This window comes from Aulonocara sp. 'chitande type north' Nkhata Bay, linkage group LG13 (assembly GCF_057382095.1).
Source record: "Aulonocara sp. 'chitande type north' Nkhata Bay isolate Kocher_YH1m ecotype deep benthic linkage group LG13, A_spYH_male_GT1.1, whole genome shotgun sequence".
NCBI lineage: Eukaryota > Metazoa > Chordata > Actinopteri > Cichliformes > Cichlidae > Aulonocara > Aulonocara sp. 'chitande type north' Nkhata Bay.
This window is the reverse complement of record NC_141356.1, coordinates 11,305,423-11,446,747: the sequence shown is the minus strand read 5'-3', so window position 1 is coordinate 11,446,747 and position 141,325 is coordinate 11,305,423. Positions and strand designations below refer to the sequence as shown.

General features: G+C 44.4%; 11 protein-coding genes, 1 long non-coding RNA gene and 2 pseudogenes across 13 annotated transcripts; 2 read left to right on the top strand and 12 right to left on the bottom strand.

Moving 5' to 3' along the window:
• The first annotated feature begins 24,384 nt into the window (after window positions 1-24,384).
• On the top strand, window positions 24,385-27,622 carry LOC147315729 (uncharacterized). Its single transcript, XR_015124392.1, has 2 exons — window positions 24,385-25,526; window positions 25,692-27,622. It is a non-coding gene; the product is annotated as an uncharacterized LOC147315729 (long non-coding RNA).
• LOC147315728 (TBC1 domain family member 12-like) lies at window positions 26,315-49,184 on the bottom strand. Its single transcript, XM_086258720.1, has 13 exons — window positions 47,740-49,184; window positions 40,237-40,372; window positions 35,287-35,420; window positions 34,205-34,287; window positions 33,975-34,092; window positions 33,784-33,890; window positions 33,293-33,376; window positions 33,117-33,211; window positions 32,801-32,872; window positions 32,574-32,702; window positions 32,299-32,408; window positions 31,681-31,939; window positions 26,315-31,598 (listed from the first exon to the last, which is right to left on the bottom strand). The coding sequence occupies exons 1-13, from the start codon at window positions 48,867-48,869 to the stop codon at window positions 31,527-31,529; spliced, it is 2,529 nt and encodes an 842-aa protein (XP_086114846.1). The 5' UTR covers window positions 48,870-49,184; the 3' UTR covers window positions 26,315-31,526.
• A 3,421-nt stretch (window positions 49,185-52,605) lies between these two features.
• Window positions 52,606-53,204, bottom strand: LOC147315727 (uncharacterized; annotated as a pseudogene).
• A 2,811-nt stretch (window positions 53,205-56,015) lies between these two features.
• Window positions 56,016-56,845, bottom strand: LOC147315726 (SLAM family member 9-like). The gene has a single exon (XM_086258023.1). The coding sequence runs from the start codon at window positions 56,843-56,845 to the stop codon at window positions 56,060-56,062; it is 786 nt and encodes a 261-aa protein (XP_086114149.1). The 3' UTR covers window positions 56,016-56,059.
• A 1,914-nt stretch (window positions 56,846-58,759) lies between these two features.
• LOC147315725 (SLAM family member 9-like) lies at window positions 58,760-59,526 on the bottom strand (annotated as a pseudogene).
• Window positions 59,527-63,055: 3,529 nt separating this feature from the next.
• On the bottom strand, window positions 63,056-64,500 carry LOC147315724 (uncharacterized). Its single transcript, XM_086258022.1, has one exon. It carries the CDS (start codon window positions 64,491-64,493, stop codon window positions 63,771-63,773), a length of 723 nt encoding a protein of 240 aa, XP_086114148.1. The 5' UTR covers window positions 64,494-64,500; the 3' UTR covers window positions 63,056-63,770.
• A 6,294-nt stretch (window positions 64,501-70,794) lies between these two features.
• On the bottom strand, window positions 70,795-71,782 carry LOC147315723 (uncharacterized). Its single transcript, XM_086258021.1, has one exon. The coding sequence runs from the start codon at window positions 71,777-71,779 to the stop codon at window positions 71,051-71,053; it is 729 nt and encodes a 242-aa protein (XP_086114147.1). The 5' UTR covers window positions 71,780-71,782; the 3' UTR covers window positions 70,795-71,050.
• Window positions 71,783-74,231: 2,449 nt separating this feature from the next.
• On the bottom strand, window positions 74,232-75,610 carry LOC147315722 (uncharacterized). Its single transcript, XM_086258020.1, has one exon. It carries the CDS (start codon window positions 75,608-75,610, stop codon window positions 74,816-74,818), a length of 795 nt encoding a protein of 264 aa, XP_086114146.1. The 3' UTR covers window positions 74,232-74,815.
• A 371-nt stretch (window positions 75,611-75,981) lies between these two features.
• Window positions 75,982-95,165, bottom strand: slc22a15 (solute carrier family 22 member 15). Its single transcript, XM_086258717.1, has 13 exons — window positions 94,956-95,165; window positions 93,702-93,842; window positions 93,480-93,612; window positions 91,885-92,049; window positions 91,656-91,785; window positions 90,858-90,918; window positions 90,049-90,215; window positions 84,609-84,749; window positions 82,291-82,376; window positions 81,462-81,570; window positions 80,987-81,059; window positions 77,992-78,150; window positions 75,982-77,854 (listed from the first exon to the last, which is right to left on the bottom strand). Exons 1-13 carry the CDS (start codon window positions 95,055-95,057, stop codon window positions 77,810-77,812), a joined length of 1,512 nt encoding a protein of 503 aa, XP_086114843.1. The 5' UTR covers window positions 95,058-95,165; the 3' UTR covers window positions 75,982-77,809.
• A 29-nt stretch (window positions 95,166-95,194) lies between these two features.
• LOC147315720 (uncharacterized) lies at window positions 95,195-97,325 on the bottom strand. The gene has a single exon (XM_086258719.1). The coding sequence runs from the start codon at window positions 97,127-97,129 to the stop codon at window positions 96,236-96,238; it is 894 nt and encodes a 297-aa protein (XP_086114845.1). The 5' UTR covers window positions 97,130-97,325; the 3' UTR covers window positions 95,195-96,235.
• Window positions 97,326-100,031: 2,706 nt separating this feature from the next.
• LOC147315719 (uncharacterized) lies at window positions 100,032-101,214 on the bottom strand. Its single transcript, XM_086258018.1, has one exon. The coding sequence runs from the start codon at window positions 101,067-101,069 to the stop codon at window positions 100,248-100,250; it is 822 nt and encodes a 273-aa protein (XP_086114144.1). The 5' UTR covers window positions 101,070-101,214; the 3' UTR covers window positions 100,032-100,247.
• Window positions 101,215-102,196: 982 nt separating this feature from the next.
• Window positions 102,197-115,620, bottom strand: kif11 (kinesin family member 11). Its single transcript, XM_086258716.1, has 27 exons — window positions 115,414-115,620; window positions 115,158-115,268; window positions 112,925-113,054; window positions 111,978-112,075; window positions 111,803-111,881; window positions 110,880-111,065; window positions 110,672-110,796; window positions 110,495-110,585; window positions 110,271-110,416; window positions 110,022-110,118; window positions 109,685-109,780; window positions 109,394-109,482; window positions 109,204-109,291; window positions 108,752-108,825; window positions 108,545-108,659; window positions 108,268-108,339; window positions 106,287-106,422; window positions 105,889-106,061; window positions 105,684-105,809; window positions 105,427-105,585; window positions 103,855-103,994; window positions 103,598-103,758; window positions 103,398-103,516; window positions 103,039-103,261; window positions 102,797-102,963; window positions 102,588-102,698; window positions 102,197-102,462 (listed from the first exon to the last, which is right to left on the bottom strand). Exons 2-27 carry the CDS (start codon window positions 115,229-115,231, stop codon window positions 102,352-102,354), a joined length of 3,186 nt encoding a protein of 1,061 aa, XP_086114842.1. The 5' UTR covers window positions 115,232-115,268; window positions 115,414-115,620; the 3' UTR covers window positions 102,197-102,351.
• Window positions 115,621-118,116: 2,496 nt separating this feature from the next.
• On the top strand, window positions 118,117-132,431 carry LOC147315717 (E3 SUMO-protein ligase EGR2-like). Of its 2 annotated transcripts, XR_015124391.1 has the most exons (3): window positions 118,117-118,217; window positions 120,181-122,306; window positions 129,402-129,539. XR_015124391.1 is itself a non-coding variant. In XM_086258715.1 (2 exons), the coding sequence occupies exons 1-2, from the start codon at window positions 129,135-129,137 to the stop codon at window positions 130,427-130,429; spliced, it is 1,185 nt and encodes a 394-aa protein (XP_086114841.1). In that variant the 5' UTR covers window positions 128,800-129,134; the 3' UTR covers window positions 130,430-132,431. The 2 variants fall into 2 exon arrangements, 1 of the variants encoding a protein (XP_086114841.1); XM_086258715.1 differs by lacking the exons at window positions 118,117-118,217; window positions 120,181-122,306 and adding an exon at window positions 128,800-129,291 and having other exon boundaries at window positions 129,402-132,431.
• A 1,462-nt stretch (window positions 132,432-133,893) lies between these two features.
• On the bottom strand, window positions 133,894-139,846 carry adob (2-aminoethanethiol (cysteamine) dioxygenase b). Its single transcript, XM_086258714.1, has 2 exons — window positions 139,611-139,846; window positions 133,894-138,087 (listed from the first exon to the last, which is right to left on the bottom strand). The coding sequence occupies exon 2, from the start codon at window positions 137,929-137,931 to the stop codon at window positions 137,173-137,175; it is 759 nt and encodes a 252-aa protein (XP_086114840.1). The 5' UTR covers window positions 137,932-138,087; window positions 139,611-139,846; the 3' UTR covers window positions 133,894-137,172.
• Between the last annotated feature and the right edge of the window lie 1,479 nt (window positions 139,847-141,325).

Sequence of the window (141,325 nt, the reverse complement as noted above, 5' to 3'; positions counted from 1 at the left end):
TCCATAAAGCTGCACCTCTCCCAGCAGCAGGGTGGGGGCTGGTGTCCATGGATCTGTGGGCTGAAGGACATGGCATGCTGCTAAGTCCTATTTAATATACAGCAAAAATGCCTAAGGTGTCATAAGTGGAGATACAGAGAAGTCAAAGCTTTGCTTAATGAATTAGGATGTGCTCAGACGGAGGGGGTGACCTCCAGGGCTGAAACACTAAGCCAGAAACTGCAATTCCTCTAACGTCCACTCGAGGCCGTCCTCAGCAGCGAGGCACCCCCCATTAACTCGCACGTTAAAATGTCCAACTTTACAGCAGTGACCTAATGAGCAGAAACACTCATCAGCCACTTAGTGAGATACGAGGTAGGTTTGGGGTATTCGATTTACTGCTCATTAGCACAAATATCTAAGTAATGCATGCACACATGGTGAAGACGACCTGCTGAAGCTCAAACTAACCATCAGAATCATGAAGACAGGTGATTTTGGTATGGTTGTTGCTCTGCGTATTTCAGAACCTGCTGATCAGCTGTTTACCAAGAGTTTTGTGAAAAAGATCAAAAATGCAGTGAGCAGCAGTTTTCTGGGAGTTCGTCGCCCTGTGGACGTCAGAGAACCACCAGACTGCGTCGAGCTGAAAGGAAACCAACAGCAACTCAAATGACCGACCGAGGTCTGCAGAAGAGCGTCTCTGAACTCATGCTGAACCTTGATACAAGTTTTCTTCATCGTTCATTCTGTCAGCAAAAAGAAACACAGGGTTGATTTTGACTTGAAATGTTCTTAAATCTCAGGCCTTTGTTGTACTTGTGAGGCTGTGTGTGGGGGGGGGAAAGAGGTGCTGAGGCTCGGGGCTTCATTAAGTGAACTCATGAAGTGTGTGAGAGATCAAAGCCCACGCAGCGCTGCCTAATAAGACCACCACCCCTCTCAGACACTGGGCCTGTCAGTTAGCATCTCAGACCTCCTTACTGGTCTTCTGTTCCGCACCAGTAAGCCTGCCTGGTAGCAGCTAACCACAGAGCTGTGTGTGTGTGTGTGTGTGTGTGTGTGTGTGTGTGTGTGTGTGTGTGTGTGTGAGTGTGTGTGTGTGTGTGTGTGTGTGTGTGTGTGTGTGTGTGTGTGTGTGTGTGTGTGTGTTACTGCACGTTCACAGTAAAAGATCTGATCTGATTGACGCTAATGTGGTCGACTCTTTACTGGATCTTTCTGCACGTCCACTTTATCCTTAATGGCACTACTTCCAGGGTCGATGGAGGGCAGAGCTGGGACAAAAAAATCAGCCCTGGCATTTTATATATAAATTATATATAATGCATACACATATTATGCATATATTGTTTGATTATAGATATTGAAACAGGGTTTTATCAGGTTGTTGGGTAAAGCTACACTTTAGCTGTTAGCAGTGGCTCGTGGTGAAAGCAGTCATTCCTTGAATCTCTCCTCTCTCCATGGATCTACTTTCTTACCACATTAATTTCACGTCCTCCTCCTGTGAGGCCTGGTTACTCGTTGCTGGTACTACTGTTCACGGTGCAGCTAACATATTAATGCTGCCCCATCTATTTAAATATATCGGCCTGTGAGTCATTGATGCAGGAGGCTCAAAGTGGTGAACATCCTCACCGAAGTTTGCAGATTTGTAATGCACACTTCAGCGCGCCATCTTTTAGTGACAACTGCATCAGTGTGAGAGTGGGAGACTCGTGCAGGTGGCTCAGGAGGTTTGTGGTCAGTGGTTTGAACCCTGCTTCTTTAGAAAGGAACAAAGCACTCTGTGAATTTGGCTTGTAGTAAAGCAGTTAAAGCAGACAACAAACTCTTACATTCATTAAACTGAGTCCACCTGCCACTTTTTCTCCAAACTTTATGACGTCATTGTGGAAGAGTAGAGTTTTTTGTTTTTGTGAATCCCGCCAGCCCCCTTTTCATTATTTATTTGTACCTCCAGTGTCCCTAATGCTCCGTCATACATGCTAATATTTTGATATGAATCTTTTGCAGTGTTTCAAACACTGAGGTTCGCGCCTGCGTTTCCTCAGATGCCTCTGAGACATGTGAACGCTGTCGTCTAATGAAAGGCTCCGACATGTTTTCCTGTCACAGCAGAGACGCGTTCAGCCTGATCAGCAATCTGTGTGTTCATCTTGTTAAAACATCAACACTTAAAGTGCTGCTGCCTGTTTCCGGGCCTGTGTGTGTGTGTGTGTGTGTGTGTGTGTGTGTGTGTGTGTGTGTGTGTGTGTGTGTGTGTGTGTGTGTGTGTGCTCTTAGATATCTGAGTGAGTAAATCACGCAGCAGCTCTGTGATCAGCTCTGTCCACTGACCACACACACAAACCATACTAACATGAGTAAAAGCCTAAACACACACACACACACACACTCACGCAGGCCCGGCTGTCTCTGCTCTGTCAGTAGCTGGCAGCCCCTCTCTCTTCGCAACTTGAAGCTGATGAAAGCGGCGAGGCGGTTGGCGTGACTGCAGCGGTGGCAGCGGGTGAGGAGAAGCCGTCATTAAGTGCTACAGCTTGTTTCCACAACAACATGTCAGAGATTATTATAAGGTGTCACTTCCTGGTTTGGCATCCCTGCAGCGACTGAAGCTATGGAGGAGGAAGAGGAGGAGGAAGAGGTGGGCTGCTTTAGGTTGACAAGTTTGGAACAACAAATACACAACGGCGGCGGCAGGAAGTCTTCTCAGACCAGTCTGGATTTGGAGCTTCTCTTACACAATCCCTCACTTCTCTGACTCCCTCTGCTCCTACAGATACTTTCACTTGATATGTTTCTATTTATTGAAGAGAAGCAGTTCACTAAAAGTGTCCTCTGCAAACAGAAGACACTTGTCCACGCCTTTATGACCACAGTGCACCATCTTTTGATGGCTGCTTCCAGCAGGTAAACACACCAGGCCACAGGACCATCTCAAACTGGTTTCTTGAACACGACACAGAGTTCAGGGTTCAGGGTTCATCTGAAATGAGCACCTCTGAGATTTGGTGGAACGGGAGATTCCCATCATGGATGCAAATCTACCGTAGCTGTGCGATGTTGTCGCATCAACATGGACCAAAATGTCTGAGGAATGTTTCCATCACCTTGTTGAATCTGTGCCATAAAGAATTAAAACAGCTCTGAAGGAAAAGGCGGGGCCAACATGCCACTAACAAAGATGTGTCACTTTTAGGGCCAGCGCTGGTTTCACTGACCAATCATTTTCACCAACAACCTTTTATTCTGACTAAAAACAAGACAATAACTAACAGAAATAACGCACAAGAGGAAATTCTATGATGAAATGAATTGACACTCAGTCGTTTTGCTGAACTGTCTTTTATGTGTTGACACAGCGAAAGGTTTGAGTTCGGGGCCTTGAATGAGTCATGGGTCAGCGTTGAGTAGTTCCTCTGAAAAGGAGCTTTGCTGAAAGTGGGTGAAAAAGCAGCCAGAGTCCACAGAGAAGCCTGGGGAACGATTCCTCCACACCACTTTCAAGCCAAGGACGTCTGCCTCCTTGAACAACATATACTAAGTCTGGGAGGGCAGCTCAAGACTTTTGCACAGTACTTTATGGTATATGAGAAAATAATTGTGCAGCTTTGTTAGACCATTTCTTCTCGTCATCAAAGTGAAACACGTGCATCTCCTCTGTCCCTGCACTTTGTTCCTCTCTGTTCTCATCAGCAGCAGCTCTATTATCTACAGTAGCCTCCCTTCATCTCGCCTCCTCCTCTTCCTCCTCTCTCCATTCTTCAGAGGGGCATAACCTTCACTAATCCGCCACCCGGCGCTGGTCCCGTCCCTCGTTCGCTCTTCTCGTTCGTGCACAAGAAGAATACCGGCTCCTCTTCCCTCTGTTTTTCTTCCTCATTCTGTTTTTGCTGCTGCGGGGCCCTATTAGCCTTTTTTTCACTGTTAGGGGCCCGCTAAACAGGACAAGCTTTTATTTCATTCACAAAAAGAGACGCACAAATAAACCAGGCAGGCACAAGCTGTACTCCGACAAGCTAACTCGGCCCTCTCTTTTGTGCTGTTTTTACTCAGATTACACACTGACCTTTTATCTTTCCCCCTTCCTGTTTTTTTTCCCTGACTGCTTTATGTCTTTTGCAGTTTCTTTCTTTCTTTGCATTTAATAAGACAGAAACAGAGTTAAACCAAAGGATCATGGTACGATAATAATCAGCTCTTATCCTCTGGGTTTTGTCTAGTAAAAACATAGAGTGTATAAAAAGATCAACATGAAAAGTTAAACCAATGTGCAGTACCACCGAGGGCCACTAGGTGCTGCTTGAAAAGTAGATTTTTAATCCTCCAACGTATTTAAACCATGTCCAGCTGAGCAACTGTCTGACTTGTTGGATGTGTGTGATACGGATGCTACAAAAATATTAATTTGTTCAAAATTGTCATTCAGTTCTTCACTCCCATTGGTCCAGAGGTGCAGCTCAGCGATGCTGCCTCAAGTGGACATTTGAGGAACTGCAGCTTTCAGCTTACTTTTCAGGTTGGGACTTGATGATTGGCTGCCCCTCGTAAGCAGGTGGGTGGGGCTTCTGAGTGAAGGGATCACTTCTACACAGAGGTGTAGATTTTAATTTAGTGATTAAAGCAATAAAATCATAAGTGCAGTTTTATGTCTTTTGCAGTTTTTTCTTTCTTTGCGTCTGTAAAACCCTTTCATTCAGATTTTATCTAAATAGTACAAATAAGTTTGGCTTTAAATTTGTCACTAGAATCAGATGTACACATTTAATCGGGTTGTTACAACAAGCAAAAGAGAATCAGTCCGCTTCTCTTCAGAAGTCATAATCAACTCTCCAACTGGCATCCGGAAATGTTAAAGACTATTTATTTAAACATTCAGAACTTGTTGAACTTTTACCTAGTGTCTGATTTTTCGTTTTTAATTAATTTAATCAGACATTTCCAACACAAACTGATGCAGAAAAAACTCAAAATAGTCTTAGCCAGCGTCAAACGTGCACCAACTTCATTATTTGAAACCTTTGGTCATGTTCTTTGATGGGTTTTTCGCTTTTATAGTGAAAAGACCTCAGAAAGAAGAGATCAAGGCTGGACCAAGGAAACGACAGGGAATGGCCTGAGGGCCAACCTGCACCTGCATGAACCTTTCAGCAGGTGAGTCACCTGAGCTAGAGGTGCCGTTTGATATGTATATGAAACAGTGGAACAGGAAGTATAAGACAGGAAATAAAGAAAAGCACAGTTAGTTTGTGCTCCTTTAAAAAAAAACTGAGTAGATCTTAGGTCTCAAAGAAGGGTCGCCTCTCATATCCAATCAGGCTTGAAGTGCCACTTTCTAGCCCCGCCCCTTATCCAACTGAGGTCATTTCTGTCTCCAGAAAAGCGGAAATGTTCAACTTTTACAAAAATTATTTAAAATGATTTGTAATCATTTAACATCCAACGTCTGCAAAATAATGGAGAGAATGATAAATGAAAGATTAGTGTTCTATGTAGAAAAGAAAGGATATTTGGCTCAGTATCAGAGTGGTTTCAGAAGAGGGAGGGGCACAATGGATCCAGCTTTATGTTTAAAACATGAGATATTAAGGCACAAGTAAGGAGAGTGTGCTGGCGGTCTTTTTTGATATAGAGAAAGTGTATGATATATGATATGATATGATGTGGAGGGAAGGTCTATTAATAAAAATGAGGGAAATGGGTATAAATGGTCGAATGTTCAGATGGATTAAGGATTTTTTGGAAGGCCGAGGAATAATAGTGAGGATTGGGAGGAATTATTCGGAGAGTTTGCCAATAGAAAATGGAACGTGAGAAGGAAGCATAGTTAGCCCGTTATTGTTTCCACTGCTGATTAATGATGCGTTTAAGAACATAGAGGGTGGGATGGGGTTTTCACTTTTTGCAGACGATGGGGCGATGTGGGCACGAGGACGACGGTTAGACTTTTTGGTAAAGAAAGTACAGGCGGCAATCACAGAAATAGAACATGGTCATATAAACGGGGTTTTAAATTCTCAGCTGATAAGAATAAATAATGGTTTTTACAAGAAAAAGAGTTGGTGTTGACATCAGGGTCAGGTTATATGGACAAGCATTAGAAAGGGTAAAACAATTTAAGTTTTGGGGTTGTGGTTTGATGAAAGGGTGACATGGACTGTACATATTCAGAAAATAATAGACAAATGCAAGAAAGTGTTGAATATAATGAGGTGCTTAGTGGGAACTGACTGGGGGGCTGATAGGAAATCTTTAAAAGCTTTATATACTGGGTTAATTAGGTCAGTATTGGATTATGGGTGTGTAGTATATAATTCTGCTGCCAGAACAAGTCTTCGTAAGTTGGATAGTATCTAATATCAGGCACTAAGACTTTGCTCAGGCGCATTCAAAACAACATCTGCAGCAGCACTACAGGTTGAAATGGGGGAAATGCCATTACAACTAAGAAGAGAGCAACTGACATTGAATTACTGGGCAAGTTTACAAGGACATGGTCAGGAACATCCGACAAAAACTGTTTTCCAACCGTGCTGGGAAAAAGAGAAAACGCAATTGAAAAGCTTTGGGTGGACAGTGGGACAGAAAGCAATTTAATATCAAGGTAGGGAGTGTGAAATGGCTTCAGTATTGTTAGCAGTCCAGTGGATTGAAGAAACAAAACCACTAAGATCTGTGATATGTTCAGACTCGAGCTCGTCACTGGCCAGTCTGCAAGACTGTCACTCAGACTGCAGACTGACATTCTGATAGAGATCCAGCAAACATTGTTCAGACTTGTTATGATGGGGCTTATGGTCACATTCTTATGGGTACCAGCGCATCATGGAGTTGTAGGAAATGAAACAGATAGGACAGCAAAAGTCGCAACAAGGAGACCGATGGTAGGTATGGATATTAGTGTGAGTAGGACGGAGATCAAGAGTAGAATACGATACAAAATGAAGGAAAGGTGGTGAAAGCAATGGGAGGAGGAGAGGAAAGGGCGATGGTTTTATAAAATCCAAAGGAAGGTGGGGGGAAATGAGAAGTACAGGAAGAACCAGGAGAGAGGAGACGATTATATCTCGACTGAGATTCGGACACACTGGTTTAAATAGCACATTGTTTTAATAGGTAAACACTGTACAGGGGAGTGTGGCTGCAGCAGGGAACAGGAAACAATAGAACATGTTTTATTGACTTGTCAGAGGTTTGATATTGAAAGGAGACAACTTATCAAAAAGCTGGACGATATGGACGTGAAGTTGGCCTTGATTGATTTGTTTCGCACCACCTCTGTAAGTGAAAGTTATCGGGCTGTATTTTGGTTTTTAAGGCAGACCCATTTGTTCGAGAGGCTTTAAAACATTTTTTTTGTCATGTTGGTCCAACTCCACACCAGTTGGTGGCGGTAATGCACCATTTTGCTGTTTGCCAGCCGCCAGTAAACCCTATACAGAAGAAGAATTTGTAATAATGGCAGCTTGACTTCTGGAGTGCATCTCTTAATGTTTGGGTAAGTCGTGTTTTGCTTCTTTTGCTTTTTTCCAGGTGCTTCCTGTAGACAGGCAGGTAATTAGCATGAGGCTAGCTGTGAGGAGGCCCTGCCAGGAGGTCTCCATTTCCAGCTTTTAGGGGATTGCTTTGATGGCATTGTCTAAGAGGCGGATCTCTGTGACCTGGAAGGGAAAGTTGGAGGTGGCTGAGGATCCTCCAGCGTGCACGCAGGCCTGGCAGGTAGATTGATTTGCTGAACAAGTAGCTGCTTACATTACTCATTTAGCATTAACTTAGCTTTGATAGCCAGTGTTAGCTTAACCCTCTGATTAACTTGTGGTTCACTTCAACCACCCTGTGATTTTTAGTTGCCTGATCACCTGTCCAGGTGTTTTTTCGGTGCCAGAATTTGCTTGTGTCTGATCTCAGCTGTGGTCAGAGCAGCTGATCTTACCTTTTAAACTTCATCTGTAGTTGTGAATTACTGTTTCTTATGAAACAGCTGATTCACACACACACACCTTTTTGTTTGTTTGAGGTCTGACTGGATCTTTTTACTGTGTTTATTTTTATGCTAAGGTTTAATGGAGGTTTCTCATCTTCACCTGGTTTGTAGAATAGAAGAAGAGTCCTGGGATAGGATTTCCCCTCTGCAACAAAACAAGGCTTCATCACTGTAAGTACCTGCATTAAATATTTTGTCTGCAGTACCTTCACATGTATGCTGCTCAAAGAGCTTCATACAACCAAAGGAAGGAGATCGAGCACACAAGTTGTGAACTGAGCTCCTCTGAGGGGAGTCTGGACTCTCTCGTCCCTCCTTAGAACCACCTAAGTTTATGAGGTGGGTTAGGTACTAGAGCAGGGCGATATGACCAAAAATATTTATCACGATATATATTTGAAAATTTGTGATAACGATATAACTGACGATATAATTGACACTAGACAAAATACTTTACAACTCCTCAACTTTATTAGTGCAAAAAACCCATCAATGTATTTCCACTGAAACAAGCAGCTGTTTTTTATCTGCATTAAAGTTATATAAACTTTAACAGTGCAAATTCCTCACTGACAGTTTAACCAAAAGGCATTTCCAGTGGAAACTGGCCGACACATCCTCAGCATAACCAAGTATAATATCCACAGAACTTAAAAAGAGGTTAAACACACACAATACGGTAATATTATGTTGAAGTACAGTACGTATCACTCCACGAGGCTCCGCCTACGATAGCTGTAATGCTCCGACAATCCATCAAGCGGTGCGGCTTCGTAGCTTAGCAAAGTCGTACTGAAACATCTGACAGATTTTCGAGCGCCGTGCACATAAAATCGTCTCGAGGTCAGTAAACACAACCAGAGTTCATACATAAGGCGCACGGGATTATAAGGGGCTCTGTCGACTGTCAGAAAAATCAAAGGATTGATTTTAAGTGCGCCGTATTTTCCAAACAACACGGTAATAACGGCGGCCCGCTAGCATGCTCTACCAAAAATTGTGCTTTGTTGTGTATCTGACGGACGAAAGCTAAACCAGTTCCACCAGTGAAGCTGCAGCATTTTTACAAACCAGTTCTGGTTCATCGTTTCATTCAACGATCCACTTTCGCCCTTCTCATTCTGCGTCGCTGCCATATGCGTATGTAAACAAAGGAACTGCGCATGCGCGTTTTACCCATATTCTATCGCCATATTTCATTTTCCTATCGTTGCCCAAAATTACACCGGTATTACCGTGAACGGTATGATATGGCCCAGCCCTATTAGGTACCATCTCCTAAATTGCCCACAGGTGTGAATGTGAATGGTTGATTGTAACTATGTTAAACAGTAACCAATGAAGTGTAAGTTTACTCTACTAATGCAGATGAGGAGCTCTGGTGCGTGAGGGAGTCACCTGTTTGGCAGATTCAGTTGTTCATTTGCACAACTAGATGTTTAAACGTTGCTGCTGTTTCCAGCCCACATCAGAAATACGAGCAGGTTAGACAGATTCTAATTTTACTGGATCTATGATTTTACATCACGCCACCACTACTGTGACTGCAGACCCACAGATCGCAGTCCTGCAGAACTTTGATGGGGACAATAACATTAAACACCATCCAAATGCCTGTGATGAGTTTTTAGGGACATCTGTGAACTGAAGCTGCAGAAATAAACCCCAAACTAGCAATGCACAAGTTTAACCAGTGGGAGAAAACAAAGATTGCTCTCTCAACAACAATCTGTGTAACTACAGTCCAAAGAGAGAGCTTACATAACCCGACCACCTCAGACAGTTTGAGAACAAAACGAGGTGTATTATGGGACGGTGAAGACATGATGAGGTCAACTGGACAAGAATCTCATCAGTGCAGATCCAATTTAGGCGCTCAGATGGTGGATGGTGACCTTACAGCAGCGGGGTTATGGCTGGAGAGCTTCCAGTTCAGACTTCCACCCCTCCTGTTAGTCTTTGAGGGAAACCAGAACGCTGGGCCGCTTTACTGCTTTATTACTGGTAGACTTGCTCTGCAGGGCCACCACATTTTATATAATTTGGTGAATTATTCTTATTAATTATAATTATCGTCATTCTCTTCTTCTCACGGTTTTTTATCAGCACCATTCATGTGCGTTATGTATTCAGCATGTCTTAAAGCTGTAAGCACAGAGGGATGCTGTATAGTTTAATTTTTGCTTGATGCAATGTGCATAAAGTTAAAAGATTAAAACTAATTAGGGCTGCCACAAATTATTATTTTGATAGTCGACTAGTCACTGATTATTTTTGCGATTAGCCGACTAATCAGATCATCATCCATTGGACGTTAAACGTACAGCTTATTGCAGCATCTGCTCTTATATAACTATCATTAGCTTACAGCTTTAAGTGTTTAAGGTCTGTGCTAACTAAAAATAAAGACAAGATGATAGTTTATTACATTTTAATGAAATCTGCAGATTGTTTCGGTGAAGTTTAATAAACTCCTTGCTATCTAAAATATAACGGGACACCGGAGTAAATTCTCGAGCATCTCACACTTCTGATAATCAGCTGTCTGCTTGACGTTTATTCAGCTGTGTAAAAACTATAACTTTAATCTCAGCCAAACCGATTTACTCAGGAACAAATAAAATACTGAAAAAAGACAAACAATAACATTTTTAAGTTATCTAAGTGACTTATACAGTGGGGCAAAAAAGTATTTAGTCAGCCACCGATTGTGCAAGTTCCCCCACTTAAAATGATGACAGAGGTCAGTAATTTGCACCAGAGGTACACTTCAACTGTGAGAGACAGAATGTGAAAAAAAAATCCATGAATCCACATGGTAGGATTTGTAAAGAATTTATTCGTAAATTAGGGTGGAAAATAAGTATTTGGTCACCTCAAACAAGGAAAATCTCTGGCTCTCACAGACCTGTAACGTCTTCTGTAAGAAGCTTTTCTGTCCCCCACTCGTTACCTGTATGAATGGCACCTGTTTGAACTCATCATCTGTATAAAAGACACCTGTCCACAGCCTCAAACATTCAGACTCCAAACTCCGCCATGGCCAAGACCAAAGAGCTTTCGAAGGACACCAGGAAAAGTATTGTAGACCTGCACCAGACTGGGAAGAGTGAATCTACAATAGGCAAGCAGCTTGGTGTGAAAAAATCAACTGTGGGAGCAATCATCAGAAAATGGAAGACATATAAGACCACTGATAATCTCCCTCGATCTGGGGCTCCACGCAAGATCTCATCCCGTGGGGTCAAAATGATCATGAGAACGGTGAGCAAAGATCCCAGAACCACACGGGGGGACCTGGTGAATGACCTGCAGAGAGCTGGGACCAAAGTAACAAAGATCACCATCAGTAACACACTACAACGGCAGGGAATCAAATCCTGCAGTGCCAGACGTGTTCCGCTGCTGAAGCCAGTGCATGTCCAGGCCCGTCTGAAGTTTGCCAGAGAGCACATGGATGATACAGCAGAGGATTGGGAGAATGTCATGTGGTCAGATGAAACCAAAGTAGAACTTTTTGGTATAAACTCAACTCGTCGTGTTTGGAGGAAGAAGAATACTGAGTTGCATCCCAAGAACACCATACCTACTGTGAAGCATGGGGGTGGAAACATCATGCTATGGGGCTGTTTTTCTGCCAAGGGGACAGGACGACTGATCCGTGTTAAGGACAGAATGAATGGGGCCATGTATCGTGAGATTTTGAGCCAAAACCTCCTTCCATCAGTGAGAACTTTGAAGATGAAACGAGGCTGGGTCTTCCAACATGACAATGATCCAAAACACACCATCCGGGCAACAAAGGAGTGGCTCCGTAAGAAGCATTTGAAAGTCCTGGAGTGGCCTAGCCAGTCTCCAGACCTCAACCCCATAGAAAATCTGTGGCGGGAGTTGAAAGTCCGTGTTGCTCGGCGACAGCCCCAAAACATCACTGCTCTCGAGAAGATCTGCATGGAGGAATGGGCCAAAATACCAGCTACTGTGTGTGCAAACCTGGTAAAGACCTATAGTAAACGTTTGACCTCTGTTATTGCCAACAAAGGTTATGTTACAAAGTATTGAGTTGTATTTTTGTTATTGACCAAATACTTATTTTCCACCCTGATTTATGAATAAATTCTTTACAAATCCTACCATGTGGATTCATGGATTTTTTTTTTCACATTCTGTCTCTCACAGTTGAAGTGTACCTCTGGTGCAAATTACTGACCTCTGTCATCATTTTAGGTGGGGGAACTTGCACAATCGGTGGCTGACTAAATACTTTTTTGCCCCACTGTATATCATGTTTAACCTGAGTAGCGAAAGACGGCGGTGGGTTTGAAAACGATTTGCCGGGAGTCCAGTGTTCTCACGGCTCTAGTGAGCCTTGCCCCCGGCTCGCTATCAAGCTAGTGGGTAACAGACGTCTCCGAAAACGTCGGACCGCTTTTGAAAATATGTAGTGTCTTGATAAACTGAGCAGATATTTGAGGTTTACACAGCTACATTCTCGCCTGAAAATATGTTAAACGTTTATTTTGTGACCCAGAAAGAATAATAAGAGTAATATTAAAACTAACTAGCTGCCGCCATTGTTGGAAACTGAGCTGGGCTGCGCTATGAATTCTGGGACACAGCTTCTTCTTCTTCTTCGGGGTTTAACAGCAGCTGGCATTGTCACTACCCGATCCGTACCGGAAACCCGATCGGTACCCCGCATGCGCAAATCTTACATCACTTCCTCTCTTTGCCAACATTGCGACATTTAATATATTTGAATGATACGGTTAGCGCCCAGTTAGCTCCTAGCATTTCCCAACAGCTCTGCCTCCTTTTCGACTACCGGGACATTTAAACAATGGATAATCCATATCCGCAACAAATTTTTGCTTTTCTCCTCAACAGAAAGCGTTCCCCGATTGAACAACAGCGCCGTAAAATAAGAAGAATGGCGCCTAATTACAGAGTTAATAATACAGACTTTATAATATGTCACGTGAAGATTCAGCAGCCAGATGAAGTGTTTACTGGCAATTGACAGTGATAGCGGACATCATCATCACTATTCCAGTCAATCCTCTCCACACAGACGAGCATAAACACACTCGATTATCACTAAATCAAATTTAACACACGTTTGTAATGACGCTAATTCAGTTTACAATAGGGTTCATTCGCTCAGTCAGCAGGTGGCGGTATCCTCGTACACTGGGGAGTACACTGCCATTAAACGAACAGAAGAAGAAGAAAACCCCTGCACATGCGCGGTACGGATTGGGTAGACCCGATCTGTCACTATCTTTTTATTTTTTTGTTTTTGTCTACATTATATTAAATGTTTCATTATCGGAAACATTTTAAGAGATACTTGTTATTCTTAACATCTTAACAGATACTCTGACCTGTAACTATCGTAAAACGCTTCGACCGGAAGTAGACACCTTTCGCGCATGCGGGGTACCGATCGGGTTTCCGGTACAGATCGGGTAGTGACAGGCATCCTTGTACATGCAGTGCTGCCATCTTCTGTTTCAGTCCGTTATTACACTCTTAAATCCTGCTACTTGTTCCTGCGTCTTTTGGGATCTTACAAAGCTTCAAACGACGCGTCGACTATTAAATTAGTCGTCGACGATTGTCGACTAATCGTGGCAGCCTTAAAACTAATACAACAAGTTTTAAAAAGAGACTTTTCCATTTGATTCAGTTTTATATGATGCAGAAAAAGTAGAATTGGGCTAAAAGCTCTTTGGCTTTATTACGCATTCAGGTTGTGTATCGTGTTTTTAAAAAGTAACTAAGTAACTAATTATTTTGAAAATATGTAATCAGTAAAGTAACTGGATTACTTTCTTGGTGAAGTAATCAGTAACTAATTACTATTTTCAAGTAACCAACACTGGTTGTGCTGTCTTCGTATTAGCTTCACTGTAGCGCTGTAGATGGTGCCCACTGTAAGCTAGCCCAGCATCACTAACCCTCATAAGTCTTCTTCTTCATGGACGTCAGGATATCAAACCTAACCCCCTAACAGCTGGAAGAACAGCCTGATGTACTGCTCAGTTTATTGGAGCTGAAATAATTTAGGCAGTTTTTTAACTCTCAGTGAGCCTCAGTGTTTGATTTTTGGGACTTGCAGCTCCAGATTCTCGTACTAATGTTACTCCAGGGAAAACTTTCCTCCCGAACATCGTGCGTCGATTTCGCTCCCACGAACTGGCCTGCTTCTGCTTCTGCAGAGCTGTTTTGTGGTCCTCTCACGAGCGTCGCCCTCCTGCTGCTGCTGTTCCTGAACATTTTCCTCGTTGCAGATGGTTTCGGGCTCGTAACCCCGGCTCTCAGCTCACCATGGGTGTTCGGGCTAGCAGTGGATGTGAACTCTTGGGGAAACGCCGGGCATGATTAGGCCATGTTTTTCTGCTGTCATTAGAACACAGTGGAGATACTCAGCTTAATGGGGAGACACATCGGAGCTAATTGCCTCAATTTGGATGAAGCCCTGTGACAGCTCGCTGGTGAGGAAGGGCACACACAAGGTCAATTGTCCTGCGCCTGAATGCTAAACTCATTTCTGATGTGTTATGATTGACCAAGTAGACATTAATGAACAAGGAAGGGTCATTATTTCAGGGTTCAGGGAGTACAGAAACCGCGGCCAAGCACAAGAAGCCCGTTTTCCGCCTCGTTGCTTCCAGCTCGCCGACCAAAATCATATCATTTCAACTTTCGTCATCCCAACGTCAGTCCTTGTCATTTGGAAAATGACCTGCGATAAAGTGATTCCCAGGGCTCTCCATCTGTCCCTCTAGTGAATCATCAGTAAATCACACGGTGGAATCAAAAGCCGAACAGTGAACTGCGACCTTTTGAGCACAGTGGCAGGTTGTACTGCCAGCTCCAACAGATGGCGGGCAGTGACGAAGAAAGGCCCTCTCAAAGACGCAAGCGCGTGCGGTGTTTACGTAAATACATAAGCACGTTACAGTTAACAAAAATCACATGAAATCCCATGATCCCCCCACGATTCCCCCAGAGAGGAACGGTGACCTGAAGCAGAACAACACGAGCGCAGAGCTCGACGTGACGCCGGTGTGGCTGTACGTACAGTACGCTCTCAATGAATTACTGACGGACTTTGGTCCATGTAGAGGGAGGAGGAAAGTTTAAGGACAGAAACATTACGTTCATTTTATTATTGAGCAGGCCACGATGGCGCTTCACTACTTGAACTTTGAACGTCATACATTTAATGTAGTTCAAAGCATCTTTGTAAAAGTTGATTTTCCTTCTCTTTGCTTATAATTCAAATGAAAAATAAATGGAAGAAAGACGTGTACATGAACAGACTGCCTCTGCCTCTGTCCTGACGCCGGATGATTTTAGCCGTAAACCTCGTCTTGCACTGAGAACCAGCCTGACTCACTTTATGGCAGCGACGGTCAGAGCTGACGGCTGAATGTGAGTCGAGCGATCCACAGACGACTCCAGGGCCCTGCAGCAACCTGCTGCTGAAACAGATGCAGTCAAACTTTGTCTCTTTGTGAAGTTGTTCACTTTGCCTAAATGATCCTTCCACTGCAACTGTTACATTTAAAAGGAAAAAACGTAATTTTATGTTATCTCTGTTTGATCTTTTGACGTCTACTCTGATCTCGGACCATCCGAGTATCAAAAAGTAATCGTGCACGTCCAGTAATTGGTCATATTTTTTATTTTCTTTCCCAATAAGCTGTTGACAGTACTTTGCTGTCCTGCTGCTCTGTTACAGCAAACATTTTGTTTGGTTGAGACATAATGTGATGAAAGAAACACATTCATGTCTCTGAGTATCCACATTTCTTCATCATCATCATCATCATCCCACCCTGACCTGCCAGGCTGAGCTCTAAATGTGAACTGAGGGGGGAGAAAATACTGTGATGTTTTTAATATCATTTTTCTTTTTCTTATGTTTAACTAAAGGTGAAATACTATCATATATGAAGTGAACATAAACACATTAGAATATAGAAACTTACAAGTTATGATTTAAAAAATCATGAAATGTACTGGAAACCATACAGATTCAGAAATCAGCTGTTCTAATAGTCATATTTGGATTCAGCACATTTTATCTGTGAAGCAGGCGACGTCGGTCTGATGCTTCCACAGATTCATTTCCTCTTTTGTTTTTGTTGACAGAAGGCAAGTTTAGAAAAGTTTGTAAAGTTATAAAAGTAATTATTTCACCGTTTTTTAGCTCACGTGGATGAAGGATGTCAGCTTTATATTTTTTCTCAGGCCATGTTAAAGACTAACAAAGGAATAAAGTAATGAGCAGTGTACTGGATTACTTCTGACAGGCCACTGTAATGCATTACTTTTGTTGAGTAACAGCTTCAACGCTGTAATTCAGCAGTAACATCTGGACCTCTGGGTGTCACAGTTTAACACAGAGTAACATTAAGCACCTTTTTTTTCCTGGTTAAAGTTTTGAATAATAATAACAATAATAGTAATAATTTTATTTATAGGCACCTTTAAAGACCCTCAAGGTCAGAGTACAGTAGTGCAACCAAATAAAAACATAAGGTAAACGAGTATGAAAGTATAAAAGCTAAAGAAGGTCAAACTGGACTAAGACTGAGTCATGATGAAGGGGATGCATTTATGAACAGATGGGTTTGAAGATGTGATTTAAAAGTAGAGAGTTTGTGATCCGGAGGTCTGGTGGAAGTGGATTCCAAAGTCTCGGGCAGAACAACTAAAGGCTCTGAGTCCTGTGGTAGTCAGGCGAGCAGGTGGAACAGACAGAGGGGAAGCTGAAGAAGAGTGTACGAGGGGGTGAGTACGTAAGACGAGATCAGATATAAGTGCTTTGAGTGCGAGGCACGGTGCAGACGCTGTGATCCTGTTTCACGTTGCAGCAGCGTCGTTTCTAGGCTGCTGCGGGCGCCCTGCATTGGTTGTGACATGTTCCAGCAGTGCCATCATCACAGCCCTGTAACTGTAACTGTCCATACTGACGCAGAGCCACGCCCGAATTACTGCCGTCAACTGCATCAGTGCCCAAGTTTAAAGATGTGTTTGACACACTGCTCCATCCTGCAGAAGTTCACAGTATCTGTATCAGTACTGGCCCAGTGTTTGCTTGGTTTTGGATTGATACCAAGCTTTGCAGTCTCGCATATCGCTGCTGTGAATCTCTGAGCTCCGGCTCTGAGAGACAGACTCACCTCTGCTCACCTGTCTCCAACCCAATAACAGATGGGTCACGAGTTTGAGTCCCTGTTCCATCAGATGTCCAGACAAAAATGCACATAATGAACCAAAAACAAATATTTAAAGCTTTTTGCTGGTCCGTGTGGCACAGTAGCGTGACCTGCAGCAGGAACCAACATCTGCACATCACACAGGCCAAAACCTGTCGGCCTTTTTGTGCACCAAAGTATCTTTACTACTGTAAAGAGCAGCCCTACTGTACTGAAGATGAAAATAATCAGACTTAAGTTAAAATCCACTGAAACGAAACGTAAAGTCTTAGTAAATGTTTCAACCAAAACATCTGTTAAGGAGAAAAATGGATAAGAAGCTTTTATTGTCACATTGTCAGTCTTCTCATTCAGCGCAGCTCTTCCATAAAGAAACACAAGAATACTATAAATAACAAGAAAGAGCTGGGTGGAGGTGCAGAGACGTGGGAGGAGGATGGGGTGCGTGCCATCATCCCAGACACACTGGAGACACTTTAACAAAGAAACAACACGCTAATGACCTCCGTCACACAAAAACACACCAGTCCTTCAGATCACATCACATCATGTTTCCCTGATACAGGAAAGCTCGCCGGAGCTGTTTTTACTCACATCCTTCAGTCCCGGCAAGGATACAAGAAAATCACAAACATCAGTGTGAAAAAATGATCATGAAGACAAAAATCATGGAAACAGCTGAAAAAGCTTCAACTAAAATCAAAGCAATAACATATTTATTCCAGAGTAATGCACCAAAACGTTTAAGACAGAATAACAAAACTGCAAACAACTGAGAGGAATGTGTTCGTCGTTAACCTACCGTGTCCTGAAATGTGGTGTTATTGATAACTGTGTTGATACTTTGATTCAACACAGTTATCAATAACTGTTAAATGAGTAAATCATCTTTTCACTGCCGCCATCCCCGCTGCTCATCGACCGATGAGTCATCAGTGTAGACACGAGCTTATAAAAGGGGCGGAGCTTGTAACCGTAACCCTCTTACTGTCCTCACTTGAGGGTCTGGAGGATCCCAGAGGTCTGATTGGTCAGTAGGTGGTGGGTTTGTGAATCAAAGCAATAATAATTTCAAGTGAGTTTTCATTTTATTGAAACACATTTATGGCTTTATTATTGAAATAAAAGCGTTTTCCAGTAAAAAGCACTGAATATTAAACTAAGCATCAGATCTGATAAATGGTTAAATGAGCACATGAGGTGTTTTAAGTTTTACTAATTTATCAAATTTACATAAAAAAAAAGTCTAATTTATTGAATTAAAGTTGCTTAAAAATAAACTCTCACACACACAAAGTTTTCCTTGTACTCTGAGCAGAGCATCACTCTGCACTTTGCTGTCTGTGCTGACAGCCGTCACGCCACCTGGACTCTACTGGCTTTCCTCATTTCTCTAATTTGTGCTTCCTGAGTGTGACCCGGAAATCCGAGTACGGCATGTCAGAGGACGTCTCAATTCCCAAAATGTGTGTGGGGGACAGAGACGGGAGGAGGAGGAGGGTGTTTGTGGAACAACAAATGCAAAAGTTTACCCTCATAGTAAGAATATTTTCCCAGCATGTACATGAATGAATCTGACGCTTTAAAAATAATTTTGCAGCACTTTTTAACCTGCATAACTTCATAAGTACAGCTGATTAAAAACCACAACCAATCAATTTTATACACTTAGAAAATCTGTAAATGTACGAACTGGGAAAACATTCACATCATGAAGGTCATGTTATTAAATATGTGATGCTCATATAAAGTCCAGATTAACTGGAAACAGTTTAATAAATTCAAAATGTGTCGGGAACTCAAAATATTCGAGTAAAAAGCTGTTTCTGTAATATTTAACACAACTTAATCTATATAAATACTCTGAGTATTCAAGTTCCTTTGTTACTGTTAATATTACGACTAATAATAATTGACTCTTAAAGGCAGTTATTAAGGTTTTTTAGGAATAATTTGGTAACTTAACAATATAAATGTATAAATTATGAATGTGTACTTTTATTATTACTGGTATAACAAATATCAGCATTTCACATCACAGTTCCCGATCATCTAAACAATCACAACAGCAAAAAGCATGGAACACAAATGAATTTCAGGTATTATTAATTATCATCAGAATGAGACATGAATATGAATTGTGATTGTCATTAAAGGCTATGAGGAGTTACAGTAAAGTAGGGAAATAAATATGCAAATTTGACTTAAGGGATGATTATTTTGTGCCATGCTGTTAGAGTAAAATATCTATATTTAATCGATTAATAGAAAAGTTTTGCAAAAATGACAGAAAAAAATCTGCCACAAAAACTAATAAAACTGGATGGAGGAGCAAAGAATTGGGGGGGGGGCGGGGCAGAGTTTGGGTCCACGCTGCCCTTTTCCACCCTCGAACACCACTGGTGGCAGATTCAACTGCTGTAGCTGCTAGCCAATCACCTCTCGCCATTTGCCCTGTCACCCTGCATCATCATAGGGGTCAAAGGGCGCTGTGCCTCCCAATTAATGGGCCACGGAGCGCTTCAGTCAGCCCCTCCCCTCCCCAAACTCCCACAATTCAGCAGGAGGCAGAAATGAAGCAGAAGCATTTGGGGGTCGGATATTTTCCGGCTGCCCCCCCGCACACCTCCGTCCCTCCAGCTGCTCTGAGTTTGCGTCCGGCCGTGGGTCGCCATCACCCACAACCCATTTGCACCTGCGTAGAATACCTGCCGCGTTTTGCCGGGCGAAAAAGCGCGGGCGCACGTTGCAAGCTCCCCGTTCCCCCGGCGGTAACTGTTCACCCTTGTAATCAGATCATGCCCGCTGAAGGGTCAGGAACAAAGGCATGCAAATTCTAATTAAATGCGCAGCGTTGGAACAGGCCCCGTTTGATCGCTGAGCCCTTTCATGCCCCCTAATCGCTCCTGACAGCCCCTTCCAACAGATTCTGTGCCAAACTTCTCGATTCAACTGAGGGGGATTTTTGAACTTTGCTTTCTCCTGCAGCCTTGGCTCCGGATCTGTCAAACAATCCAAATCAATGACCCAATTGACCACTGGTCCCCATGTTGATAACCTCAATGAGCTCTATGTTGCCATTCATTGAGTCAGAGGGCGAAATGCCGATAGCATTTTATGGTAATTAAACATTTGTTTGGCTCCTAGCTTTGAATACAAACACTGGAGGAGGGGTCCGGAAAGCACGGGCCGGCGCTGGGAGAAGGGGGTGGATGCAGGTGCACGGAAAGGACAGAGAGATGGGTACAACCGCGGCACTTTCCCACCAACATGGCCTGGCGCCACCGGCACACTCATTAGGTCATGACAATAAAGAAGTGGGCATTTTTTTTTGTTTTATTAAAAAACTCATTAATCCCACAACAAAGGGCACATACTGACCTCATTGGTGCCCCTGTTATCTGAATATGCCTTTATATAATGGAGTGTCTAATTGCAGCTCTGTGAAAGGGGAGCTAAAAACAATTGCCCTCTGGGGGCAAGCACTGACCTAATGGGAAACCGGCTCGAGCTTTAGTCTGTGACGCTGTTGGAGGCTCGAGGCTTTCCACAGGTGGGGCGCTCAGGGTGACGACCCCCGAAGCTTTTAAACATGTAAACCTTCGGCTGCGAGACCTGAACACGTCGACCCCTGCAGCACGGTGGCTGCAGGTGGCTCGGTTTGGTCCAACAATTCTCCTCGTCTTCGTCCTGAAGCGTCTCGGTGCCGACGGCTGGAGGTCGGCACCCCCGAGACTCCAACGGTGTGAATCTCGTTCTCTGGCATTCGCGACGCCTGTGATGTCCAGGGACTATTAGCGCGACGACTCTCCAGGCCGGATTTTTATTCTATAAAAGAATTCATTTAAATTACATTTAAATTTGAGATTTATTGAAGACAATCTATCCAACATGGTTAACCGATCTCTACTGGAAACCCTTCTAAAACTCTCCTGTTTCTTCCTTTCACAATAAAAGTCCTTCACACAAGAGTGTGTGACTGCTTTACGTCGAATGCGGCAAATTTACAAGAAAAAATTGGTAAATGTGCAACGTAGTGCACATCACTCCTTGTTGGCCGCCCCTCCCTGGGCCTGGTTCTGCTGGAGGGTTCTTCCTGTTAAAAGGGAGATTTTTCTTCCCACTGTTGCCAAAGCGTTTGCTCATACGGGGTCTCATGATTGTTGGGTTTTCTCTGTATTATTGTAGCGTCTTTATCTTACAATATAAAGCACCTGAGGCAACAGTTGTTGTGATTTGGGATTTAATTTAATTTTCCTTTTTTTGTACACGTGTGTAAAAATTCGGTTTCTGGTCCATTACCTGATCAAACAGGTGTTTGTTTCTCATGCAGTGTTGATTCAGTCAGATTACATTTTAAATACCACATTTGACTGACAGCTTCGAGTGCGTGTAACTCTGAAAATATTTGTGGTATGAAGGTAAAATTTTGCATGGCTTCATTAAACATACTGAAGTTACTGTACAGTGAAAATCAGCTGATTCTGATGTGTTTCTTTAAAAATATGTGGATGTTTTCAAACTAATGACTTCATTTGTTTTGTGTGCTGATCACCTGACAGAAATAATCCTGCTGTTAACATAAGCCTCAGTGCCTCGGGTATAAATGGAAAATGTAACCTTTACATGACTTCCTCCCAGCTTTGTGTCACGCTCAGCGAATACATGTCAGTCACACTTTGACAGAGAGGATTTTAATTAATGCTGCGAATATTTGTGTAGGAGGACGCCGAGGTGTACGGCTCAGGGGGGGAACGGGGAAGCCAGTGCAGACGTGACTGAGCCTAATGCAAAACTTGTTTTCACGATAAAAGCCGGCGTGAAGAGAAGCGTGTACGGAAGATTAACGGCAACCTGCTCTGTAAAGGCAGCGAGCGGTCACATGGAAAGATATTAAGTGGAATAGGTGAACAGGAAGTTCGAGATCAGATTGTGTGTTTGTGTTATTAGATAATAGATCAGATGAAACTCTGTCAAAACAGGAAATTCATCATCAGGCAGCTGAGAATTTAAATCTGATGTTTGGCTTTCTTTCATCTCCCACGATAACACGTTTGCATCTCCACTGTCAATTTTCCAGCAGGCTGACATCAATATGGAGAGCCACACCCATATCTCTGTTCCTGATGGTGCCACAGCTACAGCCAGTTCCTCACATGTCCAACAAAAACTGTAGTTACTGGATGTGGAGGGTGATAAATGAGTCAAGTCATTTTCTTGTTCCGGGTGCTGGAAACTGGATCCAGGGATCCAGGAGGTGCTTCCCACTGTCACAAAGTGCTTCCTCATCAAACGGTTGTTGGATTGTTGGGGTTTCGCTCTAATATTGAACTATAAAGAACCTTGAAGCGACTGTATATTGTGATTTGGTGCTAAAGCTGAAGCAAATCCATGGAAATGACCCAAATGTAGGCGGTCGCATAACAAATAGCAGGTGTGGTATTGTATCACTTCCTGTGGTTCAGTGCATTCTGGTGTTCTGCTACTAGTTGATCATCCCAGCTCTATTACTGCCCATCTTTTATGTTGCGACCTATTTCACACTGTAAGTTACACAACTTTTATCCAAGCACATAATCTTTGGCTCAGTGTTCAGTTATTGAACTCTTTTGGGTCTGTTTGCTGAACCTTTAGCTTAACTACTATCTATAGCGACCTGCAGCTACGTCACATGTTATTTACTCCTTGCTAATGCTAATGCTGCTAGCAACAAACAGACTTTTAGTTGGTGTAGAGGCACAGCTCTGCACCGCTGAAGGAAACCCTGCAGAGAGCCAGACCCCTGTAGCCGGTGTGGGTTAGAGTAGCTCCGCCCTGGTTAGCTGTCCCTCAGCTCACCCTCAACTCTGCATCACACCCACTGTGGGAAATACTCCGCTTATTGGAGATTCTGTACTTAGAAACATGACACAGGTGCACTTCAGCATTTAAAACTGCTGCCTCGGGAGAAATTTAGTAAAACTGTAATTCACGTCAACACCTGGTAACATTAACTGGAAGTCGAGAAAATGATGCTGAAACAATGTTGGACTCTGAGGTCTTCTCTTAAACCAAACTGCCATATTTTTCTGACCCTCGGTAATTCTTAATGTTTAATGTTAACCGAGATATTTCCAGTGACAGTAACATTAAAAATAAGATTTAAAAACCTGAACCTAAAGATGATCTGCTCCACCACAAACCCCACCAGCCTGCAAATCATCCTGCAAACTCTTACTGTTGGATTACTATGTCACAATATTAAACACATTGAACTATATAAATGAAATTGAACTAAATCTTAAAAAATTGTCTAATTTCCAGAAACCAAATCAGTAGATTAGCTGTTGTGACTTTTCCATGACCCGATTTAAAGTTTGGCATCAACTGTTTGGGAATTAAAGCCATTTTATACACAATTAGAAGCAAAAATAATTGGACGATTAACCACGAGCAGTTTTTGAAGCATGTTTTATGAATTTCAGAGGGAAACAGTTGTAGGAGATGAAAATGAAGAAGCAGGAGGTGGAGGTGCAGACTGTCGGTCAACACGGCGTTTCCTCTCCTCTGGGACGTCTGGATGACTGAATCACTCATCTCTCCTCCTGCACCCTTTCATCTGTCCTGCACTCATCACTCCGTCACCACAGCCTGTTTGGTTTCCCTCCACATTAACCTCTGCAGAGCCGCTGTTCTTACAACCGTTACAACCAGCCGGCTGTCACGCTCAGTGCAGACAGCAGGGTTGTTGTTTTTGTCGTTATGTTAAAAGGAGAAACTCCACAAGCCTCCAAACATTATTTAAAATGAAGAAGATGTCGCAGCTCATTTATGTAACATTTGAATCTGTGTTTTTGCCTCTTGCTCTTTAAACTCTCCTCCATTCTCCTCCTCGGCTGTGACCTCGGCCTCCCTGCCTCCTGCTGTGGCATCCCAGAGGCCCTCCTTCCCCTCCGGCCCCACCTCCACAGGAAAACCCGCAGACTGCCGCCAAATGTCTCCGCACATTGATTCTAACCCCTTGCTCCGATGCGGCAAGAGGCCCCTCGCAGCATCGTTCGCCGCAGGCTTCGGAAATACCTGAAATCCCTGAGAGCGCGCGCCGCTCCTCTTCCCCACTTTGACCCGAGTTCACCTCCCGTGACCTCCGCGCTCAAAATTACATTTGTAACTCTGATTTTACAAACAGAGGCTTTTTTTTTTCCAGCTAAAAACAAAAAGTTTATTAAATTTTTCAAATTCCCGTTTCCAGGCGTTGGACTTCATGGAAACGAGTTATTGTGTGATGCATTAGGATGATTGACAGGCTGGAAAGATAAAACGATGTTGATTGTGTAGGAGTCGTAAACTCAGCTGACGGATGTTGTCAGCATATCTACTTTATCTCTCTTCTTAGGCCTCACCTGACAGGTTTGAAAAGCCGAGCCGTCTTTGTCTCCATTATACTCACATTTTGATCACAAGGTTCAAACATCTCAATTTATTGATTCATGACGTTCACAGTAGGAAAAAACCCTCATGAAGTCTGACCGGTTGCCCATGAGGAGCACGCTGGAGGTCGTTTGCTGGCAGGGCTCCTCCTCATGTAAAGGAGCAGATACTGGACCTGCTGCAGTTCCTGCTGTTTAATGGCTGTCTCCTGGCTTCTCCTCCACACTCGTGACACTGTGCTGACAGACAAGGCAAACCTTCTGGTGACGGCACGCGTGGATGTGCCGTCCTGGAGAAGCTCGTCTAATGCTAACTGAAGCAAAACCAGCGAGAGGTCAGGAGATGATGGTCTGACCACTGCCTGCCAAGCCATTTCTTTTTAGGCTCATCTTGTTGCCTCTCCAGGTGCCCTGCTGTTTTCCCTGCTGTCACTTTTTACCTGCACAGGTGCAAATACATGGTTCCTGCTTCCTGGAAGTTTAACTGAAGCTCTGCTGTTCTGTGACGAGTTTCATCAGGTTTGGGGAGTCGGTTTGAATTTACTGGTGATGTCAGTCAGTCGGAGTCGTGTCATGTTTGTGTCGGCTATGAGGAAGACCTAGTTCAGTTTCTTTTGGTTCCGTCTTCTGTTTTTGTCTTTGTTTAAATGCAGAGTAAATGTTGACTTATTGACTTGAATGATGACGTGGACACAGAACAGTTTCCTCTCTGGGGATTTTTGTTACGTTAAAAACGGCCTCATTTTTATAGTGAGCGTGGAGCAGAAAGCTGGAAGTGTAGATGTAAATCCAGAGTGGGTTTAGATGCGTGGAGGCTGCGGAGAACTACAGACGTGTCAGAGTAAACTGGTCCTCAGGCGCCATCTGGTGGTCTGAGCAGCACACAAAGAAATCATGCAGAAGAAGTAAAAAGTAAGTACAATTGTATTTATATAGCACCTTTCTAGATAAAAAGATCACAAAGTGCAGTAGTAAAAATCATCTGCGGACATGCATATGTTATGATTCAGTGTTGTGGTTGTTTGTGACTCCTCCCACCAGAGGATTGCTCTGGGTTTTCCCTCTTTTCTCTCTCAGGCACAGACACCTGGGTGTGGCTTACTGGAGTCCAGTGCCTGCTGAGTCCGTGGGTGGAATTCACTCCTGCTCCATGATTGGGTAATTAGTTGATCACCTTTCACGGTTGGTGCGTGAGTGGGGCCAATTTCTTGTTGCACCCCTAGAACGTCACACATATTTATCATACGTATCACCTTGTTAAGCTCAACTGTAAAATTTGAAGTTATAACTAACAGACTCTATAATAATAACTTGCATCATCTTAAACACTAGAGGATGACGAGGCGTCATATCAGTTACCTAACAAATAAACGGGGCTTGTTAGGGGTGATAACTCCCCCATCCTGGCTCTGCCTTGCTGTAGCATGTGTGTTGCACCTCATCAATCTGTAAGCATGGGAGCAGTCCCTTAGGGGAAGGTGTAGCTGGATTTGATGCCCCAGGGGGGAATTGAACTTATGACTTCTGCTCCAAAGGTGTGTAGTCGTACCACTACAGGCTCTTATATTTTATAATTAACTCTGCATCAACTTTTGTTCTTCAGTTGCAACTACTCAATGAGAAAAGACTGTAAAGTCCTCAAAGTCGGCGAACATTTGAATTTATTTCAAAAAAACTGTAAAGAGGAAAGAGACGCGGGAGTTTGCTGAGATATTTATTTACACATTTAACTAGTGGCCATTATATGAAAAGATTTATTTTTTACAGTGTATTTACAGCACCTGTAAGGCATTATGGAACAAAAGAAAACTGTACATTAAAATATTAAAATCTGACAGTAAAACAGAAACAAGCTGAATGGATTTACATGAAAGTATAAAACAAGTTAAAAAGAAGGAATACGCTGAAGAGTCAGAGGGGACACTATCGAGTCTCATCTGAACGTTTGTTAGCAATCTGGAGTGATGTAATCAACCTGCTGAGGATTATGGGTAATGAAACTGCACAAACAACGTCTCTATTGCACTTTTGTTTCATTCAGCTCTGAATATTTAACTGCTTTTCACTTGCATATTTAACTTCCTTTATTTAAATCAAAACTAAATCCATTAATACAACTTTCCTCTGATTTGTTTTCACACATTTGTTTTGTGTTGAGTTAAAAATGACCAGAAGTTTCTATCGAGCCCAAAAACGTGAATGAGGTTGGATTCAGATCGTGTTCGGGACAACCTCAGCTGTCAGAATAATCATACGGAGATGTTACATGATGAATAAACACTTACATGGCAAAGCAAGAAGGGGGTGATTATCGGACATTTTGGAGAAAATTGCAAAAGCAGACAAAAGACATTAATAAAAATGTTTAAAATGTGGTTTCATTTTTAAAAGAACCAAAAGAATCGAGGGGCTGGGCGAATCCTGATGTAGTTTGAACATTAAAGTTGTAAATTTACAAGATAAAAACAAACAAAAACAAATACTTGTCATTGAATCTCAAACGAGAGGAATTAATGTAAAAGTAGAAGAAAAGTTCATTAACAGGCTTTGAGTGCAGCTTTGTTACTGAGTGTGTTTAAAGTGTAGAAAAAACAAGTTTGTCTTCAAAAAGTGCCTTTATTTAAAAAAAAAAAATTAGAAAACTGGAGTTTTTAATGTGTTCTTTGTTTGTTAAAAAGAAAATAAATAAAACAAAAACATCAAAAGTATTTTGGAGCGTTTGTCAAGAACTAATCTGAGAACAATGAGAAAAATAATCGTCAGAAATACAAACAGATTTTCAGTAAATCTGCTGGAAAACTCATCAAATTCTAAGGATGATGAATTCTGGACAGACCTGCTATAAATAAAGTTCCAGATTCAAATTTCAACACGCATTAACCTGGCGTTGCGTCTTCTGCAAAGTCTGACAATTTAAAATGGTCCAAAATATTTGTGAGCAGACGAATAATAACAATAATAGTAACAACTAGAAATGAATGTTTTTACCTTTTGGGTGCTTCGCTTTGCTTCACTGTGAAAAAAAACTAAATGCTGGATGATCGTGTGTTTAAAAATAATAAATCATGACTCTGTTTCCAGCCATGTTTAATGAAGCGCTTCATTAACACTTTGGTCGAGTTTTATTTTGAAAGGCGGTGACACTTCCTGGGTTGTAAGGCTCGGTGGAAGGTAACAGACATTTTAAAGGGACGGTCTGTAGTTTTCCTGAAGGAAACACTAATTGCATTTTTAACTTTTTAAACATAATTTTTGCAGATGTTTTAATGAACACTGATCATAACTGTCTGTGGAGAATTCAGGTGTTACACAGGTGTGACGCTGACACAGTCACCAGAGAAGAAGAAGCAACAACCCTGAAGTTTGGAAACGACCTCCATCTTTACCACCTCAGAAATACTGATTAGCTGGTGCCTGTAAAGGACATGAACCATTTCCTCATCCAGGGATCTTCGTCGTCTCTGGTGAGTTTTCAGCTTTAAATGGAAAGAGTGGCGGCCTGTGCATTCGCTGCAGGCTGAGTGGAGACTTCCTCAGTAGTGCTTGTCGGTAGTTTGATGGTCATGGCGAGATGGCGGTTGCATTTATTTTGAGCCCTAAATCATTCACTGCTGATCGGTGCAGAGGACTATAGAGCGAGCTCTTTACAAAAACAAAGCTTCATTTTCTTGCTGCACTTCGTCTAACACCCACTAGGGGCTCCAACAGCAGCCGTAGACTCCCAGGTTAAAACATCGAACGTCACAGCAGAAACAAATGTTTACCGCCTGATACAAAGAATAGTTTATAGATCAGCAACTGATTAAAATTCACCTGTTGAGATTGCTTAACTTTATTATTACATCCATTAGATACCATCCATGAATTATATAAAAGTCTGGCAGCACAAAACAGAGTTCACTCTATAGTCCAGTATATTTTTGAAACACATTTTATCTTGATTTTATTTTTTGGCACATATTTCCATCATTGCCCGTCTCACAGGAGGTGGTGACCTCTGGCTGCCTTTAATCGGCTGTGCAAACACATCAGGCTGATGTAGTGAGTGGAAATCAAAGAAGTGTTTCCATGAGCTCAAGGAGCAACAAAGAGTGTAGAAACTTGTAGAGACGCTGCTGATCTGCTCATTATTGTAGCGCTGTTGTGTTTTTAGTGACGGCTGTGAGTGCGAAGCTTTGTTCAGTCAGTGTGTTGGTAACATCTGCATCCTCAGATTAGTGTTACTCTTCTGTGTAAAAAGTAATTAATATCCAAAAACAATCATTTTTCACTATAAATACCACAAACTCCTTTTCCTGTTATTTCAGGACGACGCTGTTGTGTTATGTTTGTTTGCTCTGGCAGACGGAACGACATGGAGGAGGTGGAGCAAAGGTGGTGACGGTGGGTTGCAAAGTGGCTTGCAGTTGCCTGTAGGCAGGCTAAAGCAGCAGTAACTCGATTTTTGAGCAGACTTTTGTTTTTGAAAGAAAACGAGTAATATAAGAAAAAATAAATAAAAATTGCTTTCATTATCCCGTTGGAGTGTTGGTGCGAGCAGCTTCAAACAGTCTAAAAGTCGGCAGAGAGTTTTCAGCCCGAGCGGCTGGAAGCAAGTTTTTTTCCCCTCTGGCATCTATGTAGACCAAACGGTTGATCCACAGAAAATCAGAACGTACGATCGAATTCATCCAAAACAAGAGATGACAAAGAAACACTGCAAATTTGAGAAGATGGCGACTTGGAGGATGTTTGCTTTAAAAGGAAATAATGTTTTCAAGGATCTTCTGGGAGTGAACAGCAACACCTCTGGTCTCGGTTTTAGGCCTCCGGGTTCAAACACGCTGCTTGCATACATGCAGCAGTTTCTTCTGTTAACTTCAGTCAAATTTTTTAGCTAAGTTTTAATAAACAAGCAAGAAATAATCTAATGCAAAGCCTATAAAAGCGTCATTTTTCAAGCCCGAACTACTAAAAGCTAAAAGCCGCGGCCGTAGACCTGGAGGCCTCACTGTGGGGCTGCGTGATAAAGTGCTCTGAATGGAAATCTGGATCTGGGAAACGCTGGCTTTAAAACCCCGATGGCCCCATTTGTCAGCACAAACATTTACGCTCTACCCAAAATGGTTTTTGTGGATATTTTAAGCCAATTACGTCAAATACTAACACGAATGTCCTTCTAAATTCTTGCTTAAACACCAGCACTAATATTCCCACCTTTAGAATATATTTAGAAGTATTAAACACTTAAGTGGAATCATTATCTTAACGTTTAAAAAAACAAACAAACACATACTCTTTCATTAACTGCATCCTTTGTAATCACTTTCACCATCTGCTCGTCCTTAAAGGGCCATTTCAGCCCTGGTTTCCTTCGAGTGACTGGTGAGAGCGCTCTAACTTCACAGATAAAGGCTGCCTTCTCTTGAACACGAATCGAATGAATGAGCCAGAAAACAGCAGGCTGTTGCTTCTTCCACCAAACGAGGGAGTTCAGGATCTTGTGCACAAGTGACGGGAACACGGAGCGTGAGGTGGAGAGAGTGCGGCGTCAGAAGGTGACGCTTTGAATTTGCCGTCAGCTCTCAGTCCCAGGAGCTCTGAGCGTCTGGTCAGGACTATCGTCTATAAGTGTTTTTCCAAAAATCATGACCGACTTAATCACAAAAATCCACAAAACCTGTGCGTGGGACCAGTGGACGAGTTTGAACGTAACAAAAGTCGAGCACAGCCGATCAGACGAGGCTCAGCGTTGATGTTAAAGGTTAGCACGGATGCCGTCCCTCTTTGCTCCGTGCTGCTCGGTTACAGCTTCCTGTCACACACTGCACTCTAGTGGTGGTTGCTAGGTAACATCTACAGGCTCTAATAAAACACATTAGACTGACTTTAATGAAGGGCAGCAGCGTCAAACCACATCGTTGGCCGGCTGACTTGGGAGTGTGGGCAGGTGATGTCACCTGTAGGTTGTTTGCTGATTGGTTCTGGTAAAATGACTGCTGTTCAGCGGGGCGCTAAGCTAACGGACCGACACGCGACAGATCGACGCTTCCTTCTGCACAGATCCTGAAACATGCTCACAGTGAGTTTGGGTACATGAATCCTTTTTTAAGGAAGGTGGTCTTGATTCCCAGAACGACAGAATTATATTAAAAATGCTTTTTGATTTTAGTTCTGAGAAGGCAGCAGATATCTCCCAAACTGGGCAGCTCCCACCAAAACTGGTGACAGAGAAGCAGCGAGTAAACTGCAACACTTTAGTTTTACTTCCACCCAAATCTCCCGTGTTGTGAGTTTGTTTTGCTAGCAGATTAAAGTAGTGCAGACTGCCGTCATTCTTGAAGCTAATATTACAACAAAAGCAGCAAAGTAAAAGAGTGTTTGTGAACTCGAACCACAAGGACTCACATTAATAAGTGAACCACAGAGGACATTTCTGAAGCCTTGAGAAACTCATTAGCACCTACAGTTAGATTTAGAGTCTTGGAGAATTACGCAGGGCGTGACGCTCAGTGTTAGCGCCGTCTCGACCTGGAGGAGCCAAACGATGGCCGAGTCGGACTGCTTTTAGGTTTTCTTCCCAGCCGCCTGTGACTCCCCAGCTGTGGAACACAATCTGTGAGAAATACTGACTGGCAGCTGAAGATCAGGAGTAACCGAACGCTTCTGGTCCCAGCAGAGGTTTCAGGAATCGCCGGAGCTGCCGCTTCCTTTCCCAAGACTGGTCAGCGGCTCCGCCCCCACCTCCACGGCTGCCTCGTCTTCACTTCAAGCTTCGTAGCTGAGCCCAGGACTGAGTTTAGCTTCAGGCTACGCAGCTTCAAGATACACAACTAGCCTCTGTGGTTGGCGTCAGCGGCGGCAGGGGGAGCTAGCGCGAGCTCCGACATCCCCGAAGCCAGACGTTGAGTACAGCTGGAGTTAGCGTCGGGGTTAGCTTCTCAAAGCTGGACTCGTGTTTTTATCCGCCTCTTTATTTCCGTCCTTCATCAAGGCAGAAAACACCTGGAAGGAAACACACCTGTTAGCTTTTTTTCTGCGAGTGAGCTGCGCCGCCCTCGCCCTGCGCTCTGACCGTGAGCCTGACCTGAGCCCAGCGGCGGTTCCTGCTGATCATGTGTGTGCTGGCCATGGCGTTGAAGAGCGTGTGCGACTGCAGGTCCTCCGGCAGGCGCGTGAGGAACTGCGCGATGTGGATGAAGTCCATCTGCAGCAGGACTTCCTCGTACAGATGCAGGATGCCCAGACCCGTCCGGAATAAGCTCTCCTCACCATCCCGGCAAAAGACGTCCCACACCCGGCACGCCACGTCCAGAGGGAGTGACTTACTGTACAGAGTGAAGATCCTGCAGGGAGACAGATATGCTGAGTGAAATCTGCAGGTGTATGAAGATGAAACACCAACTCAAGGCGAGTTATGAAAGATCGGCATGGAAATATGCACCGCTAAAACCAAATCAACGCAAACAGCTTCTGCATGACTCTGTGGTGACCTGCAGTGACCTTTGTTACGTGGGTCACCTGCTCAACCAGGTGAGCTACATCCAAAGTCTTTTTTTTTAAGACAAATGAACTTTAAGGCATTTTTAAGTCGATAAATCTTACTGACAATCTAATCTGTGTTAAACATCTAAAAGATTTGCTGTAAATTTATAACAGAAAAAAATCAGCTTGGCTGCTTTTTTCTTCAGTTGTATTAACTCACCAGTCAATCAGATAGAGGTCAGGGGTCAGGCTGTTGGTCTGGAAGTGGCTGAAGAGACGAGGAAGATTCTCCTCGAAGAAAATCTCAAAGGCTGCAAAATACTTCAACATCTGTCAGAAACGGAGAGAACAAAGAGGAAAAGGTTTTAAATGTTCACAGTGATTTGTGTAAAAGTAAAAATCTTTCACTTTTACTCACAAACCAACTCTGAGTTCTTCAGGAGGTTTCTGAGTTTTCCCTCCTCCCTCTTATGAAATATCACAAAGACTGCGTACCAGTTCATGGTCGACTCTGAAGAAGGCCATCTGACAGGGTTTATTGAGCAGGTTGGCAAAGGTGATGAAGGCCTCGGCCTCCTCCAGGTTGAGGATGAGCACAGCAGCGATGAAGGACATGCCCTGCACCTGAAAGTCCACAGACGCTTTGGTTTCGGATCAGTCTTAACGAGACACTGAATGATTTTTAAATATTTGGTAAGAGCTGCCATAATGCTTTTACTCACATAGCCAATGTCAGGCCTGTAACACGTGTAGGCACCCAGCACGCTGTGGAGGAGGTCGTGGTACGGACCGCCCTGCAGGAGGAAGACACAGCAGACATTCATGTGAGACACAGATGTGATTGACCTGCTGGCTGTTTGTTGCAGGCAGACTGAAGAACCTCGGGACAAAAACACCCACACAGACGTCACAAGTCCAAAAACAAATGTCTGAAAATCCGACCAAATTCTTTTCTCATCGTAGCAGAAATCAAACTGCTGCATTTGCTGCTGCAGTGCTGCAAACCTGAATGGTCCTCTGCCTGTTATCTGTGTTTACCTTCTGGAAGATGAAGAGCGAGGGGAAGGTTCTGGAGATGTCTAGTTTGATGAGATCCAGGCTGGACTCTCTGTCAGCCAGAGATGCTCCTCCATCTAACGGGAGAAACACACAGAAGTAGTTTTCAGTCGCTGAAACTGGAGCTGTGAGGGTCAAAGAGAGGAGGGGCGTCGTACCGCTCTCGCTGTCGTTCACCGAGCTGGTCTCGCTGTAACTCCTCCACTTCTCTTTGGCTCTGGAGAGGAAGATCTCATAGAGCTCTGCAGCGAGACAAACACCCATCAATCAGAAAATTAGACTCAATCAGCAACTTTTAAAGGTTAGAGTTTCAGTTTTTATGCAAATCCATCGTTTTGAATCTCTTTGAGCCTCAGTCACAGTTTTGTGTGCAGAACAATTTTTTACCATGCAATCAAAATTCTCGTTAGATTCATTAAAAGTGTGCAACGCCCAGCTGTGTTCTTCCCACTGTGCAAATGTTTGTGAACCAGAATCTAAACTGACTGTCTCTGCACGCCTCCATCTCTCCATATAAGAGAGCACAGATTAGGGTTCCTGTGGGACTCATGGTGGTTTAAATAAACAGCTGCAGTCACTGCAGCATTTAAAAATGTACTTAATATTTAACAGAAGTGTCAAAAGAGTGTCCAGGATCGCGTGTTTGTACCTGGTGTGATGTTCAGCTCGTTGCCGATAGCGAGGCTCCAAACTCTTCCTCTGACACTGGGGGGAAGGCCCTGCCACCACAGCTCTCTGACCCGCCTCGTTCCCTTCCTGCACACACACAATGCATTAAATAAACACAAGCACCCGCGCGCGCACGCACGCACACACACACACACAGCGGTGGAGACGTACATGGAGTCCCAGTGAGGCAGGATCTCGGTGTTCCAGATGACCATGGCGTTGGAGATGCTGTCCTCCTGCCGGTGTCTCTCCTTCATCTGACGCTTCTTCCTCTGGGCTTCTTTCAGCTCTGAAGGAGACGCAACAGCACGAGCCAATCAAATCCAAGAACAGAACCAGCCAGTGACGTGTGTGTGTGTGTGTGTGTGTGTGTGTGTGTGTGTGTGTGTGTGTGTACGTACCTCTCCTCTTGGCTCCTGCCACCATCTCCTCGTACTCCAGCTTGTGTCTCTGAGTTTCCTCCGTAGATTTAGCCGGCAGGTTCCTGAAGGACAGACAGACGAGCTCTCAGCCAGCTGGAAAGCTTGTTGGGGTTTTCTGGTTTTACTTCCTGTCAGGTGATCACACACAGCGGCTCTGTCTCTCTGTGACAGTGACCTCATCCTGAAGTGTTTCTGCTGCGAGGATCGCCTCGCATCCCCCTCACTCAGGAAAAAACTCATTAATCTGACATTTTACACCAGTTTGACTCTAATGTAAAACTGTTAGCTCATCTTTGTTCACCACAGAGGGACAAAGAACAATAAAGACTGATATTAAACCTTTGATAAAAAGCTTCAGTGTTTTCACTGCATTGCACAGTCGAACCTCCGACTTCCACATACAGGCAGGAAAAATAGTCATGGAGGACCACGTGTGGTCTTCCAATGCAAATCCATATCCAAGCATGTGTTACTGATACACACACATGTATGTGATGGAAATATTCGGCCCTTTCATTTGCTTTTCACAAAAATAAAACATGTCATTCACTGACTCAGGTGTCTGTTTCTGCAGCTATGAAACATTGAAATATAACATTTTAATCTGCAAGTGCATTCAGCAACATTCTGCCAATAATAATAATAATAACAACCAGTTCCAGCTGGTTCCAGAGAATAAACACCAGCAGCAACTTGACTTCCCAACACCGCTGAGCCCAAAGTTGGAAACATTGAGTCAGAAGCTGCAGCTGAGGTGAGAAACAAACCAGCACCAATGCAGGCTGGTTTTCAAACACTCCAGAGTGTACTGGTAAAAAGATCGGCACCAGCACGGATACCCTACACCGCTCGGCTCACAGTTGGAACCATTGAGCTTAAACGTGGGAATAACACAAAATCCCCTGTTTGCAGATGCACTCGCTTCAGAAGTACACACATCAGCAGGTTTATGCCTTTTCCAACATCACAGCGTGTAATCTAGAACCAGCTGCAGTCTTTTCCACCACAGGCACAAAAGCACATTCTTAAAACTGCATTTTTAAAGCCACCACAGAACTTACGAAGGGCGGTCCTCCAAGATGAGAGCCGTGGTGGAAAGAGGTTCAAACTCCAGGTTTTTCCTCCTCCCTGCAAGCAGGGGGCGCTGAGGACACGAGGGCACGCTGGAGTCCTTCATCGGCTCCTGCTGAGGAGACTAAAGAAAGAAACAGATATCATGTAGTACAGCATCGCTCTCAGAGGAATAATTACACCTGAACATCAACTCAACAGGGTGTTTTTGGCAGTTACACAAATTCAGAGCCATCTCACATCTTTTTCAGTTCCCACGGTCCTCACTGAGCTGTGGGTGTTTAAAGTTTTATTTTCCTGAGCTGTAAAAGCGCCACCCAGAGAACATCATAAAAAGCCATTCCACCTTATACACAGATAAACATCTGCCTCCAGCTCAGTTTCATTCTTCTCTGAGACCCAAAAACTGCTTTTGCAAAGGTCTGATCATTTCAAGTGTCAGAGGGACAGGTCAGGCGAGCTTTGGAGACAAAGGTAGAGAAGCTGAGAGGGTTTGCACATGTGCAGAAGAGGGAGAGTGGATTTACAGGACAAAGGATGATGGAGCCGCCAAGCAGGAGGAAAGGAGGAAGAGCTCAGAGAAGATGGATGTGGTGAAGCAGGACATGCAGAGGGTTGGTAGCAGAGGAGGATGCTGGGATAGGGTGAGATGGAGGCACATGGTGGAGATCACTCTCCACTAATTGATCTTAGAACTGAAAAAGCTTCTTGGATAAGAGGTGGAAGAAACGTAAAGAAGGTGCTTTTCTTTCCACAATTCTCTCGAGTACAAACGGAAGTAAAAGCATCGTTTCTGAATTTAGTAAAAATGTTTGTAACAGATTATTTGCAGTTTCAGAATAAACAGAGCGTTCGTTCATCAGCTTAAGCACAGAGAATCACTCTGTGTGTGTGTGTGTGTGTGTGTGTGTCCCGTACAATAAACCGTTTATCCACAGGAGCAGGACAGCTGTGGGGTCAACAGAACAACACGTCTTTCATCAGCTGGTTTCAGGCGTGAATGCCGCCAGCAGAGGGAGACAGAGGTCGCCCTCTGAGGCTACTCTGTCATCAGATTCAACATGAAGTGAGAGTCATAAAAAGATACGCATCATGTGACCGTCCTGGTGATTTCCAAAGAGCCGAGATATAAAAACACGGAGCTGAGGAAACACTGACGTGAAACATGCTGCTCACCTTTCCTTTACATTACAGCAACGTGCATATTATGGTTTGTTAGACAGACTGTAAATAAAAGATGCATGCAGCCACAGTGACATCACACCCACTGGTTTGTGCCTCCACATTTAAAAGCATCCATGTTAGCAAGCAGAAGTGACGTATTTGGATGAGAGCGTTTACGTTAGCAGCTAGCTGGACTCTACAGAACTAAAAATGAAGAACTCAGACAGATAAGATCCTTCAACCTCCGCAAAGGTGATTTCCTAATTCTGCGATACTGACGATCAGGAGATCAGTGGGTCTGCAGCAGGTCGAGTGTCTGTGTGAGCACAGAAAAGCTCCACGTAATCATGGTATTTATGTCTGAGGAGAGTTTTTACGAGCAGTAAAAATCCAGATGCTGCAGAGCAGAGAGGAGCTGCATCTGCACACGTGTTTACCAGCTTGATGCTAACACTGTTAGCCTGCCTGTGTTTATGTACAACACGATGTCTGTAAAATGATGTAGTGTGCTGGGCAACATCCACACGTACACAGCCTGAAGCTGCGGAGGCAGATCAGAATCAGAATCAGAATACTTTATTGATCCCTGGGGGAAATTATTTTTTGTTACAGTGCTCCATTTTAAACCAACATTAAGACAAGACAGACAATACGCTAACTAAGAATAGTACAATATATACATATATATACATACATACATACATAAGTCACTCATAAATAAATAGCTGGAAAAGAAACATGTGTAGCTGTAGCAGCAAACAGTGTGTTAAGTGGATGCGTTGTACAGGGAGATGGCCACAGGCAGGAATGATTTCCTGTGTCGTTCAGTGGTGCTTTTCGGTAATCTCAGTCTCTCACTGAACGAGCTCCTGTGACTGACCAGCATGTCATGGAGTGGGTGGGAGGTGTTATCCAACACTGTCTTTATCTTGGACAGCATCCGCCTCTCCGACACCACCTTGAGGGAGTCCAGCTCCATCCCCACAACATTGCTGGCCTTACGGATTAGTTTATTAAGTCTGTTGGCATCTGCGACCCTCAGCCTGCTCCCCCAGCATGCAACAGCATAGAGGATCGCACTGGCCACAACAGACTCATAGAAAATCCTCAGCATTTTCTGGCAGATGTTGAAGGACCTCAGTCGCCTCAAAAAATAGAGACGACTCTGGCCCTTCCTGTAAAGTGCTGTGGTGTTTTTAGCCCAGTCCAGTTTATTGTCAATGTGTACTCCAAGGTATTTATAGTCCTCCACAATGTCAACACTGACCCCCTGAATTGAAACAGGGGTCAAGTGTTTCCTGGTCTTCCTGAAGTCCACGATCAGTTCCTTGGTCTTTGCCACGTTGAGCTGCAGATGATTCTGCTCACACCACGTGACAAAGGAGTCGACCACAGCCCGGTACTCTGTCTCATCATCCCTGCTGATGCATCCAACCACCGCAGAGTCATCAGAAAACTTCTGAAGATGGCATGTCTCTGTGCAGTGGCTGAAGTCTGTGGTGTAGAGGGTGAAGAGGAAGGGGGAGAGGACAGTCCCCTGTGGTGCCCCTGTTTTGCTGATCAGATGATGATCACACACACACACACGCAGACACACACCAGCCTCCTCCTCTAGTTGAGTTTAATTACACACATTATCACATCAATTTGCCGGATAAAAAACTACGTCACACTTGGCGGGATTTTCTTTGCTGCCACAGTAACATGGAGCATGACTGTGTGACCTCTGACCTTTGATTGGAGCCTTAAAGGTATTTTGCCAACAGCTGCTGGCCTCTACCCTCGCTCTGCTCACATGACGGCAGCAGCAGTCAGATGATTCATCGGGAAAAGAGTTGGCCAGATGTGGCCTGGCTCAGGCTAGCTGACACGTCAGACACAATGCTGCTGGAGGAGGAGGAGGAAGGCTGACTTCACTTAAACTGTTTCCTTTCAATAGTGCAGAAGGACAGCTCTGAAGCTGCCAAATGATGCTAACTGTTAACTGATGGTTTAATCATGGTTTGGCTCCTTAAATAAGACTCCAGTAAATCCAGCCCGGTGCAGCTCTGCAGTCTCTGTACCAGAAAGCAGGGAGACATTCACATTGCGACTGTCACAGTCTGCTGCGTGCTCCATAGCACAGATGTTGTTGGGACATCTTCCTGCTGCAGCGATATTTCAGACAATAGTGTGTTTGTCCAGCTCGGTGGAAACAGTCCTGGCTTTCAGGTTTGGCTGTTTCCTGTTTCAGTGTAAATGGTAAACGGACTGGTTCTTAAATAGCACTTTTCTACTCTTCTGAGCACTCAAAGCGCTTTACATAACTTGTTCATTCACCCAGTCACACCCATTCGCACAAGCACATTTTTTGCTTTCTCACTAACATTCACACACACATTCATACTCCGATGGATGGATCGGAGAGCAATTTGGGGTTAGTATCTTGCCCAAGGATATTTGTCATGCAGACTAGGAATCAAACCACCAACCTGCTCTACCGCCTGAGCTACAGCCACCCCAAAGTGTCATAATGGCTTCATGCACAAAGCCAGATCCCACAGAGAAAGTGCTTTCCCACTTTGGTTTGGTAGAACGTGCATGAAAAAGCTTTGCAACCTGTGGTAAACAAGCCGGAGCAAAAACTCCATCCAGCATCGACTGGACTTTAGCGTAGCTGCATGGGAGGAAAAACCCCAGCAGGTGTTCCAGTTAAAGATCTCTGAATGTGACTGCTGAGAGCTGCTTCACAGCTTCTTCAATGTAAACAAAATAAAAAAGTTTAACTTTGCTCAAGTGCATAAATAAAGCAGAAAGTGCATGGGATGGGACTGCAGGCGCAGTGTTCATGGCTCTATTTTCCAACAGCAAGCAGGCAGCAACCCCCAGGACAGCTCCAGAGTGCAGTTCCTCTAACATCCACTAGGGGCTGGCTCCAGAAGTCCTGCAAAGAAACTGTTCTGGTCTCTATAGGTGACTTCTGCTTAATAACAACTGTACTGAGGGTACGGTTATATCTCACCTGTTTAAACTGCATTACAGCTAAAAGTTTGCATTATTAGGGGGTGTGGCCTCTTTGACTAACAGGTGGGTATAGCTGCTAGCTGCCTGCTAGACTTTACCTCAGCTAATTCGCAGGTGAGTTGCAGCACTTTGCAGTCTGTTTACGTTTATAAATTGGATGTCAGTTATTTGCAGATGATTAGTTCTTACCTCACAGTGTGAAGCTTATTTCCCCTCTCTGTGCTGGAGGCAACATTTACATGAAGACATTCAGAATTCACTGACGAGGCTTCAAACTCTGACTTGAACATGAACACGTACAGTCTGCAGCCTGCCCTGAGAAAATGAAGTGCTCGTGTTCCCACAACGCAAACGGTTCAGAAAAACGTAAAATCTCAATAACTGATGAAGAAAAGGTGCCGACAGAAGGAAAGAGGACAACTGAGTTTGCAGGTGGACACAGCTGGGTGTGCTTTAAAATAATCAGCGTTTTTGTTAAGACCTCGAGTGGACATGGAGGACACACAGCGAGTAACGCTGAAAGCAAACAGAGCCTTTATTGTGCCTGCGGAGCTCGTTTAACGCCTCGCCCGCAGTTTCTGAGTCCTAAGGCTTCTACCTTCCACTGTTTATCTGATTTTCCAACATAGCAGCTCATGTTTCTGCTCAGATGATTCACCCAGGAGAGTTTCATGCCCTTATAAAGGACCGACTGGCTGGGAGCAGATTAAACACCCTGGGCGGAGGAGGAGGAGGATGATGATGATATGATTGTGTGTGTTTAAAGAGCCAACCTGCTCCGCGGTCAGCGTGGAGGCGAGGTCTTTGCTCGTATCGCCTTCTCTGGCTGCTGTCTTGCCAAACAGTCGCCACCCTGCTGAGCTGTGAGATGTCGCTTTGGGCTCTTTGGGTTTCCTAGAAAACAGGCTCCTGAAAGAGAGCACAGACTGAGCTTAGCAAACATGTATCAGAGTCAACAGGAAGGAAATAAACTTCATCTCTCAAAATCATATGAAGGACAAGCAAAATGTTACAAATAAAACTTCTCTTCATTATTAAGTATAAGAGTTTTTATGCATTAGCTGATGTATTTTAATAAACTTATAAAATGTTACAGATTTTCTTATTATTATTAACTTGTGTATAAACTCGTTTTATTTCACTTCCCTAATTTACAGTTTTGACCTCGTATTTTTGTGTATTTTCTTGTTTGTTTCTTTGCTTATTTCTGCTTCATTTTGCAAATTCAAAGGGTGACAAGAGGTCAGAGTGTTGCCTCGACGACAGAGATGGTGTCTTCTAATCAGGAGGGAAAATAAATGAATGAATAAAATTAACTTTACATTTGATGCCTTTTGATCGACTCTACAGTTTCCTTTACAGTTTTATTTAGTAATTGTAATCATTTTATACATTTCACTAATCTACCTTAGAAACTAATAAAATGAATCATCACTAATATTAAACACAAAAGTAAAACATCATTAATGTAAATTGTGACATTGCTTCTGTACCTATTTACCTTTTTCATTAATTGTTTATTTATTCGTTTTAGCTCCACACTAATCTGATGACCTGTTCAGGGTGTGCACTGCTTTATGCGATAGGCTCCATAAATCAGTCAGAAGGAATCCTGGTATCGAACATAGATAAAAAGGAGACCTTTCATTTGCTCTAACTTGTCCTGAGCAGCACCTGCTCCGCATGTTGATATGAGTCTTGAAAGCTGGCACCGTTTGAAATAATCAGAAACCAGATCAAACATGCAGACTATCGATGCTGCTTTCTGCTCCGCTGCATCTGACAGATCCCATCATAGCGACGCTCCACGTTAGCCAGACTTTGGCTTTAGATTGTGAAGTTTAGTTTTTAACTGAGCATTAATATTTTTCAGCACTGAAAACTTAATGTGCTGTAATTATGAAGTCATGAATATAAACAAACTGCACCCCCTACATATCTGAGGGCCTGTAACTGTGCAGATATTCATGAAGGTCAGATTCTGCATGGCGTCATTAAATGTACTAAAGTCAGTGTATAAAACTCTGCTCATCCTCACACAGGTTACATGGTCAGTGTCCCTCTGACCTCCTTCAGTGTGCTGATAAAACGTCTTCCCCTTAAAGAGATTCCTGTAAGCGTTCCCTATCACTCAGACATTTCAACACACTGGCAGGTTCCCATTTCATTAGAAGTCCAGCCATCTGTGAAGAATGTAAACTCTGGTCAGAAAAGCTGCAGAGGCCGATTTCAGTTCCTCAAACAAACGAGGAAAGACACGCAGCAAAGACGTAATGCGGTAAATGCTGCAGCTACAGCAGTTTTTTAAGATGATGCCAAAGGAAAAAAGACTGTTTAGGAAAAGCTGCCATATCGACAGTTTTCATTGGGAGAGTCTGCTGGTCAGCCGGCGGGAAGAGAACAAACAGACACAGATATGCATGGGAGCCGGCTCCGAAGAGACGGCAGAGCAAATATTATCCCACCTCGCGCTCTGCAGGTCAAGTTTGTTCACAGCTTCAAAGACCCACACGCTGCATCTGCTGCAGCTCAGCTGTCTGTGCACCACTGCAGCAGCTGAAAAGAATAAGCGGAGCCACAATCGCCGTGTCCCTACACTTTCATTCACTTTGATTACAGAAAACTTGGCTCTTACTCCCTCAGCTGAGATAAATGCTATTGCTGAAGCGTCTGTGGCTCATTCAAAACTTTCAGTCATTTAAAAGGTAATAGAAGGTAATTGTAGACTTAAGTGTAATTAAAACTAGACTATTTTCTTCTCGGTGTAAGCGACAGTGTTTTAGCAGTTCTGTGAAATAAAATCCTTGTTTTTATTATTTTAATGCCAAAATGACAGATAAACACAACTTTATAACTGATGGAAAAACTCCACTATCACACTGATGTCAGTTTTAAAACCAAACAAACTCGTAGATGCTGACAGACTTTGGTTAAAAACTGAACTGTGTGTTGATCTTCTTCCTCTCTTGCGGCTGCAGTTGTAACAAGTGAGAGAAACTCCAGAAATAGAAAAAGGAGAAGTTGCTTTCTCACTAACAGCAGAGGCTCTTTATCTGAGCAACAATGTGACTCTGGTGTAATTACAGAAGAAAGATCACAAACACAAAGAAAGTGAAATGTTCATTCACAGCGTCCTGCCAGGATTCTCCAAACCGCCGAGGAGTGCGCACATTAATCATGCAGAAGAAGAAATGCAGCAGGTTAGACTGTCACTGCTCCTTCCTCAGAAGAACAGCTGACGCGTAGCTTTGTGCTGGTTACATCAAACTGTCCCTCAGATCAGAAGCCTCGTTTAAAGCTGTGGCTGCTGTGACGTTCAGCCTCTGTGGGTGTTTATGTGTGATAAGACCTAACCTCAGTGTTTCACACACAAACTTCAGTAGTGGGAGCCATTCAAGTATCAATTTGTGTTTATTTTGACAGAAATAATCCCAGACTCTTGACTTCCTGTTCCACAGGGCGCTCTCCCGAGCTTGTCCTGACTGATGTAGAAGTCAGAGGCTGTAGAAGAGAATTCAGTAAATTGTGGGGTAAACATTATTCTGAGACAAACCTAACCGAGCAGTTTTTGTAGCGTAAGCTTTGCTCTGTTCTGTTGATCTGCTGCAAGCTGCAGCCTGAAGCAGATGGCCTGGATGTGCTGGGAGTCACTGACGGGAGGCGCAGCTGTTTATCATCTATTATCTATTCCTGCAAAAGTATACGAGGGTCTTTTTATGACTTTGTTTTTAAAAGACACCGTGCTGCCATCACAAATAGAGCGCAACTCTGTGTGAAACACTGAGGCTGCACTACACACTGCATTAATAATTAACTGCAGAGGTGAGCACATCTAACAAAGACCTTAAATAATTAAAGGCTGGTTCGGTGTTATTCCAACAGCTGATTAGAAGCAGGACGTGAGCACAAAGCTGTGCATGTTCAGAGCTGCAGTTCCACTTGTTGTTTAATCTTGGGCTCTTTCATAGTTTAAATGAATCTTTCATTTAAGCCATCTTTCTTCTGATTGGCTGCCCCTCACAAACAGAAGGTTTGAGTGGGAAAACACCAACTAAAACTGACCCAGACGCACGTGTACATATGCTTAACTTTAACATCCACCTCTGGAAGAGGAGGTGGGTGACAGGAAATAAGGAACAGCACAGGTCCACTTTAAAGTAGCACTGCTGCCTGTATGTGACCCTGGCTGACCTGCCTGAGCTCTGTGGGCCACACGGCCAGAGTGGAGTTTTTCCAGCCGGGCTGTTTTCCCCTTGGCCTTCCTCCTCCGTCTGTCTGGATTTCCTCTGAGACGCTGTGACATTCAAGCCAGCTGCAGGGCTCGCATCCAACCCAAAAAACCAGCCCAGACCCAGATGCAGATTTAACAAACATAAATTTTCCTGCACCTGCCAGTCGGGGACTGTTTTACTACTTCATTAGTCAAACAGAGAAAAATCCAACGCTCAAGTTTCTGAATGCGACCAAACTTTAGGGAAACTCTCTGCTGCTGCATTTCTCTCTTTTTCACTTCCTTGTGTGGCTCAGAGGAACGTTGGAGCTCTTCCAGTAACTATCAACGTAATATAACATCTTTATTCTGCTGCTGGAGTCACTGTTCAAGTCACGAGGGAGGAAATCATGCAGTCAGTTCAGGATGAAACAAAGCAATCCTCCTTTACAGCACAATAAAAACAGGAAACCGAACTTCACCTGCAGCCTTATCTGCTCAAAGCAATTATAAGTAACTGTAGAAGGCAAATATCTGCAGCATATTAAATCATGTGAACTGAGTGCAGCCTCGTGCCCCCAGAGATTCAATTCCACGGTTATCATTCTGATGTTTCAGCCTGCTCTCGTGGAAAAATGCAGAATAGTGATGGAAAATGATCCCATCTGTTCATGCATGCAAAATGTCCTGGTGCTTTTTTTCCTAAAATCACAAACAATCAGAGTAGTTTCGGCACCAGAACTTCAATAAATACTGAATTAGTGCATCTTAGTGTTAAAGTCATATGAAGCAGAGATGATGTGCTCTGTGTGGGACTGTGGTCTCTGGTGTGAGGGGCAGAGTGGACGGCTGGTTTCAATGAGTCACACCGGTCGATGAACAACAACAAAAAGCCACGATGATTGTTTTTGCCATTTACAGACGACTTCAAGCAAATATGAACTCAACGTGGAGCAGCAATGGTCATGATTTCAGATCATAACCCTAAAGCACCAACACTGAAGTGAGGTTAGCTGTTCCAACAGGAGAGACAAATGAAGCCTAAGAGAACGACGGCACTCACAAAGTTCAGCAAAACAAACTAAAACTGGGCTGTTAGATAAACCGAGCCATGTCCCGGAGCGCCCGGCGGGTTTCCACCGCTGCTGAGGATCGTTTGACTAACGAGGTTATGGATGAGCACATATCCGCCAGCAGATCAATCTCCAACCTTGAGACTTCAAGTTTGCTTTCTGTTTGGGTGCTCTGGGTTAATCATCAGTTACCGACAGAGCGTTTCTTCTGTACTCTCAAACAGATACTGCGCACACCTGCATCCACACTTCCTGGCTCTGACTGAGCAGTAATCAATGAGCGCGGCACCAGACCACACCGAGCATGATTAAAATCAGCAGGGCTCAGCATCGGGACCAAATTAGCAGGGTCTGGATGTCCTAACCACCTGTGGTGTTGTGGTTACAGCGGACAAACAAGAAAACTGACTCCAGACCAAATCTAATCAGTCGAATGACAAAAAACGGACCGCATTTCAGGCAAAGATACAAACTTAGACGTTCTCAGCTCTGAACAAACAGCCCTTCAGCTATCAGCCTGCAGGAGGCCGCTGCTTTCAGGTCCTCACCCAACCTGCTCTCCTCTGATTTCTGAGAAGGCCCTGTGTGCTTCCTGTTGAACTGCAGACAATCTGATACATGTAATCGTTTCTTGTCTGAAGACCGACTCCAACAACTGAGGAATTCTGTCAAGTATTTGACCGGAAATTTGACTTTTAATGCAAAGCACGAGTGTGTACTTCCAGCTGTTACAAAACAGGAAGAGATGCACTACAATAAAAAAAGATTGCACATAGCAGGAGTAGGTGATAAGGACCAGAACAGAATACAGAACATAGAGTGGGACTTTACAAACAGCTGACTGAAATAAAATGCAAAAAAAAATGATTTCAGTGTTCGTATGCTGCATATTTAAAGGTGGATGCTGCGTTTTCAGTGCTTCACTCTGACGAGGATGTGAAGCCATCACATTCCACCAGACTCCATTCACAAAAACGGGAATTTTACCTCCAAAAATGTGTGAGATTGTTGTCTAATCGCCTTTGGTTTTTAAAACAAACAAACTCTTGTTTCCTGTGAAATAAAATGATCATTTTTTGTCAGGAGTCTGGTAGAGCTGAAAAGAACGACTCCTTTCCCAGCACGCCATTTCTGCAAATTAACTCTCTTTGTTGCTTTATTCAAAAGTTTAACATTTAATCAACATATACCTTCAAACTTTGACTTATTACTTATCGCAGGACCAGTGCCGTCTCCCTTTAAGAGAAGACGGACAACACTTTACGTCATGCAACATAAAACCGCATTATCTGATTTTATATCTCATTTGAAATGTCGTGTTTAGTCCCGTCATCTAACATTATCCAGTCCAACAACAGGAGGTTACTTGTATATTTGCTAAGAGGGTCTGTGTGGCGTGTATGGGAAATGACGCCATCAATCTGTCATCTCAAAACGAGACAAAGCAGGAGGAGGGCGTTTCCCCCTGTTTCATTGGGAATATGGAGAGCGCCCACTTCCCTCGGCCTGGGGCTCATGCAATCATTGAAGATCTACTCGACTCTTTCTTGGAACAACAAGAACCAAATTAAAATGACCAAAGAACGGCCATCTTGGTTTGAATAAATAAAAGACCGAAACAAAGCAATCAAATTCAGGATGCACTCAATAGCAGGCTCATAATGGACCAACAGGTGGAGATAACACAGATTCACACAGGTTATGAACTAGCGTTGCTTTTTAGCACCAACACTGTAGGAGTGAAACCTCAAAGGTCACTGAGTCACTGCCCTGTTTATGTGGCAAAGAGTGAGAGGGAGACAGCGCTGTCCCTGCGTCAGGACGGCAGCAAAATCATCACAAAGTCATCAACAATCTGAAAATAATCCAGTAACCCACAGCTCAAATCTCTCCAGCTTTGCTCTTATATGTTTGGAGGTTTTGTACATTAAGAGCTAAAGCTTAGTAATTCAGCCTCTCCTTCATTTATTCACCTTCTCTTTTGCTTCAGCGTGACTCGCTTCTTTGGTTAAAAAGGGGAAACGTGTTCCTGTGTTGCTGCTCTGTTGCCTTAATTCTAGCACAGAGGCTAAAAAGCTCCATCTAAAGAGCCCAGACTCTGTTTCAAAGCCTTTTAGTTCAACCACCTGTGCGTGTGGGGTTTATTCAAAGTCGATGTGACACGTCTAAAAATCAGCTTTTCAGGAACTGAGAGCATGTAATCTCATTCGTGCCTGATCAGCACACAGTCACAGCATCTGGGCAGCTGCACGGTGGTTACACGGCGTGATCAATCGCCTCTAATGGCTGAAACTGCTCCGGGAAAAGAGCAAAGGGAGCGGTGAAGCCCCGGGGAAAGAGGCAGCTCTGAGTCGATGCTCGCTGATGCCTGCTGTGTCACACATACAGAACTGAGATGTGATTAACGTGCAGGATTTTACAGTGTTACAGGCCCCAGACAGCAGCTCTGAGAGGTCGTCTGTTTAATACAATAAGTGACCTTTAATGTGGAAAGGTGGAGCGAGAAGAGTAGGCGGAGACAGCTGCTGGATGCAAGGATGCATCTTCATCACCGAGCATTTAAATCTGTACATCATGAGCTTTATTTCCTAAAATCTGCATTTGGAAGCACAAATTAATAAAAGTGTGTTTTATATTTTTCAGCCTTATGTTGTTTATTTCCATGAATCTTAAGGACAGATAAGTAAATAAAAGAAGGTATTTCCTATATGTAAAATGTATTTTAGTAACGGTAACTAAAGTCCAATCAGCTTTTAAATCTTTATTTTTTTCTGTTTTAATCTTTAAATTATGAGCTTCTTTACTAAAATAATTGAGCCTGGATTGAGAATTAAAACCTTGTATTTTATCCTTTTCAGTTGTCTTCGTGTTGTTTACTTATATTTTAATACAGTAGTAAGACTAAAGCCTTAAGACCATACGAGGAGGGAGGGGGTCCTTGGGAGTTAGCACGTGCACTCTTTATTGCCCCGCAGACCACGTGATCATTTTACCTGGTGAAGAAATCTGCGATGCCGAACCTCTTTGGCATCTGCTTGGGGTCCGAGCTGTCCTGGTTCAGGTCCGGGAGCGTGTCCGGAGCGCTCTGCCGGCGACCCGCCTCCAAAACGCCCCTCAGGTCTTCGTCGTACCCTTCAAAATAAAAGCCCCCATCCTCCTCATCCTCTGGGGACAGCGGGGTGGCGTCACAGCTGAGGGACACGGCCACGTTGGGGTTAGTCCTCAGACTCTGCGGCCTGACGGGAGGTGAGCTGGGGTCACTGAAACCCTCCTCATCGTCCTCCACCTCCTCTTCATCCCTGGTGTTGCGCTCAGAGAGCGGGCTGCCACTGGATGAAGGGCAGGGAGAGGGGGATTTGGCACTTAATCCAGGGGACCCTACCCTCTTCTCATGCCTAGACTTCGATTTAAACTGACAGTCAGGGGTGTTTTCAGGTGAGCAGCCCGAGTCCAGGTCCTGGTCATGTGTGTGGAAACCCCCGTTGGCCACTTTCACTTCTTCACAGTCGCAAACGCAAAGCTGCTGGGTGGGAAATAACCCTGCCTCCCCCTCACAGCTGTCAGCAGCCCCGTTGGGCATGTTTACCCCCGCGGTGCAGGCGCAGTTCCGCCGGTGCTCCCTCACCGCGCATACCAGCTCATGGCCGGGCAGAGCAGTCCTGATACACCCGCCTCCTGTGGCCTCTCCCCCCGGGCTAACACAGTCTGAGTCCCGGGCTTCTTCTTTGCTGTCCCCCCGCATCTTCTCCACTGAGAACACAGCTGGACAGGAAGCAGCTGTGGTGCCCTCAAGGCCAAGCCCTCCTCCTACTTCCAACTCGACCACCGACAGCTCCTCCTCAGTGAACCCGTTCAGGCCACTGTGGTCCCCGCAGACCCCGGAAACCTGGCCGGGGAACAGCCTCTCCAGCATTATCTTCCCTTTCAAGGAGGCGTCAGTGTTTACATCCCTGCCGAGGCCGGTGAAAGCCTTCCCAGCGTCTTGCACCGCGCTGACCCCGGCTAGCAGCGCGATGCTGCGGTCTCTGAGTGCTGATTTCCCCGCTCCGCCACCTCTTTCTCCCTCTTCGTTCTCGTTCAAGTCGACTCCGAACGACCCTCCGTTCTCCCTCACAGTCTCCATGACTTCTCAGTCCCACAAGCGAGCCTCTGCCGCGGGCGTAAGTTCCTGCAACGAGTCCCCCTGCCCGGTGGGCCGAGCGCCGCAGCAGCAGGTTTTGTTGTTCTTGGAGGAAGGGGCTACCTGCATTTTCAGAGCCGGTTTAACGCTACCTGACACACACCCGGCGCAACATTTCCGTCTCAGGTGTTTAATGCAGACAAAGGAACGCTTCACGGCCGCTTTCTTGCGTCGCCACCGGGCAGAAGATTAATTAAATCCCCCAACTGTTAGCTAGTCGCAGCAGCAGTGGCATCCCGGCCACAGTCCAGCGCCATCTTGAAAATTCCCCAACAATGACGTCATTCACCACAACTGTGTTTTGATTCGCTGAAGAGGTTTACAGTGACACCCTGTGGTCAATCTGTGTAACTGCACCTCAAACCTTTGTTGACCCCATTAAAAAAAGGCACACAAACACTCAAACAAACTCAGAGTTATTACAGTTAACGAATACTAATCTGAAGACTAGACTGGAAAAAATTTAGTTCAATTTTTGTTTATATAGCATTAAATCACAACAACAACTGTCTCAAGATACAGTATGTTGTAAGGTAAGACGTTATATTAATACAAAGATGGAGAAACCCTGTAATCAGATGATCACCATTTGAGCAAGCGCCTGGCAGAACTATGCTCTGTGTGCTTTTAACAATCTAGAAAAAAACTGAAATTATACTATTCGAGAAATCACCTGAGCTTTTGTCATTGTGGTCAAATTTATCAAGCCAGAAATCACAAGGAGGATCCAGTCCTGACAAATACACTCAGCATTACTCACACAAACTAAATGTTTTGGAACAATAAAAACTAAACTGATATGAGCAACTAACTGAAACAAAAATAATAATTCAAAATGAAGTAAAACTAATGAAAAAATCAAAACTACAATGATGCTGTCCTGATCTTTCATAGTTCATCAGTCAAATCTGATTGTTTATCCTTAATGTCTGCTGGCATATTGACCAGGTCACTCTTGCAGAGAGATCAAACGTTATTCTTAAGTTTTATTCAGGGTAGCGCAGGTCAAAGAGATTCACAGATAAGATGGCAGAAAAAAGTAATTAAAAAATATAAAAAGCCTGAAAAAGATCAGCGTTTGAAGACTGATATTTGATATCTGACACATGATTAACACTGAAAATGAAGCAAAAACTTGCATTTCCTTTTCAAACTCTGGGTTTTGCTGCCCCAAGCCATCGCAGGTCCCCAGAGATATCATAAGGCTGGATTTAGAAGAGAGGCCTGTTTATTCTCTGTGGAAAACATTATTGATGGATTCGCTCTCTTTCTCACTACCTGGGACTCTACACCGTGTTGTTGATCTCCACTGAATACACAAATGTGACAGCTGTAGTCATGTTCCTGATCTTCAGCAGTGGATCGGTGTTCAGGTGTGAACGGCCCCTAAATCTGCTAAAATATACAAGGTCAATGGCGTCTTCCATCCACTCAGCCAGGAAAAATGCTGCACAGGAAACCAGAGAATGTGCTATCTTTACCTTCAATCAGGAAACACTGGCTGCAAAGACAGACTGGCCCAACCACTCTGCATAACCTCCTGCTCTTTCACTCTCACAGTAACCTGTTAACCTCCCACAGCTCATCAGTGAAACACTCACAGAACCATGAATGAGGGCTGTTGGTCAAAACCATGTTTGGGGATTCTGGGGGAATCCGTTTTCTTTTAGTGCTTTGGAGTGCTGTGCAAAAGTCTTGAGCCAAAGATAACACACTTTGAGATAAAATAACACTTTTGCACCAACACACATTTACAAAGGTGTGCACCACGTTGTTAAAAAATCTGAGGAAACTGGACAAAAGAAGAAGTGTGAGGTCTAAAAACTTTCTACAGCAGATGAGCAGCAAAGGTCACGTCTTTCAGAAAGAGGAAAGCATCCAGCAAAGACCTGACACAGGACCTGAGAGACTTAGAGCAAAATTTGGGTAGCTGGACCACAAAGGTGCAAAAGTAAAGAAGAGAAAACGTATATGTGAGTGAACTATACACATGGTGTATGTGTAAGAAACACTGAAACAGAAACATTGTGGGGCTGCATACAAGGGCAGTTATATAATATAATAAATAAATAAATAAGTCCAGTGAGGGGAGTGGACAGCTTCTCTGCACTTCTGATGACCCTCTGTAGGCTCTTCTTGTCAGCTGTTGTGCAACTAGCGTACCGCACAGGGATGGCGTGCACCAGCACGCTCTCCATAGTGGCACGGCAGAAGAACAGGAGGTCAGTCTGCAGCCTGTTCCATCTCAGGACCCTCAGAAAATGGAGGCGCTGCTGGGCTTTCTTCACCAGGGCTCATGTGTTTGTGGACCAAGATCGGTCCTCAGATATGTGGGTGCCGAGGAACTTAAAGGAGGACACCCTCTCCACATAGTCACCTTTCATGGAGAGGGAAGGGGGATCAGTTCTTGTTCTGCAGAAGTCCATGACCACTTCCTTGGTTTTCTTGGTGTTTAGGGTGAGGTTATTGTAGTTACACCAATCTGACAGCCGCTGGATCTCATCTCTGTAGGCGGTGTCATCATCGTTGGTGATGAGAGGATCCAGTAAAGGACGGCTGTCAACTGGACCGAAGATCAGAGGAACAGGTCTGACGGAGAGATGAACCCACATCTGACGTGTTTGGCTCAGATTATAGTCAGTATGGCTGTTGGAGATATGAATTATTAACACAGAAAGTTCCATCATATTTTGATCTGCCATACAATACCAGCAGCTTCCTGTTCCAGCAAACACACTTCAGTGCAGTGAAAGCACACGTGGATATAATAACACACCGCAGGACACCAACAGTCATGGAAGGGCCTCCACAGAGCCGACCTCAGCCTGACTGAAGCAGTGTGGGATCATCCTGACAGGGACCAGAACAAAGAAGAAGCCTGGAGACGTCATCCCGAGGATGCTGACAGAGCTGCTCACAACAAAGATTCAGTTTCAAGCTTGTTAGAGTTGTACAAACTCGTTCACCTTGTGTGCTGCACTTCTGCGTTTGTACATTTCACTGAATCATTGCAGCATTTTCAAATTTTGACTCAATCATAGTATTTTTTCTGCTTTGTATCACAGTTATTTGGTACTTCTTGGTTTTGTTTTTCAGTTTTAATTCAAATAAATTCTGACAAACACAACAGACTCGTACTTGGAGGATGCAGAGCTGTAACTAAGCTGCAGTCTGCAGTGAGAGCAGCACCAGCTTTGCTTCCTTTCTGTTCTTCTGCGTCTGTATGCATCTTTATATTTTGCAAACATTTCTGGTTTTTATTTGTTTGAAATTGTTTCTAAATTGTTTTTCATTGATTTAAATACTGTGTTTTGCCAGTGAAGCTTTTTGTACCTGTATGTGTGATCTGGGCCACACAAATAAAACTCTAGAGTGGAGCTGTTCTCTCTGTGGACACTGCTGCTGCAGGAGAGGACACTGTGTATAACAGCTGACTCCTTGATGAAGCCACACCAAGCTGTTACAACAGAAACCCAAGCTTGTAAAACAACCACAGCAAACAGACTTTATCTGATAACTATTTTGCTTTAAAAAGTAAAATATTCACTTTTATCTACAGCAGGAAATTAAGGCGGTGGTTCAGCTTCGGCTGTGTGTGTTTCTGCATTTACGAAGAGTCTTTCGTTTGTCCACAAACACACAGCCGCCCAACACGGAGCCAGGATCGCCAAGGATCTCATCACAGCACCTGAAAGTGTGACACAGAGTCCACAGCCGGGGTTTTCTCCTGGTAGAGCGGATTATCGATGGGCTCGCTGTCGCTCTCACTCACCAGGTTCTTCATCCTGCAGGAGAAAGTTTTCACACGCTGTTTCCTCATTATTGAGGATCTCCATCTTCTTTCCTGACTGCTCCCACTCTCCATCATCCTTCTTCCAGAAGTACTCAACAGGCCCATTTTGATCAGCGTCTCCATCACAGCTCAGTCCTCTGAGTTCACGCGACACGCTGGCGGCTGCACGCTCACCTCAGGCTGGGGCACATCTTTGATCTCCACAGTCTGATAAACCAACACTGGACCTGGTTGTTGATCTCCACTGAATACACTCCAGTATCCGCTGCAGTCATGTTGTGGATTTCCAACACCCCGGTGGTCGTGTTCAGGTCTGAGCGGCCTTTAAATCTGCTTTAATATCTCAGAGGAATCGAGCCTTTCACCCACTCAGCCAGCAGGTTTTTACCGTAGGCCCAGGCAGGACTGAGGACCAGTGTGCCACCAACCTTGAAGTATGAGAGAAAAATCTGGGCTCCAGAAGAGTTCAGTGCAGCAAACAGCATGTCCACCAATCAGCACTGAAGTGATAGATGTATGCAAGGGCTTGAACCACTCTCTGCACTGCTGTGTTTCCCTTCAGTGACTGCGGTGAGACCTGTGGCGAAAACTGGAAAGAAGTCAAACCCCAAATTCAAATAGTTATTTTGTTTCTGCTTCAGGGAAACTTTGATGTGCAGCAAAACTTCTCACCTCTGCCTCAAGCTTCCTGGCCAAGCACCCCCTCACACTGAGCCTCACTGACACTGCAGCATGCAACAACCTTAGCAAGAAAAACGTAAACATTTTCACTCAGGAAGACAATTCAACACGCAAAAGGAGCTAACTGAGTTTGCACACTTGTACTCGGGTTTTCACCACTGCATGACAGTGATTTACCAGAAACAGTTGCCTCAGTAAGATATAAGAAGGTGCAGTGTTTGGGCTGAGATGCAGAGCTGCTGTGCACAGCACTGTTACCTTACAGGAGGAAGGGTCGCTGTTCAAACTTCCTGCCGACCTTTCTGTGGAGCATGCACGTTCTTCCACTGTTCAAACACACACGCAGGCTCACTGCAGAGTGTAGATGTCCCTCTGATGACAGATCGAGATCCTCCAGCCCACAGCTTGGGTGATGCTGATCAGTCACAGTGGGTCATGACTGCAGGCTGAGCCGTGCAGAGGCGTCATTATAAAGCAAGCTGGCTTCACTTTTCAGACCAAGAAGCAAAGTCCACCTTTTATGTTGTGTGAGACGTGACGGCATCATGACTCACTGCCCTCTGGCTGGTATAACGTCTTCATGGTGGATTTGGGAAATAAACGGGCTTTTACATACTGTGTGTGGACAAATAAGTGGCTCCCACAGCCCAGTACCACATAATTGGCTTTAAAACCTGTGGACTGGCTTCAGTAATCAAGTGCATGTTTGCTCCCCTCAGCATCAGCAGTAACGGCACTTTGAGCTTTCCAGTCTGACAAACTTCATCATCACTTGTTGTTTTCCAGTCTCATCTGGGACTTCAGCACTTTCAGACCGTTTGCTGTCCTCTTCCAACACTGGCTCACAGCGCCACCCTGTGGTATTGGATGATATTACACAGAAGTAGATGGTGAATGGTTGGCTTTTCTACTCTCGTAGCGCTTTGCCCAACGTGCCTCATTCACACCCGTTTTTTCTCTGTGTTTTCTATGTAAGTACTTTCTATCTCACATACATGCACAGTATGCAGCATCACAGCTGCTGGTAGCATTCTCCTGTAAGCTACTTTGCAGTGAGTATCTTATAACATACCTGTCTATTCTAATACGTCATATTTTGGAGGGTTTTCAGGTGGTGTTTTTTTAATGCTGTGTCTGTACGCGTCTTTTTCCACATTTTACTGAACACTAAATGTAGTTTATAATTGAACACTCTAATATTAGCCATCCAAGCTGAAATATAAAGAGTGCACACAGCTGTGCATGGTGTTGTGATGACACATGTCAGGAGCCTTTGTCTTGTATGTGCTGTAGGTCTTTGTAGTCCTGCAGTAAAGCTGCTTTGAGCCCACGTCCTGCTAATCGGGTCCTAATCCTGCCTCCCTCACACAGCTACAGCTGCTCTGGCTTTTGCTCTCCCAACATTTCAGAATTAGAACAGATAAACAGATAAAGTTATTTCCCAGAGAAGCTTCCCAATAACACACACACACACACACACACACACACACACACACACACACACACACACATTTGTGTTTCTACTGCTGAATCTGCTTTACAAATGCAAGAAGGCTCACAGGCAGCTCGTCCCCCTGCAAGACAACTAAAACAGAAAACCTAAACTGGGAGGAACTGGGATGATGACGGACCCTCCTCATGAATACAGAAGAGACAAGACACTTTCAAAATAAAACAGGAAACATGAAAAACACTGAGAAGTCTAAACACAACAAACGATTAATTATTTACAAGATACAAAACTCAAAAACAGGACCCAGAACCACAACAGCTTTAAAACTACAAACAAGCCACCAGGAAGCTCACCCCCTGCTTGTATCCATCATCACCCAGAGCTCATGACTACAGGTGAGGGTCGGAAACAGATCAGCAGGTATCTTTTTCCCTTCAGTGCTTCCTGTGGTTTCCTTCAGTAGATGTGTGGTGAGCCTCATCATGAAAACATTTGTGAAGGGGAAGTCCCAAAAACCTTTTTATAATCCCTCTGAACCACTGAAGGCTGATGTCAGAGCCTTGACTGACCGCCATGAGATAACAGCCCCGCTTTAAAGACCCACATTAGGAAGTCTGAGCAGTGGTGGAGACAGAAGTCACAGCTTCGTCACCTCGAACTCCTCAGGATCCTCCTGAAGAAGTTCAAGAACTTAAGAAGAAAAATGGAGCTCAAAAATCTAGTTTTGCACTTTTTTAAATAAATGTGGCAGGTCTCACTGAGCATGTGCAGTGTGAGCGTTATCATTCAATCTTGTTTCTGATTGGAGGAAAAAGACTGGTTGCAAATGTTTCCAGGTGTTGCTTTAGTCAAATTTTTAAAAGCCATAATGATGTTAGACTGCATCACAAAGCATTTCTCTTCAATGATCGATTTTTTTTATCAAACTTGATTCTGTTTGATGAAGCAAAGACGCTGGAGGCAGAGACGATGAACAAACGTCAGCTTTTAATACTTACTGTTAAAGAGGGGAAACAGACAAATACAAATACTGTAAAAGGCACAAGAACAGAGAAAACTACAAACATGGCAGACCATGGCCATGACAGCCTGGTGATTATCACTGCTATAGAAAATAAGCAGAACAGTTTTATGAGCAAATAAATGTGAACTTTCAGGACTGACGTGCTTTAGTCTTCACCAGGAAACCAAAGGTGATGGTCAACATTAAACTGCATCATTATGACCTTTTCTGTGTTTACAGACACAGACAGAAGGAAGTTTCTGGCACAAAAAGTAGACGACGGCAACAAAGAGCGCCACGATCGCCAGAGATCTCATCACAGCACCTAAAACTATAATCCAGTGTCCACAGTCTGCAGGTTTTATTTGGAAGAGTGGATTAAAGAGAGGTTTGCTTTCTCTCTCACTCACTCGATTCTTCATCCTGCAGGAGAAAGTTGGGACACGCTGTGTTTCCTCATTATTGATGATCTCCATGTTCGTTCCTGACTGCTTCCACTCTCCATCTCCGATCTTCCAGAAATACTCGACAGGCCCAGCAGCGCTGACGTCTCCGTCACAGCTCAGCGTGCAGCTCTCTGAGGTTGAGTTACACAACAGCGGCATCACACTCACCTCAGGCTGAGGCACTGCTTCGACCGCCACTGTCTTATAAACCTGACTCTGGACCTGGTTGTTGATCTCCACTGAATACACTCCAGTGTCCGCTGCAGTCATGTTCCTGATCTCCAACACTCCTGTGCCAGTGTTCACAGTGGTTCTGCCAATAAACTTGCTGTAATATGTCAGAGGAATCTGGTCTTTCACCCACTCAGCCAGCAGGTTCTTGCCGTATTTCCACACGACGCTGTAGATCTGTTCAGAGACCGGCTGAGGGCTGAGCTGGAGTGTGTCACCAACTTTGAAGTACTTCACAGTCTGATCCTGAGAGAAGCTGGTTGCAGCTAAGAGCAGCACAGCCAGGAGCCAGAAACCAGTCGACGTCTCCATGTTCACAGATCAGTGCAGAAGTGAGTCTTTGCAGCAGTCTTAAAGCTTCCTTTTCTCTAATCTTTGTGGTTTTCTTTTGTGGGAAGCATGATCATGAAAACAGTTGTGACAAGGAAGTCAGCCCAGTGCATAACACACATGAGGACATGAATATAGTGTCTGTGATTATATGAAGAAGTAGACTGAGTAAGCTGACTGCCCCGCTGTAAATGTTCCTGTCTGGTGCCAATCCCGAATTCACAAACCAGATTAAGTTACACCAAATTACCTTCTATCCACTTTTACAACCAGTAGGTAATTTGGTGTTTGTTGCATGTTCCTTTACATCAGTGTGTTTGTGGTGGGGTGTGACTTTTGGCTCTTTGGTACTACAGTGTTTTTAAACTCCAGGAAATCCCAATCCTGAGGGCTGTTCAAACAAACAGCAGGAGTTATTAGATCAGCTCTTGGTCGAGTTGTGTTCAGATAACAACTTCCAGATTCGATCCAGAGATGTTTGGCATGAAGCAGTGTTCACGGTTTCAGAATAAGCTGTCAGTAACCTTGATGACCTGCTGGAGTTAACCAGGTGTTTGAACAAAAGTCTAATAAAAGATTTTATTCCTGTGCTCAGAGCAGGCAGCAGAGCAGATACACAGACAGATGCTGGTGGTCAGTCCAGAGATACTGAGAGGTTTGAGGACCACAGTGTCGCCAACCTTAAAGCACTTCTTTACAGACTGAGAGAAGCTGGTTAAGCTGATGTCTCCATGTTCACAGATCAGTGCAGAAGTAACAGCAGCGTCAGAGGTCCTGCACCCTGTTCCTGTTTTTTAAGCCAGGAAGAGAGGACGCTCCTAAATAAAAACCAGTTCATGAGCAAATCTGTTCCCAGGTCTAAAATGTACTTAAGAACCACATTATACGTCCAGCTGTTTATCCTTTCCAGGTTCGCAGGGAGCATAGACACAGACAGCCACTCACACACAGTTTCTACTAACTGCATGCGTGTCTGGAGTACCCGGAGAGAACCCACGCAAACACGGGGAGAACATGCAAACTCCACATAGAAAGACCCTGGCCTGGTGGAGGAATTGAACTCAGGACCTTCTTGCTGTGAGGCAACAGTGCTAACCACCCATACACGTATAACCACTGGTTAATTACATTATCACATGGCTGCAGGGACCCCACAGCACAAGCATACTTCCAGTTTATTATAAGACTGTGTTGTACATTGTTATATAAAGAGATTTTCTTATTGGTAAAAAAAAAAACTGCAAGAAGTCAAAGCAAAGGCAGAACACGGCACATGTTTAAAGAAGGAAGGTTTATTCATTGAAATTAGTTATTATTAAAATAGACATCATTTTTTTACACATGCTCAAAGCAGCACATCAGCCCGATCTCACACAGAACTGTCATGATGTTAAACAGAAGCTGTCACTTCAGCTCTGTGGGAAATCATAATGAAGCAGTTCACTATGTTGTAGATTCAAGCTGCGCTTCATATGTTTGGCCACCAGATGTCACCAAAGAGCGCTGTGTTGACAAGCTTCGAATAATGAACCGTTTTTCAGCTTCAGAAAGGAAATTGTTTTAGACACATTTTTTGCCAGTGAAGCTGTTTGAACCTGTATGTGTGATCTGGGCCACACAAATAAAACTCTAGAGTGGAGCTGTTCTCTCTCTGAGGACACTGTTAGATCAGGAGAGGACACTCTGTGTATGACAGCTGACTCCTCGATGAAGCCAAACCAAGCTGTTACAACAGAAACCCAAGCTTGTAAAAACCACCACAGCAAACAGTCTGCACAGGACAGACCAAACTGAGCTTTATCTGATAATTATTACAACAGAATTATTGAACGTCAGCTTTAAAAGGCAAAATATTATCAACACACTACACCAGGAAATTAAGGCGGTGGTTCAGCTTCAGCTGTGTGTGTTTGTGCATTTACGAAGAGTCTTTCGTTTTGTCCACAAACACACAGCCGCCCAACACGGAGTCAGGATCGCCAAGGATCTCATCACAGCACCTGAAAGTGTGACACAGAGTCCACAGTCGGGGGTTTTCTCCTGGTAGAGCGGATTATTGATGGGCTCGCTGTCGCTCTCACTCACCAGGTTCTTCATCCTGCAGGAGAAAGTTTTCACACGCTGTGTTTCGCCATCATTCAGGATCTCCATCTCCTTTCCTGACTGATCCCACTCTCCTTCATCCTTCTTCCAGAAGTACTCGACAGGCCCGGCTTTGTTAATGACTCCGTCACACACCAGTTTACAGCTCTCTGAGGTTGAATTACACAACAGCGGCGTCACTTTCACCTCAGGCTGGGGCACTGCTTCGATCTCCACAATCTGATATACCTGACTCTGGACTTGGTTGTTGATCTCCACTGAATACAGTCTAGTGTCCGCCGCAGTCATGTTCCTGATCTCCAACACTCCTGTGCCAGTGTTCACAGTGGTTCGTCCTGTAATATGCTGTAATATGTCAGAGGAATCTGGTCTTTCGCCCACTCAGCCAGCAGGTTCTTGCCGTATTTCCACACGACGTTGTAGATCTGTTCAGAGACCGGCTGAGGGCTGAGCTGAAGTGTGTCACCAACTTTGAAGTACTTCACAGTCTGATCCTGAGAGAAGCTGGTTGCAGCTAAGAGCAGCACAGCCAGGAGCCAGAAACCAGCCGACGTCTCCATGTTCACAGATCAGTGAAGTGACACAAACTATTCGACGGTGTTACTCTTTTACTTTTCTCTACTCTTTGTGGTTTACTAAGTGAGTGCAGTGAGTGTCATAGCTGTGAAAAGGAAACCAGCACAGCGCATAACACACATGAGAGTATGAATGTAGCCTCTGCTTTTCATGAGATATTAAACATTTCCTACTAAACATTAATCATTATGGCTAAAAAAAATAGGTATTTATTTGGTTAGCTGCAGGTTTTCCAGTGTTTTAATCTTATAATTGAATATGCATGATCAAAGTATTTTCACCTCCTGTACTCGAGTCATGATCATGTTTATTAGCTTTATAATTCAGTCTGGGCTGCAGCTCAGACTTCCTCCTTCTAAAGTCGAGCACCAGCTCTTTTGTCTTGCTGGTATTGAGGTCCGAGGTGTTGTCTGCACACCAATCCAACAGCCTCTGAAGCTTTTGTGTCTGATGCAAAAAAAAAAAAAAAGAGTAGACCACCAGGGAAACTGGCAGCATCACCGAGGATCTCGTCACAGCAACTGAAACTGAAAGTGGACACTGTGGATTATTCTCCAGGTGTCTTTCTCACATTCTCAGTTCTTCATTCTGCAGTAAGTAAGAAAAGACAGACAGAGTCAGACTCCTGCAGTATCTGAAGTGCTCTCAGATGATTTCTCCTCTCAGGGTGAGTAGGCAGCATTTTTAACATGCTGTATTTTATACAAATTGAAGATCGCCACATCTCCTCCCACTCTCCATCTGGTTGAGAGAAGCTGGTTGCAGCTAAGAGCAGCACAGCCAGGATCCAGAAACCAGCCGATGTCTTCATGTTCACAGATCAGTGCAGAAGTGACTGCAAACCACGTTTCAGAGGTCCTACACCCTTTTCCTGTCATGTAAAGGAGGAAGAGGATTTCCTTATTAACACAAATCCCACTGCACTCACTGTGGGATCTTTCAGTCTGATCATGAAAACACTTGTGCAAAGACGTCAGCCGGGTGCTGTTTCAAATATACATTTGTTTTTCCATTTTTATTTATATGTTAGTTCATAACCTCAGTTTTTAGAGATAAAATAAAACAGGAAGTACCATGTTTTCCACACTATAAGGCGCACTTAAAATCCTTTAATTTTCTCAAAAATTGACAGCGCGCCTTATGCATGAATTCTGTTTGTGCTTACTGACCTTGAACCGATTTTATGTGCTACACGGCTCTCAAAAATCTGTTAAAAAATGTTTTAGTACGACTTTGATAAGCTACAAAGCCGCACCGCTGGATGGGTTGTTGGAGCATTACGGCTACCGAAGTCAGGAGCCTCGCGGAGTAATCTGGGGCTTCAGGTCCCAAAGTCAAACGAACACTGCAGCATCACTGAGAGTTAAAAACTGTCTTAATTCTTTCATCTTTTATAAAATGATCAGCGTTGCTGCTTTACCAGGTGTAACAATTAAGTTTAACATCCAGGCATCCATGAAAACAAAATTTATCAAATTTAAAGGAGTAAGAGGTTAGCAGGAAGTTAGCTCGCTAGTTTCCGAGTCAACACGATATAGCATGTTCTGACTGAGAGATTTGTGAAAAAATTCAAACGTACAGATGGTTAGGGACAAATGTAATCTCATGGCAGGATGCTGTAAACAGACCAAACTTCAGTCAGGAGAACAACTGAGATAATCCCTCCACAATACGAGGTTAGTCATTCATATACTGCAACAACATGGGAATAGAGCAGCTGCGAAAAAATTCAACATTAGTGAAGTGGAGGAAGCAAGAAGAATGAGTTGAGCAAAGTTTGACTTATCTGACTGTTTTGTTTCGCTTAATTAAGGGCGATCGTGGCTCAAGAGTTGGGCGTTCGCCTTGTAATCAGAAGGTTGCCGGTTCGAGCATATACATACATTAAAAAATTCCCCTACTAACCCACACTTTAAGGTTTTAAAGTTGCTTGTAAGGGGAGAGCAAGAAGAAGTTTGAACCAGCCTTGAGGCCCTGCTGCAGGAACAGTGTAAAAATGCCACCACAAAGGAGCCAGCAAAGAAAGATCGTCCTCCTCTCTTCATTGTCTTCAGACTCAGATGAGGAAGCTCTGCGTAACGGGGCCCTGAGTTTGTACAGAGCAGAATCCACCATCAGCGACACAGACTGCCCGCTGCAGTGGTGGTCCAGTCGAACAGAGACCACCCACAGCTGTCTGTCCTGGCCTGTAAGTATCTGATTAGTCCTGCCACTTCTGTCCCATGTGACAGACTCTTCTCACTTACAGGTCACATAGTAACAAAAAAGAGCTGCCCTGAAAATGTGAACAGGCTAGTTTGTCTAAGTAACTGTCTGAAAGAGATGGAGAGTAAATAAGCATGGGAGGTATTGTGAGTCCAATGGGTTTGTTATTCTTTGCACTAAAATGTTTGATGATCACACTGTTTTATACGGTGGCCCTGAGAGGCCAAACAGACTGCAACTTGAGAAAACACCAGCACTAAGAAAAACGCAGCAAAAGCACACAAAACACAACGGAAATAGGAAAAAACAGATTTCCAAAAGCACAAGGGAAGTGTTTCTGGAACAGTCAGTGGTTGTTGATCAATGGTCATGAGAATTTGCATAATTAAGACTAAGGAACTGGCCTCCCAGCCCATTGTTCCCTCAGTGGGCTGGTTTCAGTCATCATGCAAATGTACTGTTTATAAGATTGAAACCTGCAGTCAGCTGAGACTAAAGAAGTCACCTGGATGAGTGACCAAACGTTTCTCCCACAAAACGCTGCGTCCAGATGAACAGAATCAACTTTTGGAGATTTACTTTCCTGGATGATTGAGCATGCATCAAGATACTTTAATAAATGTTTGATGGCTAGGTGTGCAGTTCCTGCTTTAATGCATGTTTGTATTTTCTTCTATTTAATCTCAAAAAGCTCCTAAAACAGTCAGTGATCACTGTTGACCTCCCTCGGCTTTTATTACCGCTAATCATTTATTTAAGCTCAGTTTTTAAAACCTTAGGATGTAACTACAGCCCAGCCCATGCAGCAGTATATGAATGACTAACCTCGTAGTCATTCATATACTGCTATTAAAGTGTCTTGTGCCTCACTACGGCACAAGACACTTTAACACCCACTCACACAATGTACAGTCTCAGATTTTCTTATATTTCCAGATTGTTTTATTTTATTTTAGTTACTTAATCTATAGAATCCACTCACTTACTATAATGTCCTCCTTGTATATGTTCACTTACTGTATATAATGTTCTCTTTTTGCACCGTCGAGGAGCATTGTGTTGTACTCGTATAACTACGCATGTGACAAATAAAGAATCTTGGGTCTTGAATGAAGCTGACTAACATGAGGAAATCTCTCTTCTAACATGTTTATGGTCAGCGATAAAACTTTAAATTGGAAATGCTCACACAAAGCAGAGTTTTTCTGCAAATCGAAGCATTTTATTCCAGTAAAGTGGAAATTAAAGAAATCTATGAAAGTCAGAGTGGTACGGCTCATCAGGACCGAACAATGAACAATCATTTTAAAAACATGAAATAATTAAAGATAAATAATTACTTTCTAATTACTTTCTAAACACGATCTGTATAAGAGTTGCAGGAAGAAAGGACACTTCAGGCAAGAATCATTTTTCAAAGGTGAGTTTTAAATGCAAAGTTCAAAGAAATAAAAAATCATGGAAAATATTGAACCCTGAAGGCACTTCACAGAAAATATAAATAAAGACAGAGATGAAAAAAACAGTCTGACACAAGAAAGTCAGACATATAAAACCACAGACCTGAGGGGGCGAAACTAACTCGGCGCTACGAACACGAAGGACGGAAAACTGACAAAAACAGGAAGTGAAAACATCAAAGGTGCAGAAAACACAAATCACCATAATGAGTAATGATGAAAGAGGAACTAATATATCAATGACAAGTGCAGACAAGGGAGATACAAAAACTCTAAAAAAGACAAGAAATGATTTAAAGAAAAACTACAAACATGGCCGACCATGATGATCATTAGTGTGGAAATAAAGCAGAAACGTTTTACAAGCTAACAAACATCAACTTTGGTTTAAGGAGAGCAGATAGGCTTTAATCTTCATCAGGAAATCAAAGCAGATACTCGACTTTAAACTGCATCATCATCATCATCACTTTTACTGCATTTACAGACGTGGAGCGTCTCTCGTTTCTGCCTCAACAGGTGGACGACCACAAAGACCCCCGCGACCCCAGAGGTCACAGCGCCTAAACTCCATTTGTAATCTGGGCCTTTGTTAGCGGTTCACTCTCTGTATCGTCACTGACCGTCATCGGTGATGCTGAAGATGGAAAGGAAGGCATTTGGAAGAGTGGGTTAGGGAGAGGTTTGCTGTCTCTCGCACTCACTGGATTCTTCATCCTGCAGATGAAATTCGTAACACGCTGTGTTTCCTCATTATTGATGATCTCCATGTTCGTTCCTGACTGCTTCCACTCTCCGTCTCCGATCTTCCAGGAATACTCGACAGGCCCAGCAGCGCTGACGTCTCCGTCACAGCTCAGTGTGCAGCTCTCTGAGGTTGAGTTACACAACAGCGGCATCACACTCACCTCAGGCTGAGGCACTGCTTCGACCGCCACTGTCTTATAAACCTGACTCTGGACCTGGTTGTTGATCTCCACTGAATACACTCCAGTGTCCGCTGCAGTCATGTCCCTGATCTCCAACACTCCTGTGTCAGTGTTCAGAGTGGTTCGGCCTTTAAACGAGATGTGATCTCTCAGCTCAATCAAGTCTTTCACCCACTCAGCCAGCAGGTATTCATCACAATACCACACGATGCTGGTGATCTTTTCAGAAACCGGCTGAGGGCTGAGCTGAAGCGTGTCGCCATCATCAAAGTACTTCTTTACAATCTGATCCTGAGAGAAGCTGGATGCAGCCAAGAGCAGCACAGCCAGGAGCCAGAAACCAGCCGAGAGCTTCATGTTCACAGATCAGTGCAGGAGTGACAGCAAACCACGTGTCAGAGGTCTCAAACCCTTTTCCTCTTCCGTACAGCCTGTGGTTTCCTACACTGAGCGCAGTCTCAGTCTTTGCTGATTCCAGGATGTTCCTCCCACAGTTTTGCCAAAATGACCCAAATGCAGCGAGCAGACAAAGTAAACACAACGAAGTTTTAATTAAAGTGAATCTAAAAGATCCTGAACAAACTCCTGAACAGACAACAACAAACAAAAGAAGTAAACAAAGAGCAAAGCACAACAGGAAGTGACTAAACAGCAGAGCACAGAACCAAAGACAACAACTTAATGATGAGAGATAAGAAGACACCAGGAAGGCCAATGAAGGACATGCAAGAAGTCTAAACACAATACTCTCTGTTAGAGAACTCCCAGTAATCAGTTAGATATGTGTGTATGATGACATATGGATACATATGAAGATTACTGTTAATCTAGAATAATCATAGAAACAAATGATAACAAAACTCAGTCTAAACAAACTCCAAACTCTCCAGAAGTTTATCAACAACTTCATGTCTAATTAATTTATGTTTTTGCTTTAAACTCCAAATAAAGATAGAAAACATCACATATCTGTGACGTGGTAGCCAAACACATCTACATTAGATATAACTGAGAGTCTGATCACCAGCCAGGCAGCTGCTGCTGGTCGCTGTTCATTATTGTTTCAGAGCCAGAGTTCAGCCAGAGTGATTATTCTGAGCAACACCCGCTCAGCAGCTTTCCTGGAGCTGTCAGCAGAGTGCAGGCGTCAACTTTAACTCGGGTTTGATGTTTCTGGTCGAGACAAAGTTTCATCATCAAGTTCGTCGTCACTTCCTCCTCTCCTTTAGCAGCTGTCTCCATCACTCAGAGCTTCTCTGAAGTTCACTCGTTTGCTGACCCGGTGATCAGGATGTCCTCTCCTTACACCGACTCACTGCTTTATCATCTAATCCAATAATATATATAATCCAATCTGTGCAAATGATTCCAATAATGCTGAGACAGTCGGGGGGGGACCCTGAGGACAGCGCGCTCTCAGAATCACTCAAGTGAAATCTAACAGGTGATATTTAGTTTATTTCAGAGTTTTATTTGTTCCAGTTTGGCTGAAACTAAAGTTGTTTCATTCGGCCAAATATAGAAAGAGGAAACAAACTTACGCCGACCAGCACGAGGAAATCTCTCTTATAACGTGTTTGCCTTTACTGATAAAACTCGCTGAAGTCTTGGAAAGCTGCTGCCTTTTCTCACTTCCATGTGAAACAGTTACTGTGACTATTAACAGTAACTCATCTATCAGTCAGACGTGGCAAAAGCACAGACATCCTGTATCTAAGTAGAAGTATAGATAATACCATTAATAAATTCTCCAGCAAAAGTTGAAGTACTGATTAAACTTCTTTACTCGAGTAGTTAAAAAGTACAGGCTCTGAAATGTACTTAAAGTAAAAAGTAGCTCTTTGGACGTTTCTACCATCTATCTTTGTGCAAAGCTAACTGTTAACTATTAATTATAATAATAATATAATATTAAGAGATGGTAAATGGACTGATTCTTATACAGCGCTTTTCTCCTCTCCTGGAGTACTCAAAGCGCTCTATACAACATGCCTCATTCACCCACTCATACAAGCACAACCTAAACTACATTCACACTCCGATGGACGCATCGGAGGGCAGCTCGGGTTAGTATCTTGTCCAAGGATATTTGGCATGCAGACTGGGGGAGCCAAGGATCGAACCACCAACCTTCCGATCAGTAGCTGATCTGCACGACCACCTGAGCCACCCAGAGATCGAGATACAACTTTTATTTCAGTCTAAATTTTAATTCTAATAAAGGAGCTGAGCATGAACCGGTTAAGTAGAACATGAGGAGAGAGAAAAAAGGATTATAAAACATATCTTGTTTTCCTGACTTTACCTCTAAACAGGAAAGTGGGTACAGCCAGAGATTAAAATGGGCGTCTATCACAGTGCAGCAAACTAACCTGTTCATCCTGCAGAGGATTTTATGTAAGCGGTAAATAACACAGCTGCTCTACCTCAGTTTGATCTGCATGTTTCAGAAAAAGAAAAAAATACTGTCACGTGTACAAACAAAACATGAGGATTTACATGTGAGCTTTATATGAGCAGTCCTTCGCTTTAACTCTTCTTCCGACGATATGAAGAGCGGACAATGGACTGAATACAGTCCATTGTCCCCCAAAGTCATGTCCCTGATCTCCAACACTCCTGTGTCAGTGTTCAGAGTGGTTCCGACTTTAAACTTGCTGTAATATGTCAGATCAATCAAGCCTTTCTCCCACTCAGCCAGCAGGTTTTTATCGTATTTCCACACGATGCTGTAGATCGGTCCAGAGACCTGTTGAGGGTTGAGGACCACAGTGTCACCAACCTTGAAGTACTTCTCTACAGTCTGAGCCTGAGAGAAGCTGGATGCAGCCAAGAGCAGCACAGCCAGGAGCCGGAAACCAGCCGATGTCTCCATGTTCACAGATCAGTGCAGGAGTGACAAAAACCACGTTTCAGAGGTCTTAAAACTGTTTCCTTTTTGAACATCCTGTGGTTGCAGCACAAATATGTTAAATATGTTAATACGTTAACATTTCTGTTCTGCAGTGTTAGTCAGTGAGTGACTGGCTGCTCCAGTATGGGATCAGAACGATGCCGCCTTATCCCACAGTCCAGCCAATGATGGGATTCACATTCTATACACAGCTAATCCACGTGGTTGACAGGCTATGACAGCGTCCTTATGTGCCGACACCGGTGTTGATGTGGAGTGAAGCCACGTTAATGACAACATGTACAACCATTGGAGATGTGAGCAGGACAGACGGAACAACTGACGGAAACAGTGTGGACTTTATACCAGTTTTTAAACTGTGTTGATCGGCCACGTAAAACCAGAGTTATGATAAAATATCTGCAGTGTTTGGTTTTCTTCCTGAATACTGTCGTTGTTTATATTTACTGCGGGAAGAAAGGGTAAAAACGGCGTTTTATAAGGAAAACGCTCGAAATCACTCCGCCTGTGAACAAAGACAGCCCCCCTCCAGCCTTTCCTATTGGTGGAAAAATGTACCATGTGGACCAATCAAAACATGATATGGCAACATGGCATTTAGATGTTTAGGGAGGGGGAAGTTTTAGGAGTGACAGCGGTGTTTTGAGATGTGAGAGATTTGCGACGTTTAGCACAAATCGTGTGTAGTTAGTGTGCAGTTTTGTTGTGTGTCAGAACAATGAGGCGACTGCTGAGTGTTACAACAGTGACACATCTGCTGCTGTCAGGCCTGCAGGTATCAGGCTGTTGTTCTCCTTCATCTCATAGTGGACAGAAATTTTTTGGAGTGGCACAAATAATTTGTGTGGCATCAGATTTGATGCAGAACAGCTGATTGTTCTGTAAATAGTTTGAAATGTTTGTTTAAAAAACGCTTTGGCTGCATTTTTAGGTAAACAGCTGCAAAAAACTTTGTTGTTTGCATAACTCAGTTACTTTTTTGAAGAAGTAACTATATAGTTAATTTCCCAACATTGGTCATTATTTACTGTATTTTGCAGACAGAGAGTTACAGACTCTCTCCCAGACTCAGACTCATCATACAAGTCAGAGCTTTATTGGAGTTCAGGTTATTTTTCCTTCCAATAGTGTTAACATGCTACAGGTCATGAACAAGATTTGTTTACATTTTCATTGTAACTGGGCTAAAGCAGTTAATTAAAAGTCGTCTAACATAAATGCTGTAATTTGATTATTTTAATAAACATGTGACTTGGATGGATTCGATGCTGCCGTGACCACAGTGCACACGTCTGCTGTCGCTCACAGTGGTCCACGGGACGCTCAGGGAGTTTGTGTGCTCGCTCAGACAAGAAGAATTTGAGGGAGCATTGTTCACACCTCGTACATGTCCTGCTCCACCTTCACATGTTTCTCTGCTCTGCTCATCACTGTTCTTGACAGTCAGTACCAGTACACTTCTTCTCCATTGCTCAGGCATCCTCTCATTCTGCAGGATTGTGTTAAGCAGTCTGGTTAAAAAGTCTCTTTTCTAGACATCTCTGCACCTGCACAGGTTTCCATGTTTTTTCATCCTCTTCATAGCTGCCCTCACTTGCTTCTTACTAATCCTTACAGTTAATGTTTCCCTCCAGTATCGTCACTGCAAACTGCTGCAGTCTAAAGATTTAAGCCATTGCCTGCCTTGCCTGGTGACGAGCAGTGCCACTGAGTGACAGCGAGGTGCACAGTCTGCACCTCTGTAACCTCACAGCTGGGCGTCATTCGTGCTCCTAGTGAGATACGGCTTAGAGAGCAAAGCCGAGTGCAGCTGAGAGCAGCAATGCCAGGAGCTGAAAGGCAGCCGACGTGTTCACAGATCAGTGCAGAAGAAACAGAAAAGTCTCTCTTCAGAGATCTTAAAGCTTTTCTTCTTTTGAACACTTTGTGGTTTCCTTCAGTGAGTGTGGTGAGCTTATGGTGAAAGCAATGAAAAAGGAAGTCGGCCCTATTGAAGCAGCGTGTTCACATCCACAGACGTCACACTTTGTGATTTCTTCAGATGCCGTCTGGATCTCATTGTTTGGTCTTTAAAGAACTACAGCTCCCAGATTACTCTGCTGCTTCTGTTTGATTGCTTTTAAGACCCTGCTATGTTAGTAGTCGTCTTTACTCGCTTAGCCAGGTGCAGGTGGTTCGGCTGAGATCAGCTGTTCTGTCTCACAGTATAAGACTCTTACTGTAGACTCTACTATTTTTATTCTTTATCATGCTGCTGTAACACAACAACTTTACTTATGGGATCAATAAAGAATCTGTTTATCTAGAAAATACACTCTTAGTGAGCAGAATTATATTCATTCCTATTAAAATGAAGCTAACACAGAGAGAACTGGCGTATGCTGGGTTTAACACTGTGACATCATAGCAACAAGGTCTGTAGTTCGAATCTTAGCCGGACTGGAACAGGTCGCAGTGTCTCCTCAGGTGAACTCCACTGCTGTACTTCCACAAAGTAAAAGTCACAGTTTGATCATGAAACATGTAAACACTCAAATTCTGATAAATTATTGTTGTAACAATCCTGCTTATGGGAAATATTCAGCTAACAGTATCTCAGTGCATCTGCAGCAATCAGCTCTGCAGGTCAGACTTTAAAACCTCACCCTAATGTCAGATCGTGCAGCTGGTTTCGTTCTGCACTCACAGTCAGCGGCCCCATTTCTCGTAGTTTGCTGTGAGCTGATTAATGTCTCTGCTGCAGTCCCGTTTGAAACGAAATGTAACGCTTTTTTATTCATGTCACTGTGCATGTCAGTGTACAACCTGTTCTGTGGACATTTATTCAGTTGTATTATATTTATATAACCAGGCGCTTCATATTGTAAGTTGAAGCATTTAACCCGAGGAAATCAGCGCCCAGTTCAAAATGGTCATTTTCATGCAGCGTCCAGTCAGAGCCCGCCTACGTCTCCTTACATGCCCTGTGGTGTGTCATTTGTGTCCAAGCAGAAAACCATCCAACATACGATTAACATGTTAAACTGTTTAAATCTCAGCTCTGTGCAGAGAACGTCCACCTCTGTCACAAAAATGGAGCCAGACTGAAACTCTGAAGCTTCAGCAGATGCTCAACATCTTTGTCTGGCTCATACAAAAACCCACAGCAGTGTTTGAATAAACCAGTGCTTGGACTGGAAAGAGCAAACCTGCACACTGACAGCAGGTCCGAGAGCTTTATTTACAGGATATGTAGGAAAGACCAACACAGGTAACTACAGGAGCTCTGCCAGCCAGGAAACAGGAGTTAGTGGCGAGTGCTTTACACTGACCTTGGTGAAGAGGTTTGTTTTGACGTCTCGCTTGACTGTCTGATCTTCTTCCATTGACCTGTGGACTGGTGCTGCTGAGCAGGAAAGCAGCAGAGAGCGTGCAGGCTGTGGACAGGTAACAACCAGGTGCTGGGTCCTTCAGCCACAAACAAAGAACGACCCCAACACACAGTAAAGGCATAAAAGAGCCAATTACCACCACAGAGGCTGACTTTAAATACTGCTCACTGACAGGAGATGAGACTGAAGCTCCGCCCAGCGAGAACAGCCGGCCCACAGCTCGACCTGAGAGAAAACAGACAGCGAGAAGGAAAGAAAACCCAGACGGCCGGGACCGTGACAAAACAGGAAAGAGTTTCAAATGTAAGACAGTGCAGCCAGAGATGTTGAACAAGACAAGATTTTAATGTTACTTTGAGTTCAACCTTACAAGGAAATCAAAGAAAACAGAAACAGATCAAATAAAAATAAGAATGACGGGTAGATAAATACATTTAAAGCTATAAATACACCGAAGTAGACAGTGAAGCAAAGAAATCCCAAAGAAAAAAGAACTACAAACATGGACGACCGCACCAGTCTGAAGTGCAGAACAGTTTTACAAAGCAAAGGAATGAGCTGCCCTTTGACGGGCTTCAGTCTTCATCAGGACTTAAAGTGCATTTTCATCGCTGTCAGCAGTTTTTCTTTTACAGTTTCTGAAACAAAAAGCAGACAAACACCGCAACCACCGCCAGGACGGCAGCGCCTACAAGAGTGAGGATCCACCATCTGTAGTCCAGATTTCCGTCCTGGTGAAACGGGTTGGTGATGGATTCGCTGCGTCGCTCACTCACTGGGTTCTTCATCCTGCAGGAAAACATCTTCACACACTGTGTTTCCTCAGAATTGATGATCTCCATGATTTTCCCCGACTGTACCCACTCTCCATCTCCGATCTTCCAGAAATACTCGACAGGTTCGGCCTCTTTAACGTCTCCGTCACAGCTCAGTGTGCAGTTCTCCAAACTCGAGCCACACATCGGCGGCCTCACCGTGACCTCAGGCTGGGGCACTTCTCTGATCCTCACGGCCTGATGAGTCTGACTCTGGGGCTGGTTGTTGATCTCCACCGAATACACCCCAGTGTCAGCTGCAGTCATGTTCCTGATCTCCAACACTCCCGTGTTCGTGTTCACCTCTGATCGGCCTCCAAACCTGCCGTAATATGTCAGGGGAATCACATCTTCCACCCATTCGGCCAACAGTTCTCCGTCCCACTTCCACACGACGCTGGTGATGCGAGCAGAGACCGAGGCAGGTTTGAGGACCAGCGTGCCGCCAAGCTTGAAGTACGAGTGTATAATCCGGGCCTGAGCGAACCTCACTGCGGCTGAGAGCAGCACTGCCAGCAGCAGAAAGCCAGCTGATGGCTTCATGTTCTCAGATCGGTACAGAAGTGAAAGAAAAAAATTGGCAGAGATCTTTTTCCTCTTTTCTGCGCTGGCAGTGATTCCCTGCAGGGAATGCGGTGAATCTTGTCATGAAACCATTTGTGAAAAGGAAGTCAGTTCCCTGTGTGGTCGCACTGAACTGGCATGTTCTCATCCCAGTGCGTCACACGCTGACATTTTGTCAGTAAAATCCTCCTGATGCTTACAACCATGTGAACGACTTTGACGGTCAGCTGCTTCGCCCTGATGCAGCACAAATACACCACAGTTTGTGCTGGTTGGTGGCAGGTTGCATCCAGTGAGTCACGACCCCATGGCTGGTCACAACCATGGGTTACAGCAGAACTCTGGAAAGAGTTTTCTTCTTCTTCACCTGCAGGATCCACATGTTGGTGGTGCACATTTGTCTTCCTCATAGCTGCTTCTCACACCGATTGGGTGGCGGTGCTTGTTGCCTGTGGGACGCCCTTAAATTATCCCAAATGAAAGACTAATAGCCTGATTTTAATGGCCAACCATTTTGGGTGACGTGCAGCTGGGGTCTGTTAACCTGCTTGGTCTGAGTGCAGCCTTTGAAACTACATCTCATAACATCTTAGAGCAGACGAGCTTCAAGTGGAATTATTGACACACCCTTAAACTGGTTTAAATCTTATCTCTCGTACCAAACTCGGCTCATTCGCTTAAAAAGTCAAATTCCCGTCATTTCCAGTTACTTCCAGTATTCGCTGAGGATCTGTCTTGTACGGAGCCCCACAGGGGACATGGGAGGAAAAAAATTAAGACGGACTTTTGCGAGATCTCGCAAAACAAACTTAGGATCTCGCAAAACTTTTGCAAGATCTCGCAAAAGTTTTAGCCGCATTCTTCGGACGCCGGCTTGAAGCCGACCGGGAGGTCGAGGCACGATGTGCCGGGAAAGCGGTGTTCCTCCTGGCTGTAGTAGATCTCGACCTCCCGTTAGCTTCGAGCTAACGGGAGGTCGAAGGCCAAAGAATGCGGCTAAAACTTTTGCGAGATCCCGAGTTTGTTTTGCGAGATCCCGCAAAACTTTTGCGAGATCTCGCAAAAGTCTGTCTTAATTTTTTTTCTCCCATGTCCCCTGTGGGGCTCTGAAGTCTTGGAGTCTCTCCAGTGTGTAAATCTGTGTATCTACTTCCTCTTGGTCATATTTTCTATAGTAAGTATTTCCACTGACAGAGACACAGAAGACACAAAACCTCTTTAAAAACAAACAAGAAATGATCCAAAAAAAACTACAAACATGGCGGACCATGATGATGTAAGCAGTTTTTCAAAGCTAAATGAAGTAAAGCCGCATGACAGAGACAGAAAACTAACCATCAGAGTAAAACAGGAAGTGAATAAAATGAATAAAGTTATCAGACACAGCAGGTTGAGAAACACTGAGCGCATAAACTGAACTCTGTAACTGTGACTAACACATTTCAGATGCTGATGTGACTTTCAGGCGACCGCCTTTTAAGGTGGTATGCATCTCCAGAATACACAGCACAGACACACAAGAGAAGTTTGAATGTTTAGCGTATGAGAGTTAATGCAAACTTCACCGAGTCCTACCCTCACATGTTTACAGCTGAGCCCTGCATGTTTCTGCGCCTCAGTAATAGACAACGGGTATTTTAATGCAGAGCAGGAACATGCATGTGAGCACAAAGCGACTTTCGTGGAGTCTTTCTTTCGGTCTTCTGTAGATCAGAGATCCTACACGCCTGAGTCTCGGTCCTCAGACCCCACACAGTCCAGGCAACGTCCAACAGAGTTTGTTATTGCATGAAAGACATTGATCCTCCTGCAGCTCCGGCTCATTGATCTGAACTGCTTCGCTGTTTTCAGAGAGAAAATCAAAGTGTTTCTGATATGAGAACGAAGTGTTTTGTTGGTAGCTGAAGAGGCTTTTTGGGCTCTGGGAGGCTGAGATCTGAATTCTGGAGCTCAGGACTCACTCAGAGAGGCTGCGCAGTCATAAATGAGCCTCTGCTGTAAACCTGGAGTCTGTGTGATAGCTGAGCTGTGGCAGTATCATCTATCATCAGCAGAATACTGCAGCAGCTTCCTGCTCTTTAACAACTGGCATAAACAGAAGTGACTGTGTGGTGATGCTGCAGCGGCATGCAGAGGGACCAGTGCAGAGGGTGTACTGGTAACCTTTGTCAGCAGTCATGCTTTCACTGGGACAGCATGCCCCCTCGTGGTGGCAAGCTTTACAAAGCAAAACATAAAAAAAGCCTCTTAATATTGGCGCTTCCACCTCTGTGAGGATTCAGGAATGAAAATCTTTGTCTGGAAGTTTCACACGCAGTGACAGAGACAAGTAAACACATTTATTACAGAACAGCTCACATAACAGAGATAATGTGACGGTGTGATCACCAGCCGAGCAGCAAAGCCTCCACTGTACAATCAACATGTGCCACAACTGCAGGACAAAACATTTCACCATCATCATCGTCGTCTCAGCTCTCTGTCTGCGGGACGAAAGCTGATGCTCGTGCAGGTTGAGCACATAACATCTGAATATTTCCACCTTTTTCTGCCTCGTCACAGCGTTTAAAATGCAGGAGCAGTGAGACAGGGATGATGAACCACAGCAGAGCTTTTAGTTCTTAAAGCAAAACACAGGAAAGTCCAGAATCCTGACCAGATAAATAAGAGGGCAGGAATGACGGGCATATGTGGGAAAACACACTAATACCAAGAGAAATACATAAAGAAGTATAAATACACAGAAATAAAGAAGCAAAACTAACTGAACAAAGTAAAAATAGATAAAGACAGGAAGTGAAAAAAACTGATTACCAAAATAAGGTCAAAACAAGGACAAATAAAGACAGAGAAGACCAAAGAAAACTACAAACATTGCTGACTATAACTGTATGCTAAATAATGTTTACTGTAGAAATGCAGCAGAGCAGTTTAACAAAGCTAAACATGAACTTCCCTCTCAGTACAGCTGATGTGCTTTACTCTTCATCAGGAAGTCAAAGGTGACAGTTCATTTTAAACAGCATCATCATCACTTTTTCTGCATTTACAGCCAGTCTGTAGTTTCTGACACCGAAAGTAGACAACCACCACAAAGAGTGCGAGGATCGCCAGAGATCTCATCACAGCACCTAAAGTTGTAACCCAGAGTCCACAGTGCAGATCGTCACTGTTTGCTGGTTTTATTCGGTAGAACACGTTGGAGAAGGCGTTGCTCTCTTTCTCACTAAACAGGTTCTTTATTCTGCAGGAGAAAGTTTCCACACGCTGTGTTTCCGCATCATTGATGATCTCCACGGTGTTCTTTCCAGACTTTTCCCATTCTCCATCATCCTTCTTCCAGAAGTACTCGACAGGCCCAGCTTTGCTAACATCTCCCTCACACACCAGTTTACATCTCTCAGAGGTTGAGCTACATACCAACGGCTTCACTTCCAACTCAGGCTCGGGCACTGCTTCGATCGCCACTGTCTTGTAAACCTGACTCTGGACCCGGTTGTTAATCTCCACTGAATACAGTCTAGTGTCCGCTGCAGTCATGTTCCTGATCTCCAACACTCCTGTGCCAGTGTTCACAGTGGTTCGGCCATTAAACCTGCTGTAATATGTCAGAGGAATCTGGTCTTTCATCCACTCAGCCAGCAGGTATTTACCGTATTTCCACACGACGCTGTAGATCCGTTCAGAGACCGGCTGAGGGCTGAGCTGGAGTGTTTCACCAACCCTGAAGTACTTCTCCACAGTCTGGGCCTGAGTGAAGCCGACTAACAGCAGCACTGCGAGGAGCCAGAAACCAGCCGATGTCTCCATGTTCACAGATCAACACGGAAGTGACAGGTCTGTGCAGATGTCTTTGGTTTTGTCCCATCTGTGGTTTCCTTTGGTGGGCGTTTGAAACAAGGAAGTGAGCCCTAAAACAGCTTTGCAACCCTTTATGGTCGTTCTGAAGCAGCATCCAGCAGCGTCACGTGACAGCCGGTCTCCTCGGTCAGCCCCGAGTGTCGATATCCACCAACCGACCTGTAACAGTCCTGTTTTTAAAGACCTGCTGGGGATAAATTCTGCTGAAAAGCAGCATCAGGACACAAACCAGAACATTTCTAATGAACCTGAAGTTATACCGCAGAGTGAAACATAATCATCGTTTATCTGCCTCACGGTGAAAAAACGAGACGAGGAAGTTTTCAAGTGTTTACTGTCTTTATCACAGAGAGAACAGTTCATGAGCATCATTTATCTCTGTGCATACAGTCTATGTACAGAGTGCACACAGTGCTTACAGCAGGGAATCAAACATCTGCAGGCAGATGATGTTTAACACTTTCCAAAGTGCTTTTTCACAGTAAAAGGCTGCAGTCGAAGGCACGGCAGGAGGAGGAATGCTGGAACACTTTCATTTAATTACCATCAGCTGAAGGAGAGGACCCCGAAGGCCTCTTTCAGCACGAATACAGACGTGAGTGTGTTACACACACCAACATCAATAAAAACAGGAAGTAATCACATTTAAGAAACTTTGCAGAACACAGAGCTTCTTTCCTTTTTTTAAATATGTTTATAGATCATATCGCTGCAAGTTTTCCTCCAATGGCAGCGTCTCTCACGTTACAGAGGAAACGAAGCAGACTGTAAAATGACTGCATCAAACTGGCCTCACAGTCCTGAACTTCAGAGGAAACATCTGAGGACCGGTTTCAGCTCCTGCCCGATCTCCAGGCTGCAGAGCTGCAGTGTGCAACCTGTCCTTAATTGATTGTCCCTCACACCGAATGTACAGTTTGCTTTTTCACTCGTTTAACAGTTCATATCATCTAAAACCTGGAAACAAAAACAGATTCTTAGGACATCAAGTTTTCTTGTTTCTGGTTTTCTAGGTTCACCATCGTCATCGTCACATCTGAGAGATGTTTTTTTCGACTCTCCCGGACGCTTTAAAAGTAAAAAAAAAATCAGCAGATAAATGACTAAGTAATGAAAAAAAGGAAAACATCTGTCCTTGACGTTAAAAACAGCTGGTGATTTTACCTAGATAAACACATGAAAACACTAAGCCCACAGACGATCACATGATCACCATCAGCTGCTGTTTGGGAACAAGGAATAACGTCTGGGTCGTTCCCGTACCAGGCTTCCTGCTCCATCCTCTCTCCCTTGTTTATTAATGAATCTATAAACATAAATTTTCTGTCCCCACACAGATATTCATGGGTGCAGTCGAACACTCAAACACGATTGGTCCAGGACCAAACATCTTCCCCTGACCTGTTCTACATATTCCACGCTCTGCATTTAATGGCTTAATAATAAAAACTATTATGATTAATGCGAATTAAAGTGATGGGAATATAATCCATTCATAGTAAACTGAGCTGCCTGAAGATCGTCCACCATCAAAAATAAAAGTGAGTTTGATTATGTAGTTAAATTAAACCAGCCTGGTTTTTATTTGTGTTTGATAAATCGAGGTAAGAGAAGCTGATGGATCGTCTGAGCCTGACACGTGTGGACGTTTCTGACCACAGAGAAACCTTTCATGACTTTCTTAGTTTCTTTTAGACCTTTTTCCTGACGTTAAATCAGAGTGAAAATAATGATAATAGTTCCTGTCTGGAAGAAAATCACAGCTGACATAAATAATCTGATTATGTGTAAACTGTAGTGACTGTAAGCTGGTGTCCTCTGGTGCAGAGTGTCTTTAACACATTTCCTCCTGAAGCAGCAGAAGTCTAAAAACGTCACTGGAGGAAATGCTGTCGGGCTTCAGGAGCTGTCAAAGGTTTTTGGTCCCTCTTGTTAAATTCCCAGGATCTGGAATGTAAAGCGGATCATGACTCTCAGTCCTCGGTCTCTAAATTCGCCACCGCAGCGTTCAGGAATCGACCGCGACGCTGCGTCTTCCTACGAGGTCAGCTGACGGCGTTTTCGCTTCCTGCAGTGAACGACGGCTCAGAAACCGTTAATTAACGGGACCGTTTGCGGTTCTGAGCGATGAAGACGAGGCCGCCAGCTTCATTTGTGGGTCGATGCACAGCTTTCATCTTCATACAACAGAGGCTGCAGACAGAGAGGAAACAAGGACATGAGCGAGAAAAGAAAATCTGTCTGACTGAACCGTCTGGTTTTATGTTACTTGATCGTCGGCTGTGGCTGTAGAAACAGAAACGTCCCACAAACACCCAGCGGTGCCTCACCTTGCTCTCCAGCACTCGGCCGAGCCCCGGGCTGCCCAGCTCCTCCAGCGTCTCTGCTGCTGGTCTGTTCAGGGTCTCCGGCAGCAGGAGGCCCAAACAGGCCGCCGACAGGCCGCTCAGACAGAACACGGTGAAGGGCATGGAGGTATGGAGGGCCCGCTGCGACACACACAGACACACAACCGGGACCTTTTACTGTCTGAACCCTTCAGCCCGTGTGTTTACACAGTGAATATTTACACACACTGATCAGAAGGTCCAAGAGTGAGATCAAAACATAAATCAAGAGCAAATTGTTTGAAAAGATCCTTAATTATGTCCTGCTGGGGGATCAAATAAAAAAAAAGTGGTTTTTTAATAAAAAGGTTGAAAAAGAAGCAAAGCAGCATCAGAGCTAAAAGAGGTTAGACAGATGTGGCACTCCGCCTCGACCTGTGGAGAGATTCCTGCTGTCACATAATGTTGCATGTGCCAGCACAGATAAAGTCTGCACTCAGACTCATTTGGAGTTGTGTGATGTTTATTGGGGACAAAGTGCAGGTAAGAAAGCAATAACTAAGATGTGATTCAATAACGTGTCTCCAGTTCCTACAAAAACACTCCAAGGAATCGGACCTCCTACAAGATTACTGAGAAAATGAAATCACATCCAACTGTGAAACTAAATATTTGGTTTTACTTTGTTGAGCAAAATCTTCTTCTTCAGCAAATCTCTGGATAAGACCGAGTGACACAGGTCTCTACTTTCTGCAGAAATCTCGTGAGCACGAAAAACGATGGGAGATTTTTATAAACACGCCGGCCTTTTCCACAACAATGAGAGTCGCTCGTTTTTCCCCTCGTGCCAACATTTCACAATGTAATCCGTCTCGTATCGTTTGCTCCTCCTGAGGTCAGGTTTTCCTGCGTCTGTGAGTGTTGCCTTCACACTCTGTAAAACACCATTAACGAATGAGAAGCTGAGGTTTGTGGGTAAAAAGCCGACCTTCATCCGTTCAGATAAACTCCACAGCCTGGATGAGCCGTTTGATTAAAGGTCCCGCGCTCGGGCTCCGAATATCTACTGCCACGAGGACGCGATCAACACTCAGGTTTATCAATCGTGCTTTTATGGAAAGAAAGGCTCTTCAAAAGACACGGTCGACTTTGCTTTCACAGCTTCGGTATTTTGTTTTTTAATTGTTTTTGAAATGCAAATAAGATGAAAATAATGTAAATTATCTGCCACGGCAACAGGAAACTGCAGCTGTGACAGAAAGTTGCAGACGGTGTTCTTGCAGGAGATTACATATATTTTTAAAAGAAGAACATTAGGAGCTTTTTAGCTGAGATTTCTGTAAACGCATGTTCGTTGAGCTTCCCTGTATCACCACTAGAGGTCACTGTTTATTTAGGTTTGGAGCACATGACAAAACGAGGTCAAAGGTCAGTGTGACACATTAACAGAAGAAACCGAAACAGTCATTTTCTACTTTCATGTGTCACATGTGACTGTTTGACAGGATTTTATTTCCCTGTGAAACTAATATGTTTACACACTTTGATCTGTTAGAAATTTAACTCGTGTGAAAGCGAAACGCAGCAGGTACGAAGTACACAAAGCACAGCGTGTGTTTATAAATCAGACCTGTGGTTAACGACAGCAGGACGGTGCACGAGGGCGGATAAATCATTACGGATAAACTTTCAGGCAGGAAAACCTGCAACACATTAATCAGGAATGTGTGAATCGGTGAGGTCATTAGTAAAACTGCATCAGCCAGTGAATGCAAACGATTTCCTGGAATGAGGTGTGACCTTGTCACTCAGACGAGCTGCATGAACTCCGTTTCCTTATAACTTTGCAGAAACAGCCTAACACAGATCAAAACCACAGCAGGACAATAAGTCCAGCAGACTTTCCAAGATCACGGCTGCGTTTTCCAGCATTTCTGGCCTCTGACGTCGCGCACCCAGAAGGGTGTAGTCAGGGCGACACTTCAGCAGTCAGTGAGTCATTAAAAGCTCCACCAAACAGATTTTCCCCTCAGCGTCTCGATGGTTTCACTTTGGAAATGCTTCACTTATTGAGACGTAACAGCCAGCGAACACTGAATGCCTCTGCGGCGCTGCGCACACTCCCTCTGAAGTTGAAGTACAAACACTGTTTCCTTCCTTTAACAAAAACGAGCTGCATCCACAGAGACGACAGGGCTGGTGGAGGGGATGTTGGCACACTTGAGGTTTCGCCGTCTATCACTTTTTAAAATTCCCCCGCTTCGTTTCAGAGTACAGAAAGCATGGATGTTTGACCACAGGCTGACATCACACTAACACTGACAGGCTAACCGTTCTCCCAGCTCACCGCGCCCTCCAGTATAAATAACTCAAGACTTTAGCAAGAAGCCGCTGAGCTGTCGAATGCAAAGATTCACACTTTAAGAAACCTGAGCCGGAAACCCCCACAGGCCTCGCTGATACTTTTACTATGTATGAGGCATAAATGCAACCGCACGAAGCAAACGGGGCGACTCGGCGCCTCGTCCTCTCGCCCCTGCACACACCGGCTAAAATATTTATACCAAGATGCACAAAATACATTTCAAAATAAAATCTCCTAAAAGAACAACATTTACAAGCTACCAGATGCCCTTCTTCATCATCACTTTCCCTCCTTTTTTATTATTAAACCCTGTTTTTAATGATCTGATCTCCATGCCAACAACAGCTCCAAACAGGAAATGCTGAAAAAGGAAGTGATACTGTTACCACTGCAAACGGGGAGCTGGTTGCTGCCTTTTCAGGCTCACAGCTTCATGTGAAAACACCAGCCTCCCACAGTCACAGGTCGCGCTCACATATTTCACTGTTTTGCATTTTAAACTCACATTTAAACGTCTGCTGGTTCCTGAGAGCTGCTGAGTGGCTCTGAAGATCAGATCGAGTGCTTCCTGCTGCTGGCTCAGGCTTGTTCCAGAGCATTTACTCCTAACCTCTCTCACACTCACAGCCTTACCATGGAAGGAACGAACGGTGCCAGGATTCCTCCAACTCTGCAGGACATGGAACAAACTCCCAGCCCAGCGTTCCTGAAACAAACAATCCGTGCACGTTAAAATCAGTCCGAGCGCACAGCTTTAGGACACGCTGACTTTGAAAACACAGGAATTATCACTTAATTGAAGGTCTGTGCCAGTGTGACGCTTTTAATCTGGCTTCAACCGAAATGAGACATTTACAAACTCTGGAGGCATCTCAGCAGCTTTAATCCCGTCGGTTTCAGATTAAAAGACAAGACGTTTCCTAAAAGTTTCTGAGCTTGTGTTGATGCTACAGTTAGCTTTGACCCAACATACAGAAAAGGAGACGACGCAGAAAAGGCTCAATATTTTGTTCCTGGACGCCGACTGAACGCCCACCCAGGTCTCATTAACAGCAACGTTTTTATGAATGTGACCAACAGAAACTACGTAAATATGCACCCGGCTCACCTGATGACTGTGGGGTAGAGCTCGGACGTGTAGACGTAGGCGATGTTGAACGCTGCGCTGACCATCAGTTTTCCCACAAGCGCCAACGACGTCACACTCAGCAAAGCTCCTGCCAACACAAACTCAAACTGAGAGCTTGTTCTGATTGTTCACCTCACAGCAAAAACTCATCTCGTTCCCTCCCCGAGGAGCTTAATGATGTCACAAACCTGCAGCTCTGAACCCTTAAACTGACGGCTACAAATCTGCAGCACCAAAAAAGTTTTCATGCAACCTGTGTGGTTTATTATTCACACAAGACAATTTATTAAATATTACAATAAAATCTGCTTCATGTTTAAGAATGCAAGCAGTTTATTATCTGATGAAATGTGCATCAGTTCGCCCGCTATTCCAAACACAGCATGTGTAGCCGGCAGCAGAAAGGTGCAAAGATGTGCTGGTTTAACCGGTTTCATGTCTTGCACTATGCGAGGCATAACTATCATTCTGTTCTGCTTACACAACAATCACACACTGTGACACTTCTATCCATGCATATGGAAATCAGTATTTTATGCCAAGTGTTTAACACCTAAACAAGCCTTTTGCAGTTTTTTTTCCACTGGACTGAAATATGTTACAGACGCAGGTTTCATCTCACTTCCTCTTTACTTCAGAGTGAAGTCACTGATTTGTCAGGCTGACAAAGGCTCTTTCATACATGCACCGGCAGAGCTGCACCTTGGTAGGTGTTACCCAACGTGAGCAGTGCAAACATGTCTGAAGACGACTACTTCCTGCAGCTGCACATATTCCTCTGCAGTGCCGTCGAATATCAGAGCCTCACCTGCATTTTCAGGAATGAAGGTGGTGCAGAGGCAGGCGGAGCCAGCCAGGCACAGGAAGCTTGCCATGCTTTTCCTCCGCCCAGCCCTGCAGGACGAGACAGACATTCATGCAGGAGTTAGTGAGTAAGCAGCAGGAAGACCAACAGAAAACAGGAAGCAAAGTGAGGTTTTTCACACAGGCTCCACAGAAGTTCGAGCGCAGCTTCAAAAAGTTTGACTAACAATTTAAAATCCAAACAGGCTGTTTTTGGACGAGTTGCTCAGAGCTCATCCCTGTATTGCTGTGGCTGAGTCACACACCCTGTGGAAGAAGCTCATTTAAAGCTTGCATCCTCAGTCTTGTTCTGTCGGTCACTACCCACAGCTCACAGCCACGGCTGAGGGCAGGATCGTAGATCAGCCAGTAAATCCACAGCTCCACCTTCACTCTCTGACCAGGCACGCTGGTGTATGAACCCTAGAGAGCTGCGAGGGGTTTGGGGTAGAGATGGACCGATCAGATATTACGTGTCGGTCCGATACTGACCTAAATTACTGGATCGGATATCGGAGAAAAATAAAAAAATGTAATCCGATCCATTAAATATCACGAAAGCACCTCACAAAACTTGCAACACGCCGTAACTCACCTCAGAACGTTAGCACGTCAGAGCAGTATGCATCACGTGATAGAGCAGCTGTGGCATGCGGGACCTGTCGGTGGTCTGGATAGCATGTGGAGCTTCGCTAGCAACCCGGCATTTCATCTCCGACAAAGTTATCCCCGAGAGAAGTAAAGTAAGTGTGTAAGTCCACCTCTGAATGTTTGTAAAGCATTCCTGCGTTAAGCTTAACAAGCGACTGCCTCTCCTGCTGCTACTTCAATCATGAAACTGCTTAACGATCAGCTGATCGGCTTTTCTGTTGCGAGTCCCTCTCTGTTGTTTGCTTTTGGCCCACTTTGCACCAGACAGAGGAAACCAGCGGCTGAACAACAGCAGCACGTTTAAGCTTGATCAGCTGTTGTTAGAATGTATTTATTATTACTTTCTACTCGAGGATCTTTTTCTACGTAGCTGACGCTGGTAACTGTGCAGGGGCGGATCTAGCAAAGTTTAGCCAGGGGGGCCGATAGGGCATGAACAGGGAAAAGGGGGCACGAACAGGGAAAAGGGGGCACAAAGACATACTTTTCTTTCTTATTCTCATTTAAAATGTCGAGCTTTTAATAAATAATTATCTGACACCCAAAGTTTTAATTTGATGTAAAATGAATAGAAGTCCATTACTGTATATAGTAACTATTAAGTCTAATATATATATACCCTAGTAAGCTATAGTACTTTTTCCTTTGGGAAGGTACCATCTGTGCAGTCTGCAATTTTGTTGAAGAAAGATGTTGAATCTATTTAATATTTCTTGAAAAATAATTGATTTCTGTGCATTTTTTTTCACACTGCATCAAATTAAGGTTGATTACGTCGATTAAGCATCATGAGGTGGAGCGTGAGGGGTGGTTCCCTATTTTTTATTTGTTTATTTTTGTTGTTGCTGGGAGTTGGAACCCTATTAGTTAGGTTGCTTAATATTTACGCTAAGTACTCTTTAAAATACCAGAATAGGGAGGATGGTGTAGGTTTAAGTTTATTAGATTGATCAGTATTGCTGAACTATGAAATTTTTTTTTTTTTTTTGCATACAGGTATAACAGAATAGCTTTAGTGTAGTTGTTGTTTTAAACTTGAGTATGAACTTATACAAAATGCAGCAAGATATTTAAAAAACAGTTTTGTTGATTAAAAAACACTATATCGGATTCATATCGGTATCGGCAGATATCCAAATTTATGATATCGGTATCAGTATCGGACATAAAAAAGTGGTATCGTGCCATCTCTAGTTTGGGGCCTGACTGATCCCAGACCTGTTTCATTGGAAGCTCCTGATAAAGTCTCCTAAGCCAAACTGGTCGCTGTGAAAGGCTAAACATGATCTAAAAGACCTCTATGAACCAAGGGCTCATGCTACCACACAGGACCAGCAGCCACCTCCAGGAGGGGCTGCAAGGAGGAGGGTCGGGCAGAGGCACCGGTGCTTCCCTCAGTTAAATAAATAAAATCAATGAACCCTGTTTGATGTAGGATCTTTTTAAAATTATTTTCTTACTGCTGTCTACATCCATCAAGTAAAAGCAGCAGCTCACATTACAGCTGAGCGAGGACGCCGGCTCACAGCTACAGTTACACCAAAGGTAGGAGTGTGGCGGGAACCATCCTCTTCACATATTTCACAGGTCACAGTTAAAAATCACACAGCAAGTGTCGTGTGTGTGTCTCACCAGTGTTTGTTGATGAAGTATATGCAGAGTGGGTATGCCGGCAGCTCCACGAGGCCGTACATCGCCACATTAACGTAACGGCTACCAGACGTCTCGCCGGCCCCCAGAGTCAGCCCGTAGTACACCAGACTGCAGGCGTACCTGACACACACACACACACACACACACACACACACACACACACACACACACACACACACACACACACAAAATGTTTGTTGATAATATTTGAAAAAGACAGAAGAAACAAACGAGTTCATGAACCTGAAACTGTTCAAACTGACGACTCGTTAACAGAGCAAAGAAACGACTGTGCAGCATCAGTTCTGCTGACTGTGCAGCAGACGCCTACTTATTTGAGGATTTCTTTATTTAGCTACTTCCGCTTGTTACTTCTCTTTAAACTTCTTTTTCTGTGATGCATTTTATATTTTTGGAAATACTGGAAAACCCCCAGTATAAGACCTTCAGATCATTTTTGTTTCACATACATGTGGTTGTTTAAGTGTATTAGAAGAAAAAACTGATCATTGGTATCGATTTCAATGATGCCGTCCTGCATCATTTCTACTTATTTTATGGTTAAATTCAGATCTTGCTTGTTTTAATTTAAGGGTTATTTTGTCTTTTTATTCCTTATAATCCTTCAGAAATGTTTTCACATCACTGGGATCTTCTGGAGAACGTCAGCAGGTCGACTGCGTGTGAGTCATTAAAAGATGTGTTCACAGGACGAGCAGAGCAAACGTGTTTAAGGTGAAATCCTGTTTGTTGTGCTAACTCTGTGTACGTTCAGAAGCTTCGACCTTTTGCTGTTTGCTATAAACACATCAGAAGACGCAAAAGGTCTGAAGTGTGGGAAAATCAGTCAGCCCGAGCTGCTCCACTTCTCTAAAAGAATGAATCAGCTGCTGAGGTTAGAGGCCTGCAGCACTCAAGCTGTAACTTAAACTGAGCACAAAAGCAAAAGAGATGAAGTCTGTGAGCGATACAGAAAGTGTAAAAGCTGAGCAAAGATCAGCGTCAGAGCCTTTTCTCAGGGACGAAGGCAGCAGGTGTGACGCACGGATCCAAACATGGCAACAAACCACAAACTGCAGCGGCTCAGTTATGAACATGCTTATTTAAAGGTTACGCCGAGCAGCAGCAGAAACAACAGGTTCAACTGTTACTGCAGAGAAAAGAGGAAATGCAGGAGCGTACAGAGACTGACACACGAGAGCACAACACGGCTCAGCTTCCATCACAAAGCGTCACCCTGCACCGCCCGACCGAGTCTGTGTGCATCAATAAGTCAAAGGAGATGAACCGAAGAGAAGTGAGGAAGAGGAGCAAAGCTAAAGCAAAAAGAGGAGCGAGCTGGATGTTTGGAGGTCTGGAATACATGACCTACATGCGTCTACTCCCATGAGATAACATATGATGGTATGACTGCGCTCTTTGTGTTTTGGCCTTCAAGAGGTGCTCCTATCAAAGCGCTCACTCTGTGGAATGTCCAGAAGTGCCGGGAAACAGAGACTTCCTGTTCCTGTTAGAATTTCCACAGTGACACAGCCTACGTGTGGATGCTTATTCAACCCACAAAGTTTCTCTCTGCCTCCAACACAAGCAGCTTCTTCTTCTTCTTCTTCGTGCTCTTTATTCCTTCACAAGAGGTGAAAGCAGCCCGACAGCCGGGAATCCACCACAGACACGTTTTCTCTAAAGATTAGCTAAAAAAAAACAAAAAAAAAAAAACACAAGAGACGTTGCAACAAAAAGCTGTGGTAATAATCTGCTAAGCCTAAAAATCACACCAGTTCCTTTCTAGGCATTTGCACAGGAAACATCCAACGGCCTCCGCCTTAGCTTACACCCTGCAACCATGGCCACATACAGGACTCACCCTAGGCTGGAGTTTCACCATAACACTCAGCACCATCCAAACTAGATCCAGCCAACACACATGAGACGACCTTTAACCTCTGACATGTCCCTAACAAACATTCCCTTTGCCCCACATTAGGTTTGTTCGGGTTAGGGCTGGGCGATATGGCCTAAAATTCATATCGCGATATAATTTAAAGCATGTGCGGTAACGATATATATCGCGATATATTCTTTTCTTCTGTATAACATATTTCCCACACTATAAGGACTTAAAATCCTTTAATTTTGTCAAAAATCGACAGTGTGCCTTATGTATGAATTCTGGTTGTGCTTACTGACCTCGAACAGATTTTGGCTGCAGAAATCTGTTAAAAATGTTTTAGTACAACTTTGGTAAGCCGCACTGCTTGATGGATTGTCAGAGCATTACGGCTGCCGTAGGGAGGAGCTTCGCGGAGTAATCTGGGTCCAAAACTCCGTCCGTTTCAGGTCCCAAAGTCAAACAACACTGAGAGTTAAAAACGGTCTAAATTCTTTCATCTTTAATAAAATCATCAGCGTTGCTGCTTTACCAGGTGTAACAATTAAGTTTAACATCCAGGCATCCATGAAAACAGAAGTTATTAAATTTAACGGAGTTAGAAGTTAACAGGAAGTTAGCTCGCTAGCTTCCACCTAAACATTTCATAGCATGTTCTGACTGAGAGATTTTTGAAACTAATTCAAACGTACAGCTCTGCTACCACTTCCAACATAAATGAAGACAGAAAACTAAACAGCAGTGGCGTTCGCAGGGTTACTGAAGTTGGACTACCTGGTATATAATGTTGTGCTACGTGATTGCTAGCGACACAGCTATGTTAGCATAACATTAGCACAGTGAAGCTGGAGGATGAACGCCAACTTTTTCTTCCACTCGATAAAAGTTAACGTGACGTATTCTGGTGGTTTGGGACAAATGCAATCGCATAGCAGGATGCTGTACACGGGCCAAACTTCAGTCAGGAGAACAACTGAGATTATTCATCCACAATACGAGGTTAGTTATTAATATACTGCAACAACATGGGAACAGAGCAGCTGCCAGAGAATTCAACATTAATGAATCAATGTTACGGAAGTGGAGGAAGCGCAGTTTTTGGCTTTCCCCATATTTCAAAAGTGCTTCATCTCTTGCCGCCCGCCATAATTTGCAGATGATAATGGTTGTAGCCGCTGCGATGCTTTCGACCGAAACAGGCGCAGTTTGATGACATCATCAACATGCGCTATCGCAATAGAGCGTTATAGTCAAAATCTATCGTTGGCCAAATTTATATCGTTTATATCGCCCACCCCTAGTTCGGGTCACCCAGCAGGAACGCAGTCGCTGCATCCAGACGAATCTCTGGGATCCAGATTAGTTTTAAACGTTTCTCCCATTTCTTTCTGACGTGCATTTAAAATGACAAATCAGAGAATAATCCTAAAAACAGACCGAGCTGCACCTCATGGGACAATTTCATCAAATCTGACCAAATGTGTCAATAAACCTGCTACTGTCAGTGTGATAAAACGTGCTGATCAGCTGATCTTTAGGACGGTGACCTGTAAACGGGGTCCATACCAGCTTTAATGCCCTGACATCTGAGTTCATCTCTAAAGCAGATGGAATAACTCTGAATGGATTACACAGGCTGACGATGAAGCTTCTGCAGATGAAAGTAGGTGTTGGTGATACGAGGAAGAAAACCTAAACTTGGACAAAAGATCACAAATGAACAACCTCCTTTGTGGAGCAGCAGATTATCCAGGAGAAAGCACTCTGGGTTTGGATGACGTTAACAAAGATCAACCCAATCACATCAGCTCCTCAGGAGATAACAGGAGGACAGAAAGCCCTGAAGAAGACTTCCAGGCCTGTGCTGACAGCAGAGAGCACGTATTTGAAACAGAATATTCAGTCACTGCAGTGGAAACAGAAGCACTTTCAGTATCAGCAGCATGATGATGACAGAAGTGATAAAAATATGAGCGTCAGTCACAGCGACACTGACGTTACTGAGCCTGAAATACAGACCGACACCAGAGCTCACACACAAACTAAAAGAACAAGAAACGTCTGTGCAGGGATGCATTTACTCAACTTATCAACTATCACCCACTCACTGTGTTTGTTCATAGCAGCAGGATTTAAACCAGCAACCCTGTGCTCATGAGTCATAATCTCTGACACCTGCAGGATGTCATCAAGCAGCGACTTCCAGGAAACGCCGAGTGTGACCCTGAGATGAGGACGAGGTCAGATGTATTTATAGAGCAACAATAAAACAACAAGAAATAAAATGGGACAAAAATGTTTAAAAGTCAAAGCAGAGAATAAACGATGTCACGCTGGAGCCGAACACCAAGGAGAAGAAATGCTTTAATAAAGATTTAAAGGAGGCACCGTCACAGCTGTGGGTGTGGACATTATTCCAAATGTACGAGCACATGGCAGACTCGTTATTATAAACCCATCACTGATCAATAATCAATGATTTGTTCCTAATCAGTCACACTGATGGAAAAATGTGGCACTGCTGGATCTTTCATGGGAACATTTGAGTGAAGATGAGGCTGAAATGACTTTAAATAGATTTAGTTCTTACTTAAAACGTATCCTGCAGATGGTCTGATTGTAATCTGATTACATTTCACTCATTAAATCATGTCAAACGTTTAACAGCCACAGTCTGAGTCTGAAAATGACCTGAATCCTCCGCAGAGGCTCCACCCAGAACCAGATCCGCCCCAAAGTGTCACAGCCTCCATGACGGGTCAGTAAACACTTGTTATCAATCTCTGTCTCTCTTCCACAGCATGTCTTTATCCTGTCTTCCTTCTCTCACACCAACCAATCACAGCAGATGGCCCCGCCCCTCCCTGAGCCTGGTTCTGCTGGAGGTTTCTTCCTGTTAAAAGGGAGTTTTTCCTTCCCACTGTCACCAAAGTGCTGCTCATAGGGGGTCATATGATTGTTGGGGTTTTCCTCTGTATGTATTATTGTACGATCTACCTTACAATGTAAAGCGCCTTGAGGCGACTGTTGTTGTGACTTGGCGCTGTGTAAATAACATTGAATTGAACCATGTCCGGGTCAGATCCCAGGGTGGTGCTTAAATCGGGGGAAATAAACTCGCAGTTAATTGAACTAACTCTGATCAGCTGATGTGGAGCAGAAACAGTTTCTGAGACTTTACTTTTAAACTCAGTCCTGCAACGTTAAAATGACCAAATTTACAGCAGAACTACAAAAGTTAATTTCAGGACGGCCGTCACAAACGCTCGTACGCAGTGGCAGCGCCGGTTTAGAAAACAGGAAGTGCAGGGTTTAAATCCCAGAAGTTACATAGAAACAAAAGAGCCAACATGTGCGCTTCGCTCCTGACTCTCAACTTATAAAAACACATCCAAACTCTAAAAGTATAGTTAGTAATTAAATAGGACATGAAAGCAGGAGAAACCTATGCGGTATTAAAAGTGCTCCGAGCTGCAGTTCCTCTGAAGGCAGCCGAGGGTTAAACCCTCCAACATCTCTCCTTATACTCACCACACATACATGAGCACCATCGTGCGCAGGCGGAGCACCGGGTGGATGATCAGCTGCAGGACGCCGGCGCCTCGGCTTTTGTGGTTACCGGCTTTAGAGACACCAACGCGCTGCAGCATCAGGTGCTTCACGGCGTTGCCGTTCCTGCTCGCCATAAAACGCAGGACCTATAAAGCAGAACCCAGGATCAGCCACGTGATGCTCGGTGTTCCTGAAAGTGAACAAAGGAAACGGGACGCGCAGACCCAACGGGTCGATTGATGTGACTTTACTTTAGCTCGCACTTCTCTCCAGTCTTTAGAGGGAAAGTGTCAGGATTCGAACCTGGAGTCTGCAGTTCTATCAAATGCAGCTTTGCAGGTTTATCTGCATTGAATCCATTCACACTTAAAGCTAACTTTTCTCCCTCGACAGAACAGCTCTCCTCTGTTTGCTGTTTCTAACACTGTGCAGGCCTTTGTCAAACCCCTCATTCTCCCTCCTTTTGCTTCCTGCTGGTTTTTCCCCACTGAGGTCAGACGATATCAGCGTCCTCGCCCAAACCTCCTCTGAGTGTAGGAGGAGAAAACATCTAATCACGAGCGCTTCAGACTCCAACCTTTGGAGAGCTTACTGAGGCTAAAAGCTGGTTTCTCAGCTCACTGAAACATTTAAAAGCACCTGATGAACGGAGTAAAGGAGGGTCTGTTCACACGTTTTCAGCTTCTCAGTTTTAAATATCTGTGATTCACACAAACATGCAGAGGTGCATTTTTCTAAATCCCGGGAGATTCTCACAGAGCGGCTCAGGAATGCTTCATCGTGTTTACCTCCTCAGCTCGCTCCGCCTGGCCCTGGGAGTACAGCCAACGAGGGGACTCTGGAAGAGTGCTGCAACCACAGAGGATGAGAGGAGGACATCACTGGGTGTGTTTGGTTCATTTTACAGACACAGCGAGTGCAGAAACATTTGAATGTCACAATCAGAAACAGCCAAAGCATTTATTTCACACAGATTCATTAATGTAAACACATTTCCACGGTGATGAGGAAAAAAACCCATCTGGTGCTGATCAAAAACTCAAACATAATAATACAAGATCCACACTTTGTGCACGATTCCCAGTGTATTTATAACACAGAGCCTCCCTCCCTCCTCTGTATGAAACCTTTCCATCCACATTCCTTACATTCATCCTAAATCACACTTCCAGCTCCTGCAGGAAGGTCCGGAGCTCATCGCAGGCCAAGCAAGATGCATGTAATCTCTCCCAGTCTAACCCAGGGTCTCCTCCTATTGGCTGCAGCTGGAAAACCTCCAAAGGGAGGCGCCCTGACAGTGCCTGAACCCGTTTGGACCATCAGTCTCCACGATCAGAGCTGTAGCAGGAAGCTTCACAGCCTTTGTGTGCAGAGCCTAGATGCCTGTTCTCTCTGTGGTGTTTACAGATTAACACTATAAAGCTGAGCGTATCAATAAACTGTTAACCTTCCTGGTTTAAATCCCAGGAGAACACGAGCTCTGTGTGTTTACGACGTCGCCCTGATGCTTCCAAACATCCAACACAAACTTTACTGGTTTTTCGTGGCTGTGTGGGGCGACTCGTCTCTCTGGGGTGTGTACTCACACAGACAGCAGGAAGAAGAGCACGCCGGACGAGTTGGCCGCCGTCGCCAAGCTCCTCCACGGCTGGATTAAGTAGCCCAGGGCGCCGAACAGGGCGATGCCGACGGCAAACGTCATGCTGGTCAGCGTCCCTGAAAGAAGGAAGACGAGGGATCGAGATTATTAATCTTTAACACCTAGAATTAAAGCCCTGCCAAGTAAATAATGTGACCGTGCCGGTGGTTTCCTACCCGTCATGGCCCAGTAGGACTTGCCCACGTACTCCTGCGTGAGGACGAAGCAAACGAGTCCAATGCCGCCGTTCATCAACCCCACCAGGAAACGAGAGGCAGCAAAGACCTCATAGCTGGGCGCAAAGGCGGTCACATAGCCGAAGACGACCTCAAAGAACAGGCCTGTGGAGGAGGAGGTGGAGGAGGAGAGGGACAACATTTAGTCAGGGAGAAGGAGAAACACACGAGAGATGAGGATGAGGAGGAATTTAAAGGATTTTAATGTATGTCGTCATGTGCAGACACGTCCAACAAGCCTCCGAAGAAACAGAAGAATTCGTTTGACTAGAGGCAGCAGATCCTCTGGCAAAAATTCAGATTTAACGCTTCTATATCTTATTTTTAAAAACAGAACCGTACGAGCAGCAGCACTGACACAATCAGACTGAGGCACAACGAGCAGGAGACCACAAAAGTTTAATGATTTATGGCCTGTTGTGGCACCGAGGACAGAGTCTGCAGCCAAATTCATGCAAATAAAGATCAAAGACTAATGATCTCGTGATTTTCAGATGAAGCCGTGGTCGATTAGTCGTTAACAGATGTGCAATCAAAGATTACATTAAATTTCTGACAGATTTTTGGAGAATCACCGAAAAAAAACAAAAACAAATAGAAAATAACTCAAACTCTCTTCAAAATGTGCCAGTTTATAACACGACTGACTTTCACTTCCTGTTTCTTCCTTTATCTCAGTCGTGCTCAGTAACATGTGAGCTCGTTCAAAACATTTGTGTCCAGGTCCAGTTCAGGGACTCTTAGCCGAGATGAAGCCGAGCACACAGCTAGCAGCTACCTGTCAGTCAAAGAGGCCACGCCCCTAACAATGCAAACCTAAAGACTCGATACATTTGAGACAAATTAGTTACAAAAACTTATGACAGCTGCAGCTCTCTGCTTTTTCCAATTCAATTTAATTTACAAAGCAACACAACAGCTGTTGGCTCAAAGTGCTTTGAGGTGAACACAGAGAAATCCAACAAACCGTCTCTCACTGTAGCCACTAACAACACAACACAGCTGAAAAACACTGTCGCTGTAAACTGGAGCTCTATAAATAAAGTTTAACGTCCTGTGAGCTGCCTGTTGGTTTGCAGCCATGCGAGAAAAGAAGCACGCCTGTGTAGACTGATAACCTTCTCTTTTACTACATAATTATTTATCTTTGTGCATTTGAAGATCTCCAACATCTTCAAGCAGATGCTTCAGAGTCTGGCAGGCGATTAAAGAAACCCTCAGAAATCTGTAGCTGGTGCAGGGCCCGGCCTCCAACAGGAAGCAGAGTGATACAAAACCCGAAGCCTAAAAAACCCAAAAATTAATCGCAGGGTCAGCGAGCAGTTTACGCAGCCACGCGCACTGAATGATGTCATTTTATTATCAGTCATAAAACTGTGGCCTCCGGGCTACAAGAGGAAAAACAAGAGCGGCAAACAAAGAGTTTCAAGCTTTAGGGACAAATACAGCAAACCTATAAACAGCAAAACATGAACGCTCACTAACATCACAGACGTATTCATGAACAATGCAACTGTCATCAGCCTCAACCTCACCTGTCAGGTAAACGGGTCTCCGGCCAATCTTATCCGAGAGAGGCCCAAAGACGACGTTCCCGATTAGGAGCCCGGCGAAGAAGAGCGACCCGGCGAGGCTGACCTTGTAGGCCTGCTGCTTGATGAGGAACCACTGAGGAAACACAGAGACAGGAGGCAGGTTTCACCTGTGGGCTCTCAGGTTAGCCGGATGAGCATCCTGCAGGAGTCTGCCGCTCTCACCTCAGTCACGATGGAGTCGACGTTCTCTGTAAAGGTGACGTGCTGGCTCACAGGGACGCCGTCCTGATGCAGCTGCTCGATGCGGTACTCCGGTGTAAAACCAACCAGGACGATGAGCATGGACTGACAGGCCATGTACACCTGAAACAAACAGACACACAGTCTGGGGTCATCACATGCAGACTTTTTATAAAAATTAGAGGCTTTGTTAATGTGGGGTTAAAACTGTTCACACATAGGACCGAAACCTGACTGCATTCATCTTAGACACCTGAGTCACACAGGGGTAATGTCCCTGCTTACACAGGTGAAAATAACGGGCCCTCCCAGTTGTAACACACACTTATGAACACAGGGATGGCTTTTAAAAGGAATGTGATATGGCTAACTGCAAAATCTGTGAAGCACAATAAAAAAAACTATCAATGTAAACAATATATGGACATATCCTATACAAGCATCATACCAGGTATGTCAGCTTAATCAGTGCAAATCATTAACGTCGGTCCTCAAATAAATCCTGTCAAAATAAGGGAAACTGTGTTTTTCTTCAAGCCTGAGTAAACTGAAGTACATCTAGCTAGATGGAGGGTTAGATTAACGCTTAAACCAAACTCCACTTTAAAAAAAATCTAGTCCGTCGTTAAATGGTTTTTACGTAACTATATATCAAAGTGTGGAGATATTTTTTCTATACTGGGATATTTTAGGTGCTTAGAAAAGCGTCGGCTTTTGTTTGAGCTGTGTCTGCGCCATTTTGGTTGAATAATCGTGTAAAACAAATAACAGGTGCCCGTTAGCGTAGCCAAATCACAGCGGCAATAAAAAGGCTAGCTACGATTATTACAAGTTTAAATACTTGGCCGAATTAAAGGATGGCTGGAATAGATATCTAAAGAAAATCAAAATATGACTAGGAGTAAAGTGCAACTTGACATGACACAAGGAAACATTATTTTAGTAGTTTCTTGCAGGCAATCTGGAGAGCACTTCACTGCCTGGAAAAGCAGCCCTTCTGCACATCGCTAAAATGTGAGCTTGTAGTTACAGCTCGATGTTGTAGTGTTATAGTAATGAAACCGTAATAAAAAAAATGTGTTAAATTAAGTCATAAATGTGTCGTTTTGTTGAGGGTCCACAGTTAAATTCCTGAAAGCCACGTATGCGCTACTCAAGCTAACTGCTACTACGTTACTGCGCGCACACTTGCCGCCATTTCCCGCGAACTAAACGCTAATTTTCACATCCGCTCACCTGCGTCAGGACGAGGACAGCCACCGCTCGTTTCTGGTAGGGCCCAAACTCTCCGACGAGCTTCAAAGCGTCTTCTAAATCCATCACAGGTGAGACATTCATGCAGCTGTGCGCGTTCCTGAGTGGAAGGATCTGCGCAAGCTAATATTCCACCGCGCACTTCCGGCTTCGCTTGAGCCGGGCGGCCATTTTATCGCGCTCGGATTTTGGGAGGTAAAATAACACACCATGAGTCTGTGTAGCACTGCCAGGTTTATTTTGAAAGGCACCAGTTTCTAATAAATAATCAAACTGCCAATTTGTAAAGAAGCTGATACGACAGAGTCGGAAGACAAACTTAAAAAAAAAAAAGTAAAAAGGGAGCACAGAGTGTAGAGCCATGTCCTATAAAGCCATGTCGGGCATTACAGGAGTACATGATTGTGAGATGAGCTTCATAAAACGTCCTCCATCCTCTCAGGTGCAGAGAAGCAGGGCTCCAGAGTGGATTTAAACATGCGTGATCCAACACAGTGAGTCCAGTGTGCCCTTCAGCCTCCGCGGCTGTGACGGGACATTAAAAGGCACCTTTTTCTCACTTTGCCTCCATAACATGTGACCGCTGCACGTGCACAGACGTCACAAACGTCCTTTTCCACTTTCTGAAACAGTTCTGCACATGTTTGTCCTCAAGGATGACGCCACTAAAATATGCTAAAAACAAAGCTAACAACAGCACACATTTACAAAACAGCATTGAATGTAAGTTATCGGGGCTTTAACACAGCGATGTACACGTTCATGATTAAATGATTGCCTCACAACATGATTGAATTTAGCGAACGGCACTCATTCCACTTTGCACTGAACTCAAACATCACATTTCTTTACTGTTCTGGCATTGTCATAATTTTATGTTTCAGAGTGGATCTGTTCTGCTTTTATCATACGTGTAAAAAAGGAGCTAGTCTGCTTGTTTCAGGCAGAGGATGAAATGAAGGGTTAGTACATAAAGGATTATTATTGACCTGTGAATCATGCAAAGCCACCATAAAAGATTCAGAGAATAAACATGAGCAGGACGGATCCACCTTAAGAATACTTTTATACACGTCTTGTAACTGTACTTCCCAGCTGTGGTACTGATGGTATTACTTCAGTATGAAGATAAAATTACTTCTTCATAAACTGACAGTTTGTACACTGCAGGATTATTTTCCTTCTCTCTCCAGATGCAGGCAGCTGTGGAAATCAAACATTTCTCATTTCATTCATATTTTATGAATAATATGGCCACAGCATCACTGTCTAGTGTCCTGTTCAGCGGTCAGTGCATCAATCTCTCCCTTCTCATTCATATTAGTCTCAGTTGTTGTTGCGTTTGCTGCGTTTGTTGATTTCTTCCAGGGCAAACAAGAATCAACCTTGTTCTTGAATGGTTTCCAAATAACGTAGAGCAGTAAAAGTACAGCTGCAACTACCAATAGGATTACGACTAAAACAATCCCCACAATCACCCCCAAACCAGGTGAAGATGGCTCCTTGGTCGTTTCCTCCCGGTAGAAAGGATTGTCTAAGGCGTTGCTCTCTTTCTCACTAAACAGATTCTTTATTCTGCAGGAGAACTTTTTCACACGCTGTGTTTCCGCATCATTGATGATCTCCACGGTGTTCTCTGCAGACGTTGGCCACTCTCTATCATCCTTCTCCCAGAAGTACTCCACAGGCCCGGCTTTGCTAACGTCTCCCTCACACACCAGTTTACAGTCCTTTGAGGCTGAGCTACACGACAGCGGCTTCGCTTCCAGCACAGGCTGGGGCACATCCTCGATCGCCATAATCTTATGAACCCGACTCTGGACGTGGTTGTTGATTTCCACTGTATACACCTCATTGTCCGCCGCAGTCATGTTCCTGATCTCCAACTCTCCTGTGCCAGTGTTCAGAGTGGTTCGGCCTTTAAACTTGCTGTAATATGTCAGAGGAATCAGCTTTGTCTCCCACTCAGCCAGCAGGTTCTTGCCGTATTTCCACACGACGCTGGTGATCGCTCCACCGACCGGCTGAGGGCTGAGGTGGAGTGTGCCACCAACCCCGATGTACTTCTCCACAGTCTCCACAGTCTGGGCCTGACAGAAGCTAACGTTAGCCACCAGCAGCACCAGCAGCGCTCCGAGAACCACAGACCGACCCATGTCCACTGATCAATACAGGAGTGACAGAGTATCGATGATCACATCAATAAAAACTCACTCGTCGAAATCTTTTCAGGCAGGTCAGTAAAAGCCGACGAACATGAGGCGGTTTGAGTCGCTGATAAAGAAACAGACCTCCGCCCTTCTCTTCCTGTGGAGCAAAACGTCTCAAACCTGCTGCGTCCCTCCCTACTGAGGGCGGAAACTGCCGGTCACTTTCATAATAAAAGCACAATAAAATACTCCTGAAGTATTTCAACCTATTTCTACAGTCATTGATTTAAAGCCATATATTCTAACCAGTTTCGGTGATAAATTAAACATCTGTTAATTTTGTAATATTTCTCAATAAATTAATAAAAAAAATTCTTTTCTTTGTCAGAAGTGTCAAAGTTAATTTGGAGATCTGTGAGGTGAAAGTCAGTAACAAAAACTCGCATCGGTTGTATAAAGTTGGATCCAACTGTTGTCCATGGGATTTATGGTTTCCCTTTCTAATCCTTAAAGGCTCGCAGGTGAAAGTGATCAACACAGGTGAATACAACACTCAAACTAACGCCTCAGCACCACGAGGAGAAGAAAGCAACCTGAATGCGAAGATGAAAGAAGAAGAAAGAGGCAAACAGCTTATTTTTACAGCTATACAACACTGCTGTTAGTGTGAGCGTAACATCAGGTACCAATTTAATAACGTCATAATCAGGAAAATCCTCAGGAACATGTAAAAAGAAAGAAGAGTTTATCAGAGGCGCTGTTTGAGGTTTTACTGCTTTATTGCTGCAGTCAAAACAATCCTCGCTGATATTGTATTTATATTATTAACATGACAATTCATGTTTTATATGTGCAATGAAGCAGAACAGCGACGCAACACGGCTTTATTTTGAAAAGCACGGAATCGAGTTTCCTTAGAAAGTGAAAGTAACTCTAAAGTAGGCCTCGGTCCTATTGTCCCGCACTTATTGTAAAATGGTTTGTCTGTAGCCACATAACGTCTGTATTAAGAACTAAATTAGTCTTAAAGAATAAAAGCGACAATTTGACAGCAACCCCGAGAACCACACACACACACACACACACACACACACACACACACACACACAGGCTCCACGGGGAGGTGTCTGACCTCCACGGGTGCCCGAAGTGTTGCAACCACGATCAGAGCAGTTTGAATTCTCACATAGGAAAGAAACCTATGTGCTTCTTAGGGACAGAATGTGTATGTAAATACATACATATATGTATTTATATGTAAATATGTTTACCTATAAACATGTCTGTATTTCAGTTCATCCACAGAGTGACTGCAGGGAGTGTTCAGGGTGAATTTAATATTTACAATAAGAAAAGCATAGATGGTTTTCTGGTTTTCTATTCAGAGATTAAAGAACAAAGCTGTCACATGAGGTAAATGGGATGGACACAAGTTCCAAACCGGAAGCGAGACAGTGAGTGAAAAAAAGGTTTATTTCTCCCCACAATTAAACACAAGCCAAATCAAAACGACGCCACTAACTAGTGGGCGCGCCGTCAAAACTAAGTCAACTAAAGGTAAACTAGACAGTTCTAGAATGCAGCAGAACAGCTGTGGCAGTGGGGAGGAGAAAACTGGGCCGGAAAAGTACTATGAAGTGACCGGGGCGCTGTAATGAGAGGAGAGCACAGTCAGAGGGGTCCAGCAGTCAGTCAGCGATCCTTCACAGTTAAACTGAGTTGCCTTACTTGGTTTCAGGTGGAGGGGACAGGTGGGGCGCGAGGCCCGCATGAGGTCGAGGCGTGGAGAGGCAGGCAGGTGAGAGGTGGGCTAGTTGGCAACATTGTACCAGCAGCTGGTGGCCCAGGTCCAGAAAAGCAGAGATAACTGAGGCAAGAAGCCCACTCCAGGAGCCAACTCTGAAGACAGGAACATTTTCACACAGGATCTGGACACAGCAATTACACACCACTGACTAACATGGGATAGCAGATACTCATGCGATGACTGATTGAGTGTGCAGGTCTTATATGCTGCCGGAATAATTGCCCACAGGTGGTCAGCCAGGGAGGAGCAACCGATCTCCGCCCAAAGGAGGAGGGCTGCTGTTGGAAACCTGCAGGTACCCACCCAGACCATGACAAAAGCCTCCTCTCCTGCCTGAATGTGTTCCTGTAAATCTTTGCACATAGGGCCTGTTCTGTGTCTGCTTCCTTTGGAGTCTGTTCATATCTTTTTTATTTATTTTTTGCCATCAGCTTAATAATAATGAGAAGAAGGCTAGTGCCCTGTATTTGGGTCCTCTCCTCTCCCGTATCCATGGCAGAAACATCTTTTCAAAATGTGTAAAGCTGTCTCTGATGCAGTGGAATTATAAATTATTATTAAAATTAATTTAAACTCTTTCAGAATGGATAAGTGACATAATGACTTCATGCGCTTGTTATTAATGAAACTGGCTGCTGAAGGACAGATGATGCTGTAAGACCTTCTAAAATCCTTGTTTTTGTGGACGCTGAACTGTAACACTGTATCATATATGCTGTTCGCCTGTTATGATCTGTGGTTTAGGTTCCAATGTTTTTGATTTGTCTTAGAGGTTTATTATTATTATTATTATTCCCGATAGATAGATAGATAGATAGATAGATAGATAGTCAGTCCATGATGGAGAGCAGTCTGTTCAGTGACCTCTGACCTTTGCTGAATCAAACACTGGTCAGCGGTTTGGTCCTGGACAGCCATCAGAGCTGCCTCATTCACAGCCTCTTTCTATGCTCTAGTGCTTTTCATCTAACATTCACAAACATACTATGATGGGGAGCAACCTGAGAGCAGCTCAGAGCTGAGGCTCTGACTCATGCAAAGCTGCTCCAGAAGAATCAGAGGACAGAAAACAAGGAGATTTTTTTTATTCCTTTATTTATCCAGGTGAAAATCTCACTGATATTAAAAATCTGTTACTGGTAGTTGAGCAGTTTCTTTTCACTAGAACACTGAACAGTTCAGAGTTCCTGCTCAGACAGAGGTGGCTGTTAAATAACACAAACATTCATGCTGCCGTGAGTTTATCTGCATGTGTGTCTCTCCTGCAGCAGGTCACAGTTTCTAACGCACAAACAACAAACCCAGGCTGATGACGCTTCACACAGAGTTACACGTCGCTGACATCTGTGGGACAGAATTCCTGCCTTCGAGCTTCTTAATGGTCTTCTGGATAAATTCTCTCTGACAAAATGCAAACAGAGCCACAGAAACCAGGGCTGCAGCTCCAAAAGCTCCGCCCACAGTGACCGCCACACCTGTCCACCCTGCAGAGTCAGGTGGGCTCCTGTGTCTGTAAAAAGGATTATTGATGGGCTCGCTGTCTTTCTCACTCACTGGGTCCTTCGTCCTGCAGGAGAAAGTTCTCACATGGTGCAGCTCATTAACATTGAGGATCTCTATCTTCTTTTCTGACTCCTCCCACTCTCCATCGCCCATCTTCCAGTAGTAGGTGATGTCCTCAGTGTCTGCAGTGTGTCCATAGCAGTGCAGTAAACACCGAGAGGAGGCCTGACTGCAGGCCAGAGGTGTCACAAAGGCCTCAGGCTGGGGCACCTCATCCACGGCTGCAGCTCTGTAGAGCTCGCTCTGAGGCTCGTTGTTGATCTCCACTGAAAACACTCCAGCGTCCTCTGCAGACGCAGCGCTGACGCGCAGGCGTCCGGTCCCGGTGCTGAGCTCTGACCGGCCTCTCAACCCTCCGTAGTATCTCACCTCACTCTCTCCCTCCGCCCACTCGGCCAGCAGGTCGTGGTTGCGTTTCCACACCACGCTGGTGATGCGTTTAGTGACCGGCGGCACAGGGTGCAGAACCAGGGCGTCTCCAAGCCGAAAGTATGCCTGAATAAGCCCGGGCTGGGAGAAGCAGGGCACGGCCAGGAGCAGCAAAGAGAGGAGGCAGAGATCAGCTGATCGCTCCATGTTCACAGATCAGAGCAGGAAAAACAGAGCGAGCACAGAAAGAGAGAAACTCTCCTCATATCCAGAAAAACACGGACATCAGCTCCCAACCCACCTCCACACCTGACACTGAGAGAATGAGCTCGTCCAGAATCCACAACAACAAATGAAGGAACAAACCGAAAGTAACTCTGGGTGCTTTCCGTCCGACCTCAGAGCTACAAAATACCGTAACCGGCCAACACAGCAGCTCAAACTATAATCACGGTCACATGACCTCATTTATTCACAATTGTTTTATTTCACACTTCAAACTCCATCATTTAACGTTTTTCTTCTTCCGCACGCGCACACACACGTACACGACATACTAATATAAATATCATATTTGTATATCGTGTATATAAGCAGTACAAATATTACTGTAAACAGGACAAGGTCAGCGACAGTACCACCTCGCCCTCAACAAGCACGCGCACTCTGCACGTATCAGTGGGGGAATTCCGCAATGACGTCATCAGAGGAAAACCGCAGTAAACTTTGGTGCTTTCCTCTCAAAACATAAACCAGACAGACTTCTTTTTCACTCGTGGAATTCTCGGGGTTTTTCTTTGGTTTCTCTAAGCATGCGCAGTCTGACGTCACGGTATATTTGCTGGGATGTCCACTTATGAATGAGGACTCAAAACTGCCGGGAGCTGCTGTCTCCACCTGTGAACTCCCACAACTTCTGCTTTTATACAGACGCTCACATCAGCAGGACTCCATGAACGACTATCAGCACCGGGCTCCTGTTTACTCAGAGTCCCTGTGGAAACGTGAATGTTTTCCATGTTCTGGCCCTGTGCGTTAAAGACACGGCGTGTAACACAGCGTGCTGCTGTCGGCCACGAAACATAAATAGTGAAAGTTCATGAAGCAGCACAGAAACCAAAGAAACCTCACAGGCTGCAGTGTCCTCCAGCCCACCCGACAAAAACATTTGAACTCTTCGTGGTTTTGCTGAACCCACTCTACCCGCCATCGCTCCACGCCACATTTCATAACGTCTAACCAGGAGAGCCACACGTGTCCTGTGCTGACGTCATAACCGAGGACAAAGCCGATGAGCTGGCTGAGTGTGGCAGATGGAATAATTAACAGCAGAATAAAACAAGAATAAATCTTTAATTTTACAAACAATTTGCAGGTGCTGAGACACAAACCACAATAAAACAGTTCATGAGGACACGTTTAAGATGAAAGAGGTCAGAAAAAAGAAGAAACAGTAATAAAGTTATTAAAAATAAAGAGAAATAAGGTTTCAGTTCTGACAGCGGAGCGGCAGTCTGGATTTCTGAGGCGTCGACTCCGCTTCGTTTTCCGACACTTTAGACCGGGACGGGAACTTCGTCTCCTTTTTGCCTTTCTTCTTCTGGAAAAGAGGAATGAAAACAAGCTTTAATGTGCATTGGTATTAAACACTTGACCTCTGACCCCCAGTCGCTGCTTCAGCAGCTTTTTCAGTAACAGCTGCACGGCTTCAAACTTCCCCCTCACCTTGAAGAAGGGGACCCGCTTGCTCTCATTGAAGACGAGGTTCTCGTCGATGAAGGACGGCTCTGTGGCCAGACTCTCGTTGCACGTGCTCAGATCGTCCTCCAGCGAGTCCTGATGATGCAGCAGAGAAGAACGAGGCCAAACATCACGTTTATTTACATTTAAATGAAAATGAATCACAGCTCCAAGATAAATGTTCTGAAACTCACCGGGTCAGTCTGCTTGTCCTCCTCCTCCAGCTCCTCCTCCTCTTCCGCCTCCATGGCGGCCTGCAGCTCCTCCTGCTGCCTCCTCAGGCTCTCCAGCAGCTCGCTGCGGCGGCGAGACTTCACCAGCTGACGGGGATACACAAACTCCCGCCGCTGAGGAGTCGCACCTGAAGGCAACAGGAGGTTAATGTCCTGCTGAGAACTTTAACTTTTAATTCAAGGCAGAAAAATAAATCTGTCACCAGTGGGAACGTCTTCCTGCAGCTCGTCCCGCAGGAAGCTGTGGACCAGCTGCTCGCTCGCCTCCACGTGCTGCAGGAGCTCAGCCCGCTGCTCCTCCAGGACGCTCCAGTCGACGGAGGTCTGATCCTTGACAGTCGTCAGAGCTCGCGTCACCTCCTGCTGCTGGTTGGATATATCGGCCTTGGCTGCTCGCAGCTGCTCGGAGCAGCAATCCTCCACGCTCTGCGGGACAGGAGGCACTTTTACTGAGTTCAGAGTCGTCGGGTTTGGTAATAAGATATGACGGTCGTGTCTCTACAGTATTAAACTGAGGGTCTGCTCTGTGTTGGGGTTAGGACAGAAAACCTCGAATTCTCACCTGACGCAGGTCCTGAGCTTCAGAGCCAACCTTCCTCATCAGCGTGAGGTGCTCCTCGGCTCGTTTCTCAGCGTGCTCCTTCACTCTGGAGCTCCACTCGAGGTCACGCTCCAACAGGCCTGCAGGGACACAAACACACTGAGCGTGCTGTGGATGAGGGATTACAGCGAGCAGCAACAGAGGAGAGGAAGAGTTTGTACCAGTGACGGAGCTGTGGATGTGGGAGCAGCAGCCCGACATCTCTTCCAGAGACTGCCGGCTCTCGTCCACGGTCAGACACAGGGAGGAGACGAGGGAGGAGGCGGAGGAAGACAGGAGGTCCGCCTGGGCCGAGACCTGGTGCTCGACTGTGCTGCAGCCTCTGCCACAAAGACACGGTTTCAATGCAGGTTTCAATGTTTCAATGAACTTTGACGTGCAGTAGAAGAAAAACATGACCGTTTAGTGCTCGACTCACCTGCTGATGTCCTCCTGGAGGCTCTGCAGGGGCTTCTGCAGGCCTCTGGAGGCCGAGTACAGACCAGTGAACTTCTTCTTGACCTTCACAGTCAGCAGGTTGAGCTGGTCCTGGAGGCACTGGATGGTCTCCTTCATATCCTGACCGAAGCAAACGGAAGCAGTGTCAGAAACACCCGACCCACAGAACCAGCCAGCGCGTGAACACTCAGATGTAATAAAGGCAGATAAACCTGTTAATGCATGAAACTGTGCCACACGAGGGCAGAACAAACGAGGCACGATGCAAATCACACCCATCAACTTCAGAATCTGTCGTCATCCTTGTCATGTATCCCGTGCACTGTTATTCTAACTTTAAATCTCCGCCTGTTTGAGTTGTTGAGGCTGCAGACAGGCTGAATGTGCGCCGACTGCACCTCATGCTCAAACAGATCATTGAATGCTGTTGAAGTGGATTTAAAAATGGAAGCGAAAACCACTACAGATCAGTGCTGCTGGGCTTGAAACCATCACAGGTCCAAAGTTAACGGTCTGCTTCAGGCTAGGGCTGGGCGATATATAGAGTTGTTGTTTTTTTTGTTTTTGTTTTTTATAAATATCGATATATTTTTATACCAAATATAAGAAGTGACAATATCGTTTATATCGATATAGTCTATGTTGTGTTATAATTATACTTGTGGAGCCGCAAGTTTGCCTCTATGCTGCGTTACTCCCCCTCCCCCATAACTTCACCTGCAGGCGACGACAAGATGGACACGGCAAATCTCCGTTAGCGAGTTAACCAGGCTGCAGCCCAGAGAGGCTGCACGGCCTAAAATGCTTTCATTTTCTCAAAAGTTGACAGCGCGTCTTATGTATGAATTCTGGTTGTGCTTGATGACTGCAAACCAATTTTATGTGCTGCACGGCGCTCAGCAATCTGTCAAAAATGTTTCAGCACGACTTTGCTAAGCTACGGAGCTGCACCACCTGATGGGTTGTTGGAGCATTACAGCTACCGAGGAGCCTCGCCGAGTGATACGTACTGTGCTTCAATGTAATATTACTGTACTGTGTGCGTATAAGGACCATAAATGGCACCTGTTTAGAGACGTGGTTACGAAGAGGATTTCAAACTCCAGGCTGTCAGTCACGCAGTAGAAGTTAGGAACAGAGCAGCTGCTTGTTATTATGCTCGGCGTCTGTTAGTTTACATTTTGACTGCACAGTTGTGAGCTCTTTGTTATGCACAAAAACAACAGTTTTCTTTTATTTATGGAGCATTATTATTTAATAAATGCTGATAATTTGAGTAATTTTTTTTTCATGAACATCTACGCTGTTTGTTAATAAAAGTGCCCCTGTGACATCTGGGACACAGCTTTGACTAAGAACTGTTTGTTCTGACTTTATGGCTTAAATTAAAAAAATAAAAATATTGAGATATATATCGTATATCCCCATCCAGCTAAAAATATGGAGATGAATTTTGGGTCACATCGCCCAGCCCTACGTCAGGCCCCAGGACATCTGGCAGCGTCCTCGTCCAGCAGACAGAGGTTCGCTGCCCTCTCTGGTCAGCTCTCACCTTCTGCTCGATTTCCTCCTCCGCCTGCCTGATCTTGTCCTCCAGCTCGTTGCGTTCAGCCTGCAGGGCGCTCAGTCTCTGCACGGCGGCCTCCCGCATTGCCGCCAGCTCTCGGACCAAGCTGTCGAACACCACGCCCATCTCCTTCATTGCCTCCGCCTGAGGAGGAGAACGAGAAGAATCAGATCAGAGCTTTGCCTCCGAGATCGAGCGTACGCCACGTTTGCTCCGTGTGGATGTTACTGTCGTGGACCAACTTTGTCGGCCAGCGCTCGCTGCTTCTCCACCGAAGCTCTCAGGCTGTCGTTGAGCTCTTTGGCTGCTGATAAACCCATCAGAGTTTGGACCACCAGCACCTCCTCCATGTCCCGTCGGTGCTCCTCCTGCACACACACACACACTTTAGTCACACAGCACTGATCTGAGCGGACAACGCGGCCGTGAGCGCGCTCAGACACTCACCAGCAGCTGCAGCACGCTCTCCTTGTCCTGCAGACACAGCGTCTCGTTCTGCTGCACCTTCTCCTCGCAGCGGGCCACGCTCTCAGCCACCAGCGGCCTGACTCCGCCCACAAAGGATTCCACAGTGGTCAGAGCGCCCTTCAGTGCCGCCTCGTTCATCACGAGCAAACAGTCTGCACAGGAAAGAGGGCGGAGACGCAGGAAAGACCGCAGAGTTGTTTTAAACACCAAATCATCTTTTTCAGTTCAGTATTTCGCTTCAGAACATACTAAAAAAAAACCCCCGAGTACTAACAGTACAAACACCAGAGTCACCATCAGGCGGGCAAATTTAAAGCAGCCGCAGTAAACCGTCCCAGCCCGTCACCCACGCCTCTGTGAAACCTCTGCGCTCTTACCGACAGCCTGCGAGTAGCTGCTCAGCATGTGGCGCTGTTTGTCTCCGTGCTGCTGGATGCAGCGCTGCACGTCTCTGAAGGAGCCGTCCATGCGCTGGGCGAAGCTCTGCTGCATCTCCCTGTTGTGCTCCTCCACCTGCAGGGTCAGAGGCAGGTTTGTGCTTCAGAACATTTGTGTTTTCAGGAAGCTCCAAGTTTCAGCATCAAGTCATAAAAACCCGGTTTACAGCACCCTCTGCTCTGTCTGGATTCATGCTTTTAACAGCCAAAGCACCTGAAACCCTCTGAAGTCATTTACATCAGCGGTCTCCAACCTTTGTTGCGTCACTACGGAGCCCCGCAGGGGACATGGGAGGGAAAAAATAAATAAATTAAGACGGACTTCTGCGAGATCTCGCAAAACAAACTCGGGATCTCACAAATGTTTTAGCCGCATTCCTCGGAGGCCGCCAGCTCGAAGCCGACCGGGAGGTCGAGGTACGATGTGCCGGGAAAGCTGTAGTAGGTCTTGACCTCCCGTTAGCTTCGAGCTAGTGGGTGTCAGATCTCCGAAAACGTCGGAGCACTTTTGCAAATATGTGATGTCTTGTAAACCGAGCAGGTATCTGACGTTTACACAACTACATTCACGCCTCAAAATATCTTAAAAGTGTATTTTGTGACCCAGAAAGAGTAATATTACAACTAAGTAGCTGCCGCCATCGTTGGAATTCAACTTTTGCGAGATCTCGCAAAACTCAGTCTTATTTTTTTTTTCCCTCCCATGTCCCCTGCGGGGCTCCGTACGTCACGGACCGGTTTATGCCCGACAATATTTTCACGGACCGGCCTTTAAGGTGTCGCGGATAAATACAACAAAATAAAACTAGTACCGGTACCGAAAAAAGAAGATTTATTCATAACACACGTGAAAAGACCCAGGAAAACAGAGTTAACGATAAAAACCATACATTTCACACCTGAGCCTCAACTCCCGCGGCCCGGTACCGGTCCGAGGCCCGGGGGTTGGGGACCGCTGATTTACATGGATTTAAAAAAAAAAAAAAAAAAAAAAAAAAAAAAGGTTGATTCTCAGGTTTTAATCACAGTGGAAATGACTCTAATCAGCCCACAGACGTAAAAATAGTCGGATCTTAACCAGCAGCGATAACAAGCCGACCGACTTCCCTGTCACTTCTTTCCCAACTGTTCTGTGAAGCGGTTGATGCTTAAAGGTGTATTTTCAGTCACTCGGGGAGGCTTACGCCACAGTGAGTGTTTCTTTCTCCTCTAAAAGGAAGTCTGCAGAGGAAACTCCCCACAGTGGTCACAGATAAGAGCGTGTTCCACCCAAAACCCGCTGAGAGTTCCTGCTGTGCACCTGCAGGTTCCCCAGCTGTTCCCCAATCTTATCATCTGTGACTCAAACCTCTGATTTATGACACCTGCTGTGTCATTAGTGCACGGCAGACACAAGCAGCCGTGTCATCTTCACTGGAATCTGTTACTCAGACCAGATGAAACATTTAAACAGGAGAAATGTGCTTTTACGGGTTAAACAGCGAGGCTGGTAGTGTTTGCCTCAGCTGCAACTACAAAGTAAATAAGACACATCTGCTTTGATTTAACATCTGTTCTAATCTGTGGCTGTTCACATCAAACATGGACAGTTTATAGTGAGCTGTGTGTGTGTGTGTGTGTGTGGAAGCTCAGCGGTTTCTACCAGTGGACCTGTAGTCATGAGGACAGATCCCTGATGTGATGAAGCAGCTTCATCCACTCACTATTCAAATTGTGACAGCCAATCAGAAGGATGCCAGCTCAAAGGGGGAGGGGCTAAATGACCCATTTCAGACTGCAGGAAGGCCCAGCGTGAGACCAACAACCATCTACAGGCTCTCTGCCCCGTAATGATACTTCACACTGCGGTGACCAAGACGAGCCGAAGCGAGCGCGTCTGCGGACGCCACGTATTCACCGCTTTAACAAAAACAAACGTGACCTTTTTCTTCCTGTTCAGCTTGTCGTGGAGGCCCGACACGTCGCTGGTGCTGGCGTCCGCCGTGCTCAGCAGCTGAAGGACGAAAGCACAAAGTTTCAGACTCGAATCATAAACATCTCACATCTGAAAAAGGGAAGTTTGGTGAAACGGGGCGAGAGTGGAAGCTGAAGATTCATTTTAAGAGGTTTTCAAATAACAGAGAGAGAGAGAAAAGGAAGCGATGATGAAGTGACAGAATGTCTAAATATCTCCCCCCGGAGTGGAGCGTCGCCTGTACCTGCCCGGCCGTGTTGTACAGCGTCTCCTGGGCGGAGGAGAGCTCGGAGCAGATGAACGCCTCCTCGCTCAGCTTCACCTTCGTCTCCCGCAGGTCTCTGCTCGTCTCCTCCAGCCTGAGAGGCGCACAGGAGAAAACCACAACTTTAAATCAAACTGCGCCCCCTGGTGGTGGTTTTAATCCCACACCTTAACAACAGCCCTGCACCTCTGCTGCTTTTCGTCCAGGTCCGCGGTGCACTGCTCCAGTCGGGCTTTGCTGTCCGCAAACAGCTCCGTGACCTGCAGAGAGAACACGACCACATGTTCACGCCGCTTCAGGACGTGTAAAACGATGCATCGATGGCGAAGACGCCAAAACAGACACCTCGTAATTCCTTTACAGCCAGACAGTTAGTGGAGTCTTTTCTTTGGCCACGGCAACAAACAGTCTCTGTAAAGTTTGTGTGAAGTGCTTAACAGTGAACTCCTGAAATGCAGATTAATGCAAGACTGCAGCATCTGCAACCGCTGCATTCAATTAAATCTGCAGCTTTAAAATCTGCACAGAGGCTCAAACAGCATCTTCAACTTCTAAAGATCAAAAGTCAACTTTTAAGACCTCAGTAAGTTGAATCAGGCTCTGATTTGCAGCCGTCCGACAGCGGATGAGGATCGTACCTTCTTAAGCTCCTCCTCCATGATGGCGATCTTGTCGTTGTACTCTGTAACCTGCTCCTCGTGGGCGGTGATCTGAGCCACCATGCTCCTGCATGAATTAAAAACATAGTCGTGGTTAGGAGCACCCGAGATGGTCTGTCAGGTCAGCTATTTGGGTAAAAGCAGCGTTGACGTGTCAGCCGAGACCTACTCGTAGTTCTCCGAGGACAGGTAGACGCCGTGCTTGTCCCGGGTGGCGGCCAGGTCGCGTTTCAGACGCTCGATCTCCTCGGTGTATTCCTGAAGGACAGAGAAGGTCCTGAAATCTGGTGTTTGGACTCAGTGTCACATTTTCATTTAGATTCTTCTGGGTCACAGATTTAAAAGCTTCCGATGTGACCGTCACAGATGTTCCTGACTGAGTTCTGCTTTTCCAGGCAAACCTGCGACGGCGCCATTTGAAACCCGAACACATGCTGAATGCCGCGTCGACCTCAGATACCTTAATGAGCGTCCTCTTGGTGAGCTTCTGGTTGACCTCCGGCTTGTTCATGATGTTTTTGGCCCTGCTGGCGTACTCGAGGGTGCTCAGCGTCTCCTGCACGCACAACCGAGACTCGTCAGCACAATTACACTCAGTGAAACCAACACGGGCTAAATAAACGTGCTCGATCAAGAAACACTAAAATATAAACATGGTTACGTCCATCTTTTATATACAGTCTGTGCTCGAGTGGAAACATTGACACCAACAATAACAGACGTGGGTGACGCGAGACGCTTCAGGATAAATATGATGATGAATCTTTGAAAACATTCATTTTGTTTTTGAAACGCACTTCCAGGTTGCTGGACGACGGCGACACGGTGGCGATGATGGAGGTTTTGGTCCGCCCTCCCAGCGAGTCCTGAAGGATTCTGGTGAGTTTGGACTCTCTGTGGGAGAAAATAAACCGATCAATACAGCTCCTCAGCTCCGCCCCCACGACGACTGTACAAGGTCAGGGGAGGCGGACCCGCACAGACACCCCAGAGAAGACGGACCTGAACGCGACGTCCTCGTGAGACCGAGGAGGGTCGTTTCTCACCTGTACGGGACGTGAGGCCTCTTTTCCACCAGAGCGGTGATCACTCGGCCCAGCGTCAGCAGCGATTGGTTGATGTTTCCCGCCTCGCGAGCTCGCTTGTCCACGGCGCCGGAACGGCCGATGTTCTCGCTGCCGGCGAGATCGACCTGAACAGGAAGCGTTTGGGTCATTTTAGACGCTCTAGGCTGCGCCCCCTCCTCTCCCCCTCATCGCCAGATTATTACCAGATTGAGTTTTCCGATCTTCACCAGCTCCTCTCCTTCCAGAGTGATCTCCTTCATGTGGATGGTGACGGAGAACACCGAGTGGGAGCGACTGTGGAGAAACGGGAAGCGGGTGAGCAAACATAACTGACATGGCGGTTGGCGACGGAGTGAGAGTGCTTTCCTGCGAGCGGGTACCTGGAATAGGCGTTCATGAGCGTGGAGGCGGTCCTCCTCTTTGCTGCTCCGCGCTCCAGGATCTGGTAGACTTCGTCTTTGTTGTGCACCGTCACCTCCTCCAGACCCTTCACCACCACGCCGCGCTGCGGAGGCAAACACAGAGGCGTCAGATTCCCGGAGATTTCCGCAGCGGGCGTTCATTTCATCCGAGCTGCGTGACGCTCACCTTGTTGCGAGGGTCGTCGAAGAGCTGCAGCCGCTCGTTGACGTCCTCGGTGGGGCTGAGGAGGTCAAACAGCTCCTCGTTGTAGATCTCCAGCAGCGAGACTTTGACGGAGAACTCTGTGCCGTTCTCAGAAAGCTTTTCAAAGATCTGATGCAGCGTGCGAGGGATGATGCCGGCCAGCGGGTCCTAGAGACGCAAAAACACGGGAATTTATTTCAGCGCTGAGCGCACGGAGCTGTTTGCACCATTTCCACAATAATTAACAAACAGCTGTGGTGGCGTTTGTCACCCTCGTTCGTTGCTACTTGTGAAACTTGTAAATAAAACAGGTTTTATTTTGGTGATTTGACACATTAATGCATCTGAACTGACGATAAAAAGCCGGCTGCATGTACGCAGCATCCAATAACACCCCCCCCCCCCAAAAGTACAGCTGACAGGTACTGCATACTACCCCTCTGCAGGCTTCCAGAAACTGGCCAATAAGATGAATGAGGGCTTGTAAAGGCTGAGCTGAAGGCCTGTACAGAGACCCAGCACAGGACAAAGGAGGATTATTATTAACTATGAATCAAGCAAAGCTGCTCTAGTACAGCCCGAGGCTGAAATGAGCAGCAGGTCTGAGCAGCTACTGATGATCTGAAAACAAGACGTCCAACATCCACGTGCAAAAAAACGGACACGGGGAATTATTCAAAGCCAATTCATGCACATTCAGGATGGATGCAGTCGGACTGCGATCACAAAACTCTGAATTTGAAAACCTGAAAAAGTTCATTAATGTTAGACAGTCAAGACGTTTCCCCTTCCTATACTTCATGCACGCTGCTGCAGGATCAGTTCATTCACACTCTGAATTAGATCCACATGCAGGCTTAGGGTCAAACAGTAAACCAGTGAGCCCATTTTAAAGCAGAGCTCACCTCCTCCCAGGTGAACTGCTCGTCCGGGCTCCTCTCTCCCTCCATGGTGAACGTCTTTCCCGTTCCTGTCTGACCGTAGCTGTCATCAATAAAAAAAGATGGAAACAAAAGAGGTTACAAACAGGTTCATCCGGGACGGCTCACGCCGACGCTCGCGTATCTGGAGAGCACTCACGCAAACACGGTGCAGTTGTATCCCATGATGACCTCGTCCAGGATGGGACAGACGACGCTCCGGTACACTTCGATCTGCTTCGCAGACGGACCGAACACCTGAGGGAGAGAAACGCAGCTGCAGCAATGAGCCAATCCTCATCGAGAGACACTAAGAGCTGCTTCTGCTTCGAACGCAAGTTTTGTTACTTCACCTTAAGAACTTAAGACTAGAGCTGTGCGATAGGACCAAAATCTCATATCTTGATAAAACATTTATCGTCCTGACGACGACATAAAAACACAAAAATGTAACATTTTCTGTAAATTCTGTGAATCTCGGGCAGTTTTAGTGTTTCCAGCTGGGCGTCGCATACCTGGAGTCGAGTGTTTTAACCGATGCATGAAACGATACATTTTTAGACATAAGTTGTAACGGCCGCCGTTTTCTTTCAAAGTTTAAGTCTAAGGTTTATTTTTAGCACCTGACGGCTCTTTTTTGCTTCTCATCAGTAAACTCTCTGCATGCTCTTTCCTGTGATTCAGTTTAATTTGAAAAGTCGCAACAGGATCTTGAGCTTTATTGTGAAAGGTTTACGTAGAAAACAAACAAGCGGAGAGCGGAGCCACGCGATGGTTTTACCGTCGTTGCTGTTAACGACAACGCATAAAAACAGGCGCTTGTCTGTAGTGTGGTTATATTAAATATAAGAGAAAGAGAGAACTTTAAGGAATTAATATAGCCACTACAGTGACCATCAGAACCATGAAAAAAATATTGCTGCAAACAGTTTATTTTACAACACCACGAAACAAACGACAGCGTAATAGGAAACGATAGATGTTTTTATATCGTCATCAGATATATATCGTTATATCGAACAGCTTTACTTAAGACATAACACAACAGGGGAAACGGTCAGCCAGATGTGCGAGCACAGGATGCGCTGTGTCCATTTCTCCTCTCACCATGTCGAACGTGTAGGTCTTCCGTGACGCCTTGTCGTTCATGCCTCCCGTCCTCACCATCACCTCTTTCCGGTTGTGATCGCAGTCGACGACGCCGTAGGACGACTTGCGCTCCATCGTGTTGAAAGGCCTGAAAACGTAGCAGAGGAAAACCTCGGTGACAAAGACTCGACGCCTGAGACTTCTGCAGCTCTGCAGTCATAATAAGGAAGCTTCAACATCAGCTCGAGTCACACGGTCCTGTTTGTAAAGATCTAAAAACCCTCACAGCGCGCCGACACCAAAGCTTTGACTTTGGCTCAGATTAAAATCAGTTTTCTGCTTCTTTCTGTCAGAGCAACGTTCATTTATGTTTTTGAAAAAGTCCCATAATAAAGATTTACTGCTTATTATAATTAAAATACACACAGGGTTTGTACTCTGAGCTACATATGAAGACATCTAAAAAACACATTAATGCTCGTTTAGGTTCAGATGACTAAAGTTCAGTAGAACACAGACGTAAGTATACACAGATCAGTGACGCTCATCCTCTGAGGCCTCAGAAAACCAGAGTACAAAAAGGAAATCCATAACATTGTGAGCTTATCATGAACAATGAACCAGACGGTGGGCAGCAGAAGGAACAGATGAATTAACCGATTTAGCACAAATATGGGATTTAAATTAGATCAGTGTCAACGTCTGCAGGCCTCAAAACATCTTTAAGATGTTTCTAAATATCATCTTAGCGTCATCTGAGCCTCCGCCACAGACTCGCCTGCACGGGTACGGGAAGATCAAACCGCGATATGACGTTACGGACGCCTATCTCACTCTGTGTCGGTTTCAGAGCTGGGACACCGCTAACCAAAAATCCAGAGATAATCAGTTCGTGTTCACACGTGACAGAAAAGCAGAAACTAAAAACATTGAAGCTTCTTCAAAGCTCCTCTGAGCCATCAGTTTATCTTCGAGCCATTTCAAGCCAACTTTCTTCTGACTGGCTGCCCCTCAACTTGGTGGGCGGGGCTTCTGTACTCTGACATCATAGAGAGCTAACATTACAAAAAACTATGTGAAACTGAGTGTTTAGTGCCAACGGAGGGGCTGATGGATTACCAGTTTTCTTTTCGCACTAATAATTGTTAAATGGAACCACGTGGAAGACGACTCCAGTAATCGGATCGGGACTACAAACCCATGTTTGTGTCCCACGACACAGACAATCACACAAATCTAAACTGTCAGGGATCAATTAACAGCCAATAAAACTTAGACAGCTAGAAAATAGCAACAGCATCCAAAACACCCAAAACCTATTTAGTGTGATGTTAGTGCTCAGTGTTTGACATGTGCTTGAAATATTTGCATCTAGACGAGTGGGGGCGTGTCTTTGCTCCACCTGCTGGGTTTTTAAAAACTTATTACACCTTTATTCTGCTAAACCGATGTGTAAGTGAGCTACGAGACCTCAGAAAAGGATGGTTTTATACTCTTTTTTTTCCACCTTGGGTTTTAAACCTGTTAAAACAGGTTGAAGTACAATTAAACTGGAATGAACAGGCTTTCACTCAGTCGTGCAAATTCATCCCCTGAATGTTAAAAATGCTAAAGAGGTAAAACACGCTTTAAGGTCTCTTCTAGGAAAATGATGAATAAATTAAAGACCAAATACATGAGCACTGGGATACTGAGAGACTCAAACACGTGAGGCTAGTATGATGGTTATCACTGGATGTCCTGTTTCCATCCTTTTCCTGTATTTTTATCATCATTTTGCATTTCTCTGTGGTTGTGCAAGTATTTTTGCATCATTTGTGTGCACATTTCTGGATTGACTAACATTTTAACACACCCATAAACATATAGAAGAAAGTAAAAAAGAGAGACTCAAATTTTATTGATAAATTAGACGCCACATGGGTTAGGGTTCCCTCAGAGGCTCAAATAGTAACTTTAAGACTGCAAGAACTGCTGATTTTTCCACACGTAAGCTCAGGCTAGTGTTCTCATTTAGCTTCTGAGACTGTAAAATGTCAGTGACCTGTTTTATGAGTACACTTTTAGCCTTTTTAAGGTCTTCCAGGTAAATACACCCACTGAGGGCAGTTGAACATACAGCTTTAAGGTGGATTTGGTGATGTTTCTGCATCTTTTGCGATGTTTTGAGGATATTTACGACATCTAGAGTATGTTTGTGACTGACAGCAGCAAACACAGACACAGCTGAAACTCTGTTTCCACTCCTTACCTGCATCTGACCACCACCTGGATGTTCCTGCCCTTCTCCTCCCGTTTCCCCCCGCTCTGGACGTTTGAAGACATGGCTCAGAGCTGCTCCCGGACACCGTTATATCACGCACTTCAGATTAAACGGGCACATTAATGAAGCAGCACAGTCATCAATACAGAAATGAACCGCAGGGAGGCGGTTTGTCCGCTTTAAATGTGACGAACCGAAAGAAAAGCGACAAATAGCATCATAATGTTAGCTAACGAAAACTCACCAAATATCGTTTTGCGCGTCACTTCCTCCCCCTCTGCGGGTTATCCGAATATAAATCCAAAGTCTTCGATATCTTAATAAATCGTATAATTCAGCTTTTACGGGCTGCTCTGAAAGCACAGGCCGTTTTCCTACAACTTCTCTGGCGCACTAAAACCTTCGACAGGACACTTTTCAAACTGTACTTTTAAATTTTCATCGGCCAATAGCAGGAGAGTAATGGTCACTACGTGGCCGTCATTGGGTACCACGATCATGTGACACTGCCATCGCAGAGCATCACGGGAGCAGATGTGATATAAATATCGATGTACGTCCAGCAGGTGGCGACATTGTTCTGAGAAATATTTAATAACACGAAAACAAACATGATTTTTATTTATAATTATAAACAACTATTAGAGATAATAACGTATTTTTATGTTCCCAAATAAATAATTAGACTTTTAAGTTTACGATATTTGATTCGGGTTTCTTTCAATTAATGAAAAAAGGTTGAGTTTCATATGGTTAAGCCTGGAAGTGACCCGAATGATGCTGGCGGCTTCCCATGATGCACTGAGTGTTTCTTCATGCGGTCATTTTTGAACTTCTTTGAGGTTGTTTGTCTCTTTTATGCTCTTTGACTATTTTCTTCTGTTTATTTTTCACTTTTTTCGTTGGAATTAAGCATCTCTTAATGATTGTTGTGTTCCTTTCCTCAATCATGACCTTTGCACTTCTCCCGCTTTCATGTCACTTGGTTTTCTGTGAATATCTTTTGCACATATTGTGCAGATTCTTTGGCACTTTTTGTTGACTTAACATCATCTTTTTATGACTCCGTTTCACTTTTATGTTGTTTTTATGTGTTTGATTTGAATCTTTTTGTTCACCTATGTCATTCTCATCTGTGTTCTGTGGCTCTTTTTGCTAGTTTTGCATCTTTTGTGTGTTTATATTCATTTTGTTCCCTCAGTTTTGCTTCTTTGTGGACATCATGTGTTCACTGTGCAAAGGTGTTGGTCTCTATGTGGTTATTTAACCTAACATCACGTCTTTGGTCTGTGGGAGGAAAACCGACTACGTGAATGACTCGATCGTTTCATTGAATATTTTGATGTGTTTCGTTATTTAAGTAGCATTAAAAAAATCAGCCTAAATAAAAGTCCAAAGACACCATAAATGACTTTGCGAAACAAAATGATCCTTTAACTTATTATCATTATTATCATTATTCATGTGTTTGTGTCTTTTATGGGGACTGTGCATTATTTTTTGACTGTTTCAGGTGATTTTATGACTCTTTGAATGCTTTTTGTCATTTCTCTTAATCTTTAACGTTTCCTTCTGATGAACCTTTTGATTATCTCATGCTCAAATGTGCATAAAAATCATAATAAGTGCTTCATAACATATGATAACACACACAACTGGGTTAAAATCAGACTAGAATGCGTAGAAAAGAGAAAGAAAGAGAAGAAATAATCCAAAAACATGATGTCACTGATAGACTTCAGGCTCCGCCTCCGTTCCAGGTTCATGAAGTGAAGGCAGGCGAGCAGCAATCCATCTGCTGAGGACCGTCCGCCCACTCGGCCTCCTGAGGACAGCGAGGGGGTTGCCCTTTTTGCTCTGGAAACCTCTTCATTGCACACACAGACACACACAGCTTCCCTTTGTCTGATATCTTACAGTATCTCACAGCGCTGTTGGAGGTCCTCTTTGCTGCTCCGGTCGGACTCTGCAGCACCTCTCGCTTCATTTTTCACTTCTGCAGCTGTACAGTGTAACCAGTGACTCGTTTATTTGGAGTAATAGTCACAATCCTGCTACTTTAGAGAAGCTTTATTGAGCCATCTAGGCATGGATGACTATCGTGACAATGAGTCTGCCTGCATCCTCATGCAAAGCACTGCACATGTCCCTCCAAAGCACGGCGAGTTTGGTCATTTCAGCTCCTTTAAATCTCTGCTTCTCTGTTCACAGCACAACTTAAACATCTCTAAGACTCAAACACTCTTTAAAGAAAGTAGAAATCATCTGACCTAAAGAGCTTTGTCCCAGCTTTTGTTGAAGACAACAGTCCAACTCGGATTGGAGTTCATTGTCCTGGACACTGTCTCCAATGATTTTTCTGCTCATCCCATCAGACACTCTTAGCTGTATGTATTAGAAACATGTTGGCTGTAATCCATCACCAGAAACCTTTTTTCCTGCACAGGAGAAGTTAAACGGTGCAGGTCTGGTGGTGCTGAAGAGCTGCACAGGGCACAGGCACCAGCACAAGGTGACAAAACACTTTTTTAGGTGGACGAGTGAGCCAAGCGCCAAGGAACACATCACTAGATCTACAACAACAGCACAGAGGAGGAAGCAGCGAACAGCAGGCGAGAACCATCAGGCCAAGTCAGAGAAATGAAGCCAAACTCACGCAGGACACAAAAGAAAACTGACCTTCAAAGTAAAACAGGAAACAACCAAAAGAGACCAAACACAAGGGTGAAAACTAAGACAGTAACACAGATACGACACAGAGGGGGAGGCACAAACTCCAGACACTGATCATCATCTGGACAGGAAAGTCCACAATATCACCAAAAGCCTCAAACAGTGAGACCAGAACCATAATCAAAACTCCACAGCAAAACACTGAAAACCAAAATGACCAGAAGATTTACAGTCTTACACATTTCCTGTACTCCAGGATTTTAAAAGCAGTAACACTGCAGATGATAACAAATGTTTCAGGGACCTGAGACTGTGCCAGTGGTACTCTGTGTGTACTGTAAAAGCTGCAAACGCTAATGAGTTGCATCAACTTAGGTAAGAAGTTCAGTCATACATTTCTTAATTTTAAGATTTCTGCTCATGTATTTAAGGTGAAGACATTTAAATTAATACATTTGAACAAACTTGGTTCTAAGAAATTAAAAACATACAAGTTTTTTGATACTCAAAAATCTTTTGCAATGTTGCCATAATTTTTTTAATTTAAATTTTTTGTGGAATTTTTTCAAGTTTTTCATATCAAGATTTGTCGACATTTTCTCTAACCAAAATTACCGTCTCCATAAAGTCAGCAGACGGTAAGTGTACGTCCTAAAAATCTGTTTTTCTAGCGTCTAAGCAGAAGCAGCACCGGATATTTCAGCTGTGCTAAAATCAAGCAGTGAGCTAAAAATGAAACTAATAATATATATCTAATATATTAAACAAAGGTCAGGACATTCAAAGAAACATTTCCCCAAACCAGCTGAGTAAAAACATCAAAGGCACATTAGCTAACATTAGCTAATTAGCACATTAGCTAACATTAGCTAATTAGCACATTAGCTAATTAGCACATTAGCTAACATTAGCTAGTGTAGAAGACAAAGGTCTGTAAGTTTCTCTAACTTTAATCATATTTTGTATATATTTGGTAATAATTTTGATTTGAATTATTATGGAGATGAATAAGCACAAAATAATGGGGAATTTCATTTGACTACAAAGTCATATTTTAGTTTAATATTGATTGTTAAGTAGAAGTGGAGGCTTTAACTAGCTGCAGGCTAATTCCTGTGACTTCAAGCCTGGAAATAAATGTTTGCTTGTTTGTCTTCAACTACGAGCACTTTGTGGAGTATATGACGTGCACGAGGACACGTCTGACGTGACTACCAGTGAGTGTTTTCTACAGGACAGCTAACATGTCACAAAATGTGCAGTTACGCATCTGAAAAATTGTGGGGTGTGGTTAACCACTTCCTGTGTTGAAACAATAAAAAGTATCAAAACATATAGCTCACTGCAGAACATAATCTGATTATCTGATTACGCTGTGCTCCAGGTAAGCATACAAGTTAAACTGTCACAAAACCAAAACAGGTGTGGACATGAGTATCTTCCCACATGTTCGCATGCGCATGCGATGTCATGACTCACAAATTTGTGTGATTATGCAACTATGTATACATTACCAGAAAACCCCAATTTTCCCATTTTTTTAAAAGTTGAAAATGATGCAGTTTAATGTCTCATTGCACTCTGAAATTAAAACATTTTGCAAATAAGCAATTGAGTTAAAAAAGAAATCATAGAATCAATGTATGGACCAGCATGTATTCTAAACTTCTGACTCATTGGCGTAGCCACCTTTGGCAGCTATAACAGCTGAACACACACATAAAATTCTTTCTGCAATAGAAATAAAATACTCTTCAGGAAATTCTTCCCATATCTGTTGCACAAGTTCCTGTGAACGTTGACACCTGTCAGTTGTTTTGCTTTCACTTTTCTGTCCAGTTCAGTAAAAGCAAAGAATAACCTGATAATTTTATTTGTTTACCTGATTTTTGTTTTTGATAAAAATGAGATCCAGGACATTTGTTTTAAATAGAACAGTGGCAGTTTAATGTCCTCGTAAGTGGATATCAGGCCCTTGTAGAGTAAAATTCAGTATTTTGGTCCAGACAACCCAAAATGTGATGTCCACATATGTGGACACCAGGTCCTAGAAGATTAAACCTGGAGGCTGTGCTGGACACTCCGTGTTTACAAGCTCACCATCTTCTACTTTTTCCTGAGGCAGTTCTGGCACAGCTTGGACTTTGTGTTGGGTCATTATCTTGCTGTAGGATCAACCCCTCACCAACTAGGTCCATACCAGAGAGTATACACACTTCTTGGACCACATAAAACTCTCCTCTCTCTTCCAACACTGGCACTATTCTGTATTGTACTGTTCAACTCTGAGTATTGTATTTATTCTGTGTACTATTTATTTATTCTCATTCTGCTGCAGGATGCTGTGGTAGCTGGTTTGGTTCAGGGAGCCTCTCACTCTGTACGAGTCACCGACCCTGGATCAGCAAACAGCCCCAGACCATCACACTGCCTCCTCCATGTTTGACAGTTGATGCCACACACTGTGGAACCGTCCTGTCACCTACTCAACGCCGTACAAAGATCCTGCGTGATGAACCATCAGTCCATAAAACCTTCTTCCAGTCTTCAGTAGTCCAGTGTCGGTGTTTCATGGTCCAGACAAGCCTCTGTGTCTTATTCTGACGTCTGGCTTTCTTGCTGCAGCTCGTCCTGTCAAACCTGCAGCTCGAAGTCTTCACAGTAGAAACTGAGACTTGCTCACTACGACCACTATTAAGCTGCTTGAAGCTGTTGTCCTGTGAGCCGCCAGTCAGACAATGTTAACTCTCAGAAACATGTCCTCTGATTCAGTCGTGTCTTTGGGTCTGCAGACCTGTCACAGTTTGTTTCTGAGTGTGAAGGAAACTGGACTCACTCACACCCTGACTTTCTTTGCAGTTTCTCTGTAGGACAGACCTGCAGTTATAAGTGTTATGATGGTCTGTCTCTCTTCCACTGTTAATTGCCTTTTTGCTCACAACACTCAACTTTCTGCAGTCAAATTCTGTTCAACTGATGCTCACGAGGGTCTGGTACCACAGTGTGTTCCAGCACTGCTTTATGCAGACAGAGGGCGCTGTATGTAATCCAGGAAAGTTGGAACACCTGTAGGAATTAGTAGCACCAGCTTTCATGGTTTGATCAACCTCATAACTCAGTATAATTATCCGTTATTTAATAAATCTTGGCAAATTCCACGTGCTGCATTAATAATAGTAGATAATGTGACACGGCATGCGTCTCAGGCCTCGCTAACATGTCTGTGCATGCGGTGTGGTTTTTGTTACCACAGCAGATCCCCAAACATCGGGGCATCTGTGACTCTGAGAGTTTCTAAGTGCTGGACCTGCATCACAGAGGGCCTCAGATGAGGACACTGGATGTTCCTCTGAAATTTAGAAATACGAGTGTCTAAACTTCTTATGACACAAGAAGAAGATCACGAGTGGAACATGTTAAAATCATCTGCTGAGGCGGAGAGCCTGCTAGGACTTTGAAAAAACCTCTTCACCTAAATTAGTTTGATTCATTTGTAAAAACCAAGCCAGGAGCTCCACTCAGGAAAGTTATTCTGACCTGGAAGGAATCACAGCAGGAAGATGGTCCTGGTGTCTGATGGAGGTAAAAAGGAGACGTTTGTGTGCTCTAGCTTGTCCTGAGCAGCCACCCATAATATGAACGTGCTACTTCAGCTGTCACGGAACAAAAAATCAGGCAAATGTTGCATAATTTCAGCTGTTTTTAAGCCAAATTAACAAAAAGTTTCATTTTTGCTTCTTTTATGCAAGAAACTGATGGATTCGTGTTAAAACATCGATGGTACTGAAGCTGGTTTCTGACGCTGTAGCCATCACTTTGTGTTCAGACTGGATGTGACAGCTCAAAGGTGTTTTCAGCCCTTTGGGTTTGACATTGATTCGTCCCGTATTTATGAAATTATGATGGAAAAATTATCATAAAGCACCAATTTTTAACCCCTCAATGAAAAGTTGTTGCATTAAAACCCATCTGACGCGTCAGGAGGAGGCACTGCTCGGGTTCCTGACCGTCCTCGTGCGCTTTGTTGCGACGATGTCAAACCTTCACCACCTCCATCGTCCTCATCCTCACGTCCTGAGCTGCTGCATCTTCCTCCACTCCCCACAAACTAAATAACCCCTCTTCATTACCATGACAATTTTAACTGCGAGGGTGGAAGCAGAGTGAGGTGGAAACAATCGTATTGTCTCTCCCCCCTCCACGCTCTCCCGCTCCCTCTCTCTCTTTTTGTCATTGGCAGCCCACTCAGACCCCGGGTGACGATGACCCTTTCCGGGGGCGAGCCACGAAGCCGGAGGAGCGGCTAAACTTTTCGATCCGGCGTCCAAACGTCGGGCTTCGTTCAGCTCAGGAAGCATCTCCGTGTCTTCTGTCGTCGATCCGACTCTTGTCTTTCTCTCTCTGGGTCTCCAGTCGCCTCAGGAGGACGAGGAGGACGCCGGCGTCGACCCGGACAGAGCTGAAGTGAGTCTGATTCTTGATCTTTTGTCCAGTGGGGAGGAGGAACCACTGCACCGACTGGATTTCCTCCTCTTACTGGTCGTTCTGAGTTTCTGAAGCTCAGCTTTAAAATCTCTTAGCTGGTCTGAGAGGAGCTTTTAGAACGATCGGATCTGGTTTCAATCGGTCAGTGTGGGAAACTTTAGCATTTTTAGGAGCAGACCTTCAACTTGCTCCTTTTCTGAGAAGCTTTTTCTGTGAAATCTAACATTTCTAATGTTTCTGTCCTGAAGTCTGAGGTGAGCTGATCAGTAAAGTCTGGTTTCACCAAAAGTGATCCATTTGAGCCTGGAGCTGATTTCTTAGTAAATTGTAGATATCAGAGATTATTAAGTTGATCAAATTCAGCACATGTTGAATAAATTCAGCTGCTTTTAAACCAAATGAACAGAAGTTTGTGATTTTGGATTCATTTATTTGCCTCAAAGTAAAAAAAAAAATCACAATCAAGGACTAAATCAAAATAAAGATCTTCCAGTTCGACTGTTTCAGATAATCAGACAGCAAAAGCTCAGCAGTGAGTTTATACTTGATATATGTTTATAAAGTGTGTGAGACATAACCGCTGTAACCAAAGGCAAACGTTGGGATAAGTGATTATAATTTATAGTTATTTCCAAAACCAAAAGAACAAAAATGAAATAAAAAGGAGCATTTCCTGTTTTTTATGTGAGAATTTCTGTGTTAAATTCAAAAACTGAACATTTAATGAAAAAAATGAAGCAAACATTTTTATTTCTGTCCTTTTGGGAGCAGCTACACGCGGGAGTTTCTGTTTGCACTCAGCTGTGTCATGAGCTTAATTTGAAATCAGCAAAAGGGCAAAAATGAGTCGGGTGTGTTGGAATGTAGAGCAGATGTTACTTTTCTTGGTATATTGTAGCTTTTGTAGATTTTAAGGCAAATATTTGATCATTTGTAAAGAATTCAAATCATTTTTTAACCAAAGTGACAGAAAACATTGAAATCTTTGCCTTTTCTATGTGAAAATTTGATCAATTTCTTCATTTTAAGCTAAATAATTTAACATTTGAAGAAGTTTCCAAAACTTTTGGGCTGAAATTCTTGACCGATCCAATATTTACAAAAGATGCATTTGTGAAATGCAAAAACAACCTTCTGTAACAAACTGCTGCTGCTGTCTGTGGAGCTTCAAACCAGATTTAAGGTCTCAAAGTTTTGTTATTTTTGTTCCTTTTTGGTGAAATTTGCATAATTTGACTGTAAAAAATACCAAATATGTGAATTTTCCTTCATTGATCAGTTAGTAGATAGAAAACTGCCAAAGCAGCTCCACTTCCTGGAAGGTGACTTTTTGACTGAGGAGCGTTAAAGGTCACGAGTCCATCTGTGCTTAATGTGGTTTGAGAAACGCTGTAAAAACGATCTGAAACATGTCTGCGTTACAGAGCTAATTATCCTCAGCGCTCATTCGTGTGCCTGTCTATTATCCAACACTCAGCAGTCAATACATTTCCCATGAATATGCAATCGCCTGTGTGGATGTGTTAGGTGGAGGGTGCGTCGCCTCAAGTGTCCAGACCTGGCCTCATCTGCAGGATCTGCAGGATTTCAGCCCAAAATTAAAATCTGACCAGTTTAACATGAACAATGAGGCCAAATGTGCCGATTTACTCAATCACAACACAGAGTTCGCCTTCAAATTCTTCAATCCTTCCTTTATTTCATCACCCAGCTCCTCGTCTTCCAGCACGATGAGCGCTGCAGGGTTAAACTGGGATGGGGGTTTCCTTCCACAAATGAGTCATCCGCTGTTTGAGAAACACCTACAGCTCCGACGCTAAAGGTAGCGGAGAAAATTCAGATGATTTATGGTGTTTATTTAAAGTCTGAATGTCCAGATTCACCCGGGCTGATTCACGACTTTCAGAGGACGAATAAACCTGCAAATAATCTGCTGTGTGCTCCGGTTAGGCCAGAAATAAATGAAGGGAAGGTTGCAGTGTGAGGGGCATTTCTGGGACAGAATAATGTAGCATGGTGAAAGAGAGGGCTCAGTGTAACTTTCATGGAGGAAAATGACTTTTCATTGATTTCCAGGGAATTAGATGAAACTTTCTTTTGTACAATTGAGACAAAGTGAAAAAACTAGCGTGCAAATGCCAAAGTGTACCTATGTAGAGGTTTTGAAAGTCAATAAGAGGTCTCAGAGGTGACAAAGGTTGCTGGGGCAGCAGCTGATGGCTTCAAAAACCTTCATAAGGTGCAGAAAAGGCCCGTTTGGTGGTTTCTTGGTTTGGTGAAATGGAAAAGAAGGCGGCAGGCGGTGAGCAGGCCGGACCTGAGCGTCGTTTTAGGACTGAGACAAAGATCCATATTAACAAAAACCGCAGATGACAGATGATTAATCGGCGTGGTGGGGTTTGCCGAGCTGCCGGACCCCCGGCTGACACCCCGAGCCGCCAAACACAAAACCAAAAACCCCCCAGAGCCTCGGCGGCCTGGAGGAGCGTGGGCGAAGGGTGGAAGCAGGGCACCGTCCCCACGGAGCTGTGTGAGCTCACATGTGTGTGTGTAAAGAGTCAGAGCGACAGATTTGAACTGAAAACGAGAGAATCTGTGTGTGTGTCTGTGTGTGTTTGTGTGGGAGTGTTTAAGCATCAGAAAGTGTGTGTGCATGTGTTTCCTGTGAATGTGTGTGTGGACAGAGCAAACCCCCCATCTGCCACAGGGTGGGCGGCTCGCCACACAACGACAATACACACCAACATTTTTGTAACTGTGGGCGTTCAAAAGGCTCGGAGAGCTGCAGCTCAGCAGAAGGCTTTGGCTCCAGCAGCTCTCCAATCAGCACAGCAAACACACGCTTTCAAAGCTCCTGTTTAACCTCCAAACACTAAAAACCATTCGCTTTCTCTTCTGCGGGTGATTCCTGCTGAACACAAACAGAACGTAAGTCACAGATTTGGTCAAACGGGTTCAGCCTCGAGTTCAGGCCTGAAGAGCTGCAAACACATATGTTAACGTGCCGTTGATTAGATTTCTAATTCTTCCTCCGGGAGCTCGAGCGACTCCACAGGGTTTCATAAGACATCTGCCCAGAAACTGCTGAGATCTCCAAAAGAAATGCGTGTGGTAACCAGTCCACATTGAAGTGCAGCGTCAGTGTGTATGCAAGGTCCGCTCAGGTCTGAGGAACATGAGCTTCATCATCAGAAGATCATTTAATCCAAATACAACACAAACAAAGTCTAACACAGAGTTCTGGGGCCATCAAAAGGTTAGAGTGTGCTTATTTAATGGTGGTGTCGTTTCCACAGTCATTTCTCTGGTAAATTGAAGGACCCGTCAGAAAGTGCTTCTATGTTTTCACACGACACTCAGTCGTCAATCCACATCTGTGTCTGCCCACTGTCTCACCTCTAGCACACACTCAGTGTGGCAGAGCTGTAGGGAAGACCAACATGACGACCGGTCATTGGCGGGGACATCGCGTGGGTTTGGTAGCCAGCAGGGTTAAAGAGGACTTTGTCACCGGGATGGTTATGAAGGTGCAGACGGTATCTGGTCTTTGTTTTTTTGTGGATGATGAGGTTGTGAAGAGAGTTGGCACTTCCAAAGCTGAGGCCATAAAAGGCTGGAAGCGTGCTCCAGGTTGAGGAGGAGTTGTTGGACAACTTCAAGCATCAGGTTCTTGTTCATGAGTGGGTGGAGAGAGGAGCAGCAGAGCTGATTTACCAGTTGATCTACATTCCTCCCCTCACCTATGACCACAATCCGTGGGTAGTGACCTAATGAGATCAAAGGTATCAGAAATGAGCTTCCTCCGATGTAAAGATGAGGAGATTGTTCACTGAGGAGGAGCTCCGGGTAGACCTGCTACTTCTCCACATGGAAAGGAGCCAGCTGAGGTGGGTCAGAACCTGACCAGGATGCCTCCTTGGGGAGAAGTTTCAGGCAAGTTCAACCAAAACGCTGGAGACATCACAATCAGACCTGGAGGAGGCTGCTGTGTCTGCTGCACCTGAATAAGAGTCTGAAAATGGATGGATGGATGGATGGATGGATGGATGGATGGATGGATGGATGGATGGATGGATGGATGGATGGATGGATGGACGGATGGACGGACGGATAGATGGATGGATGGATGGATGGATGGATGGATGCATGGATTGATAGATGCATGCATGGATGGATGGATGGATGGATGGATGGATGGATGGATGATGGATGGATGGACAGATGGACTGATGGACGGACGGATGGATGGATGGATGGATGGATGGATGGATGGACGGACGGACGGATGGATGGATGGACGGACGGACGGATGGATGGATGGATGGATGGATGGATGGATGGATGGATGGATGGATGGACGGACGGATGGATGGATGGATGGATGGATGGATGGATGGATGGACGGACGGACGGACGGATGGATGGATGGATGGATGGATGGATGGATGGATGGATGGATGGATGGATGGATGGATGGATGGACGGATGGATGGATGGAATACATCACAAATTTCACAGACGAAAAGCAACACGTGGCTGGGTTATTCATAGACTTCACAAAGGCATTTGACTCTATAGATCACGATATATTAATAATAAAACTGGCACGTTGTGGTGTCAGAGGGATAGTTTTAAATTGGGTTCTTGGTTATTTAAGAGACAGGAAGCAGTTTGTGAAATTAAACTGTTGTTGCTCCTTATGTGTGGACATTGCTTGTGGTGTACCCCAGGGGTCACTGTTGGGCCCAAAATTCTTCAACTTACACATCTTACACAAATTTGTGAAGGTCGGTACTACCAGAAAAAGCGTTTGTGTTTCTGTGCGTGGAGTGAAACTGTGGAACAGTTTGAATGTGGAGTTAAAGAAACGTCCAAACATAAAACAGTTCAAAAAGAGTTATAAAAATATGATCCTCGTGAATTATAAAGAAAGGAAACATGTTGAGATTCAGTGAAATTCTCTGTTTAGAAGATTTCATGATGTGATGACAGAAACCTGTTCGCTAATTTTACTGCAGATTATATCACTGAGGAAACTGACTAAATGTTTATGGAAAAGGGGCGGGGTTAAATAAGCGTGTAATTCTTCCAGCTCCTTTCGACATGTAACTGAATCAGAACAGTTGAAGCAATACTGAAATGTAATAATTTTATTTTGTATAGCATTTTTCTTCTTTTCTTTCCTAAACGTACTTGTTTGTTTACACGATGGAAATAAATTATCAAGCAAACAAACAGATCCCAGCTGATAAATAAACATTTGTGCCGCTATTTCAAAATTCAAGATGCAAAGTGAGCTGCTTCTGTGTTCCTGCACATGCCAGTGTGTTCATGAATGTTCGCCCGATCCTTCCTTCATGTGTGCAGGTCAGCAGTTGTTATAAACCCAAACTGAGCCTTTAAAACCTTTGAAGCTTAAAAGCTTCAGATAAAATTCAGAAATGATCATCAGAAAACTCTGAAACATGAAGCGTGTTTTCAAATCCACATCAGTCCAGTTTGAGCAGCAGTAGAAGAGAAAACGAGCTGATTCATATTCATAAGTGTCAAACTTTTCTGTCTAAGTTTGAATTCATTTATTGAAACCGTGTGCAATTTAGAAAATCCTCCAATGAAGCTGTAAATAAGGGCCGAGGGGGCTACTGAGTGGACAGACTCACTTCTGACATCGTTCACAAATCTTTAAATCTCAACACAAGCGGTGTCTCTCTTGGAAATGAGATTTTTAATCTCAATGAGATTTTTTACCTGGATAAATAAAGGATTAATAAAATTTTTTAACTCTTTACTCTGTGGATGCTAGTTTAAGTTTCAGGTTAACTCAATTTTTCCAGTTAAGTGTGAGTCAGTAGGACTGTCTGGCAATGTCTACTTTCCCCCCCAGTAGCATAAACAAGCTTCCATACCTGCTAAACCAGTAAATACCTTTAATATGTTCATGTATGCTCGGCAGACCGAGAGCTCTGAGCTCACCTGCAAATATTTTTTTGGGGATGAGAGACTCAGAGAAGGTTTAAATGCTGAAACAGAGCCTGAGAGAGAATCTGTTTGGTCATTTTACACGTTTTAACACTTCCTGATCCTCAGCTTTAACTTACAGGACTCTCGGCTGATGATCTGATGTTGCACTTGGACGTTTCTTTTATTATCTCACCCATGTTTGTACAAGAGCAGCGATGAGATGATTCCAATGATTATTCTCCCCCATCCATCTCACACCGGGCCAACCATAGCGGGACTCAGTCAGAGCAGTAATCTGTTCCTGACAAGACAAGAGCGAAAACAAATGGGTGTGCGCAGTCAGTGTGTGGGCTCAGCTGGCACGAAGACAACACAATGCAACCCAATTTAACCGGATACCGCCATATACGTAGGCGGAGCTCCTCTCACCTCACCGGAGAGTCCTTTTATGGAGACAGGGGGACCGGAATTCCGAATAATGGAACATCTTTTCTTCCCCCTTTATATGAAACCAAAACAACGCAAAGCACGTGCGCATGATAGTGATAACATGCTGAAATTGAGCAGTAAATTTTAAATCCACTCTTGAAGTTTTGCGAATGAACTGAACATCATTTATTTGGTCCGTGTTTCGTCACGGGAAGCTCCTATTTCTGGAGTTCCCTCTCCTTTTTTATTATTATTCTTATTTTTAAACCCGACTCCATATTTGGTGAATGACGCAACGGGACACCGGGAGATTCCCTTTATAACCCCGCCGCGCCTCCGCGGAGTGGTTAACGAAGGATGAGAGGCGGACCGGAGAAAATGAGGGAAGACACCGAACACGTCTGAGAGTCGGTGAACATGAGCGCTAAGACGGCGGCTGAAGTCTCGGCGTCTCTCGGCAGCATCCCAGACGGTGCTCCCAAAGATGTGTGCGCAGAAACGGGGATGGTGTTCAAGGAGGAGGCCGTGGGGCCGGAGGGAGCTGAAGGGCGGGACGGTGGTGGGGATGGAGGCGGTAAGCGTTCGTGTGTTTCAAACACTCGAGGATGTGGACGGACAAGTTAGATGGAGGTACTGAGCTTGTTCCTGTGAATGTGTCTGACTGCGCTCTTCTCTGTGTTGCAGGTGATCTCGGCTCACCTGAGCTCTCTCTCCAGGGCCACTTGGCGCAGTACGTGGCCACTTTACGCACGCAGCCGGTGGCGTTTAGCGGCAGGTTCTCCCTGGACTCCGGGAGCGGGGGGCCAGGCTGGGCGCAGGGGGACGTGATCAACGTGGTCAGTGCGGACATCGCCCCCCCGGGACCGGCACAGGGGTCCGGATCAGCATCACCCAACATTTACGCGGGAGAAGCAGCAGGCGGAGGACGAGGAGGAGCGGGAGACGGGAACATGGCGCACGGCCAGCCGGATATCAGCCACATGTACGCGCCCCCCCACCCACACTCACACCCCCACCCGCCCCAGTCCTACTCCTGCAGCGGGGACGTGTACCAGGACCAGGGTTACCTGTCCACCTCCACCTGCGCGGTGTCCTACCACCCGCCTCCCGCCTACAGCTCTGCGCCCAAACCGGCCGCTGATGGCGCGCTGCTCTCCATCGTGCCGGAGTACGGAGGCTTCTACCCGCAGAGCTGCCAGAGGGACATGCACGCCGGCTTCCCGGAGAGGAAGGCCCTCCCGTACCCGCTGGACTCGTTGCGGGTGCCTCCGCCGCTCACGCCTCTCAACACCATCAGGAACTTTACGCTCAGCGCGCCCGAAGGCCCGGCGGCCGCCCCCTTCCCCGGCCACCAGAACCTCCCCCTCAGGCCCATCTTAAGACCCCGGAAGTACCCGAATCGCCCGAGCAAGACCCCCGTGCACCAGAGACCGTATCCGTGCCCGGCGGAGAGCTGCGACCGCCGGTTCTCCCGGTCGGACGAGCTGAGCCGGCACCTGCGCATCCACACTGGCCACAAGCCGTTCCAGTGCCGCATCTGCATGCGTAACTTCAGCCGGAGCGACCACCTGACCACGCACATCCGCACGCACACCGGAGAGAAGCCGTTCACCTGCGACCAGTGTGGGAGGAAGTTCGCACGCAGCGATGAGAGGAGGCGGCACATGAAGATTCACCTGCGGCAGAAGGAGAAGAAGACCCCCGCGTCCTAATCCGAGCCCTCCGAGCCCAAACGGTGCCCCGTAGTCTAAGTTAACCTCAGAAATAGCCGCAAGTCTCTTTAGAAGCCATATCATGAAGAAGAAATCAGGGAGAGCCAGAAACCCGGTCCCCAGGTGTGTTACTATGACTACAAAAGCCACACGAGCGGAGCTGGCCGTGCTAGGATTAAATTAACCTCCAAGAACAACATCTCACAACCTGCTTTTAGTGAACACTTTGTCTGCTGTCTATGCTTCAAGCTCTCAGGGATTCAGTCACGTGCCGGGCAGCACAGGTGCGACAGGTGAGTCAGGTGAGAGGGTTACTGCTGCTCCAGCTTTCATTTGGAGTTAAATGCACAAAAACACTCCGTATAAACGCAGAGAGTCACGGAGGCATCACATATGACTTCCGGAGGAGGACTGTGAGGAACCGTTAGTGAAATTCTCTCGGATAACGCGACACCAGCCTTTTCTATATTTGTAAGAAAAATCCTTTAACAACCTTCAGTCCAAGTTCAAGGCTGAGTGTCTTCAGACTGTTGGCACTCAAACGTTCCTCTGCACCATATTTGAAAAGAATGAAAGTCCAACACTTTACAGTTTTTAGGAGAAACCAATGAACGTCAGAGTGAGACACGTGGATGCCGTGGCTCAGGGGGTCTGCGTTTGGCTTCTGACATTTCTGTATGAAATAAACTCATTTTGCGCTGCTTTGTTGGGCGACAGGAAACAACAGGCCACAGACAGAAGGTTGTTTTATGACATTTTATAGTCGTAAATGAGTAAAATGACTGGCGTGAAGTTAGGATAAACAAAAATAACATTTTATTCAAATACATCAGAGAGAAGCTGATCATGTTATTGTGTTAAACAGCCTGAAACTACTTAAATTATTTCAATATTTTCAAAGTAAAAATCCTTTTTTGGGGAGGGGGGATCAGGACTAAAATAATTTTAAATGATTTTTCAAGATAAAAGCCTTTAATTAGTTGTCTAGACGTTATCAAGGTAATTTATTTCTGTGAGAATGTCAAAATAAGAGACCTTTTTTTGATTGTGTGAAACAAGTTACGTTCGCTTATTTCAAAATAAAAGCCTCCATTAGTTATTGGAAGTTACCACATTTTCTACATTTAATCCTCTAGTTAGTTGGGAATTCATTGAGATTATTTAAGATGACGGTTGTTGTTTTTTTTGTTTTTGTTTTTTAGTTAAAAAAAATCATCTATTCAGTTACTGGAACTTGTCTATTTTGCTAGATTTTCAAAATAAAACAATATAATTTGTTAGAAAGCTTTCATGATGCTCAGAAAGACCTCAGATTGTGTGAAGTTAGTCAAGTGTATTTATCATAGCAGGTTTCCAAAATAAAAGCTCCTGTTTTTCCGGGCTTTTTCACATAAACCTCTAAAATTTGCTGCTTTTGCTCACTTCAGTCAGCCATCTTTATTTTATATTTTTAACCTTCTGAGATACGAGACAAATGTTTTGGTTAAAAAAAACTATTTAACTGACCTAAATAAGTGTCCCATAGCACATATAGCACACCGAACATCGGCTGAAAGGTCAGCGAGAGATCAGCCCTGTGTTTCCACACACACGCATGTATTTGGAGCAGCATGGCAGCCACGGCGTCACGTGAACTAATGCAGTATGTAGGTGTATATGTGTGATGCAGCATCAGAGCACACTGAGGGGATACGGTGATGTCACAGCTTGAGGCTGGGGTACGCTGTGAATGGGATGTATTGATTGTAGCCTGATAATCTGTTATTTCCTGTTTTTGTTTTTGGATTTCTTGCCAGTCAATGTGAGACAAAGAGACACAGAGTAAGTGGGCAAAAAGTAAAAGTTTGTTTTTGTGTGTTTTACTATTTTATGCAAACGAGAGAAAGCACTAAAGCTTTTATTCTGAAGAATTGATGCTTCTTGTCAATGCAAATAAACGTGGAACTGTTCAGTCGCTGCTGCCTCTTTTTTCTTTTCAATGAAAGTACACACAGGTTAGCTTTGCACGATTCTTACTTCAGACTAATCCAACTTTGTCTCACACTCAGGCCTCGAGAAACAAGGAAAAGCATAAAACGGTCGCCTTCAGGAGCAATGTTCCCTCTAAGCTGCGCGGGTGCGCAATTGCGCACTGCTGGCACGGTCTCTGCGCACAGAAAATCTGTGTTGCGCACAAAAAAAATCTAACCTGAATTGAAATGAAAATAAATACGTTAACATTTCTGTTCTGCAGTGTTAGTCAGTGAGTGACTGGCTGCTCCCATATGGGATCAGAACGATGCCACCTTATCCCACAGTCCAGCCAATGATGGGATTCACATTCTATACACAGCTAATCCACGTGGTTGACAGGCTGTGACAGCGTCCTTATGTGCCGACACCGGTGTTGATGCGGAGTGAAGCCACGTTAATGACAACGTGTACAACCATTGGAGATGTGAGCAGGACAGACGGAACAACTGACGGAAACAGTGTGGACTTTATACCAGTTTTTAAATTGTGTTGATCGGTCACGTAAAACCAGAGTTATGATAAAATATCTGCAGTGTTTGGTTTTCTTCCTGAATACTGTCGTTGTTTATATTTACTGCAGGAAGAAACGGTAAAAACGGCGTTTTATAAGGAAAACGCTCGAAATCACTCCGCCTGTGAGCAAAGACAGCCCCCCTCCAGCCTTTCCTATTGGTGGAAAAATGTACCATGTGGACCAATCAAAAAATGATATGGCAACATGGCATTTAGTTGTTTAGGGAGGGGGAAGTTTTAGGAGTGACGGTGGTTTTGAGATGTGAGAGATTTGCGACGTTCAGCACAAATCTTGTGTAGTGAGTGTGTAGTTAGTGTGTAGTTAGTGTGTAGTGTAGTCAGTAGTTTTGTTGTGTGTGTTAGAACAATGAGGCGCCTGCTGAGTGTTACAGGTGTTACAGCAGTGACACATCTGCTGCTGTCAGGCCTGCAGGTATCAGGCTGTTGTTCTCCTTCATCTCATAGTGGACAGAAATTATTTTTTGGAGCGGCACAAATAATTTGTGTGGCATCAGATTTGATGCAGAACAGCTGATTGTTCTGTAAATAGTTTGAAATGTTTGTTTAAAAAAACGCCTTGGCTGCATTTTTAGGTAAACAGCTGCAAAAAACTTTGTTTGCATAACTCAGTTACTTTTTTGAAGAAGTAACTATATAATTAATTTCCCAACATTGGTCATTATTTACTGTATTTTGCAGACAGAGAGTTACAGACTCTCTCCCAGACTCAGACTCATCATACAAGTCAGAGCTTTATTGGAGTTCAGGTTATTTTTTAAGATTTGTTTACATTTTCATTGTAAGTGGGCTAAAGCAGTTAATTAAAAGTCGTCTAACATAAATGTAAATGCTGTAATTTGATTATTTTAGTAAACCATGTAACTTGGATGGATTCGACACTGGCGTGACCAAAGTGCACACGTCTGCTGTCGCTCACAGTGGACCAAGGGACGCTCAGGGAGTTTGTGTGTTCGCTCAGACACATGGAAAATTAGAGGGAACATTGGTTCAGGTGTATATGACAGATTCTGCCCCAGCTTCCTCATATGTGGAGAACTGACGCTGTCAAAATCAAAAATATATGGACAAAAACGTGAATCAGTAAATGGTCTGTCACTAAATTGCTATGTGGGCATGAAAGGTACCTATTCCAAAATTTACTAAAGCTAGGAGCGGACTGTGAGGATACACCCGCAACTTTATGTTCAAATCATCTGTTTATTGTGTCCAAAAAATATCAACTAAAGCTGAAATATGGCCAGGCTGCACATCCATGTAATACCAGTTTCTACCACCAGATGGTGCAGCGACGCAGGGTTACCTTTATTTAACCAAGAGAGATAGTAAGAGCACATTTCCTGTGTGAGGACAAAGATGCTATAAAACACCCATCAACAACCACAGCGGGGGAACACCGCCCCCTGGTGGTTCATTTAACTTTGAAACAGACAAATCTCTGCTTTTATTTGCTCTCGTGTTTCTTGCATTTGTGTGGGAATCAAATCCAAATTTCTAAAATGTTCTCATTTGATCTTTCAAGTTATTTTCTCATTTATGCATAAATGTATTACATACTGTATTTACATGATATTATCAGTGCTATGGAGGACTCTAAGTGCCAAAATCATAACACAATAAGGAAGTTATATGAATAACAATTAAATAAAAATTAATTACAAATAAATTCCGGCGCTAATCAAACTTAAGGATGAACAGATTTCTTTTCTCTTTATTTTGTAATCACATGGACATTTTCTGACATTTCTCTTAAAGACACTTTGTGCTGATAAACTCGATTTAGTGCACATCTTTCAATTGGAGATACAAACATGAACACAGTCCTGAGGAGTCTCTCAGAAAGGAGAAGAAGAAGAAAAGGCGGCGACGGCGTAAAGAGTCCTAACACGAGAAAATCTGCAGCTTTACGAGATTTCAGTCTTCAAAAGAGACCCGAAGCTCTGACGTCACAAAGCCTGAAGCAGGAAGACGAGTAAAGAGACATCAGCAGGGTCCTGCAGTGGTCCTTCAGTGCTGCTTTCAAGGAGCAGCCAGGAGCCTGGGACGTTTTTGCTTCCCCTCATGCGGAGAGTAATACATGGTAGCGGCTGGGTACACGTGTACGGAGAACCAGAGAAGCCAAAAATATAAATTACATTATGGTATTATACATTTGCTAATAAAGCCATCAAAGTGAATATTAATGCTACATGGACATAAATGAACTGATTTCTATTTATTACTGTATTTATTTCAATTAGCAGTACTTATTTATTTTAAAGTACATTACCCCCCAATTCATTTTTCATTTTATTTCTGCGTTGGGCAAAAGTATAAATGTTTACCACTGATATGTTCATTTGTGATTTAGGCAGTTTTACAGTTTTATTATTTGTATGTTTCAGATGGTTTAGCTGAAGCAGAACAGTAGAAAAAAAATAAAGTAAAAATAAAAGATATTTGGGGAAATAAATCAGGTGACAAGAGGAAAGGAAAATATTTAAAGTTGGTTAATAAAGAAAACCAAAGTGAACATAATTAAGTTCATAAAAGTGTAATTAATGCTTGCATTTGTTTCCAATATGGTTTTGTTCCTAATAAGTAATTATTTCAGCAGTTACAGTCCTCTGTAGTTGTTCCTGTACCTGAAACCTTCTTTTGAATAAACACCGCAAGTCACTCATTACCAGTGAGGTCCTCAGACTGAAGGACATGAAGTACTGACGTGTATTAAAACATCCCAATTATTATTGTTATTGTTAGTATTATTGAAAAATTCAGTCAAAATGAAAGCAGAAAATTCCAGACTTTTCTCAAACGCAGCATTATCAACTTTCAGGTGTGAAATAAAAACACCTGGTCTGATTTTAGCTTTGAAAATCAGTCCAGATGTGACTGTAACGAAACAGCTGTCGGTCAGATTCAGATTCAACACTTTATGGAAGACTGAAGCCGCCAAAAACACAAATTTGTGCAGTTAACCTCTTTCTGTCCTTTTTAAATTCATTTTCTATTTTGGCATCAATCCACCGAAATCAAAAAGTTAACATCACAAACATTTTGATTTTACAAAAACAAAATTTGGAAACAAAGAAAAGAAAATGATTAACAAAATAATAAGAAAACAAAAACTGTCACTTTATAGAATAAATATTTAAATTTAAATTATTTATCCACCACCTGCTCATTTATAAATTAATAGATAATTAAAATACTAACATGTATTATTGGGTCATTTAATACTTTTACAGCTAAGTTGCTTCTGCATTATTTTACTTTATTTTTTATATTTCTTTTTATGTTTTCCTTCATAGTCAAACCTTTGGCCTAGAATCTCTTTAATCCCTTATTTATCTATACATTCTTTGAAGAGTTAGCAATGCATACAAACAACATGGAGTTTTCTGATGCTCATATTCCTACATATTTAATGGCGAATCACAAATTAGCGTATTACCTAGAACTCTATACCAATTTTAAATCATTTTAAACACTTTTATAAATGAATAACTGGGAAGGTAACGAAATGGGAGAATTATTTTATTATACAGCAGTAAATTAAATTTTATGAATCCAATATTCATCTATGCCCATGGACTATTAATAAACTTATTGATGCATTAAGGCTTATTGGCTGGATTTCACTGTGGTCGTTTCAGTCCTGCACATCTATTTTTCCCCCATTTTGACAGCCTGGAAACAAGAAAACTGTCGATTCAACAATGGATTTGTGTGTGATTTGGGCAGCTGGGGTCCTCCATACAGGTTAGTGTCACTGAGCAGAGTAAATATAAATTCCGAGAGAGGTTTATGAGCTTCAGTCAGGTTTCAGGACAGACTCTGGCTTAACTGGAGTCTCTGTAGAGTAAAGAGCCTCAGTTTTTAAAAATAAAACTACTTCCTGAAAGTCAGCACATCAACAGAATGATTCAGATGTGGGTTCCTGACCGTCACATCCACGGGGATCACAGCACAGGCAGGAAGTCGTTTACTGTTGCCTGAGGCTCCGATGTTTGTCCAACTGAAGCAGAAGCTGGGGTGAATAAAATTCACGCTCCAGAGTGTGTGCTGCAGGGCTGATGCATCATTTCTACCTTTTACCACAATTTAATCCCACATTTGGCCCTTTACTCTGCGCCTGCTGGCGGCTCTGATGATGACTGTGGAGATCCTTTGTGGATCCAGCCAGGCTGCAGGGCTCCGGGAGGGTGGAGGGGGGATCAGAGGCACACCTCCGGGCCCGGGTACGGCTCCCCTCCGCACCAGAATTCCGGAGGCTGCGAGATCTCCATGAGCCAGACCTCCTTCTCCGTCTGCTCCGAGTCTTTGACCCCGTCCCCGGGCAGCACCTTGTAGTAGTGACAGTCCCTGCCGTCGTCCGGGTCGTACGGCGGGGCTAAGATGTCCATGAAAGCTGTGGGCCCATCCACGGCGTCAATCTGGTGGAGGTTGTCCCGGTCGGGGGAGAGGACGCAGGGTCCACTCTCCTCCGTGTACTCCCCGGTGGAGCGAAGCACGTAGCGCCGCAGAGCGCCCATCTCCGCCCGGGCCAGCGCGTCCCCGCCCCCGCCCGGTCGCCCGAGCCGGTCGAAGCAGCTTATCCGGACCTTCCCGTACATGACTTTGAGCACGCCGTGCATGCCCGGGTGGTCGTGCAGCGGGATAGAGGCCCCGCTCTTCAGCAGGAACACCCCCATGCTGAACTGGTCCGTCTCACAGATGTGCATGTAGGTGACCGGGGGCGCACCGCGGTGATACGGGTGCTGAGCAGGGGGCGCGTCGCCGTCCTCGGCTCTCCGCGGGACGAGCTTCAGGTCGGCAGCCCGCACTTCCGACATCAGGCTCCGGAGCTTGCCGTGGTTCTCCAGGAAGGACTTGGAAGCCTCGTCGCCCACCGCGGGTGTGTTCCTGAAGGTGACGAGAGCCTGCCGAGCTATCCTCTGAACCAGGGAGGCCATACTGCTGTCACCGGGCATCATACCGAAGCGAGGAGCCGCCGCTCGGTCCGCTGGTCCCCGTTAGCTGTAGCTGTGTGTAGCTAGCGCCGAAGATCGTGTGACCGCGAGAGGACTCACTCCTCAGGGGCTCGGCTCACTGGTTTCTGCCCTCACGAAGATCAAAGCCTAAAAAAGAAACTGCAGAAACAAAAACGACGAAATTAAATATCATAAACCGAATAACGAGAAACAGCAGGGCTGGTATTCATCCTTCGGGTGTCCTCCCACAGAGTCTGCGACGGTTTACAGCGCCGCCATCAGTGCAAACGTAACTCCGCTGTGTGAAGCCACGGAGGACCGAAGCGGCCAAAATTGCAAACTTCACAAATAAACAAACTAATTTGTTATTAAATTAAGTTTTAGATAATTTCTCGGCTCCTTTCATTATTACTTTCAATTTTGACGTCCATCAACCAAAACCTTAAAAATGTGACCTCATGAAAACACTTTGAATTTGCAAAAGGAAACAAATACAGAGGACGGCAAAGTAAAAAAAAAAAACGTTAATAAAAAATGATTATTTTAACAAAAAACCCCAAAACAAATAAAAGTGAGTAGGTAAATCAATTCAGAAACAATTTGTCACATATTTTTAGGATAATTATTTTAATTAGTTCCATTTATTTGTTGCATATTTCAACAACCCTCTGTGCATAATCACATACGGTGTATGCTACCGTTTATTATCTTATTTATTTTGTATTTGTTTGTATTTTTCTTCTGCTATCTCTACCTGAGTCGAGGTAATGCACACATTTCCCCGTGTGGGATCAATAAAGTCTTATCTTATCTTAACTGTAATTAATCCATACAAGGTGACTCGGGGAGCCGTTTCCCTTGTTACTGGGTTTCAAAAATGGCAGTTTAATTTTCGGGAATGAGACGCTCTCGTGACTCATCGAGTGACACCACTGAGCAGCCAATCGGTGGCATGCGGTCTGATGACATCACATTTCAGTACCTGCTCAGATAGCTTTGTAGCCCAGCGAGCAGGTACTATTTTAGCACCTGTTCAGGAAAAACCCTGAAAACAATGATTGTTTTGGGTCCCACTGAAAAAAGCATCAAGTGTATTTGATGAATCTCGTGGTGCGTTTTAGAATGCATGCACTCTTATATTGTACATGTAATTATTACTCTCAGATTTAGCCATTCTTATATTTTTGCGTGTTTTATGTTATTTGTATTTTTGCACAACTCTGTTGCTTGCGAAGCTCGCACACAAGAATTTCACTCGCATGTACTGTACCCGTGTACCTGCACATGTGATGTGACAATACAAGTGATTTGATTTTAAATTATGATGCCCGGACTCGAACCCGCTGGGGCCTCTCTGTGAGGTGTCTCTAAACTGGTGACCTGTCCAGGTGTGCTGCAAGTGTGTCTGAAGCTTCAGTGGAAAAAGTGTTGCATTCACACAAACATGACGTCATGGATCATAATCATTAACCCGACATGAACTGAAAGAAATCCCACCAAACAGCTGATTTTAAAGCTAATATCAAAAACACAACGCATACGTCACCGGTGCGATCACCACAACAACACGTGGCACGTTGACCGCCGTTAGTCTGGTTTTGTGCATTTTTCTTTGGACGGAATGATTTCCGGTGTCCGGAAACGGCAGCAGAGTGAGACCTCACCTGCTTCCCTGCGCTCACCTTTTTCACAGCCTGCTGTCCTCATTCATTCCCGTTTTTGTCGATCAGCGCGTGAGGCTCCGCGAGCAGCACACAAACAAGCTAAAGAGGCAAACGGACACAAAGCAGGAGGAGCCGGAGAAGCTCGGGGAGCTTTGGGGTGTCTGGAGGCCTTCGTCACACTCCGCCGCGGTCACTCTTATCTGCTCCGCTGCCCCATTTTTGAATTACTGTCAAACACGTCCGCACCGCGCAGCGTTTCACGGGTTCACACCTGGTGCATTGTGGGAAACGAAGTCTGTCGGGCCTCTCGCGTGGACGTCCACGACACCAAATCAGATTGAAGTCAAACGGGGACAAAATGAGCTTCGTATTTAGGTCCCTCTCCTCCAGGGTCAGCGCACTGCGAACATTGTCGCTTTATCCGCGAGCTTAAGGTCAAGCGAATATCTAGTAGCACTACATTACCCAGCATGCCTCTGAATATTTACTTCTTAATGCTCTTTGCCCCCAGTCATTACTGAGTTACAAACAGTCGACAGGAGTAACCCAGCAGCGGGCCAACATCGGGATAAATATAGAGTGCATCAACTGTCTGAAGCATATTAGTCTGAAAGATGAAGCCTCGTTTCCTGGAACGCTTTATTCCAAAGAAAACACTCCACGGTTCACCGTGGGAGCATTAATGTGGCACTTTACACTCGGACGGCCTCGAGTTTCACATTTATCACATCTTGTTTATTAAAGATGTCAAAAAGCAGCGTTCTGGTGATTAATGTGGACATAAGTGTCATATATGCTTTTACTTATAATAATTCACCGCTCCAGCTGGATTTGAACCCTCAGCCTTCAGGTTATTATCAACAGAAACGCCATTTACAACCACATTAGCCTCGTTTCAGCCTGTCTTTATCAGGGAGCAGCACAAAAACATTGATCTCATGACCCGATTAAGCTATCAGCTATTTTCCATCAGTTCTTGGCAGCAGACGCAGCATGAAGTAAACATAAAACACAAAAACATGTCAAAAACGTGAGATAAACCAATACAGGCAGAGCTTAAAAACTGCAAAATGCTCCGGCGTCATCCTTCCCCCAAGACATTTTGAGGCTGACGCACTTCTTCATGAACTTAACAAACATTAAATATTCACAGTGTCAAAGAGACAGATGGCCAATAATATAATAAAAATAGTGAAATGGCAAAAGGGACCACATATCCTCAAAAAAGAGAAAAAGAAACATGATAAACGAGACAGCTCATCATACTCAGAACAACAAGCTGGGAAGTTCTCTCTTCTTCTAAACAGCTGCAGATTTTAGAGATCGTCACATCACGCAGTCGTACCGAAGTCTAAGTTCTTTAGATGTGTCACCACCGAGCTCTGGAAGGAAGGAAGTGGGTTAGGATCTCCAGGAACAACCTGGAACAGCCAAGGCTGAAGCCCGCCACAGTGAAGCTCATTTTACAACATCATGGACAGGAAGGAGCCCCGGCACCAAAATCAACACCTTCAAGCTCAGCTGGAATTCACAGCTGCCCAAATGGATGAGCCAAAAAGACGAAGACTGAGCTGTTTGGCCACAAGGACAAGAGGCATGTTTGAGGGAGGGACGGTGAGAACACAGCACCGAGCATGGTGGTGGTAGCATCAGGATCTGGGACTGTGTTGCTGCTACACCGTTTTCAGCTTTTATGGAACACATTAAAGTTGAAACCTGGTTGTTTTGTGTCT

Bases quoted from the DNA above. Each gene is read 5' to 3' on its own strand.
- adob (XM_086258714.1), bottom strand. From the start codon at position 137,931: ATGATGCCCGGTGACAGCAGTATGGCCTCCCTGGTTCAGAGGATAGCT.
- LOC147315720 (XM_086258719.1), bottom strand. From the start codon at position 97,129: ATGGGTCGGTCTGTGGTTCTCGGAGCGCTGCTGGTGCTGCTGGTGGCT.
- LOC147315717 (XM_086258715.1), top strand. From the start codon at position 129,135: ATGAGCGCTAAGACGGCGGCTGAAGTCTCGGCGTCTCTCGGCAGCATC. The intron at 129,292-129,401 runs GTAAGCGTTCGT...TCTGTGTTGCAG, and splicing joins CGGTGGTGGGGATGGAGGCG to GTGATCTCGGCTCACCTGAG.
- LOC147315728 (XM_086258720.1), bottom strand. From the start codon at position 48,869: ATGGAGACTGTGAGGGAGAACGGAGGGTCGTTCGGAGTCGACTTGAAC. The intron at 35,421-40,236 runs GTTGGCTCTTTA...TTCTTTCTTTAG, and splicing joins CCACGCTGACCGCGGAGCAG to TCTCCTCAGCAGGAGCCGAT. The intron at 31,940-32,298 runs GTGAGTTAATAC...GTCTCCCTGCAG, and splicing joins GACCTCTATCTGATTGACTG to GATCTTCACTCTGTACAGTA.
- LOC147315722 (XM_086258020.1), bottom strand. From the start codon at position 75,610: ATGGAGACATCGGCTGGTTTCTGGCTCCTCGCAGTGCTGCTGTTAGTC.
- LOC147315724 (XM_086258022.1), bottom strand. From the start codon at position 64,493: ATGAAGCTCTCGGCTGGTTTCTGGCTCCTGGCTGTGCTGCTCTTGGCT.
- LOC147315723 (XM_086258021.1), bottom strand. From the start codon at position 71,779: ATGAAGCCATCAGCTGGCTTTCTGCTGCTGGCAGTGCTGCTCTCAGCC.
- LOC147315719 (XM_086258018.1), bottom strand. From the start codon at position 101,069: ATGGAGCGATCAGCTGATCTCTGCCTCCTCTCTTTGCTGCTCCTGGCC.
- slc22a15 (XM_086258717.1), bottom strand. From the start codon at position 95,057: ATGAATGTCTCACCTGTGATGGATTTAGAAGACGCTTTGAAGCTCGTC. The intron at 92,050-93,479 runs GTGAGGTTGAGG...CCTCCTCCACAG, and splicing joins GAGACCCGTTTACCTGACAG to GCCTGTTCTTTGAGGTCGTC. The intron at 78,151-80,986 runs GTAAGGCTGTGA...TGTGTGTCGCAG, and splicing joins CACCGTTCGTTCCTTCCATG to CGGGCCCTCCATACCTCCAT.
- kif11 (XM_086258716.1), bottom strand. From the start codon at position 115,231: ATGTCTTCAAACGTCCAGAGCGGGGGGAAACGGGAGGAGAAGGGCAGG. The intron at 112,076-112,924 runs GTGAGAGGAGAA...TCTCTCCCTCAG, and splicing joins AGACCTACACGTTCGACATG to GTGTTCGGTCCGTCTGCGAA. The intron at 106,062-106,286 runs GTAAGAGCGCAG...TTTCCTGTGCAG, and splicing joins CAGCTACTCGCAGGCTGTCG to ACTGTTTGCTCGTGATGAAC.
- LOC147315726 (XM_086258023.1), bottom strand. From the start codon at position 56,845: ATGGAGACGTCGACTGGTTTCTGGCTCCTGGCTGTGCTGCTCTTAGCT.